The sequence below is a fragment of the Lutra lutra genome, chromosome 4 (genome assembly GCF_902655055.1).
Source record: "Lutra lutra chromosome 4, mLutLut1.2, whole genome shotgun sequence".
NCBI classification, from domain to species: Eukaryota; Metazoa; Chordata; class Mammalia; order Carnivora; family Mustelidae; genus Lutra; species Lutra lutra.
The window spans coordinates 76,170,485-76,314,663 of record NC_062281.1 but is presented as its reverse complement, the minus strand read 5'-3'; the positions used below and the strand labels follow the sequence as shown (position 1 = coordinate 76,314,663).

The 144,179-nt window shown below is 39.8% G+C and overlaps 1 protein-coding gene and 1 long non-coding RNA gene across 3 annotated transcripts; both read right to left on the bottom strand.

The window, feature by feature from the left end:
- Nucleotides 1-6,192: 6,192 nt before the first annotated feature.
- On the bottom strand, nucleotides 6,193-21,329 carry LOC125096763 (uncharacterized). Of its 2 annotated transcripts, none has more exons than XR_007126383.1 (3): nucleotides 21,189-21,329; nucleotides 20,823-20,920; nucleotides 6,193-6,317 (listed from the first exon to the last, which is right to left on the bottom strand). It is a non-coding gene; the product is annotated as an uncharacterized LOC125096763 (long non-coding RNA). The 2 variants fall into 2 exon arrangements; XR_007126384.1 differs by lacking the exon at nucleotides 6,193-6,317 and adding an exon at nucleotides 16,970-17,156.
- A 54,124-nt stretch (nucleotides 21,330-75,453) lies between these two features.
- On the bottom strand, nucleotides 75,454-108,241 carry BPNT2 (3'(2'), 5'-bisphosphate nucleotidase 2). The gene is made up of 5 exons (XM_047725932.1): nucleotides 107,572-108,241; nucleotides 90,665-90,827; nucleotides 89,260-89,355; nucleotides 79,435-79,596; nucleotides 75,454-77,686 (listed from the first exon to the last, which is right to left on the bottom strand). The coding sequence occupies exons 1-5, from the start codon at nucleotides 107,959-107,961 to the stop codon at nucleotides 77,415-77,417; spliced, it is 1,083 nt and encodes a 360-aa protein (XP_047581888.1). The 5' UTR covers nucleotides 107,962-108,241; the 3' UTR covers nucleotides 75,454-77,414.
- Nucleotides 108,242-144,179: the final 35,938 nt, after the last annotated feature.

The following is a 144,179-nucleotide window of genomic DNA, read 5'->3' as shown; positions in this document are numbered from 1 at the left end:
CAATATGTGATGCTACCAAAGTTAGAAAGAAATATGCCTATGGTGATTTCTCAGACATTAAGGGCTCATTATGGTATTTGTGGATTTTTTTTTAAGATTTCATTTATTTGACAGAGAGATCACAAGTAGACAGAGAGGCAGGCAGAGGGGGGGGGGGGGGAAGCAGGCTCGCCGCTGAGCAGAGAGCCCGATGTGGGGCTCGATCCCAGGACCCTGAGATTATGACCTGAGCTAAAGGCTGAGGCTTAGCCCACTGAGCCACCCAGGCGCCCCTTGTGGATTTTTTCAACCTGCTTTTGTACATGTCATTATCTGTATATGTCTCACAAAAAGACAGAAAAGGTAACGTGATGAATAATTGAAGAATTAGTGGAAATATATATGGAAGCATATTGCTAAATTAACATATGGAATAATCTTCAGTTTCAATAACTCATGCTTTATTAGTAATCTCCAGTATTACTGGTAATTAAACATTGGTTCAAAGTAATAAGTGATAGAACAGCATTGAAGTAATCCGGTGGTCCTTCTTGAGTAACAGTATGGTTCTGGGTAATTCATTTTCTTTTTTTTTTTAAGATTTTATTTATTTATTTAACAGAAAGAGAGATCACAAGTAGGCATAGAGGCAGGCAGAGGTGGATGGGGGGAGCAGGGTCCCTGCTGAGCAGAGAGCCCAATGCAGGGCTCAATCCCAGGACCCTGAAATCATGACCCAAGCTGAAGTCAGAGGTTTAACCCACTGAGCCACCCAGTCACCCCTGGGTAATTCATTTTCCACCCACTGTTTTCCTGTTATCTGGAGAAGAAAATTTATTCCCTTAATGCGAACCCTCTTTTGTGGATTGAAATATCTAAAAGTTATTGGGGTGCCTGGGTGGCTCAATCGGATAAGAGCCCGACTCTTGATTTCAGCTCAGATCATGATCTCAGGCTCATGAGATCAAGCCCCACATCAGGCTCAGTACTGGATGTGAAGTCTGCTTAAGATTCTCTCTCTGCCTCTCTTGCTCCCCACTTGTACACTCTCTCTCTCTCTAAAACAAAAAACAAACAAAAACCCTATATCTTTATATAGATATAGATAGGTACAGAGGTCCCCTTCTATGTAAAGGAAACATTTATATTTTTTGCCACTGAAGTTGGAGCTATCCACATAGAGTGGTTAGGATAGACTGAATAAAGACTCAAGGCAGAGGCAGACATCACAGTTAATGAGAAAGGTACAGGCCTCTGTAGACAGTGCCTCCTCTCTACATGGCTATGAAACATGTTCCTAACAGAGACTTTCAGTGCAGGCAATGTGTGGACACGCTGAAATTGATATTGTTATAGACTGAACGTTTATGACCCCCCACAAATTCACATGTTGAAGCTCTAACTCTCTTTGTAACCATATTTGGAGATGGGGCCTAAAAGAGGTAAGTAAAGTTAAATGAGGTCATAAGAATGAAACCCAGTATCAGTCTCCTCAGGCTGCTAGAACAAAATACCAGGACCGGGTGGCATAAACAACAGAAATTTATCTCTTATAGTTCTGGAGTCTGACAGGTCCAAGATCAAAGTGTTGATTGATATGGTTTCTGGAGAAGCTCTCTTCCTGGTTTATACACAGCTACCTCTTCTCTGTGTCCTCTTATGGCGGAGAGAGAGAGTGTGTTCTGGTGTCCCATACTGTTCTTCTGAGGGCTCCAACCCAATTGGATTAAAGCCCTATTTCCAAATACAGTCTCATTGGGAGTTAGGGTTGCAATATATGAATTTGGGTCGGGGAGGAGACGATTCAATATATAGAAGGACTTGACCCAGTAGGATCAGTGTCCTTGTAAAATGAGAAATCAGAGTACTTACTCTCCCCACCCACCCCAACCCGAACCTACATGTACTATGTGAGGACACAGTGAGGAAGCCACCATCTGTACACCAGGAAGAGAGTCCTCACCAGGAATCAAATTGTCTGGAACCCTGACCTTAGAATTCAAGCCCCAGAACAGTGAGAAAGACATGTCTATTGTTTAAGTACCTCCAATCTATGGTAGTTTGTTTTGGCAGCCTGAGCTGACTAAGAAAGATATGGATCAATTTTGTTGTTGCCCAATGTCCATGCTGCTTCCAGGTACTAGACATAGACTGTATTACTTGGGCAGAGCAGGCAATCTTTCCTACCTGAAGTCCCTCATGGTCCATGAGTCCCTTGCTTTCTCCTCACTCATCTCTTTTACATCCCAGCCCTTCCAAACTGGCCAACCCTAATCCCTCTTCCAGAATCACAGAGCTACTTCTTCTCCTTTCAGTCATTTGTTTTTTTTTTTAAGATTTTTTTATTTATTTATTTGACAGAGAGAGAGAGAGAGATCACAAGTAGGCAGAGAGGTAGGCAGAGAGAGGGAGAAGCAGGCTCACCGCTGAGCAGAGAGCCCGATGCGTGGCTCGATCCCAGGACCCTGAGATCATGACCTGAGCCGAAGGCAGAGGCTTAACCCACTGAGCCACCCAGGTGCCCCATGTTATACTATCTTTTGATTAACACATACTTCCTTTTCTTGAAAGAGAGGCTCCCTTTTGCACTTTGAAATATACATATATAGAGAGAGAGAGAGGGAGAGAAATATCATGTGTGTGTGTGTGTGTGTGTGTGTGTGTGTAGTTTCTAATATGGATGTTGACCCTTTCATTTTGCATTTCTGCTATAACAATTCTGTTCCTTCATAAGCCACTATATATTTATGGCTAAAAAAGGAAAGTGTCACAGCCAAGAAACTGTGAACCACAAACTATTTTAATATATTTCAAGATATTAGCTCCTTTCTTCCAATACTAAACGAAAAAAAAAAAATAATCCTCTGCTCTGGAAAAGCCTACAGACTAGAAAAAACAATATACAAACATGGAAATGACATGTGATAAGTAGAAGGTGATAGATGCTGTAAAAGAAGTTCAATTATACACTGAAATAGGAAACAAATGAAAACGAGGATGCTTGGGAAATGTGTAGAAAATAATTTTATTTAACCTTTTTTTCCCTTTCGATGAGAGTTGAAATGGAACCTGATAAAATAAGGCATTCTAGAAGAAGAAAACAAATATAAGAAAAAAAAATAAAAGGATTGAGAACTATCTTTAAATACTTTAGTAAAGATTTTCTATAAATGTGCTCATCACAAATATGCATTTTCTTTTATTTAAAGCACTTCTATCTGGAATTCTACTGGGAAACAGGCTGTTAGCTATTGTCTCACTGGAAGTTTAAAGAAAGCTCATTATTGATTTACACATTCTTATCCAGGCTTTTCATTACCTCGTATTGCTTTTCCTCACATACAGTAAATAGATGGCAAAGTTGGTTTTACCAGGAGAGAAATGTTTCCTCTCGTTCTCGGGAAACTTTACTACCTACTTTTACCATTGAAGGGAGTCTTTGCCTTCTGCCAGTTTTTGTTGAAATAGGATAATCTAAAGGTCTTTTCATTCAAAGCTAGAGAGACTTAATCAAGTTGCCTCCAATAATAGGGGCAGGAGGAGGGTTCACAAAAAATTGCACGTGCACAGGACTCAGGAAAACCTCAAACAACCAGGTGCTCAGAAGGGCACGGTTTGTCTCTCCATTCCACTGCTCCATCGCCATGGGGACCAAAGGAGTCCTTTGCCCCTGCCCATGACCTCCAATAGTTTTTCATGGTTTCTTTTTCCCCATAATTCCAACTTCCATTCCACAACTTCTCTGGCCCCTGTCTCTCTCATGACCTTTCAGCTCCAACAGCCAGTGCTCACTTCAAATTGAAAATTTAATTTGAATTATTGAGAGAAAGTATTTGACAGGCTTTGCTTATTATTTTGAACCAGGCTCCATCTTGTTTGCCATCCATCCTGTGGAGCGTTGACCCTTGTGTCGGAAGTCCCTTTCTCATACAATCAACTTGACTGGGGGTCCCATGGCCTTTGCAGGGCTCACTCTTTCATGGGAGCTGGAAAAGATGATTTCATTTGGAATATAGTCTGAAGTGTCATGATTGACATCTTTGGCACAGGGACAGAAATTCAGAGTAACAAAAAGTGAAACTGACTCCCAGATCTGGCTCAGTTAAGAAGCCAAAGAGTTCCATGGGAAACACACACACACACACACACACACAAATCTGCTCATTCACATTCAAACACATGTCACCTTAAAATCACACTCTATTTCAAAGTCGAGCTCTTTTGAGGCTTAAATACAAAATCGAAGCTAGGATTGTTATCTTGTTATCTACATTGGTGTGTATGTCTCAACAAATACTGAGAGATAGAGAGAGAGAGAGGGTACTGTGCTTTTTGCTCAAATCACAATCTTTGTTTTTTCTTAAATGTTTAAGCAAAAATTGCTCAAATCCTGTAACAGTTCCCTTCTTTATGTGATGTATAATATGAAATGCAATAGACAGAATATTTGTGTCCCCATAAATTTCATATATTAAGTCCTAACTCCCAAAGGAATGATATTAAGTGGTGAAGAGGGGCAGGTTTTGGGAGGGTCATGTCCTCATGAATGGGATGAGCATCCTTATAAAAGAGACTCCAGGGGCGCCTGGGTGGCTCAGTGGGTTAAGCCTCTGCCTTCAGCTCAGGTGATGATCTCAGGGTCCTGGGATCGAGTCCTGCATCGGGCTCTCTGCTGGGCAGGGAGCCTGCTTCCTCCTCTCTCTCCCTCTCTCTTTCTGGCCTGCCTCTCTGCCTACTTGTGATCTCTCTCTGTCAAATAAATAAAATCTTTAAAAAAAAAAATCCTTTCTAAAAAAAAAGAGAGAGAGAGAGAGACTCCAGAGAGCTCCTTCCCCCCTTCTGCCAAGTGAGAACACAGCCATCTATGAACCAGAAAGCCAGCTCTCACCAGGCTCTGAACCTGCTGACACCTTGATCTTGGACTTTCCAGACTCCAGAACTGTAAGAAGTAAGTTTCTATTGTTTATAAGCTACCAGTCTATGATATTATGTTATAGCAATTCAAACGGACGAAGACACAAAGTAAGCATACTCTATATTAGAGATGAATCATATTAGGGTTTGGCTTACTTTGCCTTGATAATGATTTCTTTTCATTTGAAGTTGAAATTTAAGTGTAACCCTACAGAAGATATATATATAGCAGGCCTATATTTGGTTTTCATTTTAGAAGATTTGCATTGCTGTAGCTAGAAGTAAAGTCAAAGGAGAATTGCATTTAGAGTCAGGATATTGAGTTCTTGCCTTGATTTTGCCACAACCCCTCTGTGCTGGGCCACAACTCCGTCGATGGTATAATAAAGGGGTAAACTCACCTTCAACCCCAAGAGGGAACAACAGGGGAAAAGAGACTAAGGCTGGAGAAGTTCTCCCCACCTCTCTTTCTCACTCAATTTACTCTTGCCTAAGTTGCCAAATGGGGGAAGAGTTAGTTCTCAAAAGTCTAGGAATTGCTTCATTGAATGAAAAACTTCAAAAATCATTGCCGAATTTCCTAAATGAAAGCAGCCAGACTTAACAGTTACATATTGCATTATTCCATTTAAGCACCATTCTGGGAAAGCCCAAAACATAGTGATGGAGAGTAAATGAGTGGTTGCTAGTGGGTTAGGGATTGGGGATGTTCACAAATGGGAAACACAGAGGAATATTTGGAGGCAAGACAACTTTTCTCTATCTTGCTTTTGGTTGGTTATGGTGAGAGTTACTTGCATTTGTTAGAACTCAGAGACTCATACCCCAATAAAGTAAATTTTACTAGATGTAAATCATAAAATAAAATTTAAAAACTCATCATTGATAGCTATTTCATCATACAGGAATGCCAGTGTGTGAAAATGATTAATTGCCCACTTTTTTGTACACAGTGCTGTGACTTCAGTGAGAGTAGAGCCATTTTTCTTTATCACTAGCCAGATGGTTTCATTTGTAGGGCCCTCCTGTGCCCCCCAACACTGACCTATTTTTTGACAGAATTTAGAAATCCTGCTGTTCAACATAATGAGGTGGAAACATCTCGCCTCTCAGGGCCCGCATCCAGCACGCCTTTAGACTGACGGCAATGACACGGTAACCTTAAGCACTGTGATTTCCTACTTGGGCACAGATTGAACGCTGTGATTATAACCACAGGTAGAGGCTGACAATGATCATGCAGAGGAGCCAAACAATAATTGATGAAAGGAAATTTCTCAGTTTAATAGAAGGAGGAAGATGGTTTGACTCACAAAAACAAGGCACATGAAACTACTTTGGAATACTGACATTGTTAGACTGGAAGTCTCCAGGGTTGTTTTGCTAAGGCTGAGCAATTTTGATGGGGGAAATTGCAGCTCCTCCTGGGAAAGCAGAAGATAAGTTTATTAGAAAGTTACATTTATTAAGTCATATACATTACATATATTAAGGTTAAATAAAGTCATATTTCATATCCTATGGTTGTACATTGAGCCCCATGTCATCCAGTCATCCTCTGCTGTGCTTCCCCCCATGGTGTCCTTCTGTATAATTAGCCTGTGACTTTGGTCAATGTGTAGTTGGGTCATGCTTAGACTTCCAACAGCAGCAACAAAGAATAAGACTTTTGTGTTGGCCCAACTCAGCTACTGACTTGTTATAATTGTTGGGATGAAGCCCTAAATTTCTATGAGTCTCACTTATCACTAAAACTTGAGGGAAATAATAATTTCTGTGTTTCCTCAAAATATTTCTTTGGTTTTTTTTTGTTTTTTTTTTTAAAGATTTTATTTATTTATTTGTCAGAGAGAGAGAGGGAGAGAGAGCAAGCACAGGCAGACAGAATGGCAGGCAGAGGCAGAGGGAGAAGCAGGCTCCCTGATGAGCAAGGAGCCCGATGTGGGACTCGATCCCAGGACGCCGGGATCATGACCTGAGCTGAAGGCAGCTGCCCAACCAACTGAGCCACCCAGGTGTCCCTATTTCTTTGTTTTTAGTTGTTGTTGTCATCATTGTTTTTTAAAGATTTATTTATTTTTAGTGAGAAAGAGAGCAGGGGCCAGGGGAGCAGAGAGGGAAAGAGAGAGACTACCAAGCAGATTTGCACTGAGCTCAGAGCCAGATGTGGAACTTTATCCCACCACTCTGAGATCACAGCCTGAGCCCAAACCAAGAGCTGATGCTTAACCAACTGTACCCAAAATGTTTTTGAAAGTCTATCAAAATAAGCAAACACCATACAAAGTTCAGGTATTGCTGTCACTATTATAATGGGCATCAAGAATGGAGATTTTGGGGCGCCTGGGTGGCTCAGTGGATTAAGCCGCTGCCTTCGGCTCAGGTCATGATCTCAGGGTCCTGGGATCGAGTCCCACATCGGGCTCTCTGCTCAGCAGGGTGCCTGCTTCCCTCTCTCTCTCTCTCTCTCTGCCTGCCTCTCCATCTACTTGTGATCTCTCTCTGTCAAATAAATAAATAAAAATCTTAAAAAAAAAAAAAAAGAATGGAGATCTGAACAGTAAATGGAAAAGCAGGATATGAGGAAAACAAAGTAACTTTTCTCTCCATCCCTTAGCCTTGACATGTAGAGTCCAAACAATTAACCCCACTTGCAATGCTCCATCTTCCTTTTCCCTTCCAATTCTGACATCCTGCTCTCTGATGTAGGCCCCAAGACCACACATGTGAGCTACTGCAGCAGCGTGAGCTTCCCAGCTGATGTCCCCATGACCCTCAAATCCCCCTGTTGGAACCCTGACATTCATCATCCTCTTGACCTTTTCCTGCTTAGAAGCTTGCTTGGACTCCACTCTGACTACCCAGAAAAATGTCCAAACATTATTTTAAGTCATTTGGTAAAATCAATCTCCTTAAGTCTAATAAGAGTTGTTCTTAATTCCTTTCATATGATAGATTTGCCAAGAATCAGGATCATCTCTTTCAGGGTTTGCTGATTTTTTTAAAATACAGAATATGCATAAAGTCAATATGCAGTTCAACAAGGCTACAGTTTAGTCTTGAGCTTTAGATTCAGTTCCCATGAACTATCTTCCCATGAGCCCTTCACAGAAACATTTGCTCTGAGGAAAATCATGGTAATGATTTAATATCTCTTAAGCACATCTTTACCCAAATAATTTCTCATAACAGTCACTAAATTCAAGACAGATCACCAATTTTATAATCCTAACTGGGACAACTTCGCACTTTTTTTTTTTCAAGTAGAAATTATGAGAGCTTTTAATGCAGCAATTAGTTTTCACTGCCAAACAATGGACTTTTGTTTTTCTAAAAAACAAACATGCTTCATAGACAACAAAAATAAATTGCATTATTAGACCCTACCCAAGAAATTTATCCTATCCTGGAATTGCCTTAAAATGTTTTTTTTTTTCCCCTAAAATGATGGCTTGGGGTATTTTTCTTCTTCTGGATGTTTATTTCTCAGAGCAATTTTCTGGACAAAATGAAGTGGAGCATTGCCCCCAGCCCTTTTACCAGTTACGCTAAGTGAAAATGACAGTGTTTATTAACCCTCTGGCCTCTCTCAGGGCTATCCTTTCTGAATCGATTGTCATGATTTACAGAGGAGAGTACCGTCCTGATTTTCCGTTTTCCCCCGATTACTCTTTCAACACTAGTGAGGTGGGAGATGGCCTTGTCTCAAATACCTACCAAGACTAAGATCATTCAGAATTAATATCACAACATATAATCCAAACTTTTTCACCTGTCCACCAGAAAAAGAAATCATAAAAAAAAACAAAGAATATTTTAGTTTTTTCCCGTCAATGCCCTGCTTTTATAGATTTACACCAAGAACTTTATCTATATCCTAGAGAAAATGATCTTTCTTTTAATGACACTTCAAAATTTTGAAACAACTCATTTTCTGATCAAGTCTGAGTAGGCTTATCAAAGCACAACTGGCCCAAGGATGAAGATGGCTTTTTACTTTCTGTTTGTTTGTTTTCAAATTATTTTCATCCAAGTGCAGCAGATTCCTTTACGGTAGGGAATGAAAAGTAGACATTAATGTTTTGCTTCTTACTCTTGCTAGACTTGGTTTTAAAAGTGTTTCCGTGGATGAAGGTTGAATGTAATACATAAGCTCAGATCCTCTGAGAAACAGATGCTAAGACAAAATGAGACAAACCGGACATTTATTGGGGAATGCCTTGACAGAAAGAAAGAGAGGAGCAGGTAAGGGAAGCGATGCGGGTCTGACACCCCTAAAGGGAGAGAAGGAATTAGGAATGGGTCAGAGAAGCATCATAGGCAGTGCTTCTCTGGGTAGGTCTCAGCCAGGCTAATGGGGAGCTCTGGGCAAAGAATGCTGGATAGAGACATCCAGTGTCAAAAGGAAAGATGGGGCTCAAACACCCCGTCGTGCACAGGTGTTTGCCAGGATTGGTCAGGAGAGCATGGCTTTGGCACAAACACTATACTAGATCCAAAGGTGTGACAGCAAATGACACATTTTCCAGCAGGTCCTTTTAGAGGGTGATCTGAGTGACATAACCCCATGGCCATCCCATGCACCAGGAAAGGTCACACGCTATAGCAATCAATTTGAATTAATACAAGATGTTTCAGTGATATTCTTCCTTCATTAGTTAAACATGTCCTCCACGGAAAGGCTCTAAGAATCAACCTAAGGGAAGCCATGCCACAACTTGGCTTAGAGCAAATCATTTTTTTGTTCAAGGTTGTAAATTATGTTTCAATAGAAACTAAATCTCAAGACAGATTCATGAACTTGAAGCACATTGACTCTTAGAACATTAAATATAAAATCCATGACATTTATCGTACATACTCTTTATGTTCCAATGTGGGTGTGCATGTCCTTGGTATTATAGAATATTTGTTTAATTATATAATTTTATTGCATTGAGATTTCAGTTCTTGGGGGATACTTAGGCAAATAACAATCCTGATTTGGGCTATTCAGCTGCTCATATGGATCAGGAATGCAAAACTTGAAGAAATGGAGATGAAGTAAGGCTAACTTTTGGGGTGGGTTGTAGAGGGGAGGAAAAGTCCAGGAGAAACTCATTTGCTACAGCGAAGTATGGACCATTGTTGAGTTACAGGCCAGGGTCTAGACTGCAGGAACTGAACTACCAAGTCAGGGAAGAAACAGTAGGAAAGCCAATCTAATGTGATTCAGAGGTTGAAGAAGCATGCTATTCCTTCCGTTCAGAGACAACATCTACCTCAGTGTCTGCACCAGTGGTGAATGGAGGTCGCTTTCCAGAATGTCAAAGAAAAGGAAAGGGGAGGAAGAGAGGAGCCGACATATCATCACATAACTGAACAGAACTATCCACTAGTCCAGGGCACAAAAAAAAAAAAAAAAAATAGAGTATCTAAGTGTATTCTAAAATATGTCCTACTGATTCTTAAGTTCAGCCTTTATTTTTTACAAGGCATCTATAAATAATTTGACAAGCCAAATTCTACTCATTGTAAACGCTTCAGTTTATTTTCACTGATGTTGAACACTCAGTTCCAACTGTCACAGCAATGAGTAATATATCACATATACAAGTTATATGCCTGGTAAGAAGGCCAGATACACAACGTAGGAGGTGCTGTGTGGGAGTTTCATCGTGATGCCATTTTCTAAACATCCAAAAGGTAGGACAGAAATGGCTTTCTCTGACACCAGAGATGCCAAAATGGGTTAGATGTCTGGCATTCTTAGGGAAACTTACACAGATGAGGGGATGCTGCTGAAGAAATCTTTGGTAAAAATTGGGGATTGAGAGCAGGGATTAAGCTAGTAAGTTTCCTCTTAAATCATGGACTGCCCACTTGGAATTTTAAGCTTCTCTTTTATTCTACTTTGTCCTGAGATTCTGGTCCAGTGGGAGTCAAGTTAGAGTCTTTAGGTAGTTAAAGTTAACCAAGGTTTAAATAAAAACACAGGAGGGGTGCCTGGGTGGCTCAGCTGGTTAAGCTTGGTTTCAGCTCAGGTCATGATTTCATGGATCATGGGATCAAGACCCACATCAGGCTCTGCATTCAGCATGGAATCAGCTTTTGGATTCTCTCTCTCTCCCTCAGACTCCCCCCACTCATGCTCTCTTTAAAATAAATAAGTCTTCAAAAATAAATAAAGAAACAAAAACACAGGAGTTAAGTTTACCTCCTAAAATGTATAACTGAGGTGTTTTCACTTATTTTCTGGATATTCTGTATGGAAAAAAGAAAGAGGTCGTATCTCTATGGCAAAAGTATAAAGTAAGTTTACTGAGAGACTAACAAAGATAGCATAATTATGCCCTACAGCTAATTTTCAAAAAGAGAAAGAAAGAAAAAGATCTATGTTATAAAATTAATGATGGCATAAGGTTAAAACACACATACAATGAATCTTGATCTATTTAATCCCAACCAAACCTATTATGTTAAAACCAATATAAAACAGACCCACAACGAGGCAGTTTACCTACCAGAAGAAAGAACTACCAGATATTTATCAGCCCTTATCATTAACTAGAGATGGAACCCAAAAACATGAGTGGTTTGAATGAGAAGGGAATTGCCACATCCGTGGGTGTAATACTGCAGCATCGCAGCTTGTACCACGGTATGCATTTAGGTTTTAAAATAACATTAACAACTTAAGGTAGCTTTAAATCTTTGTGGTTTGTTATTAAATTAGAGAAAGGAAATGTTGATGGAAAGAAATCTGTAGTGTTGCAAACTAAGGATATGAATTGCTGCTGGAAAAGATGAGGAAGGCACTTGGAAAAAAATAGAAACAATGACACTATGGCCAGAGGTTTAAACATAAGCCTTTCCCTCAATTCCTTGGCTTTCTATGTTCCATGTGTAGCATGGCCTGGATAATGTAATTTACTTTCATCTCAGATGGTAGCATCCGTTGGCATGTTACTAGGAAAACATCAAAATCAAAACAAGCTTAAAAGTGAATCAAACTGAGCAACAATGAAAAGCTGTCAGGTGTTTCATTTTTCTCATACAGACATTATAAAACTTCCAAAAAGAATGTTTTAAAACTCTGAGTGGGGGCACCCAGGTGGCTCAGTTGGTTGAGCATCCAACTCTTGGTTTCAGCTCAGGTCATGATCTCAGGGTCGTGAGATTAAGCCCCAAGTTGGGCTCTGCTCTGGGAGGGGATTCTCTCCCTCTCCCTCTGCTCCTCCTCCTGCTCTCGCTCTCTAAAATAAATAAATAAATCTTTCAAAAAATACTCTGAGTGAGTGATGAAGAACTTATTTTCAGTTGCTTGAGGCTACAGCTGGGTGGCAAAGCCCACTTCAGCTAAGGGTGAATCAAGGATGGCAGTGGAAGCAGCTTCCAATTAGCTCCCAGAGTGCTACTTCTTTGCTGGGCAGAGGTGCCACTATTTCAAGCATCATTTGAAAATGTCCACTTATAATGATTTTTCCTAACATTACTTCAGTATTTCTGCCAAAAGGGGAAAAAGAAGAAAAAACTTGAAGAGAGGTATTTTAGATGCACAAATCTCCACTACCTGGTAGATATTTTGATAATAACAGAAGACATTTAAGCCTCAGTTGGAAAAACAAAATGCAGTTTGATTAGCACGCAAGTGTTTATAGTGGGGGCGCCTGGGTGACTCAGTCGGTTTTAAGTGTTTGCCTTTGGCTCAGGTCATGATCCAGGGGTCCTGGGATTGAGTCCTGCATCAGGGCTCCCTACTCAGGGGGAGTCTGCTTCTCCCTCTGCCCCTCCACCCTCAGCCCCACCCCCACTCCTGCCCAAGTGCACACACACACACACTCTCTCTCAAAAGTAAATAAATAAAACATTTTTTAAAAATGTTTATAGTGTGCCCTCTTATAATGTTAGCAACAGTTAGGAATGGAAGCATGGGACAGAAAAGAATGAAACCATTTTTTTGCTAGGTTACCAGTGACACAATTACTTGACCTCACCCTTGGACTGATCACACACCGGAGGAAGGAAACACCTGCCTTCCAAGTGCTGGGAAGTTTAAGTGGCATAGTTTATGCATGTCCCTGACTCTGTAGCTAGCACAGTCTTTCCTCCCCAGATTTATTCATTCATTCATCTCTCTCTCTCCACGTCTGGAATCAAACAAATGTCTCCATTTTTAAGGGGGAAATCAAAGCTTAGAAATAGAAAGTACAGATTAATGGCTTTAGCATACAATTTTTAAATGATAATTAAACAAAACATTTATGAGCACTTAAAGAGAATGTGGAATCAACATGAGTTCATGAAGAAAATGATACCCCATAATTCAGTTTCTTTTTTCTCTTCTAAACAAAAAGGAGTGGAGGAGGGGAATGACTTACTTCTATTTCTGGCAATATGGCAGACTGGATATACAGAAAACTTCTCCTAGGATAAAAGGCCTAAAAATAGTCGATTTAATTTAAAAAATGTAAATAGTATCCGTTTTAAACTTGGTTGAGAGTAGAGGAAGACAAACAAAGAAAGCCAGAAAGCAGATCACACCCGGCTCCATGGTAGAAAAGCCATGCGTGGCTGGGGACATCAGCCTGCGTTTCACAGCCTGAGCCTGTCTGTGAGCAGTAAGTGTGGTGGGTACCCAGATGAAGACTGGGACCTAAGCACAGAGAGAGGTCTGATCAGATATGTCATATGGCCACCTTTGGGCTCTGGAGAGAGATGGAGAAGTCTGTTAATCATAAATCAGCAAGTGCATGATTTGCAGTTGGAATCCCCAACTACTTATGTGGCTCAAAAGTCCCAAAACTATAAAATCTAATTTAAAGTCACCTTAGTTCCCTGGTGCGCTCAGGTGCTAGCAGAATACAAAATTTCCAACTAGGAACAACTGGACACATAAAGCACAATCAAGAGCACCTAGAAAATGCAACAGTGAAAAAGATATCATTTTAAACAACATCAAAGGATTGATGTCTTGGAATTTATCCAGCAAAAGACACGTAAATCCTTTATGCAAAAAAAGGTATGTAACTTCTTTGAAAGATATATTCATTGATAGGGAGACTCAGTACTTAAGGATATTAATTCTCGGGTGCCTGGGTGGCTCAGTGGGTTAAGCCTCTGCCTTCAGCCCAGGTCATGATCTCAGGGTCCTGGGATCGAGTCCCGCATCGGGCTCTCTGCTCAGCAGGGAGCCTACTTCTCCCCCATCTCTCTCTGCCTACTTGTGATCTCTCCCTGTCAAATAAATAAATAAAATCTTCAAAAAAAAAAAAAGGATATTAATTCTCCCCAAACCGATTAATTGAATCAATGAACTTTCCAAGCAGAATCCCAATAGGCTTTTGCATGGAACTTGATAAATTGATTCGATTTTATGGAAAGGCAGAGAACCCCAAATAACCAACATATTCTTTAATAAGAAGTCTCATGTGGTAGCTGGGGTGGAGGGAGGACTCGGTTTTCTAGAAATGGATAACCGGTAATTGAGACAATATGATGCTGGCACAGGGCTACGGAAAGTGGTCAACAGAAAACAACAGAGTCCGGAAAATAGATGGGTACATATGTGTGAAGAGGAAAACTACCCAGAGCAGGTCCAGGCCAGGAGGCTCCAAAAGATGGGAAGTTACTAACGGTAAGCTAGAGATAACCAGCCGCTTCTGCTTCTGTAAACAAGCTTCCCTCCGCAGCCTCCCCACACTACTGCTCCTGCCCAGTTTAAACCTATCCCCAATGTTTTAGTGATTTACCAAACCAAAAAAAAGCATTCTTACCAAAGAACCTAACTTCCAGAAGGAAACTCCCAATTCCCAATTCTCTTAACGTTAATGCTTTACTAGAAGGAAAAACAACCTTAACTTGACAATGGCAAGACCTCCAATATCCTGTAGGTCCTCTTTAGCATGCAAAAGTTCTTTCCAAACCTTCCTTTTCCTTACCTCCCCCTACTCCCAAGTCTATAATTGGTCACTCCTCAGAACCCTGGGGCAGCAGCTCTTTCTGCCCCAGGGGTCCTGTCCCTGTGCTTTCAGAAAATCACCTTTTTGCCCCCAAAGACATCTCAAGAATTCTTTCATGGCCTTGGGCTCCAGACTCCCCTAGATTCAAAAACCGTCTGCAAGACTGAGGTGACAGTTCAATAAAGAAGGAACATAGTTTTCAATAAATGGTACTTAGGCGGTTGGTTACGTATCAAAGAGAAAAATTGAAGAGTATTTCTCAATGACCTAGATTTTAGAGTTTTGTTTTGTTGGTGTTGTTTTTTTTTTTGAAGAAGGCAATGCACATCATAGCGAAAATATTAGTAAACTCAAGAATCTCTGATTTAAGTCCTGTTTATTAAAAGACATGACAAAAATAATGAAGAAACAAGCCAGAGACTCTAACAAAAAAGGTGTTTTCAAGACAAGATTGTCGAAAGATCAATATCCAGAATGTATGAAGAACCCATAAAAATCAATGCAAAACAACAATCCAATAGCACGTAAAATACTGCACACAAACAGGCATTTCACAGAGGACAAAAACACAAAAGGCCCATCAAGAGATGCTAGGACTCATTAGCAAGCAAACTGAAACCACACCATCAAGCAAACCATCTCAACAGCAGCCATGGGTCCCAGATTTAAAATGAGGAAGTTTGGTTAGGTCTTAGCTAAGGTAGAGGCTGCTTTTAGGCAACCAGCTTGAGCAGTGGACACCCGAGTAAGGTAGAAGGCCTCAGTGCGACCCAGGCCGGAAAGCAAACAGACCCCTTAAGTGATCCAGTTCAAAACAGCTATAAACCCTAGCTGACCAATGGTTTACTTACGGCCAGGCTAAGCTACCAAAAAAGGAAAATGCGAGACATTGCCGTACCCCCTTAACTCCAGCCCCCACCACTACTACCTCACAGACAGACCGCTTCTCCTTGACTGTCCTGCCCACCGCTCCCCTGCAGAGTATTCTGCAAACTTCTATCTCCTTTTTTTTCTGTCTGGGGTGAATTCTTTTCACTGCCCCTCAAGGCCAGGTGTCCACCTGATGCCTCTGCCCTGCAGCTCCCAGGAAATTTTAAGGGCTGCCTTTAGACAGCAAATTAAGCAATTGTTTTGGGAAAGCCTTTTGATACTCCTTAGTAAATTTGAACTTGAAAACACACAATAACCAGCAAGTCCACTCCCTGCTTTGCTCCTTAGAGAAACTCTTGCACTTTTCTAACAGAACACAGATGTAAGAGTGCTCATAGCATTGTGCATAATGGCAAAAAAACGGATACAAGTAAAAAGATAAATTGATATAAAAAAATTGTATTGAAAATGAACCAGATGTAGCCAGCCACAAGCATCCATGTGAATGGATCTAAAAATATTGCATTAAAGAAAAAAAGAGGAACTCATGTAAGAATGCATAGGGTATTAAGATCCCATTTATATACATTTTGAAAAACATTCAACTATTGTTTCTGGATACATAGACACATATGTGGCAAAAATGTCAGAAAAGGAAAGTTAATTAAAAACTACATTTGGGGTAGCAATTGCCTCTCGGGGAAGCTGGGAAATAATTACGAAACAGTACTGAGGGAACATCAAAGTACGGGCTCTGCTTTGTATCTTAAGCTTGAGGGTAGATACGAGTGCCTGTTTATTATTATTTTCAAAGAGTTATATGTTAGCTGCATGTGCTATTGTGATATAATAAGAAATATATATATTTTGGTCTTCAACCCCAGGATCCTGGCCAGAGCTCACAAAGCCCTTGTAATGTCCTAAGTGCTAACAGAGATAGAAACAACTTTTGTTGCAATATTTGGTTTTGTCCCCAGTTCCTGATACAGCTCAGGAGTTGAACAATAAAGGTGAAAGAAGCATCTTTCATTATTCAGACCAAACCCTTTACATCCACATTTGAGTTTATGTTAATGAAGTGACCTTTAAAAAAAACTCCTAAGTGTGGGGGCTGGTTGCCAGGGGAACCAACCTCCTGATTAGAGGATTGGAACTTGTGGCCCTACCCCCTCCACTTACAACCTCCAGGAGGGGAAAGGGGCTGGAGATGGAGTTCAGTCATCAATGACCAGTGATTTAAACAATTGTATTTATGTAATGGAACCTTCATAAAAACCCTACTGAAGGAGTTTGAAGACCTTACTGAGACTGAACAAGAATGCATCTCTGGGCTGGAAGGTTGGCACACCCCAATCTCCTCTGGAACAGAAGCTCCTGTGTTCACTTGGGACTCTTCCAGGTCTTGCTAGATATATCTCTTCATCTGGCTTTTCATTTTATCCTTTATATTTTCTGTAATAAGTCAAGAATAGTAAGTAACTTGTTAACCTGTGTTCTGTGAATCATTCTAGCAAACAATTGAACCCGAGAAGAGGTCATGGGCAGCCCTGATTTATAGCTGGGGGTCAGAAGTACAGATGACAACCTGGGACTTGCAATTAGCATCTGAAGTCAATGGCGGTCTTGGGATTTTGAACCCTCTTAACCCGAGCGGTCTATGCCGCCTCCAGGTAGTCGTTGTTGTAACTGAACTGTAGGATACCCAGGTGATGTCCATAGAGAACTGGAGACTTGTTTCGTATGGAAACCCTCATATTAGTGCCAAAAATTGTGAATGTAGAGAAATTGTGTTCTGCAGTAGTCTGCTTTTTATTTATGACATTTCACAGTAAATTTTAAGTGCCAAAGGTGTAGTACTTACTGATTTTATTATAGAGCAAAACCTTGTCAGTTGGGTATATCTGCTGCTAAAGCAATTAATGACCTAAGAATATTTTTTGGAAGGTCTCAAGTGTGCTTATGGAACTTTGCCTTAGAACTTGACCTCCTTCTCATGATCTCAGGGTCCTGGGATCAAGCCCTGCATCGGGCTCTCTGATCAGAAGGGAACCTGCTCCCCCTCCCCCTCTGCCTGCCTCTCTGTCTACTTGTGATCTCTCTCTCTCTGTGTCAAATAAATAAATAAAATCTTAAAAAAAAAAAAAAAAGAACTTGACCCCCTTCTTATTCATTGCCTGTGTCCATGTGATCTTGAGAGCTCTCATCACTGTTGTGGAAGTATTTACCTTGCACAAGGTCAACATATAAGCTATTGTCTAGTTGACAGCATCCTGAACTAGTACTGCTTAAAGTCCCTCTTAGTAGTGTGTCTTAGAATCTAGGACCAGGGCTGCCTGGATGGTGCAGTTGGTTAAGCATCTGACTCTTGATTTCAGCTCAGGTCATGATCTCAGGGCTCTGAGACTGAGCCTTACATTGGGCTCTGTGCTCGGCGGAAAATGAGACTCTCTCATTTTCCCTCTGTCCCTGACCCTGCACATGCTCTCTTTCTCTCTCCCTCTCTAAAATAAATGAATAAAATCTTAAAACAAAACAAAACAAACAAACAAACAACAACAAAAAAAAAAAAACTAGGACCAGGCTAATGGAAAGGAAAATGGAACAAACTTTAGGGAATGAAGCCTTAGAATCATAGGGGGTTGGTAAGATTATTACCATATATATGACAGTGAGCTGCAAATATTTGAAACAGTAAGGAGATTTCTTCTGCATCGCTCCTGAGAAAACCTTTGCTCACTTGAGAGGAGCAGACTTTAGCTTATCATGAGAAAGAATTTTGTAAAAATTCGAATTATTCAACTAAAACTGAAAATGGGGTGACAAGTTCACTAACAAGTATGTTTTCATTCCGGCTGACAGCCCTACTGCCCCTATTTTTCAACCAGACCCTTAAAATTACTATCAATTATCCCAGAGACTAGGACATAGAAAAGCAGAGTTCGGTTTGTCATCATATTCCCATAAATTACCATAGGTACTACGAATTAAACAGAGCTAGCGAAAATAAGTTTGATCCAAGATGCTGATCTGCTTTGCTCCAGGAAACAATATCAATTCTTCCCCTTTTTATGAAAATATTTATCCTTGGCTTATAACAGTTTGATTCTCTGTTCCAGCATCTCTGTTGTATGTCTAAGTTTTCTGATCACAATCTGGGAGCGATATTGAAGATTTATTCAGAACCGTGCCTAACTCCAGCAACAGCGTTAGAGAAAGTGGATTAGGAACTGCTGAAAAGGCAGATGCTGCAGAGGTCAGACAAAAAACAAATGTAGCCCTTGAGGAAAGAAGGATGGTAATTTCCAAAAGTCATGCCATTTCAAATGTTAATATGACAACTAATGTATATGAACTACTTCACCAGCTCAGGTACAAAGATGCCATTTACTCTTACTGTTGCAGGATTTTGTGTCCCCTTAGTGCCCAGGGTTCTTGGTCACATTGCTTTGTAGAATGAAGAGATAGACCAGACAAAGAGTGGTGGGCAGCAAAATGAAGTTGACTGAACAAGAGTATAAAGCTCCCAGAGAAGGAGGGGAACCTAGTGGGTTGCCCTCAGAGTTTCTAAGTTTAGGAGGTTTTATGAGCTCTTTTGCAGAACTTTCTTAAGCAATTAGGGTGTGCTGAGTCATGCCAATCAGGGCTTTGGTCACATATCTGTCTACCTATCAGGTTCATGTCCACGAACTGATGATCCTTTTTTTGCTGACATCTGGGGGCTAAGGTCTAACCACCCCTTGCCTGTGATAGTGACAGATATTTTTGTGGTTAATTGTCTTATTTTAGGACATTTTGCAGAAGTCATTTCTGGAAAGGCTGCAAAGCAGAATGTTATTGGGGTCCTGTCTAAGCTGCAAAACAGGATGTCAGTGCTGTTTTATCTTAGCTAACCTGACTCTAAAAAAAAATCTAACTTTTAAAAAAAAATTTATTTATTTACTTGTTAGAGTGAGAGAGAGAGAGAGAGCACAGACAGGCAGAGTGGCAGACAGAGGCAGAGGCAGAAGCAGGCTCCCCATGGAGCAAGGAGCCCGATGTGGGACTCATCCCAGGACACCAGGACATGACCTGAGCTGAAGGCAGACGCTCTTATTGCCACAGGATGTTGTGTGGTCTTGCAAAAGTGTGTCCTCCTGCCCTGTTGCTCTTATGTAGTTGTCAATGGTGACTCACACATGGAACTTTGTCTACATAGGAGCCGAGCATCAGTTTTCAAAATGACAATACCATGCTGGGGTAGTTAGATCTCCAGGAGCATGAGACTCAGTGCTATTCTGAAACCAGCCCTCATGTCAAATTCGTAAGGCCCTCACCCTGAACCAGGATCTTCAGCTCAGTTCCCCTCTGCCATTTTAAGCATGTGATCTGAGGCATCGGGGTGGCTCAGTCGGTTAAGCATCAGATTCTTGATTTTGGCTCAAGTCATCAACTCAGTGTTGTGAGATCAAGCCCCACATCAGGCTCTGTGCTGAGCGTGGAGCCTGCTTAGGATTCTCTCTCTCCCTCTCCCTCTCCCTCTGCCCTTCTCCCCAGCTCTTGTGGGCTCACTAGCTCTCCCTCTCTCTCTCTCTCTCAAACAAAACAACAACAAAAAAAGCATGTGGCCCTCCGGCCACCTGGTGTCTATTCTGGACCTTCCTGATAAACCCAAAAGGTCCCCTGAGTTTGAATCTCAGGAAGTATCAGTTAGATCTTTTCAGAAAGCAAATCTTCTTCTTCATATTATGTGGAAATTTATCATCTAGCACATCTGTGTCTAAATTCCCTGAAGGTTCCATTTTATCTTCCAGGTCAAGGAAGCATCTTCACCCTATAGTTCCATATTCCAGGAATCCCCCTGAAGCAATTCTTCAAGCAACAAAGATGTCACCCTCAACACAGCATCCAGGCCCTCTCTCTCCTGGAAAATAAATGGTCCCGTTGCCCCACTTAGTATCCACCCTGTTTTAGGCATAAAGTTAAATGTGGCTATAACTCAAGTGAACAAGGGACATTGTAAGGTACCCCGCTCTTGCTTGAAAACAAATGGATGCTCTACAAAGAAGCTCCATGGATTCAACTCCAAGATCACTGAAGAGTAAAGTCGATGGTCACTGTAGCTTTCTTGAGCAATATTACCTCTCAAGTCACTCTGGACAACTCTAAAATAATTTGTTTTTTCTAGTCCAAATCTTCTCACTTTACTTTCACCAACCTTTTATTTTTAGAATTCAAACCTAGAAAGAAGTTATAAGAGAGTTTAACATGATGAAAACCCATACACCGATCCTGTAGATTCACTAATATCTCTCTGTCCCATTGATGGTTAGTTAATTCCAGACATTATAATATTTCATATCCCAATATGCCAGGATATTTCTCCTAAGAATAAGAATATCCTTCTCTATAACTACAGGCTACACAGTTGTCTCCTTCAGGAAATTACATCCATACATACTAATACCTATAATATGCACTATATTTAAATTCCTCCATTTTTAAAACTTTTTCTCTGTCCAACCAAGGAGTTTCCACGTCATGTTTCTTTAGTCTTCTCTAACTATTAAGTTGCTTCCATTGTTGATATTTTTCCAGCTTAACTTAGATGTAATTGAAATACAACATCATATAAGTTACATGCTCAAGATGTTGATTTCATACACTTACAGACTATGAAATGATTACCACCATAGTGTTGCCGACACCTACATTATGTCACACAATCACCATTTCTTGTTTGTGATGAGAACATTTAAAATTGGGTGCCTGGGTAGCTCAGTTGGTTAAGCAACTGCCTTTGGCTCAGATCATGCTACTGGAGTCTTGGGATCGAGGCTCCATGCTCAGTAGGGAGTTTTCTGCTTCTCCCTCTGACCTTCCCCCTCTCATGTTCAATCTCTCTCTCTCTCATTCTCTCTCTCTCAAATAAATAAATAAATAAAATCTTTAAAGAAAAAGAACATTTAAAATTTACTTTCTTAGCAACTTTCAAGTATATAATATAGTATTATTGACTATACTCACTATACTGTACATTACCTCCCCAGAACTTATTTCTCTTATAACTGGAAGTTTATATTCCTTGGTCATTATCTCCCCATTTCACCCAACCCACTACCCCTGGAAAGCAGCACTGTACTCTGTTTCTATGCACTCTGCTTTCTTAGCTTCTACAGATAAGTGGTATCATACAGTATTGGTCTTTTTCTGATTTATTTCACTTAGAAGAATATCCTCAAAGTCTACCCATGTTGTTGCAAATGGAAGGATATCCTTATTTCTCATCGTTGAATAATATTTCAATGTATATATATCACATCTCCTTTATCCATTCATCTATCAACAGACACATAGATTATTTCCATATCGTGGTTATTTTTAATAATGTTACAATGAATATGGGTATACACATTACTCATATTTATGAAGAGCTCAGTCCTATTGTTTTGCAGAATGTCCCTTTGTTTTTGGCTGATTCTTCTCTAACAATTAGATTCAGATTAGACAATTTTTAGCAGTTCAGTTATGTTATGTGTTAAACATCCTCTTTAACTATCTCTGTTTCTCCCAAAATACCTTTCCTTAAGGCAGCCTACAAATCTTTGGCTCTCTCCAGAGCTGCATTATGATTTCTGTGGACCCTGGGCACTTGCCCCTTTGCAGAAATATTAAAAGTTATGTTTTATACTGTTTTGGTATAAAGGTTAATATAATCAGTCTGAGTTCATTATTTTGTACTCATTATTATTCATTTTTTCTTCTGGTTTTAACAGAAATTAAACTTAGAGCATCCTATGAGTCTCTGAAAATAAGGTAGTCCCAAGGCGCTTTCTCTTCCTTGTTCCAAGTATTGCTCTCTCTTTCCCTTTCACCAAATCTTACCAGCTTTCCATCTTACTCCTCCTTTACAAGGCATAGATGCCCAAGAACATTTTTTACTGATACTCTGGGACTGCCTGAAACCTGGGGTTTCTTCCAAACTAATCTGAGCTGCCATTTGGTTAGCACTTACTATGTCCCAGGTACTCAGCAAAACACCATCTATCATGTCCCTAAATCACCACAAATCTCCCATTAGAGGCGTACTATTGTTCCCAGGACACAGATAGAGCAGCTGAGGCTTTCAAAGTTTTCAGTAGCTGGCCCAAGCTCTACTGTCAGAGGAGGTGGGCAGGATTCAGACCAGATCCATCTCACTCCACGTCCCAGGGCAGCCCCAGCTCTTGCCTGGAGACTGGACAGTAGGGGAGGAAGTGGGTGGGGCAACGGGAAGCTGTTCTGGCTGTTCTCTCTCCTTCGGCAGAGGGGAGGTGCAGGCAGCCTGTCCTCTCTCCATTTCTTCCTGCCAGGTGCTTGGACCTACCAGGTCCTTAGAGAGTCTTTGGATAAATTTCCATAGAAAAACAGAAAAGCTTTTTGCTCAGCTAAATTCTATCACGTACGCACATCCATTCCATGCCCTGTCTCAGGTTCTGCCTATAAAACAGTATGTTCTGACCAACACAATAGACACTAACAAAGCAGACTCTAAGTGCTAATAGATGCTTCTTACTGCCAGCACTAAATACAATATTCTAGTATGTGTCAGCATTCTAAAGCTCTAAAGTTTAAGTTATAAAATGAAACCTTTTAGGTGGGAAAAAACAAAGACAACTGAAATACAAACAAACCTATGTGCTTTTAATTTTTTTTTTGAAACTGATTTAAAATTTTCTGATGCTCAGTTGGACCCTTCAGCCATCATTCGACAAACTAGAGCTTTTTTTGGAGAAGAGACGCATTTCTGGACTCGGGGGGAAGTACATTTGTCAAATTCCCTCCTGCCCGTGGAATAAAAGCTCAGGATACAGTGCTTCGTTTCTCAATAAGAAAGAAAGCAAGGCACTTGATTTTTTTTATTAGGTGTGTGCCCAGGCTCCCTTATGAAACAGAGATAAGAGCAGAGTGTGTCTCGGTGAGTAATCGAGCTCTGTTCATTAGCTAACTGAGGCGGTGGCCAGCAGCCAGCACAGCACCAAGTAATAAAAGCAGTGACTGTGTGGGCTGGAGGTAAAGGTGTCAGAGGGGAAGGCTGTGACTAAGTCTCCACTAATCACTGTTTCATCAGTGCCTCACAGTGGGACCTTCCACGGGCATGCTTAGGTTCCCACTCACACAGACTTCAAGGCATCTGTCCATAGAGGATGGGGGTTGTGTCTGAAAACCCTTAAGCTACATTCATTTATAATCCCAAGTATTAAATGAAATAAACATGAATCCATACTGATAGAAATAAATGACTGAATAAACAAAGAATGAAGAGAAGCGACATCTCTTCCTTATAGAAGAATCCAAATACTACTCCTCAGTCCAGGAGATAGAGCTTAATCCCCCCCGACCCCCACTCCTCAGGGATGGGCTAGACATAGTGTCTTGTTTCCAAATAATAGAGTAGGGAAGGGGGAAATGGTACCTTTGCGGGTACTTCTGCAGGTACCCTTGCAGACCTGGGAACTACTTGCTCAGCCAGGGGAAGGTTCCCATCACCAGGGATGTCACATGAATATCACGTACTCCCTGATCAAAGTGACAGGAATGGGACTTCACCTCTGTGGTCTTCATTCAGAACCCAGAGTCCCAGTCTCCAAGACCTCGGACAGACCAGATTCTCTGGATCCCTGTCCAGTCCTCCTCAAGACTATGGAGGTTCTGAAAGACAAGGAGAGCCTGAGACCCTGTCAAAGACCTGAGGAAACTCAGTAGATGGGAAGACTAAATGCAATGCTGTGCCCTGAACCAGATCATGGAAAACCTGTGGTTTCCTTAACAGACTCATATGTCTGACAAATTCATCATGAAGATGTTAGATGTTGATGTTGGAGGCCCCAGGTGAGGGGTATACAGAAGCTCTGTGCTATTTTTGCAACCTTTCTGCAAATTCAAAATTATTCCAAAATAAAAAGTTATTTAAAAAAAAAAACAAAAACTAAGTTTACTCGTTTACTCCCTAGGAAAGGAGTAGATTATTAGAGATGTAGACTTCTTTTTATTTTTTATTTTTTTTATTAACATACAATAGGGATGTATACTTCTTGGTGTATTCTATAAGCTAATTCACAGTTTGATTTGATTTGATTTGATCCTCCCCACATTTGACTTAGTTTTGCAGTATGGCCTTTGGTATCTAGAGTTTTCATTCTTTATATGCCTTTTGAAATCAAAATGCTTGCTGTTGATCATCTTGGGACAGCTAAGCTATGCACAGCCTGAGCCTGGAGGGCAAGCCCAAAGACCAGATTGAACTTGCGATCTTAAAGCATTTTAATATATTCTAGCTATGAATGGCTCTCTGCGTAAGGCAGCAACACTATTGACGAAGGCTAGTGGTCAGGAGGGGAAGGGAGCATGTTAAGAAAATGCTAACCTGTCCTGGACCAAGGACTCTCCTGCCTTCCCAGAGACCCTCCTCACAGGGCAAAAATGGACTTGAGTGGCAAGAAGAAGAAGAAGAAAGGAGCGTGGCAAACTGGTGTGCTCCTACCCTATCCCAGGCCTGTCTTAACATAGCCTCCTAGCTTGACTGTCACCAACACCTTGACTCTAATTACCTGGAGCTCTGTGTCCCCCATGCAGACTTTCCCAGCTTCCTCCCTTGCCAACTGCCACCAATGTCCTAGAGGTGGTGGGAGCCACCAGCTCCTATTGCCACAGGGGCTAAGGGACATGGTGTGATTCTGTAACCAGAGTTGAAGAAACTTTTTCTCCAGAAACAACTGGAAACTTGGCTTTTTTGGCACCTTAACATAGCATTATGCTTTCTCACACATTAACAGATTAATCTGTGTAGGTTTAAGAAAATAAGCACCATTCCATTGCACTATTTCTCTGTGGAAATCATTTCAAATTCTGAACATCAGTTTCTAACAGATGATTTGGAACATTTAAGTTGGGAATTGCTTGACCAAATGAAATCATCAGCCCCGATGAAAGTAAAAGATATAAACCTTGGTAGGAAAAATAAAAATCAACTCAATTTCACATAGAATTTAAGATGAAAAGAGAAAAGAAAATGGAATCAGAATAGCATAAGCCACGTGAGATTAGCTCTCCCTGACTAAATGCAGAAACTCCCAAGCCCTTGTTGAGTTAGGTGGCATTCCAAGGCAAGGACATCATCAGGTTGAGCATGTATCTTTCATAAGTATTGCAGAGGTCAGGAAACAAGACTTGGAATAATTTGGCACTTGACTACCATGGTGCCCTCTTTCAAAATGGAAATGACTATCTTTGTTTTCCATCATGCACTGCAACAGTAATTCACACATTTTCATGATGATTGAATGGGTATACAAATACACTCCTAGGGGCAAAGGGAAGGGCAGAATTTGAATTCCATTATGAGTTTTCTTTAGAAGAAAATACCATAAAATGGTCCCATTCACAGTCCCATAGCATTTATATATATTTGGGAATGGGAATATTCTTTATTTCACTTTGCCATGAAAAGCAACTCACAGCTAAGGAAATTTTCTTCATTCACCAGATACCTCCTTTTAACCAACTGAGCCACCCAGGCATCCCAGATACCTCCTTTTAAATGTCTGTTAACTTTTAGGCTTCCAAGCTACTCTTTTTTTGTCATCAAGTGATCAGTATCCTCTCAAAAGCTATAGGCCAAAAACATAGCACTGTATCTGATTGAAAATTAAAATGCAACTGATTTTTGTGAAGAAAAGAGGTAACAGCTTCCAACATGGAGCTGGGACTGTATGTCAGAAAACTTCCATTCTCTCCATTTCGGTGTCCAAGCTGCTTCAGAGTCAGGGAGGTGACTAGGAAATTGGGATTTTAAGAGCTGATCTTTTGATCTGCTGTTTCCACTAAGGCACAAATACGTCTTCTGTGTTGGAAAATCATCAGGTTTTCTCTGCTGCCCACTGACCTTCAGAGGGTATGCAATGCCCTTGGTCCACTGCAGGGAGCCAGGAGCTGGGTCCATCTGCATAGCAGAGAAAATCTTACATCTTCCATTCAGGTAGGTGGAGAAACCAATTTCTCAAAAATCTTGTATAAACCTGGTGTGCACTTGAATGTGAGCTTTTTGAAACATTCTTTCCAATAGAAGGATGAGGAAATCATTGGAAAAGTCCTTTTTACATCTCCCAGGCTTGCAGGAGATACTACTATTTTCTACCTACCAGCTAAGCTATTGGCCCATAGATGTTCCTGGTACTTGAGTCCCCTGGGGTCTCTCTGAGGTCTCTCTGAGGTCTAGGCTAAAGAGGTAAAGTAAGAGGCCTATTTGAATAGAAGAGTCTAATCAGAATTATTTTTTCTAATCAGGATTTTTTGACATCGTGATGCCTGCCAACATGCATTTGGGGGAATGAAAGGCCTCAAATTCAGCTCACATGTGAGCTTGTTCAAGATTTTATATAACCCAAGTGTCTCTCCACAATGCAACGGATGTAAATTCCCTCTCCTACTTTGTGCCTCACCACTAACAGTCCACTTCATACAATCACAACAGAGACTATTAATAGGAAAACAGTAGGAGAAGACACTTTCAGCATATAACTTGGTGTTTAATCTGGTGAGTATGTCTTCCTCTGGGGACACTGAATATATGATGATATGTACATGCATATAATGATTATTTCATTTCCCAGTGTCAAGGATTCTGTGAATCCTCTATGCCCATATTTTCTGTAAATAAAACATTTCCTGCCCAGAAGGTTCATATCATTCATGGGATTTTTAAAAAGGTCTTTTTAACAAAGTCCAAGAATCACTATTATAAGGCACATCTATACTAGTAATTTGTTTGTCTATATAGTATTTGTGACACACAAGCACACGCATATGTGAAACTGTATAACTCCTTAGCACATATATGTCTTCAATTTAATTGTTAAGGAAAGCTGTATGCATTCAGTTCTCTAATACTGGATTAGTTCCCAGTAATTCTCTATTTTCCTTTTGAAATTTTAGATTTAAAGATCTATTTTAGGTATGGTTCTTTTTTTAAGATTTTATTTATATATTTGAGAGAGAGCCTGAGAGAAAGAGAGAGAGAGAGGGAGAGAGAGAGAGAGAGAAAGCATGCGCACAAGCAGTGGGAGGGGAAGAGGGAGAGGGAGAAGCAGACTCCGGCTGAGCAAGGCCCATTGTGAGGTTCCATCCCAGGACCCTGGTATCATCACCTGAGCTGAAGGCAGATACTGAACCAACTGAGCCATCCATGTATGTTTTGGGAACATGGGAGTCATGTATGTTTTGGGAGCAATATCTATATTCATCCCTTGAGGAGACAGATGAAAACCACAGCAGGTACTTGCATCTCCTAGTTCAATGTGAAGTACTAGGTGCAGAACTTGCATTAGGAAGTTATGGAGATCACAGATAGATACCCCACGCCGGGCTGAGATGAAGTCAGCATTCTCATATGGGGAAAGCGCAGAAGTAGAGGATGTCCACAGTTACTGAAGCAGGAAGACTGAGTTTGCTCAGAAAGTGCAAACTTGTTTCCTTTTCTGGCCATCTGCAGTACCACAGCCTTCCCTGTCCTGTTTAAAGATGCTGCCTATCTTTCAGTAAATCCACATGAACCAAATCAGATGTTAGCCTGGCACCTTGACAAAGTAATTTCTTTGTGGGGCAGAGAGCAAGCATTCTTATACCACCTCCAAAACATGTGCAGCAGTAAAACCCATGGATGGGGTATTAAAAACAAAAACAAAAACAAAAACAAAAAAAAAACAAAGTATAAACTAAATAAAAAGTACTAATTATTTTACAGATATTACTGTCTTGGCACAATAATATTTCACCGGTCCTTGACCATATTTCTCAGTCTCCAATTCCTAGTCTTAGTAGCATGTATGGGGCTAAGCATTTTCTACAAAGAATTGAGGAGAAACTAAGTACATAAATATAAAATAGAATAACAGTAAAATTAACAGATAAATAAAAAATTTAAATCAAATCATGAAAGCACATGAAAATATAGAACATATTTGTGATGAATTTGTAAAATTTTCAAAACTACACTTAATGACTTTGGATAATCATAGTTGAAGCTGGCTCTAAATAGAATATATAGATATAATTAATGACATTTCAAAGAAAATACTTCAAATTTCTAGACCCCAATGGAGCAACTATCCTTTCTAAGACATCATTTAATCTTATCTTTTAACTTGTTGAAAACTTCCTTAATTTATAAATGAATTATTCATAAGTTACATTCAGCATCATTGATCTTAAGCCCACCCTCAAAGGAGGCCTTAACTAGGAATTAATAATGTAAATGGTTTTGAGTATATCAGACATAACTTTGATGTCAGTTAGTTTTATGCAGAAGGGCATTCTAGTCAAAATACCTTTGAGGAAAAAATGTTCTTGGCACAATACTAAACACGTAAGAGCTACTCTAATTATGTTTAATATTTTTGGCACAGTGTCAAATTCCTGTGGTATTGAAAATTACAGTGGAAAGGTTTTTTCCAAAGTGGTTTCTAAAACAAATAAAGCCTATACACAACAGACATGCACGTACTGCTCTAATTTGATGTGGAACTCGAGCTCCCTCAGTCCAGGGAGGAAGACATGAACCCTGCCTGAAGTCAACTCCCTGGGACAGATCAGAGGAGAGCCAAGGGATGCAACCACAAGATACCTGGTACCCAAAGGGTGCTGTGAAATCAGGTATGATTTGGGTAACTGTAGGCCCTTGGAGATTCAAAATGGCACAAATGGCAGAAAATCTTGCTCGTGGTAGTACTCAAGAATCACTTATTAATTCATTGATTGAGTCATTCAATCATTCAGCAAATATCATTTGGAAGCCTGGCTGTTTGCCAGTCCTGGGGAGACATTCTGCCTTATGAAGATTTCAGTCTCGTGGGAGAGAAAACAAGCCATTACAATATAGGGTAATAAATACTCTGATAAAGAAATTGGTTCTGGGACGCCTGGGTGGCTCAGTTGGTTAAGCGGCTGCCTTCGGCTCAGGTCATGATCCCAGTGTCCTGGGATCGAGTCCCACATCGGGCTCCTTGCTCGGCAGGGAACCTGCTTCTCCCTCTGCCTCTGCCTGCCTCTCTGTCTGCCTGTGCTCGCTCGCTCTCTCTCTCCCTCTGTCCCTGACAAATAAATAAATAAAATCTTTAAAAAAAAAAAAAGAAAGAAAGAAATTGGTTCAAATTTTGGCATGGAGACCAAGAAAGAAGTCTTCTCATAGGCCTGGTGAGGCATAGATTGGGCACGTGGACATGAAAACCAACCATGTGGTTACCTAGTAGTACCCAGACTCATGACTGGGAGCCAGACCATTAATAGCCAGATGACTGCTAGCAACATAATAGCCTTGTGATCTCAACTCTTAACTCTGGGCCCTACAAGGTCATGGTCTAAAGTTAAAGAAGAATAGTGATAACCATCAATTATGGAATGCCAACCACAATAATTGCTATTTATTAGGCATCTGTTTTGTATCAGGAATTAGGCTAAATGGTCTAAAAGCATCGTTAGTTTACAGCATTATATGACCAGACACAGTGCTAGAAATTTATTATGTATTATTTCTAAAACTTTGAACAAGGCTGTAAGATAGTTATCATTGGCCTCATTTTCCAAATGGGAAAACAAAGGATAAATATGGTTTAATAACTTGCTCCAGCTTGTATGTGAGAGATTCAGGATTCACTCCTGGCCTATAAATCCTAAATTAGTGCTAAATCCCCTCATGAGACTGTATTGTGCTTCAAATATGTCTCAAGCATAAATGGGTCAGAACTTGGGGTTAATAAAGCCAGCTGCAGACAAATCCTGGAGAATTCAAGAGAAATGATTTGAAAGTGGACACATATATGTCAAGAATATGTGATTCAACTAATAGTAGTGTTAAGGACAGAACAATAATAACAACTCAGATTTGATGGACATGTATTAGGTACCAGCCATAGGTGATAGCAAACATTTAGTGTTTTCACCCAACTGACATCTATTGTCCTTTTTGCCGATAACAGACACTCAGAAACCCTCCCTTTTCCTGACTCTATTTACTCCAGGTGAGATCCATTACTTGAACTCCTATCTAAAACTCTGGGGCATGAGCTCATGAGGCAGACCTCGCTACATAACATCATTCCTGGTGTTTTCAGAGTTGCTACATAACCCAGATCAGACCAACCAGGAGTCATCCCCTGTGCTTTTCTGGGTGTTATCAACAAAAATACCTGTGCCAGACAGATATAATATCCAACATGCAACTGTACGTCATCACCTTTGAGAAAAGTCTGCTTGAGAGAGACACACAAAACCAAATGAACTCAGAGATAGAAAGAGAAATTCCCAATGATACGAGACCACACTTGAAGCCATCCTACACTTAGATTTTTCAGTTAAGTTGAGTCAATGATTTTTCATTTAAGAGAATTTTCCATTTTTTCAATTAAGCGAATCCAGCTCAGATTTGGTTTCTGACCTTTGCCACTGAAAGTTCCCTATAATACTCCATTCTAACAGTGTGCATGCATTAGTTTATTTAATTACATTTAATTGTTGTAACAGCCATCTAAACATTGATTATACCTTGTATATGGTGGAGGTGGGATATACCCAGGCCTAGGTCAAAGTCATGATCTGAACAAATGTCTACTACCACCATCTCCTTTTTCTCCTTCTTACTGTAGTGTCAGAATATTGTGTACTGGGGCACCTGGGTGGCTCAGTGGGTTGGGGCCTCTGCCTTCAGCTCAGGTCATGATCCCAGGGTCCTGGGATCAAGCCCCACATCGGGCTCTCTGCTCAGCGGGGAGCCTGCTTCTCCCTCTCTCTCTGCCTGCCTCTCTGCCTCCTTGTGATCTCTGTCTGTCAGATAGATAAATAAAATCTTAAAAAAAAAAAAGAATATTGTGTAATAACTATAGTCAGCATCGCTATGCTAATTGGCATATCTAATTTTTACCACTTGGGGTGTTCTTTAACTTAAAAATGCCAGTGTTGTTGCTTGACAAATTAGCTCTAAGTCTGGTATTTCCCTGAAGCCCTGGTCCCATGATGTTAGCTCTTTGTTGTACAACATGACTTCTTTTCTGAGTTTCTCTTCCCTGCCAATCCTATTCACTGGGATTCCTGTCTGCAACATGGGGTCTGTTTCAGTAGGACCTGAGAAGTCCTCCAGGCAAGCAGAAATAAATAGAAACATTACCAACTGGAGTGTACAAACTAGCAAGTAGTAGGAGTGAATAAACCTACATGGACCTGGGCACCTTAAAAATGCACCCAGATGAGTAGATTCTGGCCCTAGACCATGAGTAAAACACTGTCAAGAAAAAACAATGAAAAAACTGATTTGAGCTCAAGAATCCTATAGGATCTTGGTAAAGATAATCATGAAACCACACTTGCAGGCCCATTGTAGGGCAAAATTATAGGGCAAACTCCAGACTGCAGAGCACTTGCAAGACTGCTGTGAAACATAACTCCCGTTGAAGATAAAGTCACAACTCCATACTACAAATACTACAACGGACATGAAAAGAAAATCCTGAGACTTATAACTAGGATACTTGATATTCATAGAAACAGAAATAGTTAGGCAAACAGAAAAAGACTTAAAGCATGTGCAAAATATTTAAAGAGAAAACGTGATTTATATATAATAGAAATAGGAGGTTATAAAATAATAATGAACCAAGTAAGGAACAAGGGAAAATGTATGGTAATTGAAATAGAAAGTTAATAAAAAGTAGACATGTTAATCAATAAAGGTGACAAAGTGGAAAGGAACTCCATTGAGTGAAATAGAGACTCCGAGACCATGACAAAAATGGAATAAAATGAATGGGAATTAAAAAATTGGAGGGAGAGTAGAATGAGACATTTTAACTTATATCAAATAGCAGGATCCAAGAGACAGTAAGTGGAAAGGTAATGTTCCAGGAAATTAAGGAGAATTTAAAAAAAAAAAAAGTGGGAGGAGAAGAAAAAGGGAGAGAGGGAGAAAACAGATTAGGAATCAGGATGTCAACTAGGTCTTTGGATAGTTTCTTTTTATATTGAAACCTGATTGGTTCTCACATCTATAAAATGTCATGACTGCCTATGAACTTCACAACTTGACAAACAAATGGCAGGATTCTGTTACTGATTTTTAGTTTACTTAACTGCCATTGATATTTCATGTCCTCTTTCTCCTACTCTATTTGACTGCATATTCCATGCTTAAGAATCTTCTTGTTCCCCCCAGCCTCATCAAACAAGCATTCATCATCAGTAGATTGTTGTTTGACTGACATGACTTAGTGATATAAACACACTCCAAACCATACACATGCACACTGACAAGTTTGGCTGTCCATGTCCTTAACCAGGGTATCCAACTTCCTATAGCGTATCAACCATGGTTTGTTAGATGATGCTGAGGTAGTAATCAGCCTCCAAATCCCAGTAGCTTAAAGCAAGCGATATTTATTTCTAACTCTTCCCTTATGTCGTTTGCAGGCTAGATGAGAGCTCTGCTCTGCACAGTCTTCTCTAGGATGTAAGTTACTTCACAAGCCAACATCTTGAAATGTATTAGTCAGAATCAAGGAAAGAAGACAGTAATGCAGATCCCACCCTGGCATGTAAAGCTTGTACTTCCATCACATTTCCTTGGTCAGACAAGTTACATGACCACACCCAACTCCACAGGGCCAGGAAGGGTCGCCCTACTATATGACTGCTTGCGGAACTGGAAATGTTTGGTGACCAGCTCTAATAACTGGCATATAGTGGTAGGATCATTTCCCTCATCAGGTTTTGAGGAACATTCTGAGACAGTCTAGCTTAATTTCTTCCTGGACCTGTTTTCTACAACAGAAGTTGTCATTTTCGACTTTTTCAGAGAGTCAACTCTGCCTAGAAACCTCTTTTCACCCTGACACATACCAAAAGATGTCAATTCTCCTCGGCAATAAGCAAACAGGTCATCTTTTCCACCCGGAGAGAGGGTATTGTGAGGGAGAGGGATTCCTTTCATTCTTTCATTACTAACTTGTGATTTAGAAAACACAGATAGTGTCTCAATGGAATATTCTGCCATATGAGATTCTCAATAACCTTCTACACATTGCTACAAAAAATCCGTAAAATGTTTTATGAAGGTTTACCATTTGTTAAGGTATCAGAGCATACAACCAAGTTTTGAGTAAAAAATAATTCTCATCTCCTTATCAATGAAATATAAAACTGGAATTTATATTCTGGATTTCATTAACTTATTATACTTTAACTTTTTTCAATAATTAATTAAGGTGTATGTGAATACATATTGTTTATTTGTTCGTGGTTTGTTGTTTATGGATTAAGAGTCATATAAATCTGACTTTAAATGTTGGCACTGCCCATTACTAGCTCAGTTATCTTTGTGAGTTACTAGGTCATGCTGACACTTATTTTCTTCAGTTAAACAACTGGAATGGTAATATTCTTCTAGGAGGTTTTGAGAGGATTAAATGAAGCAAAGTCTGTTTATAAAATGTCTGGCACAGTGCCTGACCCAACACACAGTTAATATTAGGACTCCTCTTGCCTTCCGTCTTGCTCAGGCAACACTGTTCTACACTGTTCAGATTGCATCCCGAAATAGGATGCCTACAATGTGCATTTCTTCTTTTAACTAATCACAGAGAATAATGAGTAATTAGGGAATGTAAAAGCAGAATAAATAAAATTCTTGATGACAGTTGGTTGGCAGAATGGCAGTAATTCAATGCAAAACTTAATTCTGTGGCTTATAAATTCCCCATGATGATTGTCTCTAGAGTTCTTGAATTGCATCCCCCTGGAAATCCGCATAAATGCAACAGGAATGCAGGACTCGGGAATCAGGGATGCATAACATCCTACTCAGATTTTCACCGCCCTGTATATGTGAGAGGTAACCAAGCACCTGGGGCTCACAGGGACAAGCACCTGATGGTTTTTGCTCCATGCAGCTATTGATTGACCTTTCTTACGTTGAATTCCAGGTGTGTCTTTTTCTCTTTCACACACTTTATTCATATTCATTTATTCTTCCTCTCTCTGTCATCTCTTTCTATTACACTCCTTCTTGCCTCCCTCCTCTTTTTACCGTGTTTCTTATTAGGTATATTTCCCCAATTTTCTCTCTTGCCATTTATGATTCAGGAACTTATTAATCATTTATTCCACATCCCCACCTAATTGCCACTCTTCCCTCAATTCTATTCATTACTTATTGAGAATAGTAAGACTTGCCTTAACTTTTAGATTCATGTAATCATCCCAGGATCAAGGTCAGCCCCCCTTTGTCCTCTGCATGACCTTTTCGAGAGCACCTTTGTAGATGACCATCTCTGCCAGAGCCTGCCAATGGAAAAATTCCTCTTTTTTCAGAAAGCATTTCATGGCATTGTCAGGTAGCTCTAATATTTGGAAAGACCTTCCCTCTATTTGCACTCAATTTACTTCCACATTATTTCTGCTACCTTGCCTCAGTGGGGTATACTGGATGCCTCTTCCTCATGAGCCTTCTAGATATTTGGAAATAGCAGTTATAACTGTGTTTTCTGTGGCTGCAGACACACATTCTCAATTTTTTGCTTATTACTCCGCCCATGAGCAGAACCTGTAAGTATAAATTTGATGCTCTTCTTGAGCTCTGGATCTTGGCCTATACTTCTAGCTCTGCCTCCCCACACCATATGCTGAAAGGACATTTAATGGGCATCTGTCATCCACGGAACTCCAAATGGGTTCAGAACACAGAAAACCCAAGGGATAACTTTTTTCTGGCTTGTTCCCCCAAAGATGCAACATTAACCTACAATTATGAGAGACCGAATATACAAATGAACAATGGCCAGACCATATATAAAAAATAGAGCTCTAACCCCAAATCCTTAGCAACAAGTTTAGGAAGCCAGCATATCAACTACACTAGCAAGCCAGGAAGCCATTTGGCTATCCTTATTTCAGACAAATAGGACATCTGACCATTCTCTCTAGTAACAATCCAGGAAGCCAAACAATAGCCCCTATAACAATTGACCCCAAATGGTCAAGACTTGATTAATAACTGATAGCTTCCTTAATTGTTATCTCCACTTTTAACTTAGGATCAACCAGAAAAAGCCAAATTATGTATGGCAAACCAATCATACAGGATACCGCATCTCTAGCCAATATCCTCCAAATGGGGCATATGTGAAGCCTTCCATTTTGTTCCTCTATAAGGCTTTCCCTCTCCTCTACCTGCCTTTGGATCACTGTGAAACAAACAAGATAGTGGTTGACTCCCCGGTCATAACAAGCTCTGAATACATAAGTTTTCTTGTTTCTCAGTTGGTTAGTCTTCATTTATTTCCAGAGGTAGGAGCTTAATGGAATAAAGTGGTGATTTTTCTATGACAGAGATCTAGTTTTTATGTGGGGGCAGTGCACCAGAGAGACAAAAATCATTTCTAATTAACACAGAGGAGCCTATAAGGATTCATATGGACAGGACCCTCAAGTCTCTAGCTCCAAGTCTAGAAGACCACATTGCTGCCATGCTAGATCCTTTTTATGGTCTTCGTGCCCAGTTTCCTGGTTCTCTCGGAATCCTCATCTGAACTTAGGCCACAATAAAGAATCATACAGAAAGAATCAAACATGGCATTCTTCCCTATTTTAGAAATGCCTTTTGAAAATGATTCCCTTGCCCCATCTTATCCCAGAAGATTACTGTTATTACGTGCCAAAAAGAATCTACATTTAATTTCCAGTTAAAAGAGAAAGGACATGGTGAACTAGCTGTTTAATCTGCAATCTTCAACTTTTAGAAAGTCAGTAAAAGATCTTTTTCTTCTTGCTTTTTTTTCTATATAAACGTATCACCACAAATGATGACTTAACATGACAAATGAAATTTAATTTTATGCTCAGACTCTCAGCAGGTCAAGAGAAACAGGGCAGGGGAGGTGAAGCAGAGAAATAAAGGCATTGAAGAGAGAATAATTTTTAATCATTTTCAAACCAAAAATCCTGATGCTGTGCATGTGGGAAAATAGGAGGGAGTGATGGTGGAGAAGAAGTCCAGGAGAGGTTTTTTCAAGAGATGCCAATGAAGATGTTTGCTTCACTGCCACCCTCCAACCCCGTGCCTCTGGGAAATTTACGGGATATATCACATGGTAACAGCCCATCCATAGTCCAGGGCCAATAGCCCTGCAGGGGTTTGTCATTTAAGGCAGTAGTAGAGGGTGACTGCGTGGCTCAGATGGTTAAGTGTCCGCCTTTGGCTCCGGTCATGATCCCGGGGTCCTGGGATCAAGTCCCGTATTGGGCTCTCTGCTCCTTGGGGAGTCTGCTTCTCCCTCTGCCTCTGCCTCTCTCTCTGTCTCCATCTCTTATGAATAAATAAATAAAATCTTTAAAAAAAAAAAAGGCAGTAGTAGAAATAAATGGGAAAGGGTTTTGATCTCTCCACATGTATACTTACCAGTTATTTCATGCCTGCCTTATGCTAAATACCACACATATTCTCATTTGATTCTTATTTACAACAAATCCATGAGGTTGATACTGTTAATAACCTTCATTTTGTGGATGAAGAAACTAGGGCTCAAAAAGACTATTGAACTTGTTTCAGGTCATAGGATTGGTTAATTGCAAGCCAAGATGATACCTGAACTGACACCCTGGGTTAACCACGGAACTGCCCCTGTTTCTGTTGAGTTCACACACTGAAATCACTCTCAAGTGATCTACATTGCTTTGGGAAGGCAGGCAGTCTTGGGATCCCACACTGGTGGAGTGGAAGCCCGGCTGTAGGGACTAAAAGAAAACTGGGAAGGAAAAAAGCTTCTCCAACACCTGCCTGAAAAACAATAAAATAAACAATAACGTCGATCCCTATTTTAACGGCATTGTAAACGCCTTCGGCATTTACACCATTGTTCTCAAGACATGACTTACAGACGATGTATTTACATCAAGGATATTATCAACTGCTGAGTCCTTCTCTGTCTTTTGATTTTTGTCTCCCCCGCTGAGGGGAGAGCACTCTGATGGACAGCAGATAAAGAGCATGCTATGTTTGTTGACAATAGTTATCCAACTTATTTTTCGGATGCGGGGGCAGAGAGTGGTGAAGCGAATTACCAGTTTTCATAAAATAAGTCAGAGGCAGAGTAGCGAAGAAAGCTCAGACACTTTCTATTGTCGGGGCTGGCTTCAGGTTCCCTAGGCGACAGGATCTTTGTGTCAGCAGATAACAGAATCAGTCAGAAGAGAAATATTAAATGGCATCATTGAAAGTATCTTTTAAATTTAAAAAGGAACGCTCGCAAATGAATCTTTGTGGCAGAAACAAATGAAAATTATTAAAATAGAATAGCTTTTATCCTCACACAGAATAAAACTTCAGCTGACAGCTACGTTTTGAGAGACTTTTCTATTTGATTTTTGGTGACTTAAAGGAATTAAGTCATGATTTCAGTCACAACAGTATATAGAAAAGATAATTAGAAGAGATAAGTACACAGACAATTGCAAAAGTGAGAAAGTGTGGTGGAGTAAAATGCCCATTTGATGGAACAGAGAATTAGAAATAGAGTGAGGCCATTTTTTGTTACTACCAATTGAATGTGCACATCACATCCTTCATTGGAATAAGCCAAGTCCGAAAAGTTTCAGGTTCCCCCCTCAGAGAATGCCGACATGGAAGTCTCCCGATTTATTCCTTGACCAGCTGCATGTCCACATCTCTTCAGGTAAAAAATTTACCTATATAAGTAAATGCACCATTCAGGGAAAGGTAATAAAAAGTTAATGACAAGGGGGCACCTGGATGGCCCAGTCAGTTAAGTGTCTGTCTTCAGCTCCAGTCATGATCCCAGGGTCCTGGGATAGAGCCCCGCATCAGGTTCCCTGCACAGTGAGGAGTCTGCTTCTCCCTTTCCTTCTGTCTGCTGCTCACCCTGCTTGTACTCTCTCTCAATCTCTCTCTGTCAAATAAAGAAATAAATTTTTTTTTTTAAGTTAATGACAGGAAGGGACACTGGGCTCCTGTTCGGTTTTCCTCTCAGTGTCTGTACATGTGAGAAGCCCAAAGAACTCAGGAACTAGGTTGGCCATTGACCTTGAAACTGTAAAATTCCACATATAACAAATGTCATTAATGGCTTGTGTTTGCAAGTGCATTTCTGACAAGTTCAGGAACATCACAGACCTCAGTGGATCCTGGGTTTAACTTCTGGGAGGCAGAACTGAGATGTAATTATGAAGGAACTTAATTAATCACACTGCACCTTTTCTGCAGTGATCATACAGATGGAAGGAAACTAGTTGGATATAAACTAACCCAAAGCACCCCATGGGGAGAAGATGCTCTCTCTGGTCAGCATGGATATCCTAAATTGATCATCTCTAGGAGCATAGTAGGCTGTGGAAACCAGAGGCCATTACACCTTGGAACCAGGTAACCACCAAAAACAGGACTTGCAGTTTGCCTTCTCCTGTACTCATCAGATCAGAACAAACATCCATTTCCCTTCATAATAACATCTCTCTTTGCAAAATCATGCATTATATTATGGCGAGTTTTATTAGTATGAATTAGCACCTCTGAGTCAGTTCACTGCTGAAATATTGACAGTACTAAATTTTTCAGCCTATAGTGCTAGGGGCCAGACTTTGGGCAAGGTTAATCTCACTCACTTAGAAGCTGTCTTAGTGGTCCTGATGGAGCTAGAGGCACCTTAGGTACCCCTGTCCAATGCAAGAGCTGCTAGGTTCTCTGTCAGATTCCAGGGGCAGCTGCTCTTAAACTTAGATGGAGAACTGGGAGTAAAGATGTAAAGAGGAAGTTCTAGTTTTGTACTAGAATGTATCACTTTAGTAATTTGTTGGTTTTGATTTTGATTGCTTTCTAAATTTTGGTTTTATAATTTTCATTTTTATAACCCACAAATTACTATAGATTAATTTATTTTGACATCATACTCTTTTCCCTTCATCTAAAATGTTTATTACTTTTTTACCTAGTGGATTAAAAAACATCCAGATTATAGATTTTAGTCTTAGGACAATAGACTGCCTCCCTATAAAAATGTCCTCATCTGGGGCCCCTGGGTGGCTCAGTCAGTTAAGCATCTGCCTTCAGCTCAGGTCATTTAGCAGGGAGTCTGCTTCTCCTTCTCCTTCTTCCCCTACTTGTGCTCTCTCTCTTTTTCCATCAAATAAAGAAATAAAATCTTAAATTTTTTTAAAAGTCCTCATCTATGTGATAAATTCTTATTAAGTAGTATTCTGTTTAGAGTGTCAGCTCCGACTTTGTCAATTCTACTTCCTTATAGTTTAACTAGATTCCTCTAGATAGTTCTACATTTAAAGGACAGATGAGTGGTACTCATGCCTTCTAATATGTCCTAAATAATTAGATTACCAACGTTTCTTGCTAATGTGCTCAAAGCTTTATCAAACCGATAAAGATGAAAGGCCTACAGAATTAAGGAGCAAGATTCCAAGCTTTGTTCACCAGATTCCAGAGACTGTCAATGATGAGGTCAAGGCCAAAGTGGAGACAAATTTATGAGGAGTTAGAAAAGGATGGAAATATTTGAGTGCCTCTCCTTTGTTGAGTTCTGTTTTTGGACCAATGCCTGTAATTTTTTTCTCTTAGTAACTGTAGCTTGAACTGGTACCTGAAGGATGTGGGTGATGAATATAATTTCCACATTAAGAGACATACCAACTCCCAAATATTTCCTGTATCTACACCACCTCTTCCTGTGGTCTGGGCTCAGGGACAGAATTCACTACCAACTGTTCCACTGGGTCTGTGGAAAAGGTATAATGAGGGTCCTGTGTAAAAAGGCACACGATAGCAAAAATAGGTTCATAAACAATTAGCTGTTTATTCAGTCAGTCGACTGTTCAGTCATTCAGTTGGTCTTTTGATTAGTAAATTTAAAAAAAAAAAAGTTCTCTGAAAAGTACTGTATCATAGCTAACTTCAGTGAACAATATTGGATTTGGAGTAAATTACCTCTAAAAAGCCTCTAGTTCACAATTAATTTAAAAAGCAAGTCAAATTTTAAATGTAAATCATAGAACAGAATGCCTGACACCAATTAGTCCTTTAATAAATGTTAGCTGTTATTATCACCCACAGGATACATATATTCACAACTATAATTAATTTCATCCATCATCACTGCCACCTTAGTTTCAGTAACTAAGAGTGTTCTCTGTGGCTTAGAATCTTGCCCTGGACTGTTCCTCTTTTCTCACTAGAGATTCACTCCCTCCATCTCTATCCCAGACCTTACCTCACATGGGTTTCTGCAAGAGGCATCATTTTTCATGCAGTCAATTCACTGTTATTCATTCATTACTCAGTATGCACCTACTATGTGCCAGGCTCCATGCAGGGCTCTATGACTGTCTCGAGGTTCACCAAGGGTAACCTGCCCTTCAGATAGTGTTACCCAAAGTCATTATCATCATTCCCATCATCATCATAGCTTAAATACAATAGCAGAATTCCTGAATGGTATGACATATCAAATCTATTGGTAGATAGGTAGAATTTTCTTCCAAAACATTTTCTGTGATTGCAGTTGTAGCAAATGATGTTTTACCAATTGGTGCAAAATCACACAAAAAAAGTAATGGGAAAAGCAAGTGCTATTTTATACTGAAGTTACAGTCAAAATTAGCTAAAGTTTGCTTCTTCCGACTCATCAAAATAGACTTCTGCCATTAAGTTTAGACAAAATATCAGGAAATATTACTAGCAGAGGCAAAGAACAGCTAGTAGAAGCTAATTCAGAATTTGAATTTCTAAATTTGACTAGCTCAGGGGTTGGTTATTATTATTGTAGAAACCACAAAAAGATATTTCAATATTCAGTAAACAAATTGGTGGATAAAAATGTTGAGAGGTAAGATGGGAATGCTTAATGCTTTGTCATTATCAGGTTCATCTTTTTCTTGTCATTGTTTGGAATTCTCCCTTCCTTTCTCAGAGAAGATAAGAAGTTCCTCGTTAGTTATCACAATCCAGGGTTCAGCTCTGCAAGTAATAGAATAGAGCAATGTGTAGAAGCATCACTATCTGTGGGACCTTACCTTCTTTTAGAACTCTGTCCCTGGGTCTACACTACTGTGGGAATGGCACAGGCAAGGGGGGGATGCACAGACATTCAAATAAGTAAAACTGTATATTCTGAGTATTCAGTTCCTTCAGAACGTTTCATAATAATCCCAAGCTATGCCTACGTAGCTCTGCGGCTTAGGGGCATGTGTCGCACCAGAGAACCTGAAAGATCCTGATGGAATTTTAGGTTGACAATGTACGGACACTTCTTGTTCTCCTTCTAAACACAATTCTTCATTAATGATGCTCTTAAACCTTGACGGCCAGAACGGAACACAGGACTGCAGATGTGGTCTCTCTACTGTGTGGAATACACAGGCTTCGAAGTCAGACAGAATCTAGGTTCTAAGCCAGGCTTTGTTGTTAATAGTGGAGTGACTTTGGTCAACTATGGTGTTTGAGCCTTAGTTTCCTTATCTGTTAGAAAAAAAAAGGCAATAAATGCTATAAAATATTACTGTAAAACTACGTAGTGTACTGACACATTAAGTGTATATGCCACCTTAAAAAAAAAAACTATAGATCTTTTTCTGTTGTCTACGCTTTTGCTTAAATTACTCACTTATCTATTGAAGGACGCAGGACCAAATACCAATGACTTATCTACTGAATGACGCAGGACCAAATACAGGTTAACACTGAATAACCAGTCAGTATTTTGAGTTGTTTGTTTGCTACTGTTCCAACCTGACTTTATTTTCAGCCACCTTACCCATAGAGATAATATGATAAATGAAGAAATCGTTTTTAAGGACTTAAGCTCTTGAGTCAGACAGGGCAGGTTCAAATCCCAGGTCTCACCAGCTGCGAGATGCTGGCCACGGGGCTTAAATAGCCCCAGCCTCATCTTCCTCATGTCTGAGACAGGCATCCCAGTGGTATCAACTTGGGACCTACTAAATATCTGGTACGTATCAGCTATTATTCATAAGTAACTTTCAATATTAAAATATTGAATGTCTTGCATGTCTATAGTTAATCTGGCATGAATGCTGTCTCCTAGACTTCATATTATTTTCAAAAATGGTCATGAATTACTTACATGTCCCAGTAACGTCATTACCACAGCCTAGCCTACCCTTCAGTAATACAACAATACAAATCAGTTTATTAATCTCCTCCCAGGCTCTGTTGTCCTCTTGTTATAATTCTACCCATACTGAAGCCTAACTCGCAATCTTTCCCAATGACATTCTTCCCAGTCTGTGTTTCCAGAGCATTTCACAGCATCTACACGTTGCTCAATACCTATCATTGCTGTGCACTATCCCTATTTGGGATAAGGATATTGGGATAAGGGACTCTTTGCAACCTCTAAATTAGAACATAGGGTCATGGAAATAGAAACTTCCATTTGTTTTAATACCTCAGTCATGCCCTGCATATCACTTGTGGAGCAACTGAAGAAATAAATGAATCCATGTTCTAGAATTTTGTTTGCTTATCTAAATCAAGATAATTGATTTAAAATTTTGGATTTCTTGTCTTTCTTAGCATTTTCCTAAGGTTTCAACTCATTCTGGATTACCTACTTCAGTCTATTTTATTAGTCCATTTTTATGCCACATTTTGGGTTTCATTTTTTTCTTTTCACTTTTGGTTATGTGATTTTTCTCCCTACTTTTGTATATGTAATTTAAATCTAAGGTCATCTGAGAGTTTCCTGTGCAATTGAATGTGAATTTCTTTGGCTTCTTATACCTTTTTTTTCACAACTGGAAACATTTATGATTGTATAGTTTCTTTTCAGAACTTTACATTCCTCTTAGATGATGTTTTCTGTTGAGTCTATGCCTAAGAAGGACTTGGGACCTGTTATTGTCTGTGCTCTTTAAGAGAAACCAGTCAAGTCAGACACAAGTTGGACATCGCTATATTATACTCCCTAGCAGAGAAGTCTTCCTTCTTAGGGAAAGAGGCCTCTGGGTATAACGTGAGAGGCTAAGAACTGAGGGTCATTTGCGAGGATATGTGTTACTTGCTCTGGGCTTCCCAGGATTTCTGGCCAAGAGAAGATTCCATACCACAGAAAGCTGGAAAGCAGGAATGACTCTCCCAGAATCTTGTGATGGCCTTGTGCTCATTGTCTACTTCTCTAGCCCATCCACCCACACATCATTCTCCTTGTCAGTCTTCTGTTGAATCTCCTGTATCCATTTTTGTGTCATGTCTGTCTGTCTCTCCTCTATTCCTCTATTTGCCTTCCTCTGTCCATCTCTGTCTCTGCGTCTGTCCCTTTCTCTCTCAACTCTTTAATATTCATACTTTAATGTCCACATTCCTTTAAATAATGTTTTTCCTACCTCTTTTTGCTCTTACATTTCCTTTCAAAGTCTCTAGCCATGGAATCATGCCAGTCTTTTTATGAACTTCCCAAAAATCTGTTTTCCTAAAGTCTAGAATGCACATCTGACTATGCCCACTGTTTCCTTTCTTCACTGTTATAAATTCCAAGATGACTTGATTTCTCCCAAGGTTCATATAACTTTTACCCCAACAGTAAGCTCTTTCTTGTTACTTAGAATCAAATATAAATAACAATTTTCCTTGCTACTTCCTCTACCTGCTACAAGATTAAATTGTCAATAAAGAATGTCAGATATTCTACTTTCCACAGAATGTTTCCAGAGTTGAATCCCCTTCTCACTGCTACTTTTTGCCTTTGAGATGATCTATATTTTCAAACAAGATCCATCCCCTATATCTTCTACCTGCCAGGAAGTCTGTCCTACATATCACAATATTGTTGTCTGTTTTTCTCCCTTTTGTCCTCACCTGAATGTTTTCTACCATTCCTTAAGCTTATGGTATTTTGTAAATTATGTATATCTTTGGAGAAACATGATCATCCTTCTATTGGAGCTATCTCTTTTGAGCAAAATTTACCCATTAGTAGTCCTATTTTGGTCATCAATTTCATGCCATCCATAGTTGGAGATACTTAATTTCTGGATTGTAAACTACTTGAGGTCAGAAATCATATGATATTCATCTTTGGATTTTCAGAGCCTAAAATTGACCTGAAATATACCCAACGTGAATTCATTAAACTGACCTGATGTTTGTTTTGGTTTTGAAGGGGCGGGGGGTGGGAGGTTGGGGGAACCAGGTGGTGGGTATTAGAGAGGGCACAGATTGCATGGAGCACTGGGAGTGGTGCAAAAACAATGAATACTGTTACGCTGAAAAGAAATTAAAAAAAATAAAAATAAAAAAAATAATTGACAGTACTAATTTTCCAAACAATAAATCATTTCCATGAAAAAAATAAAAAAATAAAAATAAATAAAAAAACAACTACAAGTTTAACTGACTCTCCCCAATACACTGTGCACAGACATATAAGCATTTGAGACTTTAAGTGGCTTTGGCATCTTTCAGTTTTTCCAGAAGATAACCTAATATTTCTTTCATAAGTTCTTTCTGTTATTTTTCATAGTACATAACACGAGAATTTTGTTGGCATTTTCCTCCCTAACTTCAAACTCTAATTTGAAGAGCTTTTGAGCAGCCACTGATAGGAGATTATCATTGAGAAGCATCAATGCACCCAAAACTACATTAAGTGTTCTGTGAATATCAATCTTAATCTTTACAACAACCTTACCAAACAGCTATTAGTAAATTAATTATACACACACACAAACACACACGCATGTGTGTGTGTGTCTGTGTGTGTGTATAAACATTGAAACTCAGGTTAAATGGCATACTCCTGCCAACATAGCTATCAAGTAAAAAAGTAAAAGAACATACCAGGATTAGATCTGAGTAGTACCAAAGCTGTATTTCTTCTTCTAGTACCATCTGTTCCACCTGGCTGATCAGTCAGATGTTCAGCATTATTTTAGGGCACTTTCAGGTGTCATAATCAGCTTTGCTTGATTATGCAGGTGAACAAAACTGGAATGAACTCCAGCTCTTGGTTCTGCAAGGGAATATTTCCATTGTGATTAAAGGTATGGTGACTCTTAAAATACTACACTATTTTAGAAAAACCATGGCTGGCAACAGTGGCACCATGGTGGCTTCAAGAACAAAATGTGTAGTTATGCCCTTTATCTTTGCCATGGCAGACAGAAGGATAATATAAAAAAGCAGGAAGCAGGTCACCCATCCTCTTCCATGACCCCAGCAAGAGGGTAGGAGAGAATGATTCATTCCTCTCTTCACTAGTTTGATCTCGCCTGAACTATAGCTGCAGGCTGTTGGCCTCAAGAATAGTCTCAGACCGCTGTTCAAGCATGCAAGAAAGACACATTTTATTTTGATATAATTCAACCTAATTATTATTTTGACCTCCTAATCTGCTGGTGTGACAAAAACTGAATTGTAGTTATTTTAAGTATTCTGATCTCACTTCTACCCTTCTCTTGGGATTGTGTCTAAGTTTCTGGGACTTCAAGAGTACTGAGGTTGGGTTTGGACAGCAGTGTGGTCTATCTCTTCCTCCTTGTCTTTTGACTACATCAGCCTCTGGGGACCCATTTGTCACTCATCCGGTCCTTTGTCATCAGTCCACACCAGTGATGGCACAAATGCAGCTGTCAACCACTTTTATCCAACTAACATTCATTGAGTGTCTATTGCATACAAGGCATAGTACAGACTCAGCCCTTCACATATGGATGTAAATGAGACAGATAGGGCAGAGGAAAGATGCCTTCTCCCCACTGCATGCCAGGACCATGGGTAGGGAGGAGCACTGGGGACAAAGGCTAATGTTGCTATAAGAATGCAGAGTGAGGAAGAGAGGGGGCCAGGCTGAGTCTGACATGTGTAGGGTCAAAACAGGTAGACCATGGAAAGTTTACCATCTTTACCCTAAAGATAATGGAAGCCACCAAATGGTTTTCAGCCTAGACTAGTATGTTCTGATTTTGATTGCTAAAAATAATCACTCTGGCTTCATGCATAGCCATTTGTCAGAAGATGAAGATCGGTCAGGAGGTCATGACAATTATTCACATGATGGTCTGTTAAAGATATTGGAGAAAGTTACAGATACTTCAGGATGAAGTATGCAGATGGAATTGATGGAGGTAGAGTAGGTAGACAAGAGATGTGGAGAAGTCTCCTTGGGAATCACACTTTTGTTATGTGTTTTGTTTTCTGTAAGTCGTGCCCAGGGCTGCATATAATGCAACAAACAAGTACAGGAAGTTAGTGGCTTACAGTCTAGGAAGAAATATGACATTTGTTAAAAACAATAGACAACATTTATTGACATCTAATATGTTCTAAGAGCTTTGCCTATTATATGTCATTTTATTCTTGAATGATCCAAAAATGATGACACTAGGTTAATAATACTCATTTTATAAATAAGGAAGAGACAAAAGGAAGTGGGGTAATCCATGCAGGTCTCACTTCAGAATTTAAACACTTCAATCATCCTGACTTAAGTATGTTCAGATCAGGGCAAAATGTAAAAGGAAAGAGTTAAGTCCAGCCTGAACAAAGGGCTGAGAAGCAGTGAGAAAACCCTTCACAAGATAAGCAACCTTGGAGTCTTCTCTTGAAAGATGAGGCGTGGGTATTCCACAGGCAAGAACAATAACATCTGAGCTAAGTAAGTTACCGTATTAGTTCACAAAACTATTGGTCTAAGCAACGTTTTTGAACAATACAACTGGAACAAACGCAGGGCAAAGTGCTAGGAGACAGAGTCACAATTCAATTTACCTCTGATTGCCATGTATGTTTGGGTGAGTCACAGAGTTCTCAGTAAGTGAAAAGTTCTTGAGGATTAGTGAAGCTGACTACAGTAACAATGAGTCAGGAGCTAGATGTCTAAATAATCTCCTTCATTATATTTAAATAATATCAGAGGAAAGAGAAGGAGAGGGAAAATATTTAGATAAATGTCACTTTTGAGATAATAACCATCACATTGGGTTATATTAATTTACCATTCTAAGGACTGGAAAAGTCCAGAAGAGTAGGGAACAGTTTTCAAATTCAATGCATTAGACCATATTCATTTACTGTCTCCTGAACATTAGCAGGCATTAGCTTTGGCTCTATAGAGCCCAATGAACATTGTAGTACCATTTGGACAGGATTCAATTATTTATTAAGTTCCAAAATTTCTCCCCTGACAATGTGAACAGCATGTAATGATGTGGAATCAAGGTGCACATAAGAAGTTAATTTAAAGGAATGAAAGACTGATTCAATCTGCCTTCCTCCCCCACTGAGGATCCTATCATCCTTTTCCCAACACTGCAGTTTTAAGAAAGACTTTTCTAGTCTTTCCTCCCATTCCCTTCAAATCCACTGCAGTCTAGTTCTGAACATACTCCCGTTATCTGTTATTGAAGGATGCCAGAGACTTGCAAACCACCAGGTAGAAGGCCCTCTCTCAGACAAGCTCGTTAGGTTTCTCACTGGACTTCTTCTACACATTATCCCTTAGCTTCCTGTCTACTCAGACTCAACTCAGCTCCTTAGGAGATCGTCCTTGACCTTCCCTCCTAAGCAGCCCCGCGGCTCTGTCTCCAGGGCTTTGTATCATGGCTTTCATTGGCCTTGGGCATATTGGGCTTTGTGGCCCCTTCCTCCATAAAAACATATTTAAAAATTATGTTTTACAACTGCATTTGTATAAAGATAAATATATAGTAAATATTGTCTTTGACCTAAAGTTTGTGTTTTTCTTCTGACTTACAAAATAAATGAAAGTACTAGGTGGTCAGTTGCCATGATGTCAGGGAATCTGTTACTGCCCTTAGAAGAATGTCTGGTAGATTTAGTCTTTTTTCAAAATTTTTAGAATTTTTTTAAATTTTAAATTGTAGTCTTAATAAACACTTATTAGATGGATCAAACTCATTCATCCCTTGAGTGACTTTCTCCTTCTTTTTGAGCTTCTTCTGTTGACTTCTGGGACTACTCTTATTCAGTCTTTTTTCTTTCTCTTCCTGTTTGTCTCTTCTTCCTCCAATGTTCCTTTAAATTTAGGTCTTGATTTCTCTGGAGAGTTCCAGGCTTACATTTTTGCTGGCTATTTTCACATGGTTCACTCCACAGTACCATCCTCTAAATACATAAAACAAACTCACCAGTTTCTCTGGCTCTCCTTAGTGTTATTATTACTATTATCATCATTGTTATTATTATTCCTATTCCTGGCATCTCCATAATGGTAATGCCATCATTGTCTTTTGAGTTTCTCATGCCTGGTCAATGGAAGTTATCTTCAGATTCCCTTTCTACTTTATAGGAGGTCCAGTTTGTGCCCAGATTTTGCTAATACTGTCCTTTACCATTTCAAGCACATCTGCTTCACCTTCACATTGACACTGTCTTTGCTCTAGACCTGCAGTAAGCCATATTGGTACAAGCACACTGGCCTCCCAACCAGTCTCTGGGTCTCTTGTCTTTCCCTTCCCTGTTCTAATAGTCACACTTCTTCCTAGAAAATCATCTTGGTTAAAATATTTGGTTGATGCCCATTGCATACAAAGTGAATTCTAAATCCCATAATTCAATACTCAGTGTCTTATCTCCAACTTATTTCCACCAAACAGACCATGTGGTCCTGTTATATACCATGCTACACTTCATAGTTCCTAAAAATGGATACTATAATTTTCTGCATTCTTTTTTCAAACTATTTTTTTGCCCAAAATGGTACTCTGCTCCCCCAATGTATGTGCATCTATCCAAATGCTCCATGAAAGCACAGAACACTAGCAGGTAGCAGTTAGATCTTAATTCTGTGTCCCTCCCTAGTACTAACAGAGGGCTTTGTCCAGAGGAGGAAATTAGTAGATGTTTATTCAGTTAAACTTAAAATGAAAGAAAGGAAAATAAACATAAAGAGCATTAGTTTCTACCATGGTATCATATTTTATGTCAAAAGATGACAATTTTAACTTTTTAAGAAATAGTAAAGGAACAACCAAACAGCAGAAGTCAATGCAGGTAAATCTACTTACATCATTATTATTCTGTATCAGTATAATCCAAACTGTACAACCATTTAGCACGATAAACTCAGGCAAAGCTAATTTCAACATGGATGAATATTTCCATTTCAGAGTTTTAATCTAATCAACCTGAGTAAATTAATCAGAAACATCTGCCTTGTCTCAAGAAATGCCTCAATCACTAAACCAGCCTTAATAAGACAAGCAACTAATTATATTATACCTCTAATAAAAGACAAGGAAAGGTTAGGGTACAGGAGGAATAATGGGCTTTCGTGTAAGAAACACAGATAATGTGAAATGATAATTCAACTATCTAGGGATTTGGTGATGAACTTGATAATAAAAGGTAGGACATATTCCTCTTCTTGTTAAACCTGAAGCTTTTTTATTTTATCAAAAAAACAAGGGGCACCTGGGTGGCTCAGTGGTTAAACCTCTGCCTTCAGCTCAGGTCATGATCTCAGGGTGCTGGGATCGAGTCCCACGTCGGGCTCTCTGCTCTGCAGGGAGCCTGCTTCCTCCTCTCTCTCTCTCTCTCTGCCTGCCTCTCCACCCACTTGTGATCTCTCTCTGTCAAATAAATTTTTAAAAAAAATCTTAAAAAAAATGAGGTTTTTTGTGAAAAATTTGGATAGCACAGGCAGGTACAACTAAGAAAATGGGAATAATAATAATCCCACTCCCCAGAGAAAATCACTGTTCATATTTTGTTGTAGAAATTTCTAGTCATTGTTTTGTTTTGCCCTTTGTGTGTACGTGTGTGTACATGTGTGTATTCAGAGTATATGTGTGCTTGTGTGTGTTGTGCATGTGCTGTGTGTGTATGCATGTGTAAGGTCATATATTCTTCTGTGTGTATAATGGAATTTAGAACATAATGTACATAATCTTTTTAACTTCCTTATTTTTTGACAAGATGCCATGCCAATAAATATTCTTCTGTAACATTATTTTTAATGACTGAATAATAATCCATTTCATTACTGTGCTATTCTCAGAATTTTTCAGTCTTTTACAATGTGTTTTGAGAAGAATCTTCTACTTTATTCTGTGTATACACTATCTCTGTGTCACTTTAAGATAAATTCCTATGTGTGGTATAGCAGGACAAGAGATACAAAATATTAAGTCTTTTAAATAAAATCACTCTTCACAGATCTGATATATCAAATTATATTAACATCAGCATTCTCACAGCCTTTTTGTTTTTCAAGGATTTTATTTGTTTGAGAAAGAGAGAGCACAATGGGGGGAGGGACAGAGAGCAAGAGAGAAGCAGGCTCACCGCTGAGCAGGGAGCCAGACAGGACCCCGGGATCACGATTTGAGCCACCCAGGTACCCCTTTCTCAAAATCTTATCCACAATGATAGTAACATGGTAACATGTTTTACAGATAAGACTGGGTTATTTAATATGCTTATTCATCATTTGCATTTCTTCTTTTCTGAGCTTATTTACCTATCATTTGAACATTTTGTCAACTGGAAACATTTTTCTTTTGAAAGACTCTTCATATTCTTTTTATTATGAAATATTTCAAATAAAGTATAAAGACTAATATAAAACACATTTAAACCTACCTCTAGCTTTATTAAGTCTCAAGAATTTTCCATACTTATTTCAGTCATTTTTTTTTTAAGCTGTAATAAATTACGCATCAAGTGCCAGGCCGGGCGCCTGGGTGGCTCAGTGGGTTAAAGCTGCTGCCTTCAGCTCAGGTCATGATCTCAGGGTCCTGGGATCGAGGCCTGCATTGGGCTCTCTGCTCAGCGGGGATCCTGCTTCCCTCTCTCTCTCTGCCTGCCTCTCTGCCCACTTGCGATCTCTCTGTCAAGTAAATAAATAAGATCTTTTTAAAAAACAAACAAACAAACAAAAACTTCCTTTAAAGTGCCAGCCCGGGGCTCCTGGGTGGCTCAGTGGGTTAAAGCCTCTGCCTTCGGCTCAGGTCATGATCTCAGAGTCCTGGGATTGAGCCCCACATCGGGCTCTCTGCTCAGCAGGGAGCCTGCTTCCTCCTCTCTCTCTGCCTGCCTCTCTGCCTACTTGTAATCTCTGTCTGTCAAATAAATAAATAAAATATTAAAAAAAAAAAGTGCCAGCCCTTGTTACCCTCCACTCTGAGACAATCACCTTCTTCCCATCTGAAGGGAGTCCCATTACTTTCTTTGTTTCCCTGTGTGCACTTTTGATATTATTGTAGTTGTATTTGTAGACTTATAAATTACAAAGTTTAGACTGATAATATATATAATCACTAGTGATTTCGACTCACTGTTGTGGAGTTTAAGGTTTTGCATCCGTATTTGTCTTTTTGTTTTTCTAAAGATTTTATTTATTTATCCAACAGACAGAGATCACAAGCAGGCAGAGAGGCAGGCAGAGAGAGAGGGGGAAGCAGCTCCCTGCTGAGCAAAGAGCCCAATGTGGGGCTTGATCCCAGGACCCTGAAATCATGAACTGAGCTGAAGGCAGAGGCTTAACCCACTGAGCCACCCAGGCGCCCCACGTTTGTATTTGTCAATGAAATTGGTTTATATCAATTTTTTCTTATGTTTCATTTTCTGGTTTTGGTATTAAGCTTATATTAACCTCATAATTAAGTTGGCTGTTCCCTCTCCTTTTTGCTATAAAATATGTTGTTTAAGAAATGGATTATTTGTTCTTTGAAGTTTTGACAAAAATTTACCTACAATATTAAGTCTCTATTTCATCTATAGCTATATATTCATCAATATATTTGATATGATAATATTTGAAATATTATTTATTTATCTCTTTTCTCTTTTCCTTGATAATATTTGCTAGAAGTTCTTGCAGTTTATTTGGGATATTACCTTTTTATCTCTCCTATATGTTACAAATATTTTTTTCCAAATTGTCTCTCAAGGATCAATTTTACTTATGGTACATTTTCATGTAAAAGAGTTTTTAAATTTATCTCTTTGTTTATATTCGTTCACTTAAAAATACTTATATATCCTCTTGTACTATTTGTTTATTTTTAAAATTTAAGCATTTAGCATACTTAGAGATTTTTTAATTTTTAGTTTACATTAGAAACTGAAGCTCTCAAACAAATCTTTTTTCTAAATATGCTGCCAGTCTTCCAACATTAATTACTAAATTTTTCACTAATCTGAAAAGCCAGTTTATTTTTTCTAAATTTTATTTATGTTTGACTCTATATCTGTTTGAATTCATAGATCTGTCCCATTGCGTTATCATTTTGTATTTTATAAAATGTTTTTAAATGAAAGGAAAATGATTTCCTGCCCCATTTTCTTCTTTCTTTAGAATTACATGGTCTTTTCTTTCAGAGTCACCTTAAATTCATTTATATTTTAACCAAATTTAAAATGTAATCCAATCTGCATTAAGTATATTGACAAGATGGATTCCAATTACATTTCTGTAGCATTAAGTTTTCACACTAAAAAGCAGTATGTCTTTTTTATTCATTCGAATTTCCTCCTTCATGTCCATTATTAGTAAAGCTTTGTTGTTTTTTCATAAATATCATTTAAGTTCTTTGTTAAATTCATCCATACATATTTGATATTTTTCCAACTATTGGGAATGAAATTGTTTCATTTATTTGTTTCTTTGTTTCTTTGTTTTCACCAATTTTCATATGTGTTGCAGATAGATACTTGCTTTCTTTCCAGAAAATTTTAAAACAGTTGGAAAGAATTATTGAGGTACATTCTCCTGCCTGACTAAATTACTTGAAATCCACCGTTAGCACTGGTTGCTGAAATTCAGCCATGGCAACTTTTTCATTTTCAGGTGGTTTGTGTTGTTACTAAAAATCTCACCCAACCAGGTCTGGGGGCACCTGGTGAGCTTGTGCCTTGCCTTGGAGAGGTTCCCATCCTTTTCCAGCCACTCGTTTCAAAGAGTTCCCTATTCAGTTTTTCTCTGTTCCCAGGACTGTGCCAAATGATTTCACTTGCCTTATCTCACCTTCTCCCAGCAATAATCCTGTTGTTGCAGGACCACAGGAATCTAGTCTCACGGAGTGGAGGAATGAATCCTCCAGACACAAAAGTGTGAAATGGAGTAAAAGTTTGGGGCGCCTGGGTGGCTCAGTGGGTTAAGCCTCTGCCTTCAGCTCGGGTCATGATCCCAGGGTCCTGGGATGGAGCCCGGCCTCGGTCTCTCTGCTCAGCAGGGAGCCTGCTTCCCCCTCTCTCTGCCTGCTTCTCTGCCTGCTTGTGATCTCTCTATCAAATAAATAAATAAAAATATTAAAAAAAAAAAAAGAAATGGAGTAATAGTTTAACTGAAGGTGGGAGCAGAAAGCTAGAGTGAGAGGGGTCCCAAATGGATTGCCACTGCCCGGTTTCTAGGGCAGGTCTTTCATTGAACACTTGACCACGGAGCTTGTGGCCTTGGGATTCTTGTGTCATTTTTGGTTTGAGCAAGAATGATTGATAATTTTTACTCTCTGTCCAGGAAAAGAGACCCTCTCCCAGACCCTTTTGGAGCCGTGTAAGCCTTTTGTTCGAACCCAGATACGTTGGAAGTGACACAGAGAAACCAAGCCCTGAAGGATAAATTCTGAAATTTAAGTGAGGGACAGGCTGAGCTCACATCCGGAGCTTAAGAGCCTGCCCCACAGAAAGCCTAAAGTTGAAGTATGGGGACTCATACACTCACCCAAGGCCAGAGACTCCCAAGGCTTCGGCTCCTCCTAACAGGTCATTCTCTAATCACTTCGAAGGAGTCTTTTTAAAGGGATCTAAGTTGAAAGGGGAAGGGTGGGAGGGGAGGTAGAGAGAACCAGACTCTCCTGGGATGAAGGGATGCTTTAAATGACACCCACAGCCTAGGTCAGCAGGGAAGATGGCTAAGAACTGAGAACTAGAGAACTCACCAAAAGCGTATTTAAATAGAAGCCCAAGATCCCTGAAGCAGAAGCTACAGAGTTAAGAGTTCCAGTCAGTCTCCAAAGAGAGGACAAGGCTGAGCCTTAGAAAATCAATACACACTGTATGTTGAGAGAGGGCCGAGTCCAGAGAGAGACCAGCAAGCTCCCTGGAGAGGCACCTTCCCCACCACCACCGTAGTTGCCTACATGGAGAGAATTGGCAAGGATTTACTTTCCCTTCAGGAGCTAGACTAACCCGGAAGCCAGGGATTCCTCCCTCAACCCTGGGGCCACAACATAAAGGGGTAGGGGAGAGAGGTAAGAGAAAGCCTGTGGATTTAACTGAGAATTTACCCCAGAGAGACCTTTAAATGGGAAATAGATTGAGTTATCTGAAGGTGGCAAGATGAAGAATTTCGCCTTGAAAGAAAATGGAAGCTTCTGAGGTAAATTAACTTCAGTGACAGAGAAATAACAAATGTTAGGTATTAGTCCTGACAAGTCTATGAAATCATACAGAACATACCAGATAAGAAAGATCTTTCTTTAGTCAAAACACGTTTTATAGCTTTCTAGCTCATCAAAACCACATGGCAAGCCTCAAATATTTCTTTCATTTCTTTTTTCAAAAAATGTTTATTGAGCAGCTAATACGGATGATAGTTTGTGTCCTCAAGATTAGTGAAATAAGATTGGCATAGGAATAAATAGTGTATTGTGATAAGTCCTCCAAAATAGGGTGCTATTTGAGCACAAAGGAAATTACAGTTAAACCCTAAGGGAAGAGGTGTTATTTAGGGAAGCCATCGGAAAACATGTGACATCACATAAGCTGGGAAGAAGGAGGAGGAGGAGGAGAAGAAAAAGAAGGAGAAGAAGAAGAAAGAAAGCAGGGGAAGAGAGGAGGGAAGAAGGAGAGGAGGAGGAAGAAAAGGAAGAAAGGGTTAGTGGTTAGCCATCCAAACTGAAGAGCAATGGGGACTCATTCCAAAAAGAGAAAATGGCACATACAAGAAATGAGAGGCAGGCAAAGGAGAAGCGGAGGCTGGGCTGGGGGTGGGAGGTGGGTGAGAGAGACCCAGGACAGAGCCCAGAAATCAAAGGCTAAGTGTGGTGCCCACAGAGAAGACATGGCTGTGGACTCTGAGGTGGCCCAGGGGGAAAGCTGTAAGAAGGTGGACCCATAAACACAGCCCAGACCATATGTATAAGCCAGACTTGGAAGACCCAGACTTAAACGGGGGAATGACAAGAACAAGAGCAAATATCAGGCACCACAAAGCAAGTGGGTCATGGCAGGTACTCCACACTCCATCTGGGGTGCTTTTATTCTTTTTCTGAAGATTTTATTCATTTATTTGAGAGAGAGAGAGAGCAAGCACAAGTGGGTGGAGGGGCAGAGTTAAAGGCAGATACCCTACTGAGCAGGGAGCCCCATGCGGGGCTTGATTCCAGGACCCTGGGATCATGACCTGAGCAGAAGGCAGACGCTTAATGACTGAGCCCCCCAGGTGCCCCTCCATATGGTATTCTGGGTACTGGGTGGAGGCATCACCTTTATAACAAGTACACGCCTCTCTCAATATGCTTTCACCGTTTACTTGGCCCTTCACTGATTGTGGCATGAGTCTTTTGCAGATAGACCTTGCTTTTTTCTGAAAATGACCTTTTTAAGGCATGTTTAGCTAATTACAATTTATACTGAACAATTATGCAGGGTTTTTTGTATGGGTATTATTGTGTGTGTGTGTGTGTGTGTGTGTGTGTGTGTGTGTGTGTGTTTTCTAGTGTTCAGCTTTAAGACATTTCAACCTACTTCTTAGCTTTTGAGTGGTTTTGAGACTCCAAAGATTTGGCTTCCTGTTTTCTACAGAATAGGAAAAAGATCCCCCAAACTAGGAACACAGTGTATAGAAAGGTTGAAAAATTTTTTTAAATGCTAGTGGAAAATTTGTCCTGTTCTCATATCTCAAACAAACATTTACTAACTGCCATATGTGGGCAATAAGGTGCTTGGAGACCCTCAGAATATTTGGAGTTTTCTTCTTTACATCTCGTTTCCTTGAGAAATACATAATCTTAGCTAAAGGGAAAGCAGGCTAGAGCACATGAAGGTTAAATAGAAAAACAGATGTTCTCAGTGCTCTCAAAAGAGGGAGAGAGTGGTCAAGAGTGACAAAGACTGTTGTCTTGTCTGGTGAGGTACCAATCCAGATAAAAGTGCAACTTGGTTTCTTCTAAGTGCAGCAGGCAGAAAACTTCATTGGTTTTTGAGACTCCCCTAAATCAGAATTTGAAAGAACTCTGGTTAACAGGCCTAACATGTACCTTTGTACTTTCTGTGGAGTAAGAGCTTACAAAGCAATCTAAAACTGTAAGCAAAGGAAATGCTAAAAGCTCAAAAATATTTTAGGGCAATTTAGAAAACCACTTTATATGTAAATCTTGTTCCAAAACACTGAACATACTCATAAATTATCCGTTTTTTAAAGTATTTACTTACATAGGGGGTTCTCTTTCCTACCATCAGCATTTGCAGTATTTCAGTATTTCAAAGAAATTAAATAAAACGTCCTAGTGTTTTAAAGTCAAAATTTTTACCCTATCATATAGATGGTTACCAAACTTTGCTCTGCAAAGAATTTGCAGACTAGGCAGTAGAAAGATAAGCGAAATCCATTGAGTAAGTGAAAAAGTGTACAGCCCCCCAAAGGACTCCCCAGTATGTGCAGGTCACAGACACACCAGCCACCGTAAGCATGTGACGGTCCAGAGAAAAATTAATACGACCCGTATATAAGCTATTCCTGTTGAAAATACATTCTCCTTTAGTCTGTCAATTATTTTGAACTTGTGCTAAATAATAGTAGAGTTTCCTATGTTATCAGTCTATTTGGCTTGCCCCAAAGATTGCGCCCTCTTCCTCCCATGTTAAGTGCCTCCAGGAGCACCCTGACTCCATGCCAAGGTGGCAGGGGCCTCCTGTAACACTGTCGTGTGGCTACAGCCTTGACCGCCCTGAGCTCTTAACCCATGTTTGCAACTGGTTACCGCATGGCTGGCTCTAGTCGGATGGCCCCTAGAGTCTTGACTGCATGGTCCAAACTGGAACCTGTTCCCGCCCCACACACTGCTCTTCCTCCTACCTTCCTTACACAGTTACCTGCGCCAGCGCGGCCGTCTTGCAGCCATTCACATGCCTCTGTCTCCCTGGGCATCTGCAGGCGCCGTCTATATCTCTTCCCGCCATTTGCATCTTTCTGCTAAGCGCTGCTTTAACAGAAGAACTCACTAACTGAGACCCACAACCAAAGATGAAAGAGTAGCTAGAGAACAACGACAAACTAGTTTCCTCTTCAATCCTGCCTTGGTGTGTCTCCCACATAAACTCCTTATATGCATTAACATATTGCTGCTCTAACAAATTACCACAAAATTGATCATTTAAATGACCCATATGTGTTATCTCACAGTTGCAGAGTGCAGAAGTCTGACAAGCGTCACTAGGCTAAAATTCAAGTGACATTAGGGCTGTGCTCCTTTCTGAAGTCTTCAGGGGAGCACCTGCTTCTTTGGTTCGTCAGGCTTCTGGAGGCCGCCTGCGCTCCTGGGTTCCTGGCCCCTGTCCTCCATCTCCAAAGCCAGCAGGAACATTAGGCTGAATCCTTCTCCTGCTGCCATTTCTCTGGGTCTCTCTCTTCTGTCGTCCACTTTCTGTTTTTAAAGATGCTTGGGATTGCATTGGGTGCCCCTCCCCGATAGCCCAGGAGAAACTCCCATCTCAAAACCAGAAGGTGAGCAAACTTAATTCCATCTGCAACCTCAGTTCCCCTTTGGCATGGGAGGTAACTCACAAGTTCTGGGATTCTGGACACAGACATTTTGGAGGGTCATGATTCTGCCTGCCACACCCCTCATCTTCTGTTCACTGCCCCGCCCAAATTTCAGCGCTCATTTGTTGTCTTCTACTAAAGGCTTTTTAACTGGCTTCCCTGCCTTCAGGCTCTTTATCCTCAATCCTCTATCCACAGAGATCCAGTTATCTCTGTGGAACACAGATTTCATTAAGCCACTGTCCTTCATCTCTGCCTGCCTCCCATGGCTTCTAGCGACTCTGCCCAGCCTTCCCCAGTTCCTTCCACAGGCCCTGCTCCCAAAGCCCTCTTTCCCCACAGGTGTATTTGCCTGTTGCTCAGGCCTGTCATTGACGGAACTTCCTCTCACATTGTGCCCACTTCTGGCTTATCCTGTCCTCTTTCCCACCTGGTTCTCAAACCCTTTCATCTCCAAACTCACTCAGCTGTTACCTTCTCTTTGTGGATTCCCCAAAACCTTTGCCAAGCCCAGCACAAGTAATTGCTTCTCTGTATAACACATACTCCATAGTACTGTGGCTGTTGGGTTATGTGTTTTTCTCTCTAAGCTTGACTGTGAGTGCAATGTTCACCCATTTATCTATCCATCCTACATGTTTGTTGAGCACCCACCATTTGTTAAACTTAGGAACATACGTTTTGGATATAGTGGATCCTGGCCTTTGGCGACAATATAGTCTCTTGGAAGAGGTTGACAAGTGATCAGACAAAATTCCTGGTTCCTGTCTTAAAATAGGGAAATATATTATTGGTAGCACAGAATACAGAGCAAGTAATTCTGTGAGGGGACTTAAGGAAGGTTTCATAAACGGTGCTATTTAATCTGGTTCTTAGGTTAAAAAAAGAAAATACTAGACATAATTGAAGTAAAAGGCTATGTCTCTCCCCTTTGTAGCCCCAAGAACTAGGAGGTATTTGTTAAATTGAATGTTGAATGGAGAGAGTTGGAAGACTCCAAGGGCAGGCTGGGCATGCGGGGTGTAGGGGGATGGTTGGCATGGGGAGGGCCACCTGAAACGCTGCATGGTGAGCTCAGCTGCCCACCTACAAATCAGATCTCTGCGGGCAGGGCTCCTGAATGGGCCTGTTGTCTATGCTTCAACTCATTTCAGTTCTCCAGTCCCTGAACTAAGCTGAGAAGACCAGGATGAGAATGCAGAGTGTAACGAACTAGAAGGAGGTTTAGTCAGGCCTAACGGAAAGATACCTGAGGTGCTCATGTTTGTAAAAATTCCTTCAGCAAATATTTACTGAGCAAGGATTATGTCTTGGGCACTATGCCAGGTGAATAAAGAACAAAAAGGCTCAAATCTCAAGAAGTGTCCCCGCCAAGGGGGTATTGCTTAAAGCAGGCACATAGAGAGTAAGATCAGCATATGGGGAAGGGGTTCCGTGAAGGACCCCGGAGATGACAAAGACAGCATGTGACAGCTGGGAGAGAAGAGTCACACAAGGAAGCGCAGAGACAGCAGCCTGAGGTCACGAAACTCTCAGCCTACTGAAGGGGCGATGAGGAGGTCAGCATGGCTCGAAGCCAGAGAGTATGTGGCAAAGTGAAGTGGGAGGCGCCTGGAGAAGGGAGGAAATGAGGTCCTCAGAGTTTTGGGTGACCCACCATCCGGGTCCATAGAGATAAGAGGTATCCTGGGGCACAGGACTTCCCTAAAACTAAGACAGCCCCAGGCAAACCAGCACAGGGCCTAGAGCTTTGACCAGAGGCCACTATAAGACATTTGCATTACAAGGGCAATGGGCTGAAATTAAAGCATTTTAAGTAGGTCCATAGGCTATGATTTACATTTCCAAGAATCCCTCAGAGTTTTGGGTGGAAGATGGATTGGGGAAGAGGCAGCCAGAGAGGATAATCTTCCTTGATTTGCACTCGGTTGTTACCAGACTTGGCGGTCGTAAGAAAGATGGAGAGGTGAACAGGTGCAAGGTGCATGTGGAACATAGAAAGAAAAGTTGCCAGTCACTTACAGGAAAGAATGAGGGGAAAGGGACGAATCCAGACCGGCTCTGGAGCTGGAGCAGGGAGCCCTCAGGCAGCCACAGGGTTAACGGGAAGAAACACCTTCAGGGAGTGTCTCAGATAGGCAGCTGCGTTTATGGGTCTGCAGCGCAGAAATGAGATGTCACAGAGTTGAGGAATTCACTGGATTTACCGGCAAGCAACCCCACACTCCAGCACTCTCTGGCTGCAGGTCACCTCGGACCCTTGTCTCTGTGATGGCTCTGGTGAACTGTAGCCACATTTTCACCCGCGTGACACCCAACAGAGTGCCTGCTTGGCCGCACATCCTGTGGGCAGCTCAGCTGAGCGGGCGACTCAGTCCTGAGGGAACAGGCATACCGCTATCACGCCATTCAGTTTCCAGCATCTGCCTTAAAAGCCTTCCTTTGAGGGGTGCTTGGGTGGCTTAGTCATGAAGTGTCTGCCTTTGGCTCAGGTTTGATCCGAGTCCTGGGATCGAGCCCTGCATTGGGCTCCCTGCTTGGCAGAAGCCTGCTTCTACTTTTCCCAATCCCCCAGCTTGTATTCCCTCTCTCGCGCGGTGTCTCTCCCTCTGTCAGATAAATAAAAAATATTTAAAACAAAACAAAATAAACCTTCCTTTGTGTTCCACCTTCCAGCCTGGAAGGAGAGGAAGCGGATACAGTGATAATTCCTGCCTTCCCGAAACATGTAGTCTTTTTTGCATGACCCGAGGCGACAGCTGAATGACAGAACACAAAGCTTGCGTCCATGTTTTATGGAGCCTTAAAGCATCGTTCTTCTGCCTGATTTTCCACCTGAGAACACAGAGCAGTAAGATTTGGTCAGTTTGCCTAGAGACAAAATAGAAGTACGTCCAAAACTGTCTACCTTCAAAGGCCCGCGTCATAATACCCAGTAAAAAAAAAATAAAAATAAACCCTATGCCCTTCTGAAACAGCTGGCACTGTCAACAGCAGTTTGAGTGACCCAAATGTTCCCAAAATGATTCTTCCAGGTGAAGTGCCTTTCCTGTTTAAAGTGATTCTTTAAGATTACCTTCTGCTTTTGTTCCTTAGACACAGCAGTCTTCCAAATCCCTTTTGTGTCCCCAAAGGCATCTTGTCTACGCCCCCACCCCAACTGAGATAGCCTGATGGATTTTGCTAGAAGCCGTGGGCATCTTGATCTCTTGAAATTAATCAGTGCCCCACTCCTGCTGCACCATCTGCCCCCTCGGAACTGCCCCATCACAAGACAGGTGGGGCCAGACACAGTCACAAAGAGACACCAGCTGCTTCCCCTTAAAACAGAGTTTACCTCAAACACGATTCTTAAGTAAACTCTTAAGTTAAAAAGTTATACCTGGGAACTTCAACAGGCCAAAGAGGGTTATGACTGGTGAGACAATTTCTGTTGTTTTCAGTTCTGACTTCAGGATTTTGAAATTCAGACCCAAAATCGAAACGGGGCTTTTTCTCCTCCTTGGTGTGGAAAGAGCGATGCTCTGCTTCCCCTGTGTGGCAAAGTTTGATACTTCACTCTCTAGAAACCAGATTTACAGCCAAGACAAAAGGAGGAAGTGGGCGCTGTCAGGAGGTTTATTTATTTTTATTTTAAATGACCTATATCACAAGTTCCTTTTTTTTAACAAAAGAAGCCAATAGCAATTTCATAATATCTTTAGAGGAATTTCCTTCTTATTATTCTTCTTCTCAATTTTGAAAGTCAGCCAGTAGCCCTCTCTAACTATAAAGATGGAGGGTGTTCTTTAAGCTCATGCCACACTCAGGGAGAAGCCAATGGTAAGTTCATACATCTCTCCAGCTCCTCTACTTTGTAAAATAACAATCATAATAATAACTATATAAATAAAGTCAAGTTCCTATTCATCTAAAAATGACATATATGACATGCAGATAACGGAAGTGTAAGATGTCCTGGGAATTGGGAAAGTACCACCCACTGTAGGAATCTTTATCTGGAGCCCCTGAAGCAGACGGCAGGCCGTAAGTTCTCTCGGGTGACGTAGATACGGGCTCTGTGGCTGGAGCAGCACCTACCTTGGTGGATCCACGGAGAACCACAGAGATACATCATTATCTTGAGCCTCTAATCTCTTGGGTATCCTGCCTGTATGGGCAGCACAGTGGTTTCCTGAGAGCATTTTGGAAATGTGGCCTCTCCACCCACCCCAGACCCCACCAACCCAGAGTTCAGTGAGATTCCGAGATGATTCGCATGGATTTTAATGGGTGAGGACCACTGGACTAGAACAACTGGAACAACCAAGACCCACCCACTGGGAAAGAGGATGGCGGGAGAAAAAAATCCATGGTTAGAATGTGAGCCCCACCTCTGAGGGCAGGCATCCAAGCTGCAGGGGGTGGTTTGCAATTTGTCTCCCAAGGCCAGTGTGGAAACTGCCAGGGGGACTAGAAGCAGGAGTTTGTTTACTTAGTGGTGGGGATGAATTCCCCGGAGCTATCCCACACAACTCAACGCAGTGGAAGTCATTGTAAGAACAGGCGTGGTAGTGATAAGGATGAGGGTGGAATTAGCCGTGATAAATACCTAGTGAACACTCGGCATTGTTGAGCTCTGTACTGAGGGCTTAACATGTATAGTTTAGCTGGACCCTCGCAACAACATTTGATGTAGCAAAACTGAGGTACACATCGGTTCTGTGTCGAGATCAAGGAACTATGAAGTAGACCAAGTAGGATTTGAACCCAGATTCTTAGTTTAACACAGATTAAGCCAAATTTTTGCCAGAACATCTATTAAGCTGAAGAAAGAAGCAACTCTTAAACTTTAGTGTGTATATAAGAAATCCTTGGAATGTGTTCAAATGCAGATTCCTGGGCCCCAAAGCTAAACCACAGCATCAGGGAGTCTACCCCAGGCCCATGAATCTACCAGTTGAAGTATCTCCAGGTGATGCTGAGGCGAGTGACACAAAGACAACACTCAATGAAAACCTGCTCTGATGACAATGGAGAATATTGGCTGCAATCCCTTTTACACACTAACTTTCCATGTAAGATATTATTTTCATACAAAGATTGTGCAATTAAAAGATATTTGAAAATCGGCCTTAGCTAAGCATTCCAAGTCCTTCACACAATCCACCTCCCAGACCCAGCTCCTGCCATGCTCAGCCTAGGACACAGCATTCCGAAGTGTGGCTCTTGTCTTTTCTGAGAGGCTGGGAAATGGGCAGAAGCATCTGTGAGTTTCAGGAGACTCCATATCAGATTCTCTGCTGCAGCTTCCCACCAACAGATTCATGAACATCTACTGGACTCTCTTTCCTAAAGAGGGACGTTCACTACTATTTTTCTAATATTCAATTTCTCGTCTTAAATTAAATATTCATCTAAATATGCTCAGACTACTTACATAAAAAAATACACCAAGGGCTATAAATTTAATAAATTGAGTATCTCAAAGCGTTTACACGTTAATTGAAGCTTAAAGTTTTCAAAAGCCGAATATGCCAGATGCTTTGAAATACTTTTAATTCCTTAAAAAGCAAACAAAAAACTCATAAAGGATTAAGATCACGGAAAACTCTTTCTGCCACTAGAAATGTTACTACCATGGTTTTGGAGTTCTTACATATAATCCCTATCTCATTTTTACCCTTATCCTAGTTCTTCCTAGGTATATTATTACATGGTGTATTGGCTCCCTACCAAAATTCCTGTTATCTCATAATGTTGACCTTATTTGGAAATAAGTTCTTTGCAGATGTAATTAGTTATGATGAGATGGCAGGGTGGGCCCATAATCCAGTATGGCTGGTGTCCTTATAAAAGGGAGAAATTCGGGCACACGCAAGGAGAATGCCGTGTGAAGATGAAGGTGAAGATTAGAGTGATGTTCTACAAGCCAAGGAACACCAAAGATTGCCAGCAAACACCAGACACTAGGGAAGAGCTGAGAAATAGATCTCCCTTCACATCTCTTAGGAGGGACCAACCCCGGTGACACATTGATTTTGGACTTTTGGCCACTAGAACCACCTGACAATACATTTCTGTTGTTGAAGACACCCAGTCTATGGAACTTCGTCATGGCAACCCAAAGCAAACTAAGGCAAGTGTAATTTTTTTTTCCTATAACCAGAAGAGTCAGGGCAAAGATTCCAACTAATCAGGGCTGTGGGTTCAGGTTGGCATAAAACAACTGAGTTCATGGAACTGAACAAAATATTTATTTCTAAGGATAAAGAGTACCTCCCTGGAATTTTTACAATCTTAGAAATTGCTAACACAGAAGTCAGGAATATTAAACAAATTTATAACCAAGTTTTTTAAAATGCCTTTTTATTTTCCATTATAATAAAGAATTCTTAGGATTTAGGCCATTCTTTCAAAATCACTTCTAAATGTTAGTGCTTTGAAAGCACTAACCCATAAAGGATTGTTTTCTGGTTCCCTCTTAACCTCTATGGTTGGCTTTTATCAGAAATATCATCTCTGTTCCCACAGTGCTTCACCATGGACTCAAGTCCTCCCAAAGGAGGGCTGATGTTGACTCCAGAGCATTCCTGTCCTCATCTGTTAGCCATTTCACAAGGCTCTTTCATGCTTACAAGCCTCACAAGACCAAGCTTTCATGCTTGGCCTGTTAGATTAAGAATTATTAGATTGGACAAATCTGGAATATTTCATTTTTTTACAACCTCTATCTTTCCGAATACTTCATCTGAGTTCATCCACCATATTGAAAATCCACAAAGGACTTAGGACCTCACATTCTCCTCTTTCCAGAATGAGGCCAACCCTTCATGCCAACACGAGGGATAAGCAAGAAGGATGGGCACTCTGGCCTCCAGGCACCCGGCATTCAACACACTCAAACCTGCTGTGTTCGCTGTTTCCCATTTGCCTTCTGCCTTGTCCACTGATCTCCACATGGGTTTCTACATGCCAGCAGAGGGCACAATCACTCAGACCAAGATAGTAGTAATGACTTTTTGCCTCGACTCCTGGAAATTTACAGGAGGATCAGAGATCCTGAGAGGGAAATAAATTCTGACCATAAACACAAGGGGGCAGGCCAATCTGTGTATCTTCTGCCTCTCTCCAGCCCAATACCTCACAGAAGAGGGGCCAAGAAATTGGCCTTTAAGGCTTTAGGCATTGGAGGACACAACCTGCTGCTGCAGAGCTGGGGTGTCATTGAGACCTGGGCCTCCAATCAGGAAGGAACAAGTGAGAAATCTGACAATTGTCAGCTGCTCTTCACAGATGGGCACTGGCTGAGGATGAGTGGAGTTCCTTCATCTCATCCTCACAGATAAATCCTTGGTTGCTACTGTTTCCTCTGTTATGCTTTTTCCCTTTTTTTTTTTTTTTTTTTTAACAGACCTTGGCTTGTGTTTTGGAAAGAGAGTTTAGGAAGGGCAAGGGTATGTGTCCCAACCAAACCCACCACCATCCTTTCCAAGACTTTCCTGTGAAGTTAGTACAGAAGACTATTGCATGCATGTGGAGACTGCTGGAATAACGTGGATCTGGGCTTGCTGACAGCCATGTTCCCCATTTTGTGGAGCAAGACAGCCTATAGGACAGATTTATTTATTTGACAGAGAGGGAGAGCACAAGCCGGGGAGCAGCAGGCAGAGGGAGAAGGAGAAACAGGCTCCCTTCTGAGCAGGGAGCCTGATGTGGAGTGGGATCCCAGGACCCTGGTATGACCTGAGCTAAAAGCAGACACTCAACCAACTGAGCCACCCAGGCACCCCAATAAATCATTTTCTTAGGTTAATTTGAGTTAAGTTTTGTTTCTAGAGAGCAAGAGAGTCTTGCCAAATAAAAACAGCCTGGAGCAGAAGGCTTCAGATCGGACAATCAAAAAAAGCCTGGGGGGTGGGAGGGGTGGTATTGCTTGGTGTGTGGAAGCGGGCAGCGTGCAATCTTCAGGGCTTGTATAACTGTTCGCCGATCGTTCCGTATTTTACTTCATTTCATCTCACAGCACCCCTGTGGGTGGTACTGCTGCTATGCCCCTTCATGTCTGAGCGCCTTGCTCAGGACCCTTACAGCTGAAGAGACACAAAAGGGTGTTCAAATGCAGGTGCTGCTGCACCAGAGTCCTGGCAGTGACTTGCCTACTCAACGCTCTCCTTGCTGGAGGTTCCCAATGCCTGTCTCTCACACTGCTTGATAACCCAACTGTCCATGGGCCGCAAGTTTCACAGATCTACAGATCTGCCCTGTCACTTTGTAGGGGTCCAGGGCTGCGGGTGACCTATCACTACTGGAAATTCAGCTCTTACTGTTAGTACAGTATCATTTTGTTTTCTGACATACTTTACAATTTTAAATGTTTCCTTTTGTTGAGATATTTAATCCACTGAGGTTTTAGGACCTTTGGCTTGCAGTCCAAAACAACCGTTTGACACACCGAGGAATGTTTTATCCCTTCTCCAGAGAATAAAAAGTGTATTCGAGCAAGATTGTTTTCCTCCCGCCCCATGACACTCCTCTGCTTACCTACTAACAGCTGCTTTAGGCAAAAATTACATCCACTTTTAAAAATATTTTCCATGACAATGTTCTCTTTGAAAAATTAGGCCTGGTCTTCTGCCAACTGGAGATTTGATGTAACCAAAGATCTTAATCCAACTAGAGAACTAAATTCACTGAAAACAGAAAGAAAATCTTTCACAAATGGCTGTTTGCATTCCTACTGTGAAATAAGATCTGACCCAGTACTTATCTGGGAGAAACTCCCACCAGAGCTGTGGAAATCTTGTTTCATGATCAGAAATCTTATTTGGAAAAGAAACTACTCTGCTCTCTGTCAACAATATGGACTCCTTTGTTTCCTCATGTTCTCATGTTAATCCCCAAAGCACGATTGGCTGGTAAACAGCACTGGCTGGGAGGAAGGGATAGAAGTTCTAGAGAGTAAATGGAGACCATGTGAGGTGCTGACTCCATCAGTGAATTCACTATGAATCTTTTTGTTGTTGTTGTTTCTTTTTTTTCCCCTCCATGGTCTGAGTTTCAAACTGAACAAGACAAGTTAAAATTCTCAGAAATTGAAAAAAATTTTTAAAAAGATATATAATGTCTGAAATATCAGGTGGTACTTGGCACTCTCAGGGTCATCCCTCTTCTGGGAAAACTTGAACCCGGGTTGAAGTACTTTGGAAACTCTAAAATGATATTCCTGATAAGACCCTCCCAAAGGGGCACCTGGGTGGCTCGTTTGGTTAAGTGTCTGCCTTTGGCTTAGGTCATGATCCTGAGGTCTAGTGATAGAGCCCTGCTCAGCAGGGAGTCTGCTTCTCCCTCTTCCTCTACCCCTCCCCCCATTTTTGTGCCCTCTCTCTCAAATAAATAAAATCTTAAAAAAAAAAAAAGAGCCACCCTAAAGAGTTAAAAGGGTGGAAGAAAGTAATCCTTGAAATTGTTAAAGAGCTGAGACATTTAAAAATGTTTCTGTGCTAATCTCAGATTTCAAGATATACTACAAAGCTATAGTAATCAAAACAGTATGGTGCTGGCACAAAAACAGACCCATAGGTCAATGGAACAGAATAGAGAGCCCGGAAAGAAATCCACACCATATGGTCAATTAATCTACAACAAAAGAGACAAGAGTATATACACAATGGGGAAAAAACAGTCTCTTCAACGAAAGGTGTTGGGTAAACTAGACAGCCACATGCAAAAGAATGAAAATGGACTACTTTCTTACACCATACACAAAAACAAACTCAGAATGGACAAAAGACCTAAATGAAACCATACAATTCCTAGAAGAAAACATAGACAGTAATCTCTCAGACTTTGGCTTTAATAACATTTTTCTACATATGTCACCTCAGGCAAGGGAAACAAAAGCCAAATAAACTATTCAGGCTACAACAAACTAAAAAGTTCTGCACAAAGAAAGAAACCAACAAAACAAAAAGCAACCTGCTGAATGGAGGAAGACATTTGCAAATGGCATATCCAGTAAGAGGTTAATATCCAAAATATATAATGACATTATACAACTCAATGCCAAAAAAACACAAATAATCTGATTAAAAATGGGCAGAAGGCACGAACAGATATTTCTCAGAAGAGGACATCCAGTTGGCCGACAGACACATGAGAAGATGTTCAGCATCACTTCTCATCAGGGAGATTCAAATCCAAATGACAATGAGATATCACCTCACACCTGTCAGAACAGCAAAATTAAAAGACCCAAGAAACAAGTATTGGCAAGGATGTGGAGAAAAAGGAACTCTTTTAGCACTGTTACTGGGAACAAAAACTGTAGTAGCCATTGTGGAAAACGGTATGGAACTTCCTCAAAAAGTTAAAAATAGAACTACCCTAAGATCCAATAATTGCACGATTGGGTTTTTACCCCCAAAACACAAAAAACACTAATTCAAAGGGATACATGCACCACTATGTTTATAGCAGCATTATTTATAATACCCAAATTATGGAAGCAGCCCAAGTGTTCATCAATAGATGAATGAATAAAGAAGTGGTATATATTTTAAATGGAATATTATTCAGCTATAAAAAAGAAAGTCTTGCCATCTGCAATGACATGGAGCTAGAGAGTATAATGCTAAGCAAAATAAGAGAAAGACAAATACCATGTAATTTCACTCATATGTGGAATTTAAGAAAAGACAAATGAACAAAGAAAAGACACCAACCAAAAAACAGACACTTCACTATAGAGAACAGATGGTTACCAGAGGGGAGGTGGGTGGTGGATGGGTGAAATAGGTGATGAGGATTAAGGAGAGCACACGTGATGAGCACTGGGTGATGTATGGAAGTGTTGAATCCCTATATTGTACACCTGAAACTAATATAACACTGTATGTTAACTATGCCAGAATTTAAAATTTTAAAAAAGGATCCAGTGTTTCTTTAAAAAAAAAAAAAGGGCAGAGGAACTGAAAAAACATTACAAAGAAGACATACAGGTGGCCAACAGACACATGAAAAGCTGCTCAACATCACTAATGATCAAGGAAATGCAAATCGAAACAATGAGATATCACTTTATACCTGTCAGAATGGCTAATATCAAAAGGACAAGAAGCAACAGCTGTTAATAAGAACATGGAGAAAAAGGAACCCTTATGCATTGTTGGTGGAAATGTAAATTGGTTCAACAATTGTGGAAAAAGGTGCGAAGATTCCTCAAAAATTTAAAAATTGAAATACTGCAAGGGCACCTGGATGGCTCAGTGGGTTAAGTGTCTGCCTTCAGCTCAGGTCATGCTCTCAGGGTTCTGGGATCATGTCCTGCATAGGGCTCTCCGCTTAGTGGGGAGTCTGCTTCTCCCTCTCACTCTCCTTCTGTGCTCTCATGTGCGCTAATAAATAAAAATCTTTAAATTTTTTTTTAAATTAGAAATATACATAAGCCAGTAAGTCCACTACTTTGTATTTACCCAAAGAAAAAGAACACACTAATTCAAAAAGATATATGAAGCCCTTTGTTTATTGCAGGATTATTTACAATAGCCAAGATATGGAAGCAAACTAAGTGTCCATTGATAGATGAATGGAGAAAGAAGATGTGGTATGTATACCATGGAAGATTACACAACCTTAAAAAAAAAAGATTGATATCTTGCCATTTGTGACAACATGAATGGACCTAGAGTATATTATGCTAACAGAAGTAAGTCAGACAGCAAAAGACATATGATTTTACTTATATGTGGAATCTAAAAAACAAATGAAAAAACAAACAAAAAGCAGAAACAGATCCATCCCATAAATATAGAAGACAATTTGGTAATTACCAGAGGGAAGGGCATGGAAGAATGGGCAAAATAGGGAAGATGAGTTGAAGGCACAGGCTTCTAGTTATGGGATGAATAAGTCACCAGGATAAAAGATACAGAATAGACAATGTAATCACTGGTGTGATACTAGCACATGATGACAGTAGACGGTAGCTACCCTTCTGGAGAGCATAACACAATGTATAGGATTGTAAATCAGCATTGTACACCTGAAACTAACATAATATTGTGTCAACTATACTTCAGATTAAAGTTTTTGTGCTTTCAAAATACTCAGATTCTATAAACAATTTTTAAAATAATGGTCTATATCCTAATTTTCTATTAGGATATAGAATAGAATTCTCTAGGGGCGCCTGGGTGGCTCAGTGGGTTAAGCCGCTGCCTTCGGCTCAGGTCATGATCCCAGGTCCTGGGTTCAAGCCCCACATCGGGCTTTCTGCTCAGCAGGGAGCCTGCTTCCTCCTCTCTCTCTGCCTGCCTCTCTGCCTACTTGTGATTTCTCTGTCAAATAAATAAATAAATCTTTAAAAAAAATAGAATTATCTATTATTTATATTAACAAATAGTATACATCTGCTGATGCAGAAGTCAAAGATATGAAATAATCAAATTCATAACATGGGGCTGATACATCTTTTTATTATCTGTAAGACTTGAGGAAAACAAGCACCTTGGAGATCGTTCTAATCACAGTTTCTATTACTACCTTTCTATATATTTGTCCTTATCTTAGCTTCTTTTGCTTTTTCTAAGCTCCCTCTATCTTAAATCTAAGAATGCAAGATGTAATTTTGCTATACGACTACATTTGCCTTGTACACCCCTTCTCAAACAGATGCCTTTCCTATACATGGTGAGAGAATCTCAGAAAATTAGGAGTTCAAAAGCAGATGCATTCATAGAAAAGAGTAGCTTCAGGGGCTGAGGTGAACAGGGGAATGGGGAGGACTCAATGGGTAGAGTTTGTGTTTGTGATGATGAACAGGTTCTTCAAAAGCATGGTGGTGACGGTTGTCCAACATTGTGAATGTATTTAATGCCACTGAATTGTGCACTTACAAATGGTTAAAATGGTAAACATACATATGCATGTATGTCACCCTAGTTTAAAAAAAAGAGGTGGGAAAGGCAGATGCAAGATGCAGCACACCATCTCTTTCAGACATGACCAATTTATTCAGAAAATTCAAATTTCAGTTTGGCAAAGTATATCCAGGAGCAGAGAGTTTGGGACAGTCATTTCATTGGAAGCAATCACATTTTCTAGAGCTAAATGTCCATGGGGTAGTATCTAAAGAAAGCAAAACTTTTAAAAATAATTTAGTGTGCATGAGGTGATAATCATAAATATTGGCAGAGTCAAACAAAGCAATCAGTTTACCCAATCAAAGCATGAAAAATGCTTATTCTAGTAGTACTCCTTTACTCAATTTAGTTCAACACACATTAAGCACCTAATTTATTCAAGACACTGGGCTAGCTGCTGGGGTTGATGTGGAAATACAAAAATCACCAAGACAATCCCTGTCCTTAAGAAATTTACAACAGCACATATAAAAATGAGTGCTATAGGTGAGATACAAAATAACTGCTCTAAAAACACAGAGGAGAGTTAACTTCTCAGTAGAGATTAAAGTCAGGACCCCCTTAATTTGGTGCTGTGGGTGAGGCAGGATACAGCATGCCAAGAGAAGTCTGGTGCCCAAGCATGGCTTGGCACCAGGAAATGGACTAGCTCCTCCATAGCTTTAAATGTGTGACTAGGGCAGGAGTATTCAAAGGTATTTATTTTTAATTCCTCTCATCAATGTTAGCCCATTATAAGAAAAAAGATCGACAGGAAGTGAGGTCTATTAAAAAAACAAAGTTTGAAGAGGCAGGGACATGAGCAGGAAACACCATTACGTGTAAACTCAACCCCATGCGTATATATACATCCAGTAGCTTAAGTAACATCATTAAAGGGGGGAAAATCCATTGGGAGCACCACAGTTCATCATGGCAGAACAAGCTCTCTCTTGTTAGACTATAAGACTAGCTTTGGCTCCTGCCAGTGGAGGATGTAATGCTACACGGAAATTGGAAGTCCGTGTTTTTAAACATGAATTAAAGTCCTTAAACGTTACCTCTTCAACTCAGCATAAATGATGAAGACAGTTTAGAAGAGATAACTTGTGGAGAGAGATTAAGTCTTTCTAGGCTAACTGATCTAATGATGACTTGGCATGCTGTATTTCCTATTTTTAAAAAAAATACAGGATGATCAAGTCTTTCCTGAATAATAACTATGTGTAGAACATACCTCAAAAGGAATTTTAACAGAACATACTACTAATCAAACATCACAGTTTCTGCTTTTGTAATTTATACAAATAAACTTAATTATAATACTTTAGGGAACACTTACAAACACAATATGTAATGTTGCTTTATTATTCATCAGCCTTAACTTCTACAAGTTTGGTTTATATTATTTTACCTTAAAAAAAAAAACCTACTTATTTTATAAATCTCATTTTCCCACAGAATTAATTCACTACCAATTTTAAAATAACTTTTAAAAACAGAAACCAATAGTAAATTGGAATGCTAATACCTGCCAGACTTTGATTAAAAAAAAAATATGTAACTTACATAAACAGCACCTCATAAAACCAAAAACTTCTTTTGAAATACAAAGTTCAATTCTTCTTGCCCTCTTAGTAACTGCTAATCAGAACCCCCATCCCCCCCCCCCCCTTCAATCCAGGAACTGTTCTCGTTTGTTAAGTCACATAACACATAGTATTTTTTAGCATTAATAAATTATTGATATGGTATCATGAATAGCTATTTTTTTTAAAAACAAAGCAACTCAGAGGACTAGTAGAACAAATACAATAGCACACTAAAATGATTTAAAAGAAAAAAGAAATTTTAAATATACCTTATCCTGTTCTTGTAGTAATTCAAATTAAAAACCAAAGGATGAAGTATCATTTCAGACCTATATACATCAAGATGCCAGTTCTTATAAAAATGTACTTTAGTTGTAAATGCTAGGTTATGCAAAAATAAGTTTATATCAATTGTATTTAACTTTAATGAATTTCCCCCAACTCTAATATTAAAAATGTTACAAGAACTTAAATTTTAATGGCAAAAAGTTCTTATTTTCCCCATCTATTAAAAAAAGATTTTATTTTCCCTTATTAACATACAATGCCCTATTGTTAAGGCACAACTTTTTTTAGAATAAAAATGAAACCATAGACTAGGTTTATTTTTATACAACAGTTTCAAGACAGACTTTTTATAGGCATATACTGCAAATAATATAGCTCAGATTCAACCAAGATCAAAAATGAAAAATCAGTTTCTGTCCAGGACCAGTCAACACAGAGCCAAGATAAATAGCTGAAGCTAGAATAACCCAAGTAGATTCTATTTTTAACCTGCCAAAGATGGTCTCCATAAGGCCATTTTTAAGGTGCTATCAAAGGAGAGGCAAGCTGGATATTTTCTTGAGGAACAGGGGGTGGTGCCACCCCAGCTTTCTTTACTTTTGCTTTGCTATGAGATAGTTGTCTCCTTCAAAGCCCGAGTGAGATCCAATTTTTGAACATCTGAGACAAGGGCAGAGTTCCTGATCCCAGGGCTCAGGGCAGAGGTTTGCTCGGCATTCTCCCTCTGCTACCCTTCCCAGGAGCTTTCTTCCTTCCCACCCTCTTCTTAGCCACTTACCCTACTTCCTCCGACCCAATTTGCCCAATATTCAAGGGGAGCACCCAGCGAACAGAATTTGCACAATTGTTACTTAAAACACATGAACTAAAACACTATTAGCTTCATCATATAGCCGTAAACAATTCATCTGAATGCTGATTTAAAATCCAGAAAAATAATAAAATCCAGAAAAAATACAATTAGAGGAAAGAGGACAATACCAGATATGACCCATCTTGTAGGCCCTTTGTAATCTCAACTGAAATAGGGACACAAGTATGAAAGCTAACAGAAAAAGAAGGGTTTTCATTAGCAGGCTTATATACCTAATTCTTGTATCTTCTGCATTTTCATTCTGTGAAGAAAGGATCTGAAGAAATGCTTTGTAAAGACAGAAGCACTGGATTAGACTCGATTGTGTAAATCTTTGTGGTTTTGAAGGTGATTTTCCTTTACCTTTTGAGAACATCTTTGAGAAGTGACGGTCAACCAGAATTCTTGCCCAGCTTCATCTCCCTAAGAACTTAACTCAGTTCTACCATAATATTTCAGCAGTCAATCTTGAAAGAAGTAAGTCTAGGAGAGAATTCAGGGGTTAAGTTTTGGGGGAGAGTACTGGTCCAGAAAGAGGGGCAGATACAGAAGAATATCAACAGGCTGCAGAACCAGGGAATGAGGTAGAGATGAAGGGCAGAGCAAAGGGACAGCTAATACATACTGAAGTTACAGATGCCACTACTTTTACTAAATGTGATGTGTAAAACTCAAGGTTAAGGGAACACTGTGCTCTAAATGAGGGCAAAGATAAAGGAAAGGGAAGACCAGGAGTTGGGGAAGTGAGGCTCGCTAAAAGTTCAACTCTAGTTATTTTGCTACATTTTAGAAGTAATTGTATTTATGTAATTCTGGGAGATAGTACATGCCTCACTTACTCATGGTGTTTTACTGGTATGTTCTGGCACGATAATGTCTCACATTAATAAATATAAATACTGTTCTTTGTGGTTATATTAGTTCTGTAATGTACATTATCTTTTAGAAACAAAAAAATTAAAAATGAATTTTCTACAAAACCACGTAAAAACCATTAGTAACTAAACTATACCCAACAAATTATAAAAATAATGCATTAATCTGTCAGCCAATATCTTAATTTTTGTACACAACACAAGCCCTTCGCAAAGTCATTATCTACATGCAGATTAATGGAATTAAAAATAAAACGAGGGACGCCTGGGTGGCTCAGTTGGTTAAGCAGCTGCCTTCAGCTCGGGTCATGATCCCGGCGTTCTGGGATCGAGTCCCACATCGGGCTCTCTGCTCATCAGGGAGCCTGCTTCTCCCTCTGCCTCTGCCTGCCATTCTGTCTGCCTGTGCTCGCGCTCTCTCCCTCTCTCTCTCTGACAAATAAATAAATAAAATCTTAAAAAAAAAAAATAAAAATAAAAAAATAAAACGAAAGCGATCATGCTTGCTAATATGATCTAGTTTCATTTCCATTAAAGTTTCCATGTAATATTTAAAAAAAAAAAACTCCAATTAAATGCCACTTCTTAATATGCCAGTCTTCTTGCCCCATGTCTGACACACTACAATTTAAATAAATGCTTATACCATGGACTCTGGAAATAGTATATGCCTCTACCATCTCTCCTGAGGAAAAAAATATTGTTTCATTGAAAAGTAAAAAGATGAGGTCTCCAATATTCTATTCTGACTCCCCTAAGTCCTGTTTAAATATCAAGTATTCCAACTACCAAAACTTTGTATGAATTTTCACTGAACCAAATCCCACCTATCGAGGCCCACTACACTTTCAGGTCTGTGACCAGTTGCTAGAGACTGGGTGGAAACATGTGCTTTGTACTAAATTCAGTTCCCTAAGGAGGAATGAAAGGACTCTGGAGACTATAAAACTCAGGCCTAAAGTCATATGCACATTCCACCAGAAGAGGATGTCCATTCTTTGGTCAATTTTACCTCCAAGATAGGAAAAGAAATGGAAAGTTGTTTTAAAGAAAGGGAAGAAGAAAACAATGAGCAATCCCCTTCCCCTCTAATCAGTATATTATAAAATACAAGGACATCAAAGTCACATGAAATAACGGTACTGTTTACACGAAGTTTCCAGATAACATATTAACAGAAATCCAACATCCCAATGAAAGTTCACAAAACAAGGATCTAATTACAGTGACACAGTGAATATGCCACCTTTCTTCCAGTCAGATTCTGCCTACTGAATTAAAAGAAAAATTAATCAAAAAGTAACATTAACCTTTGTTATTTTAATCTGAACAGAAACATTAAAATATCTTAAAAATTACTGCTTTGAGATTAGATCAGATCCATTTATTAATGGTGAAAGCAACCATAAATCATTCTTCGTAAGGACAGAACCTCTATATACAAACCTGGCAAAGTTTTTAAAAAGTACTAAAATTTTTGAAAATAACGAAAGCTAGCTCAATTTGTGTAATATCAAATGACTCAACTAACAGAATAATTTATATTCGTATAGTGCATAATTTATCCCTAAGGAGAAAATGTACCAAAATCCTAGTGCTAATCCTGAAACCTTAATCCAAACCTTACGTGTTAAAGACTAAATGTTGGTTAGGAGGGAAAGGATGGGACCATGCAATGTCCACAGAGCAAACAAAAATCAAGAGTAAGATGGCAGGAATGTTGGACCCATGGGTACAAATATACTTTTCTGTACCAAAACAAAAAACAAAACAAAAATACACACACAGAAACTACAATTACAACGCAATCATCATATAGCTATATTCTCGACTAGCTGGTGAACTTATTATTAAAATTTCAAAGAAAAAAAAACAATTTAAGTTTTTTCTTTTTTAATCCATAAGAAATATTCAGTAACAACAGATAAATAGAGCATTTGTTGCATATTAATGAATGTGTGGCTTCTTGTGCTTTCCATCTGAATTAGGGGTAAAAGCCCCCAATTACTTTATTTTCAATGAGATACAACTGTAAAGTAGTATTAAATCTACATAAAATCAATCCTTTCTTCAGCCCAATTCTGTATGAAAGTACTAACAAATAGTGAAGATTCATGATGTTGTGTGAAAATGGTGACTCATAACAATGTAGACTCAGCTATAGATTTTAATTCACAAATTGTGTGTGTGTGTGTATGCATGTGTGTGTGCGCGCGCCTTGTGTAGGACAACCATACGAAAATAGTCTCAAAAATAAAGACAATACTTGAGACACGAAGCAACCCACTTTCCCTGATCTTGCATCCTATTACAGGGACAGTAAGTCTCTGATGCTTCATAAATACTTAAAAAGTTCAGGATGGCCTTAACCATGCAGAGTTTCCACCGATGCGTTTGAAGCCCCCAGACGCTTCACGTTGACTGTTCAACTGAGGAAGAGCTGTGATCTGTGATTGCCTTTGCTTATTTATGTCCTGTCTTCTCTAGATCTGGGAGTTTTCTGACCAGAGCTTGGTGGTTCATTCTGATGCTAGCAAGAAGCCCTCCTTCAATGCCGTCGGAACCAGTGTAACTGATTTCTTCACCACTCAGGGTAGTCATATGCCCCCCAAGGGCTTTTAAGATGGCATTGCCAGCACATATATCCCATTTTTTGATATATGTCACATGGATATATAGATCAGCTTTTTCTTGACTTTTATCAGGCACATCCAAGAGTGCTAAAACTTTATAACCTAAAAGGTAAACAAAGAATTTAGATTACAACTCAAAAGATTTAAAAAGTAGCTTACTTTTTAAGAGTAATTGTGAAGAATAACAGCACACAACAGGCAGGAGTTCTCTATACTATCTCTACAACTGTGAAATCTAAAATTATTTAAAAATAGTTTTGTTCTTTTTTCAAGAAAGTTAACAGTGCAGACATTAAATCCAAATGAGCAAAAAATATATAAAGGATTTTACAAAGCTATTCTCAAGTCTAACCAAATACACATCTATAATCTTTTAAATTTAAATCTACTTTGTGAATGTTTTTACATTCACTGTGTATCATTTCCTATGGAATACTATACTGAAGCTAAATACCCACAGATTTCATCTGAATTTCTAGGAACAATGGATTTGAAAGAAGACAAAATAACACAATCTCAAGCCTTTTTTGTAATGAAGCAGAATTTTTTTTTTTTTTGATGAGGCAGAATTTTTTAAAAATAATTAAACAAAGAGAAGAAACCAGGTCTTGAATCTGGTTTATCCCATTCATACTGGGTATTCTGAACATTACCCTTCCTAACCAACATTAACAGAGGGCTTACAGGGAAATAATAAAGTCATACTAAGTAAAGTACATATATGTAATCACTAAATTAAAACTATTAGGCTTAAAAGTTAATAAGCATTACTCTTCCCTTTATTACTGTAGTGAAAAGGTTTTCAAACACACATTTCCGACTATAATTTCTTATTTATTTGAATTAAAACACTTCTGTCATATTAAACAGCACTCAAAACAAGGGCAGGCAAATGGCCTGTGAGCCAAATCCAGGCCATGCACTATTTCTGTACAACCCTCAAGCTGTGAATGGTTTTCATATTTTTAAAGCGTGGTGACAAAACAAAAATCCAAGAATAGTAGGCAAGAGAGTCTACAAGTGGCTCATAAAGCCTGAAATATTTACTCTCCGGCCTTTAAGAAAAAGTAAGCTGACACCTGATCAGCAACAGGTAATAAAACAGAGCAGAACATACAGTAAACAGAGTGGCTCCCAGACTCTGGCTCATCCCAGACATAGAAGCTGAGGAGTTCACAGGTGTTACAAGTGCCCAGGGTTTAGTCATCCTAGTAATACTTATGAGGATCCCTGGCATCTTGGGGCCACAGGGAGCATGGGTCTGTGCTTGATCTTCCCTTCTCTCCCTGATAGTCCTACAGTTATCCTAACAGCACAATTACTTTGAAATTACATCATATATAAAACCACTGTTGCTGATACATCACTGACATGAAGATACTTTTGTAGTATTTAAGGAACAGCAGTCACTGTAGTGAGTCTATTGGTCCTACAGTGAGGTGGTTTCATTCTTTCCTTTCCTTTTTTTTTTTTTCTTAAAAAAAAAAAAAAGATTTTATTTATCTATTTCACAGTGAGAGAGAGAGAGAGCACGCACATGCACAAGCAGGGGGAGTAGCAGACAGAGGGAGAGGGAGCAGCAGGCCCCCCCCCCAAGCAGGGAAATCAACATGGACGCTCACCCTAATGAGCCACCCAGGCGCAACTGTGAGGTCCTTTCTGACAAGAAGGCACGTGTGACTGAAATATCACCCTAGAGATAACCAAGTAGGAGACCATGCCTGTCTGCAAAGTACACTCTCCATTCGCACTTTTTTCCCAAGCACAGGAATATGAAATCTTTCTCCCGACATAAGCCTTAACCTTGCTGGGACACTGTCCCCAGGCACTACAGGGGAGTTGGAACGTACCAGCACCACCAGCTGGGATAATGGTAGTCTGGTTTCCAAAAGTCTGAAGAGCAACCTGTTTGACCATTCCTGAATGTGAGCGTGACACTACGATCCTTGGGGTCTTCTCATTGTAGGAAGTGCGGGCTTTCACATTGGACCCACCATCTACCATTGCCCAAGCTGAAAAGGAAATATAATATTCATTAGTAGCACTGAAACTTTTTGAAACAGGAACTCAAAGTACCAAGAATTGACCAACAAAATACCCTTTTCTCCAGAATTACTTGTATGTTCTCCCCAAAAATAGAAATACTTTTTTTCTGGGAGCAAGTAATATTTAACATTTTTATACATTAAGATAGGCAAATATTAAGACAGAGCTAAAAAGGCCACATAATCCTGCCCAACCAGAGATAATGACTACTAAAAACTTGGCTTAAGAACTCCCAGGCTCCACCTCCCAGTGAGGTGCTAAATAATACTGCATCAATTATCTCTCTGTACCTAATCTGGCTTCCTTCCCTACCTTACACAACTTTGATCCCAAGGTACTCTTTCCTGAATATCCTGCATGCTAATCTCCATCCCCAAAGTCCGGTTCCTGGGGAACGCAACTATGACAACCTAGGACATAAAGACAACTAGTTACCCTGAATAATTCAAAATTTAAAACAGGTTTTTTCCTCCTATTTTCTCTTCCTTACTATTCCTCCTCCTACTGTTTTCTCCACCTATCTACTTTTGATGTATTTATGGTTTCAGTGATAAACATAAAACAGTTAGAGAGGTGAGTTAGATTTACACATCTGCTTTATCATGAGAATATAAAAAGAAAATGCTCTAGATTTCAAAATAAAACAGAAATTTCTAAGAAGGTGAGGAGACCCTAGAAATGGCCTGAAATATTTTTCTTCACTAACTACACCAAGCTATACAAGAAAATAAACTTACTCAGAATTATCCCAATTAGACTGTTGTTCTAGCAGTCACTCACTATGGGATAAAACACAGTCCACCATGGCTAGCAATGAAAGCAGCTGCATTACCACTTACTCCCAGCTGCAGGGAAAAATAAGAAAAATGAACAGAGTGTCTGGGTTTCTGAGCTGCCCAAGGATGATGGCAGTCTGTTGGACTCCTCTCACACTTCTTTCTGAAAACCATACACTGCAACAAGAAGAGCAAATAACACCACCCTTAATCAATAGCTAAAGAATAAGAAGGAGATGAAGAATAGTCATGAACACAAATTTATGAAAAAGAGGGAAGTAAATACCGAAGATCAGCAGAATGAGTGCCAGAGCTGAGCCCAGTGTGGGGAATACGGCAGGAGCTTCACAGAAATGCCAAGAGGGTGGAGGCCTCTCAGTGGTGGTAGGACTCAGAGAACAGCCAGGATTTCTCCCCAGAAGAAAAAGGTCCCATCTAAAATGAGAACTACTGAAAGTAGGCCCGAGATATGGCAACAGAGCAGTTATAAGAGGAGGCGTGGAGGGGCGCCTGGGTGGCTCAGTGGGTTAAGCCGCTGCCTTCGGCTCAGGTCATGATCCCAGGTCCTGGGTTCGAGCCCCGCATCGGGCTTTCTGCTCAGCGGGGAGCCTGCTTCCTCCTCTCTCTCTGCCTGCCTCTCTGCCTACTTGTGATTTCTCTCTGTCGAATAAATAAATAAAATCTTAAAAAAAAAAAAAAAAAAAAAAAGAGGAGGCCTGGAGAAGACACAGAGCCAAAGTGAAGTTCTCACAACAGACCAGATGACATACAACATCTTTCAGAAAGTGTCCCCATGAGACAAATGGAAGACAGCAAGCAGAAGAAAAGAACGGGTTGAAGACAAGGACTTTACTAAAACAAGACAAGATCCAGACAAGTGAAAACAAAAAAGATGCCTGATAATAAAGATAATGCCTTCCTCGCTCTAACAGAAAATACATTTCCTGAACTGACAACAACCCAAACTCCTTTTCTGCCACCTTCCCATCTACTGCCGGTGGCCAGCCCAAATGTAAGAAATATGTACAACTGCAATGTCCACTGAGAAGTCTAAGAAGAAAACACAATCAATGAAGGTTAAAACATTTCAGGCTACTTGAAAATTTCTCTAAAGCAGAGTAAAACTAACACAACATTCGAAGACGATTAAAAATAAATAAGCAACAACAACAAAAACACTATGGAACAAAATATAACTCAGGAAAGATAGAAGGTATGAAATGGGAACTCACATAATACAGGAAAGAAACTGCAAACAACAACAAAAAGACAAAATCATTTAAGACTTAGCACTAGATCACAGGATACACAGAAAGGCAACAGGTTGACTGAAAAGCACAGCAAGCAATGAGAAAAGCAAAAAATAAGTGAGACAAGCAAACAGGTAAAGGGGACCAGAGAGAAGGTTAATAGACACAGAAGTCTGAGCTACTCACAAAGGAAAGAAAATCAGATTATAGCTTTTCTGCCAATAAGCTTCAACATGCACCCACACAGATACTGTATCAATCCAACAGTTTCTACCCAAGAAAAAAAGAGTGTATAGTGAGTGTCCTACTAAAATTCCGGTCGACGGGAACCTTCAGAATATGACCTCATTTGGATATAGGGTCTTTGCAGATGTAATTCAAGTTGAGGTCATATTGGATTAGAGCGGGCCCTTATAAAAACAGATGACAGAGAAATATATACCAGGAGAATGTGAACTGGAGGTACAAACTGGAGTGGTATGTCTACAAATCAAGGCATGTCAATGAACACCTGGAGCTACCAGAAGCTGGAAGAGGCAAGGGAAGATTCTTTCCTTGAGCTTTCAGAGGGCACACAACACTGCCAACAACATGCTATCAGACTTCTGGCCCTCAGAACTGTGAAAAAATAAATTTCTGCTGTTTTAAGCCCTCTAGTTTATGGTAATTTATTAGAGTAACCCAAAGACACAGGGCTAAACCAAAGAGTCTATTAAGTAGCTGAGAGTCTTTCAAGAATGAAGGTTACAGAAAAAGCTTTTAACAGGTGAGAACTCACGTAATATGACCTGGATGAGCTAGCTCTCCTAAAGTAATCTACTAGAGGACAAGTTTTGTTTTTGTTTTTTTTTCAAAGATTTTTTTTTTTATTTATTTATTTGACAGAGAGAGATCACAAGCAGACGGAGAGGCAGGCAGAGAGAGAGAGAGAGAGAGAGGGAAGCAGGCCTCCTGCTGAGCAGAGAGCCCGATGTGGGACTCGATCCCAGGACCCTGAGATCATGACCTGAGCCGAAGGCAGCGGCTTAACCCACTGAGCCACCCAGGCGCCCTAGAGGACAAGTTTTATCCAACCAAAAGATGACTGAAGATCTCTTAGCAAAAGCACTGTTGGTCAACACTGAATGAATTTAACTGTGGATTTAAGAGAAAACCAAAGATAGGAATACAGGTGGAAGAATAAAAGTGTATCAATGTTATCTCACAGTTGACTCATGAGAGTCGAAGGATACCATTTAGATCAGAAGAGCTGAACGGCAGAAACACACATATCAAGAAAGATATGACTTACTAAAATGGGATGGTAGTCAAGGAGCCTAAAATAAGTTGATTTCATTGTTGCTCATAGGGGAGAACCAACAGAGGAGACACCTAAGGCAAAGGACCATATAATGGCATTTAAACAAAAAGGCATATATAAAGGAGTTAGTAAAAGTGGGCAAGGAAAAAAACAGATTTAACTTAAAAAATAGTATCTGTAGTTTGAATAGTAGTGAATATACAAAAATCCATGAGACCTTAAGGATATCAAAAAAATAAAGGCAAAGTCTGCTCTTGATCGAAAAAATAACATTTGTTCCCCCTGGAGGTAGTTTTTACCCTAAGTCCTTACTTTGAAATTGGTGAAGAAAAAAAGTTAAACATGTATTTTGTCTTCCTAACAGAACTACCTTTCAGGATAAAAAGTAACTCCAGCTGATGGAAGAAATTTCTCAGTAGAATTCCAGCTCATGTATAGAAAATACAACAGAATTAGAAAATCCCATTTCACGTCTTTAATAGATCTTAAAATTATTCTGTGAAACAATAAATAGAATCCCGATTTCAAATGGTGCCAAAATATTTCTCCAGACTACTTGCTGGTAGCAAGGGAATCAAAATAATTTATAACAGAGATCTGGTCAAGACCACTTGAGCCATCTTATAGCATCACTAATAATGAGACTAGATATTTATGTCATATAAAATGATTCAGTAGGAAATACATGAAGAAAATCTACAATGTATTCTTGACAAAAATCAACCTTAATCCAATCAAGACTTCAGATATAATTTGCATTTTATAAGAAAAAGAAGATGAAAAGTAAATAAGTTAAATGACACTCTGAGGAAATAATCAGAAGAGTCCAAAAAGCAGGACATTATGTAACAACTAACTTGATCTCAACATGTCAATGTCATGGGGAAGAACAGGACTGGAGGTTGTTCTAGATTAAGAGAACTTAATAAAACCACCAAAAAAAAAAAAAAAATGCATGTTACTTGACTAGATCTTGGTTTGAAGTAACCGGTTTTAAAATCCACTTTAGAAACAACTGGAGGAAATGTGAATTGGGATCAATTAGGGAATAAACATTAATTATATTATTATATTCATAATAGTACAAAAAATAGTATTACATTAATAGTATATTAAGAGATGCATAGTGAGATATATAGGCATAAAATGTCACAATCCTTGTAATTTTCTTTTAAGGACATTAAAAAAAAAAGCAAATATAAAGAAACGTTCAACTGTTAAATCTTGATGAAAGAGCATATGAAAATTCTGTACAATTTTATGTTTGTTTGAAATTATCCACAAAGAAGTTAAAAAATGAGAAAGGAGAAAGCAAAACAAAAAAAACCCTCAATTCTCTTTAGAAATGATCAGTAAAAACATGGTTTTATTAAGAAATGAATTTACAGTGCTGCATCTCTAGAGGTCAGTATTGTGTAAGAGAATAAAGATAGCCTATCTTAGTACCAGAATAATCTTAGATAGGAATTAGTAATTTAATATTTTAAAAATGTATTTCATGTTACAGAATTTCAATAAATTCTGTCCTAACACATACAAGGACAAATTATTTCAAGCACTTTAAAAAAATTCAGTAGGTGCTTAAATGATTGATGATGATGACAAGGTAATCATGAAAAGGTAAAATAGCAGCTAACAATGTGTTTACTCTATCTGAGGATATGCTAAAAAAAAAAAAAAGTTGAGTGGGAAATAAAAAGTGACTGGTACTTTGCTACATATTTCAGACATTATAACTTGGCTGCAAATTTCCACTGCATGGATATACTATTACACTCACATATTTATATATTACTTTGTTAAAATACTATTTAAGTACCTGTTGCTTCTTAGGATTTCGAACTCAGTGAACTACTTCTAATTAAGTCTGATAAGGATTTTGATCAGTTTTGCTCTACCTGCTGCCAACAACAATACTATCTAGCTCCCATTATAGTCAAGTGTAGCTAAATTCTGGTTAGCATATAATACTTGATAGTTGGTACTCTGCCAACATCAATATACAGTCTGGATCTGAAAATAACAGTCCAAAAAGAGAACACAAGCCAAACACACCTTCGATCCAGGAACAGAAGGTCACCCCACACCTAATTAAGGACTTATTGATTCTTCTAGAATGTTTGCTGACTAGCAAGTGCCTTTGTTCCAGCATACTGGACAACTTAGCAGCATCACAGAAGAACAGGGCATTTTCTTACAACTTACAGAAACCATTTTGAAACACAAGCTGTTCCTAAGTTAGAAACTTTGGGCTTTTTTATTTTAGAGGAGGTTAAGACTCTAGGGGGAGGGGATACATAGTCTCATGGAATAAATTTTTTTTTAAATGGGCATTTTTTATGATCCTTATTCTCCCACCCCTAAAATGAACAGATGTGGAAATCAGGACCCAAAGAATGTGAATCTCTTCGCCTATCCAGTACCAACTTCCTCTTCATTTCCTTTACTATGATTCTAATTCTCTCTGGAGTAGCAGGCTGTTTGCAGCTAATGGGGCCATGTGACATTTGGCTAATGAGATGGAGCAGAGGGCTTAAAGTTACTCCTTCCTAATACAAAGAATATCTGAGATAGATCTTTTGTCCCTCTTCTTTCCCCTTTCTTCCAGCCTGGAAGAAAACCATGGAAACTGAAAGCACCCATCTTTGTAAGCAAGCAAACAAAAAGCTACCTTCTAAGAGAAAAGGCAAAAAGAAGATTCAGGTGCTTAACAGTATCATAAACTGAACCTTCCTGCCATTTGCCCATCTTTACTACATGAGAAAAATAAAACTTACTTATCTGTATACAGATAAATGCAACCCTAACTGATATAGATAGGCAATGAGGAACACTATCAAAAAATGAGTCAACTATACTTCAATTTAGAAAGGAAGGAAGGAAGGAAAAGGAAAGGAAAAAAAGAAAAAAAAAAGGACTTCAAAGACTTAAACTTTACATGCCTGTTTTTCTTTCTTTAATTGAAAGTCACTATAATTCCTCTTTTATATAGTTTCCAGAGTGATTTTGAGGCTGAAATGAATTTATGTCAATAGACTTCATAAACTGTGAAAATACTAAACAAATGTGTGATATTCATAAGGAGTGGTTAGCTCTTGCTGTAACATTAGGAACTATTGGCTTTCATAAGAACTTTGCTAAGCCCCTTTTCCCATCTATAAAAAAACAAAAATAACAACACTTATCTTTGTCTCACAGAGTTATCACAAGGTTTAAATGAGATAATTTAGTTTATTGCAAATAGTTAACCACTATACAAATGTTAGGAATTGTTGAATTATTATGAAAGTGGTGTGATATATTGAATTGCATAAAATTCCTAAGGTTGCTTCCTCCTCTAATTTAGCTGGATGACCTTGAGGAATGTATCAAACTTCTAAGTCTCATTTTCTCATCTGTAAGTGGTAGTATTAGTAAGTGTACCCTTCTCTCATGTGTTATACTAAGTGCAGCAATACTGCTAAATTAAGTTATGCTCTAATATCCACTTGCCCTATTCTCCCTAAGTGACAGAACCCTTAAACTGGAAGCTTGGATGGCCACTGAAAAATAAAGACCACATTTCATAACCTCCCCTACGGCTGGGTTCAAGCTACGTTTTGGTTGATGGGATATGAGCTGAAGTGATGCATGCAACTTATAGGATAAACCCTTAGCAGAAAATGTCCACATCTCCCTTTGATCCCCTTCACTGGTGAAATGTGGATAAACCAGAGAGCCATCCTCAGTCAAGCAGAAGGGGGCACCAAAACTTAGCAAGGCAAAGCAACAAAAGAGAATAGCCTGCATGCCTGATCTGTTTGCATATGGACTGTTAGAGAAGAGAGAAATCAACTATTTTGTTCAAACTCTCTTATTCTGGTGCACTGTATTACAACAGCCTAAATTAGTAGCCTAACCTATAGCCTCACTTATGCAGTAAGGATTAAAGGAAACATGTGAAAGCAACCCACAAACCATAAAACAATTACATAATTAATTTTAAGGCGCACTGTTGCAATAATGACAAATTCTTTACAGCTCATCAAATTGTTAACTGTAAAAACTATACGGATTATGAAAAGAAGATATAAGGTCAGATTAACACAAAACAGATTTGGTCTATGTTCAGCCAATCTCAGAGGAGCTGGAATCTGAGATACAAAGTATTCTGCAAAGCAAGTAAGTTTTAAGAGTAGTCAAAAATTAACCTTGTCTCCATTTCTGTCCACTTGACAGCCAGCCTTTTTATGCAGTGTCAGCCACACACTGAGGCACAGTGAGAAGGGTGGAGTAAACACCAGAGCTGGCTGTATGGATGCTGGGTGTATTTGTTTCCTAGGGCTATCATGACAAACTACCATAAACACGGTGGCTTAGAAGAAGAGAAATTTACTTTCTCAGTCTTGGAGGTTCACACATTTCACAGTTCATGAAATGTACTGGCAATCCAAAATCCAGATACTGGGACTGGTAGGGTTTATTACTTCTGGACACTCTAAGGGGAATTCATTCCATGCCTCTCTTCTAGCTTCCAGCAGCTGCCAGCAATCTTTGGTGTTTTTTGGCTGATATGCATCACTCCTCTACTTCTGTGCCTCTACCGTCCTATCCAATCCCCCATGTCTCAGCAATCCTGGTTTCTTATAAGGACACTCTCATTGATTTAAGGACCTACCCTAATCCAGGATGATCTTATCCTGATAACTTACCTTAATCACATCTGTAAAGACCTGACTTTCAAATAAGTCACATTCTGAAGTTCTGACTGTTAGGGGTTTACTGTCCCTCAAAAGATATACTGAGTCCTAATCACCAGCATAGCAGAATCAGACCTTATTTGCAAACAGGGTTATTGCAGATGTAATCAGTTAAATAAGGCCATGGCAGAGTAGGATGGGCTTTTCATCCAGTATGACTGGTGTCTTCATAAGAAGAAACCCAGAGACATAGGCAGAATGCCATGAGGTGTTGAAGGCAGAGAACAGAGTGATGTCTTCACAAGCCAAGGAACACAACAGACTGCTGTGAAACTATTAGAAACTAAGAGAGAAACATGGAAGAATTCTCCCTTACAGGTTTCAAAGAGAGCATGTCTCTGCCAACACCTTGAGGCCTTCAAGCCTCCAAAACTCTGTTAGACTATGTACCTGTTGTTTAAAGACACTCAGTTTGTAGGTTTTTTTCTTTTTGTTTTTATGGCAACCCTAGGAAACTAATATAGGAGTGAACATAAATTTGAGGGGGGAATTATTCAACCCAAAACATCTTGCCATTAAGGCCTTTTTCAACACAGGCAATGGCAAAATGGGTACTGTCACCATCAAGAACCTCATTGCTTTAGAGAACAGTGGAGCTAAAAGGCAATAATGTTTGCCCCATGTTCTTGATGGGAATGACAAATTTAAAACTATGATGAGTCCCTTCGGGCTGTCAGTGATATTGCTTAACACCACTAATTCTTTCCCTCAACTTCTCTACCCAGACGACTCATGGCATCATTCTGGACTTGCAACCACAGGCCACACGCTATCACTGCTACTCAGAAGACCATGGCTAGCCTCTCTGGCAAACTACAGCATAATGGTTGTGCTGATACCAAAATGTCATGCCAGTATTCACTAGCACTAGAAAGGTCATCCTGAGCTGCAGGGGAAGCTCTTTGACATGGTATTCTATACTCTCAACTCCCAACGTGACGATCAAAGATCTCACCTGCCATCTGTACAAAGCTAACAAACATGACTACATCAAGAAGGTGGGGTAGGCAAGGGTCAAATGAACTCTGAAACTGAACTCTGAAAAAGTGTCCAGTGCTATACTAGGATTAGCCTGATTAGTAAGACTTCCACTGTTAACAGCATCTAATTTTGATGCTGAGGCTGCCAAGTTGCCATTCCCCTTAACCACCACAATATCAAGCTCATTTTCTAATGTGACAACAGATTTGGTTAAGGTCCCTGATGGTGGATCTCAGAACCCACATGGAATCAATGTGTTAAGAGGCCTGGACCTTATCCCCTGCAACAGACAAGAGAAAGAATTCAGCTGCTGGGAAGTCTGTGCCCAACTATACTCCTCAACACTGACTATCTCTCATTGTCAGTTTCTAGCCACTAAAGAAAGTTTAGAAAGCTCTGCTTCATCATATATTATCATTATCAATGACAAAATCCTCACTGTATCCAACAAAAGGGTAAGGTATGGTAGGGGATTGACTTTAATAATTGCTGAGCTACAGCTGAGATTCTAATAGGGTGGTTAAGTATTACAAATGTATGACTTAATAACATTTTCTCTCGAAAGCTCTAGTGCATTTCTTACCTGTATATTCAGAAAATGGTTTATGTATCACTCCTAGTACAGGTTTACCATTCACAGCCACACATACCATAGTAGTGACATACTTTCGAAGATCCTCTGTGAAGAAAAAGAAAACAAAAAAAACAGTAACAAAAATTATTAAAATAATTCAAATTTTTAGTTTTAAATTTGAAAATCAACTCAAATACTAGTCTCTTTACAAGGGATGTACTCACTAAATATCATCATTATTATATGATCAGGCCAATTTTGGTTTAGGAAACAGTTTTTTTTTTTTAAATCCCCTCAGGGCACCTGGGTGGCTCAGTGGGTTAAGCCTCTGCCTTCAGCTCAGGTCATGATCTCAGGGTCCTGGGACCGAGCCCCGCGTCAGGCGTCAGGCTCTCTGCTCGGTAGGGAGCCTGCTTCCCCCTCCCTCTCTGCCTGCCTCTCTGCCTACTTGTGATCTCTCTCTCTCTCTCTCTGTGTCAAATAAATAAATAAAATCTTTAAAAAAAAAAAATCCCCTCAATATTCCCCATTTCCATTACCTATTTCTACAAAATATTTTCTAATATCAGTTACTATTAAGACACCTTGTATATCTTCCTCCTGTTCTCTAAAAAGCTACCTACTGAGTGTCTAATATGGTCAAGTTCAGTGCCTAACAACTAGAATACAAAGATGAAGAAGCAGAAGGCCCCACACTCAGAACTTACAATCTAGAAGGAGGACACATAGATAAGCAATTAACTTTACCATATACACCAACAGAACAGAGAAAAAATAGGAACTGGCTATCTCCAGGTGAGAAACAAGGCATGAGAGGAGCTATAGAAATGAAATCTAAGCTAGGACTAGGTGAAAAAAAAAAAAAAAAAAAGAAAAGAAAGAAAGAAAATGGAGATGAGGTGAGTAATTCTCTCTTTTGCTATTTAATTTAATTACCCCTAGGTGCCTACTATTCTGAATTCCAAAGATAGATGTATATGCAATAAAACCTAAATTGCCCAAATCACAAGTAAATATTGCATTCTGGCTATATAAATAAATATCTGAACTCACACCTCAATATATAACTCAATAAACAAACACTTCAATAAACAGGTGTCCAATAGGAACCATTTTTTTTTTGTGACTGCTAAAAATGTCCCTTCACTGAAGGATCAGTGATACAGTGAATCACTACCACCAACAGGAGTATGCTACAACATACTGGTTTTGGGGTCAGGGGAGAAAGGTTGAGAATAACTGATCCAGTCCAAAGGTTTCATACTGCACTGCATTAATCCTTAAAATCTAACTGGAAAAGTTGTGTAAGATTGGTAATGTATTTACTATCAAGTATATATTACCTGCCTTTGTTCTGGTTCTCCAATATATAATGGCAATCTAAAGTCTGAAATCAATCTTAATGTAGAGTCACCTGTATATTCCTGTGTAGCATCAAGTGGATCAATCCAGACAGTAACACTCTCTGCTGGTACCTCTTTAGGGGTGGCTATTTCCTTCAGGATGTCCTCAGGAATCTTACGATCCCATAAGATAATCTCCTGATCAGCTGCATCCACATGTTCCTCAGTATTTATCTGCACCAAAAACAGAAGACAGATGAAAAATTTAGAAACAAAAAATCCCACCTGAGAAAATACAAGACAGAAAAACATTTCAGACCAAATCACACAAACTGAAAGTAGGTAAAACAGTATTTTTATTTTGAAGCATTTCACTGTAAAATGGAAATATATAAAAGAAATTCCAGCAACATCCTGTCTTCAAGTACTTTCTAATCTAATATTTAAGCAGTTTGTTGCCTAAGATAGAGAATCCAAATATAGAGAAATATAGAGAAACTAAGAAACAAACTATTTAAAGCTTAACGATATTTACAAAAAACAGTAGATCTAAAGTGTAAAAATAGATTGACAATATCATGGAACACTGAACACGATCAACTATAAGAGGAAGAGAAAAGTGACAATGGACTTAAAAGAAATATGCCTTAAAACAGAGAAATGATGAATGCTAAGAGACACAATGTCCTAGAAAAGTAATCATCTAAAATATACCTTTGATCAAGAGAAAAAAGAAACATGGAAATAATCAAATAGATCATAAGTTAGTATACTATAAAATGTAAACAAAGCTAAGCTGGGTAATCCAAAAGGACAAAAAACAGTAAATCCCAGGAACATCAAGCCACTTTAATCAAAAAATATTTTTAATATGGTGTACAATAAGCATCCAATCCATCCATTCACTTATTTCTTCACTGATTCTGCAAATGTTTACTGATTGCCTACTACATGCTAGTTCTAGGGCCTGATGTATAAAAGTGATCAGCTTGAGACAAAAATCTCTGCCCTTGTGGAGCTTAGTAGAAATTCTAGAGAGGGAGATAAACAATAAATAAGATACATAAGTAAAATGTGATATGCTGAATAATGACAACAAGAAGACATAAAATGTAGCAGGGAAGAAGTATGTTGTAGGACAGTAGAAGAATGGTTATTCTTTAAGATAGGGTGCCTGGTATTATTCATACTAACTAGCCAAAAATTAGAAACTACCTAATGCCCATGAGCTGATGAATGGATAGACAAAACGTGGTACATCCATACAATGAAATATTATTCAGCCAAAAAAGAAATGAAGTACTATTCCTACTATAGGGCTGAGGAACCCCCAAAACATTATGCTAAGTGAAATAAGCAAGAAACGAGATCGCAGACTGGATGATTCCATTTATGTGAAATGTCCGTAAAAGGCCTATCTACAGAGTCAAGAGATCAGCGATGGCCTGGGGTAAGGGTAGGAACAGAGATTAACAGTAAATGAGCACAGGTTAATTATTAGGGTGATAAAAATGTTCTAAAACTGATTAATGACAAAAGTTGTACACTTTGGCAAATTGAGAAACTACTGAAATGGACAACTGCCAGGGGCAAATTATATATGCAAAATATGCTGCAATAAAGCTGCTGTTTGTTTTCAAAGATAGGGTAGCTAAGGAAAAGGTGGTATTAGAATGACAATTTAAAGTGAGCCTAGCAGGCATCTCACCTTCCAGCCCATGGAGTAACAACGCAAAGGCCCTGAGGTGGGAGTGTGCCGGGTATATTCAGGAGCAAGCAAGAAGTATGGCTAGAGCAGGGGCACTTGGGTGGCTCAGACAGTTAAGTATCTGCTTTCAGCTCAGATAATCTCCAGGTCCTGGGATCGAGCCCCAAGCTGGGCTCCCTTTTCCCTCTGTCTCTCTTCCTCCTTGTGCCTTCTCTCTCAAATACATAAATAATATCTTAAAAAAAAAAAAAAAGGTATGGCTAGAGCAGAGTAAGCCAAGAAGAAAGGAACTGGATGGAAATGAGGTTTGACAATAATGGAAACTGGATGGTGTAGGACCATGCAGGCATGACACAGAGTAAGCTGCCCTCCATCGTAACTTCTGTTAACAATGCACAGAGCATCCTAGCCGCTGCAGTAAGTTAAAGGAGGGTGTCCTGTGTAGGGAGGTACAGAGATAGAAGAAGTGAAATCATAACATGTAACTGATGACTGAGAAAACCCAAAAGAATCTGTAGATAAACTACAGAATAACAGAATGTAGCAAAGTCTCTAGATACAAGATCAATATTATCAATTGCATTTTTTATATACCAGCGACAAATATTAAAAGTACTTAACATAAAAATGGAAGCTTTTAAAACTAACAAAAAAAGTAAATTACCCAGACTTAAAACTACTACTAAGATGTGGAAAAGTACTATGGAGAAAATTAAGCTGTATGAAAAAACATTAAGGAGTTACAAATGATAAGGATGTCAATTCTCCCATCAGTAAATCTATAAATTTAATGAAAACTCCAATCAAAATCCCTATAAGTTGTCTTTTTTTTTTTTTTTAAAAACCTCTTCTTGGAAAAAGAGCAAGCCATTTTGGTGAAAGGAAGGAAGGAAAAAAACAAAGAATTAATATGGTGGGATGACTTTCCTGACCAAATATCAAGACTTAATTTTTTTTTATTTTTTTCAGCATAACAGTATTCATTATTTTTGCACCACACCCAGTGCTCCATGCAATCCGTGCCCTCTACAATACCCACCACCTGGTGCCCCCAACCTCCCACCCCCCACCCCTTCAAAATTCTCAGATCGTTTTTCAGAGTCCATAGTCTCTCATGGTTCACCTCCCCTTCCAATTTCCCTCAACTCCCTTCTCCTCTCCATCTCCCCTTGTCCTCCATGCTATTTGTTATGCTCCACAAATAAGTGAAACCATATGATAACTGACTCTCTCTGCTTGACTTATTTCACTCAGCATAATCTCTTCCAGTCCCGTCCATGTTGCTACAAAACTTGGGTAATCATCCTTTCTTTTTTCTTTTTTTTTTTTTTTTTTACAGCTTTATAAACATATATTTTTATCCCCAGGGGTACAGGTCTGCGAATCGCCAGGTTTACACACTTCACAACACTCACCATAGCACATACCCTCCCCAATATCCATAACCCCATCCCCCTCTCCCAACCCCCTCCCCCCATCAACCCTCAGTTTGTTTTGTGAGATTAAGAGTCACTTATGGTTTGTCTCCCTCCCAATCCCCTCTTGTTTCATTTACTCTTCTCCTACCCCCTCAACCCCCCATGTTGCATCTCCTCTCCCTCATATCAGGGAGATCATATGATAGTTGTCTTTCTCCGATTGACTTATTTCGCTAAGCATGATACGCTCTAGTTCCATCCACGTCGTCACAAATGGCAAGATTTCATTTCTTTTGATGGCTGCATAGTATTCCATTGTGTATATATACCACTTCTTCTTTATCCATTCGTCTGTAGATGGACATCTAGGTTCTTTCCATAGTTTGGCTATTGTAGACATTGCTGCTATAAACATTCGGGTGCACGTGCCCCTTCGGATCACTACGTTTGTATCTTTAGGGTAAATACCCAGCAGTGCAATTGCAGGGTCATAGGGTAGTTCTATTTTCAACATTTTGAGGAACCTCCATGCTGTTTTCCAGAGTGGTTGCACCAGCTTGCATTCCCACCAACAGTGTAGGAGGGTTCCCCTTTCTCCGCATCCTCGCCAGCATCTGTCATTTCCTGACTTGTTAATTTTAGCCATTCTGACTGGTGTGAGGTGATATCTCATGGTGGTTTTGATTTGTATTTCCCTGATGCCGAGTGATATGGAGCACTTTTTCATGTGTCTGTTGGCCATCTGGATGTCAAGACTTACTTTAATGTTAGAATAATTAAGACTATGGCACTGCTGATATATTTGGCTTTTCCCCAAAGCTTCACTAAGAAAGCTACACATATATACAATATGTGCATATATATATTCACACACACACGCGTTAAGTGTACAGTGTGATGATTTGATATATTCACATACACGTTAAGTATACAGTGTGATGATTTATGTATATACCATAAAATGATTACCACAATCAAGTTAATTATTAATTAATGCATCTATTACTTACTTTTTTCTTCTGTGGTGAGAACGGTTAAGATCTACTCTTGAAGCAAATTTCAAGTACATGATACAGCATTAACCATAGCAATCTGACTACGTATCCGATGCTCAGAACTTACTCACTTTATTTATAACTAAAAGTTATACCCTTAGACCAACATCCCCTCCATTCCCTAGACTCTGGCAATCACCATTCTAATCACTGTTTCTATGAGCTCAACATTTTTTTTTTTAGATTCCACATACTAGTGATACCACACAATACTTTCTCTGTGTGGCTTACGGTTCCAGGTGGTATATTTAAATCTTTTGAGCATTTTTTTTTTTTAAAGATTTTATTTATTTGACAGAGAGAACAAGAGGGAATATAAGCAGGGGGAGTGGGAGAGGGAGAAGCAGACTTTCTGCCAAGCAGGGCGCCTAAACGACCTGAGCCAAAGGCAGAAGCTTAAGGACTTGAGCCACCCAGGCACTGCTCTTCTGCATTTTGAGTTAGTTTCTGTTGAGTGGTGTAAGATAGGGATCCAGTTTTATTCTTTTGGATATAACCAGTTTTCCCAGCACCTTTATTGAGAAAACTATCTTTTCCCTGTGGTATGTTCTTGATGCCTTGTCAAATATTAGTTAAATGTGTATGTGTGGATTTATGTCTATAATCCTTTGGTCTAAGTGTATGTTTTATGCCACTACCATACTGTTTTGATTAAAGTAGCTTTGTAATATAATTTTAAATCAGGAAATGTGATGCTTCCAGCTTTGTCTTTCTTGCTTAAAATTGCTTCAGCTACTTGGGTCTTTTGTGGTTCCATGTGAATTTTGTATTATTTATTCTATTTCACTGAAAGCTGACATTGGAATTTTGATAGGGATTGCACTAAATGTGTTGACTGCTTTGAGCAGCATGGACGATTTAACAATACCAATTTTTCTAATCCAAGACATGCAACACCTTTCCATTTTTTGTGTGTCTTCTTCAACTATTTTTACCAATGACAGAGTTTTCAGATCTTTCACCTCCCTGGTCAAACTTATTTTAAAGAATTTTATTGTTTTTGATCCTATTGTAAATGGAATTATTTTCTTAATTCCTCTCTCAAATAGTTCATTATTCTTAATTCACAGAAATACAATGGTTTTTGTTTGGGTGCCTGGGTGACTCAGTTGGTTGGGCAACTGCGTTCAGTTCAGGTCATGATTTTGGAGTCCCGGGATCGAGTCCCTGCTTCTCCCTCTGACCTTCACCTTCTTGTGCTCTCTCTCTCTCGCTCTCTAAATCAGTAAAATCTTTAAAAAAAAAAAAAAGGTTTTTGTTTGTTGATTTTGTATCCTATGACTTTAGTTATTATTATTAGTTCTAATAGTATTTTGCTAAGAATTTTAGTTTTCTCTATGTAAAAATCATGTCATCTGCACACAGATAATTTTATTTCTTCTTTTCTGATTTGGATGAATTTTATTTCTTTTACTTACCTAGCTCCGGCTAGGACTTCCAATATTATGTTGAATTAAAAAGTACTAAGAGTGGGCATCCTTGTCTTCCTAATGATGTTAGAAGAAAAGCTTTCAGATTTTCATGAATGGGTCTCATGTTAGCTGTTAGCTTGTCATATATTGCCTTTATTATGTTGAGGTATATTTCTTCTGTACCTAATTTGTTGAGGTTTTTATCATGAAAAAAAATGTTGAATTTTGTCAAGTGCTTTTTATATTTATCTTTTTATAGTGAGATAATCATGTGATCTTTATCCTTCATTCTGCTAAGGTGGTATATCACATTGACTGATTTGCATATATGGAAACCATCCTTCATCCCAGGGATAAATCCCACTTGATCATGGTGTTTGATTCTTTTAATGTCTGTTGAATTATTTGCTAGCACTGTGTTGAGGATTTTCGCATGTTATGTGCATGAGGAATAATAGCCTGTGATTTTCTTTTCTTATTGTATCCTGCATAGCTTTGGTATCAGGGTAATGTTGGCTTCATAAAGGGGAGTTTGGAAGTGTTCCATCCTCTTCAATTTGGGGGAAGAATTTGAAAAGGATAGGTATTAATTTTCTTTTTATTGTTTGGTAGACCAGTGAAGACATCTCATTCTGGGATTTTCTTTACTGGGAATCTTCATTAATGATCTAATCTCCTTACAGGTCAGTTCAGGTATTCTATTTCTTCATGAATCAGTCTTAGTAGGTTGCATGTTTCTAAGAATTGATCCATTTCTTCTAGATTATCCAATCCGTTGGCCTAGCATTGTTAATAATAGACTCTCATGATCATTTGTATTTGCAGTATCAGGTATAATGTTTATGTTTTCATTTATGAATTTTATTTTTAGAGAGAGAGAAAGAGAAGGAGGGTAGTAAAGGGAAAGAATCATAAGCAGGCTCTGAGCTGAGTGCAGAACTCAATCTCATGACCCTGAGATCATGATGTGAGCCAAAATCAAGAGCTGGATACTTAACCAACTGAGCCACCCAGGTGCCCCCTTTTTTATTTATTTCAAGATTTTATTTCCCTTTTGATTTCTTCTTGAACCCATTGATTGTTCAAGGGTACCCTGTTTAATTTTCATAGGTCTGTGCATCTTCCAGCTTTTGTCCTGTCACTGACACCACTGTGGTCAAAAAAGACCTACGATTATAATTTTAATCTTCAATTTGTTAGGACTCCTTTTCTGCCTTACGTGCTATCTACCCCAGAGAGTATTCCATATGAGCTTGAGAAGAATGTGTATTCTGCTACTATTGGATGAAATGGGCTACACATTTCTGACAGTGCCCTTACCAGTGTGAAAAGTAGTACAAGTTTATTACTTCCTTACTGATGACCTGTCCAGATGTTCTGTCCATTGGTGAAAGTGAGGTACCAAAGTCTCTATTATTATTGCACTGTTATCTGTTTCTGTACCCAGATCTATAATATGTGCTCGATATATTCAGTGCTCTGATGTTGGGTGCATATGTATTTACAATTATTATATCTTCTTGATAAACTGACCCTTTTATCATTACATAAATTCTTCTTTGTCCCTTGTTAGAGTTTTTTACTTAAAGTCTATTCTGTCTGTTAACAGTATAGCTATCCCATTCTCTTTGGGTTTCCATTTGCATGGAATATTTTTTTTCTACCCCTTCACTCTGATCCTATGTGTGCCTTTAAAGCTGAAGTATTTATCTTATTGGTGGCATAAATTTCGATCTTTTCTCCTTTTTTTAATCCATTCACCTGGTCTGTTTTTTGACTGGAGAATTTAGTTCACCTACATTTCAAATAATTAGTAAGTGCGGATTTACTAATGCCATCCTGTTAATTGCTTCCTGTTTTTTTGTGGCTTCTTTGTTCCTTTCTTACTCTCTAAATGTCTTCCTTTCTGATATCCTTTGTCTATCAGAGGTTTTTGTCTTGTGGTTATCATGAGACATAACAGTCTATTTTAAGTTGATAACAACTTTGATTGCATATGAACTCTTCCCTCTTTCACTCCTTCTACAACATGTCTTTAATGTTCCATCTTTTTATATTCTATATCAACAAATTTTTGTAGCTATAGTTTTAAAAAAAACTTATCTTTTAACTTTTATATTAAAGTTAAATGATTTACATACCACTATTACATTAGAAAATTCTGAATTTCATTATATACTCATTTTTTATATTACTATTTAGCATCCTTTCATTTCAACTTGAAGGACTCCCTTTAACATTTCTTGTAAGGCAGATCTAGTGGTGATGCATTTATCTGGGAAAGTCTTTATCTTTTCTTCATTTCTAAAGACAGAGTGTTACAAGGTAAAGTATTCTCAGTTGGCAGTTTTTTTTGTTTTTGTTTTTCTTTCAGCACTCCAAATATATCCTGCTCTCTTTTGGCCTATAGGGTTTCTGATGAAACATTCGCTGATAGCTTTATGGGGGTTCCCTTCTATCAGATGAGTTTCTTTTCTACTGCTTTCAAAATTCTTTGGTTTTTGACAGTTTTATTATGACGTATCTCATTAAGTCCTCTCTGAGTTGAATTTGTGGACTTTTGAGTTTCACACAGCTAGATCTGCCTATATCGCCCCTGATTTGGGAAGTTTTCAGCCACCATTCCTTTAAATAAACTTTCTGCCTTTTCTCTCTACTTCTCTGGGACTCCTGAAATGTAAATAAGTTACACTTGATGGTGCCCCATAATGCACACAGGCTTTCTTGTTTTATTTATTTTCTTTTTTCTCTGTTGACTGCATGATTTCAAATGATCTGTTTCTGAGTTCGTGGATTCTTTCTTCTTTGATCAAGTCTTCTACTGATTCCTGCATTTTCATTTCTTGTATTCTTCACCTCTAAATTTCTAGCAGCTTTTATTTTAAACTTCTCTGTTTTATCCCTTTTTCGTTCATGTATTGTTTTCTTGATTTCTTTGAGTTGTCTGTGTTTTCTTAAGCTCACTGAACTTCCCTAAAACAATTATTTTGAATTCTTTGACAGACAATTTATAGATCTCTATTTTGGGGGGAGCAGTTATTAAGAAATTATGTTCCTTTGGCAATGTTTTATTTCCTTAATTTTTTTGTACTCCTTGAAGTTTTTGCATTGCTGTCTTCACTTCTGAAGGAGTTATCTCCTCCACTCTTTCCTGACTGGCTTTGGGAGACAGCTATCTCACCTTGAGTCTGATGTGGAATTCGGAGGCTTTCTCTGACCTCTTCTGTAGATGTGCCTTCTCCACATTTTTTGTTCCCTCCTGGAGGGCATTCTTAAGATTATATGCTTTGTCTCAATTCCACAAACCCAGATCAGGTGCTGAGGGTCACCCATTTGTTTTCTCTAGGGTGGTACCTTGCAATACTCAAGTTTGTGAGCCTTTTCCCAATTGCGCAGTTATGCGGGTTTTTTGCACTTGTTTGCTAGCCATTTGCAAAGGCTCAGTCTCACCATCTATAGGAGCACACGCTAAAATCAGGCCAGTGTGGGTGAGTGGGGTGGGTCTGCACAAGGTATATAAAGTGTTGAGGCTGACTGTGAGCCAGCTGTGAGGATCTGAGGGTGAGGAGTCCACAGTGGCTTGTGGGCAGCCTTCCTGTTGGGTATCTATGAAGAGATTCGTAACAACCCTTTGGAGTTTGAGCCCTGGTTTATGTGCTCCCACAGCGTCTCCCAACCCCACAGCCTTACAGATCACTCTAGTAATGTAGGTGACAAGAGACAGAAGTGGGCTTCTTGGGAGATGTCCTGCTTGGCTGGAAAAGCCAGGTACTCACTCAGACTCCTGTGGGTACAACTGCAGGCTGTAGGGGTCTCTCCTGGCACTGACCTTGAAGGACAGGTGATGCAAGCTAAGTGAAAACATTCCTCTTATTTGGATCAATGCATCTATTCTTAAGTTTTGATTTGGGTTTTTTTTTGGCCCCAATGATGTGCTGGAACTTCTCTGATGGACTTCCAGACTCCTACAATGGAACTCTTGTCTGTGAAGGACTACCAAAATCAATGTCCTATGAGGGAATGACAGTAGAGAACTCCCTTTGTACCATCTTGGAGACATCAAGTTAAAGTATTTTGGATTTAGAGCCCATACGCTTAATAATACTACAATGCTAGGCTATGTCAGATGAATGAATCTAAGAGTAACACCATGTAAACACCACAGGATAAACTTAAACAAAAATTGTGACTCCCAGAAACAACAAAGTAGTTCACCAACCACAAGCCCTTGTAGTTTACAAAAATGGCAATGCCAAGTCTAGGAAGCAACTACTGTGCCTTATGATTTAAGATTTTTGCCTAAAGTTCAAGTCAGCTTCTCCATATCTTTTCATTGTAGTATAACCTGACAAATTATAGAAATGTATTTGAAAACATCTTTCCTGAGAAACGAATGAAGCAAGAGAACAAAAACATCAGCACAATGTCCTCATCTGCTTTTGCACAACTGTTACTGGTAACCTGCCACTACCATTACACACCTACAAATTTAATAAATCCACTTTCCGCCACTGTAAAGAGCCTTACACACAGCTGGTAAGATCACAAGCAGTAAATCTATCCCAATTCTTCTCCACATTTCACTAGCAAATAAGTCCTGGAAATTCTACCTCCCAATTTCAAATAAATGAAATTATGTATTCCAAACAAATCTCAATTTAAACCACCATCTAGCTCTCACTTGGATTTCTCAAATAGCCTTCGACTGCTCTGTCTCCTACAATGCATTCACTGATTTGTTCATTCATTCAACAACCATTAATGACCATATATTCTAAACTGCTTTGGGCACTAGGATAAAATAATGAACAAAATGGACAAAATCATTGCCTTAATGGAGTTTCCCTTTGCAACCCAGCAACCTGTCATCTTCCTAAATAAGAGTATTGTCACTCCCTGCTTAAAACTTGCCAATGGTGGGCGCCTGGGTGGCTCAGTGGGTTAAGCCGCTGCCTTCGGCTCAGGTCATGATCTCAGGGTCCTGGGATCGAGTCCCGCATCGGGCTCTCTGCTCAGCAGGGAGTCTGCTTCCTCCTCTCTCTCTCTGCTTGCCTCTCTGTCTACTTGTGATCTCTGTCTGTCAAATAAATAAATAAAATCTTTAAAAAAAAAAAAAAAACTTGCCAATGGTATTTCATTACACAGAAATAAAATCCAAACTCCTTACCATCATCCACAAAGTAAGGCATGGATGATTTGGCCCCAGTAACCTTTCTTTACTTGCACCCTTATGTCCTACACTCCAGACTTGTCTTTTCTGGTCCCTTGGCCTCAGGGCCTTTGCATTTGTACTCTTTTGCTCATATACACTTTTCCCAAATCTCTTCATGATGGTCTGCTTATCATTCAGATCTCAGTTCAAATCACAGAGCCTTACACTGGCCTGCCCTGACTATCATGGCTGAAGCAGAAGCCCCCACTCACTCTTCTAACATGGTCTTATTTTTCTTCTTCAATACCCTTATCAGTATCTGAAACCAGTTTATTTGTTCATATGTGTACCATCTATTCTAACCCACCAGACCTTAAGTTTTATAAGTTCTAGGACATAATTTCCTTCATACTGTAGGCGCATCCCACTGCCGAAGCCAGTGTCTGGCACAGTAGGTGTTGAATAAATACTTCTGCATTGACAACATTATTCTTTGCCATTGTACTTTTGTTTCTTCCCCATAACCATTTCCATTCAGTCTTCTCCCTCCCTCATTGGTACTGCCTATCTCAGTCCTCAACAGGGAACTGAAGAATAGGAAATCAAGACTTCAAAACACAATTAATGCTATTCATATGAAAGTTCAGTTACTTTGGGGTTGAAGAGGCTTTTGGTTAATGCTTAAGAAGGTACCAACTACTGCATTTCTCCATAAATCATAACATCATAAAAAGTTTTCAGATATGGTACCTCGCACTGTGCCTATCACACAGCAGGCATTCAATAACTATTTTCTAAATGGATATCTTCTTCCACCTTTTTAGAAGCTTTTTACTATCAACACCATCTTTCACACATATACCTATAAATAAACATGTTCTAGTTTCTCACATCTTAAAAACACCACCAAAAAAATTCATAGAAACTTCTCTTAGTTTCATATAAGACCCCAGCCAAGCTCTGTAGAAGTCCAATTTCTTAAAAGCCTTGTCTTTTACTATCTCCATTTTTCCTCATCCCATCTTATTCAATTTTGCTCCCTTTCCATCAAGCCATCAAGCAAGCTCTTAAAAAGTTCACCAATGACCATTCACCATGCAGAACCATCACTGAGAGTATGTTCTGTCATTGCCAGCTCCTCAATTTATTGGGAATGTGACTTATCTAGGCTAGTCACCTAATCTTCCTGAGCTGCTAAAGTGGATGATAAATCTATCTTCCCACTGGGTTCTATGTATGAATTAATGAATAGAATAGGTAAAACAAACAAGCTTAACATGCTGGCTGCTATTATTATTAAGTGATTATTTTCCATCTTTGCTACCTTTGGCCTTAGGCCCTTGATCTTCCCCTTTCACACTATATTCTTTCCATAAGCAATCCTGTTCCAATTAATATCACAACGATGACTCACAAATTCGTATTTCAAATTCAGATGTCTCTTCAGTACTTCAGAGCCATATATTCAAATACCTCCTTAACATGTCCCCTTGGCCATATTAAAGACAACTCTTAACTTCATAAGTCTAAGATAGCACTCATAATCTGCCCCCTTGGACATGTCATCCCTCACTCTTCATCTCCAGCAAAACACCAATTGTGAAAGACAGATATAGGATACACTCTGTAACATCCTTAGAAATTCTCTCATCTCTTTCCAATTCTATCTTCTCTATAAACATAACCCCAATTTAAAATGCAGAATGTCTCTCTTGAAAAAAACCTCCTAACCGGTTTACTCCCTCCAAACGATTCTCAAAACATCAACTCTGAGGCCTTCTAATCATTCAAAATACTATGGGTTAGTTAAAAGTACACTGTAGTTATACCTCCTATACTGACTTATATATAGAATTAAACAGACCTGAGATGATTCTGACCATTAAATGAATCTCTCTACAGGCCTAAAATTATTTTCTAGCTATCTAAAGTTTGGTAAATTATTTAGCCTTTCCGAGCTTCAATTTCTATAGCTGCAGAATGGAAGCAATAGTATTTGACTTCCTATACTGTTGTCAAGAGTACCTTAATAATGGGAATAAAAGGTTAAAAGCTTAATTCAGTGCTTGCTACTGCGAACTAAATAAATGTTAGCTAGTAAACCAAGCTGAGTGTAATGTTCCCACTGCCTGAGTTCTGGTCCTCATCTCTTGCACAGCCTATTTTAACATACCCCAACTGGTCTCAACCACAGCCCAAAGCATATTGTAGGCTTTAAGAAAAGTCAGGTAAATTTGGTCTTCTTTAGTACTTTAGGATTAAACTAAAGATCACGTTCAAACTTCTTTGAGTTTGGCATATGATCCAGCCCATTTACCTTCCTAATTTCTTCCACAGTCATTTCCCCCAATGTGCATCGGATTCAGACCTATCAGCATACTTGAATTTACTATAGTACCACCGCTATTGGGCCAGCTCCTTTCAACTTGGGTTTTTTCTGTCTGCAATGCTTATGTCTGCACTAATTATCAAATTACTAGTTATCTGGAATTTACAGAAGAGGAAAACTGCAGCTCAAAGAAGTGAAATGACTGGCCAGGATCACATAGGTGGGTGACTAGACAAGACATCAAGGCAAGTGGTTCCCTTTATTTATTTATTTATTTTATTTATTTTTAGAAATGTATTTATTCATTTGAGAGACAGAAAGAGAGCACTAACGCACACAAGCAGGGGGAGTGGCAGACAGAGGGAGAGAGAGCAGCAGACTCCCCATTGAGCAGGGAGCCCTATACAGAGCTCAGGGTGGTGCTGCCTCTCAGGACCCTGGGATCATGACCTGAGCTGAAAGAAGCCATTTAACTGACTGAGCCACCCAGGTACCCCTCAAGGCAAGTGTTCTAGCACGATATTAGCACTTCTCAGACTTTTCCAATGAACACTCCTGCTGAGAGAAGAGTTTAACTCCCATCCTAGAGGTCAAGAAAGGCCTACACCCAAGACTCTGAAGAGCAAAATGAATCATTTTCAAAGTCAAAAACTTTAAATAAGTTGAGGATATAGAGGCTCTCACAGTTAGAGCTCCCCGTGTGCTAAATTGAATACAAATCCAAGTCTGTTCTGTGGCTATAAATTCATTTCACAAACCTATCGTCAGCCTTCATCACTATTCAGAAGGATGTAATTAAAGACAGTATCGTACAAATGGCTAAAGTTACTATTACTTTCTTAAAATAAAATCAAGCATAGCCAGAGTGTTTAGGAAGAGGAGAAAGAAGACTGCCCTGAGGACTCTTATATCCCTAATGTAAGAAAGGCTGAAGACAAAAGGAAATCCAGGGATCCTAGGCCAAACCTGAGTTTTCTTAGGATAACACACTTCTGCAGAGTAGGGCTTCTCAACCAGGGCACCAACTGAAAACTTAGGCCAGATCATTCTTTGCTATGGAGAGCTGTCACGTGCACTGTGGGCCAGTTAACCATCTACCTGCTAGATGCCAATAGCATTCCACCCCAATTTGTGAAAAACAATCTCTAGACTTTGCCAAATGTCTCTCAAGGATAAACCACACCCATTTGAGTACTCTAGAGTGTACTCAGATATACACCTGGTATAACCTTGTTCTGAGAAGTAAACATCAGGAGAATTCAAGACTCTGATTCTTGATTCTAGACAGGAAAATCATGAGAGAAAATAAGACACCTCTCCCTATTTGCACAGGACATCAGGATAAAAGAAGAAAGTATTTGTGGCTTCTCAATGCTAATTTGCCATAAAAAAGTAAACTGAGTGGGATTTGACTTAAATTCCTTATCAAAAAAATCCAGGTGAGGCTTCAAAAACAACGAGACATTTAAGACTGTATTCTGGGTGCTGCAGGAGAGGAAAGAAAAGAATCCAGGGCTGAGTTTCTACTTAGATGACAGTATTTGGTCTCTAGTTTAACAACATAGTGATAAAAGGAAGCAGCTCAACATGACACTACCCTACTTTGATACTGTATAAATGAACATAATCTCCTTTACCCCAGCGAAAGTCCAACACTAAAAATATACATGTGAACATTCAGTCACAAGAAAACAAAAAGTTATTTTACATAAAGGCAGAGCCTTAAACATCTGCAATTCTGAAAGCCTAGCTTTTATGTTTAATAAAATGCAGCTCACTACCCTTGGCAGCTATTCCCATAGCATTTGCTAATAAGTGAGAAAACAAAGCAGAATCCTGTGGAAGTTAACCAAAGCAAAAGGTTTCGTAGGGGTGGGGAGTTCACATGTGAACACACACGCACATACTTCCACGTTTTTGGTATTTAAGACTATTTTGTCTTTATCCTTAAAAAAAGAAATTCAACTCTACTTCGTATATTTTATTATTATTGCTTTTAATCTTCCACAATTTGATGTTTTCCCAGGAAATTTACCATAAATTTTAAGTAGCCTCCTAAAGATCTAGCTAAAATGAAGAATTAGAGAGTTCACGTAAACTACAGTGTCATGAGCCTCAGATTTCCTATCTGTAAACTGGCATAAATAAAATTTACTTCTTAAAAGTTGCTGTGGCGAGGGCACCTTGGTGGCTGTTAAGCAGCTGCCTTCAGCCCAGGTCATGATCCCAGGATCCGAGGATAGAGTTCCACATGGGGCTCCCTGCTCTGTGGGAGGCCTGCTGATCCCCATGCTTGTGCTTGCTCTCTCTCTCTCCCTTGTTCTCCCTGTGTGAAATAAATAAAATCTTTAAAATAATAAAAAATAAAAAAGTTGCTGTGGCGATCAAATGAAGTCCTGTGTGGCCACTATTTGGGGGCCTAAAATACACTCAAGAAATGGTTACCATTTCTACTGCTGTAACTATTCTACATCAACTTCTCCGAAACTCCTGTTTCTTCCACAAACTCTGAAGAGAAGAACACGTTTTGGAGAAAGAATATATTTTAGAAGCACATCTTACATATGAAAACACAAGGTAAGTATTTGTGTTGATAAAGATTTGTAATGATAAAGTAGGCTAGGGCAAAGAAAAATAAATGTTTGGTGTTTTGTTTGAGAATTCTCCTGTCAAATACACCTGACTGCCAGCAGCTCTGCCAGAAGCCAATGTTCCTTCCCCTGCAAAAAAGTTTTTAAGGAAAAAAAAAAAGAAAAAATGACAGAAAGAGGACAAAGGAGAAACAAAGCAATAATATGACAGACCAGAGGAAGGGTTACACAAGATAAGTAAATTCTCTAATGACAATATTCTCCTAACTCTTCCAAGAACAACAGTAAAAGGTCAGATGCCTTCCAAAGAAGCTGGGGTTTAGATTTCACTGTTTATCTAATTAATAGAATACCACTGGAAACAATTTTTCTTCCCAGTAGCCAAAATCTACTATTAGGTGAGTTAAGACATACACTTACAAAGCATTGCTACGCTATGCCAAGTTCTTCCTCCAGAATTATGTTTTTTAAAATTTTATCATTCAACAGCAGCTCCACTAAAATGAATTTTAGAAGTATTAGTAACAAAATTCAAAATTCTGAATTTACCTAAGAAAATGTCAATTCCTTCCCCCAGAAATCTATCCAAATAAAATGCAAAGTTTCTTCAATTCTCTTTATCTGGAGATAATAACCGGGTAGACAGCTGAAATGAAGTTGCTGGGAAACATACTTCCAAACACCCTTTTAAAGAGCCCCCAGAGTACATGCCATTAAGAGATCACTCCACAGCTGAAGTATATCATAAGCATACCCCCAACAAATGCCCTGCGCATTAACAGCTCTGCAACAAGACTTCTACGGTTTTCAGCCCTCAATTAGCTCCTGGTAGGTCCGGCAAAAACATGTACTCTATAGTCACAACCCTTTCAACAATTACATCAAGGAAGGCTTACACGGCCATGGAGTAGAATTCTAGTCCAACCTCCTTCATTTTAGAAAAGGGCCTGCAGCGAGAAATGAAGTTAACTTTCACAGCCTTTTGATATCAAGGCCCACCCAGAACTGAAAGCTCCAGCTTCCAGGTACAAAGCACGTACACATACCCCGGGAGGGGCCAAGAAGAGTAAGGCCTCTGAGTCAGACTACCTGCAACCTCACCCATCTCACCTGCCAACTGTTTGTACGACCTTGAGCACCTACACTTCGCGTCTCAATTTCCACGTCTGCAAAATGAGGGTCAGGACCCCACGCCCTGGGGCCGTCGGAGGAGTCAAGGCGCCGGGAAGCGCTCCGAGGCTCCCCGGCTCCCGGACTTGGGTAGGCACCGCCGCCCATCCGCTCCCAGCGCGCCAGGCACTCGTGGCACCCACCTGCACGTTAGGGAAGGCGGTCTTAAGCAGGTAGAACATCTTGCGGTTGGACAGCACATCCCCGCTGGTCATCTTGTCCTCGGCTCCTTCGCGCGTCTTCCCCTTGGACTTCTCGTGGAGGACGTTGCTCTCGCGGACGCGCCTCACCTCGTCGCCGCCGCGAACAGCGGCCAACACCGACACGGCCAGCATCTCGCGGAGGTCCACCGTGCCCCCATCGGCCGCGGCCGCGGGCCCCGCCGCCCCTTCGCCGCCCGGCTCGCCGCCCAGGCCGAAGAGGCTGAAGCGGCCGGCCAGAAAGCCCGAGTACAGATGGTAGAGTACGCCGAGCCCCAGCAGGCAGAACACGGCCACCCCCAGCGGGGACAGGCGGATGCCCATAGGGGCCATGGCGCGGGAGGCCGGCGCTCGGGGCGGCGGCCCTCACAGGCCTCCCCGCGCCCGCCGCCGCCGCCGCGCTCCCGGGCCGGGAGCCGCACTTCCTACACCGGCGTCCGCTCGCCGGCGCGCGCGCTCCCCATCGCTCCCTTCCGGGAAAGGCCGAGCCGCGCCGAAAAGCCCACCGTTGACGTGCCGCGCGCCCAACTGTCCGGGGCAGCGCGGTCCCGGGTCCTCAGCCTGGCAGCGGGTCTCACTTCCACGTTAGCCAACGGCTGCGAGGTGAAAGGGGAGCGTGGGTGTGTATCCGGGTTACGCGAGGGGGCGGGGCGGGGCGGGGCAATATAGGCTCCGCCCTCGGGGCGGGGTGACCCTGGGGGCGGGACGGCGGTCTACCAGCTCTGGGAGCCGCTGGATTGCTCCTCGTCCTTTAGTCCGGATGGAGCAATGTTTGAGTTTTCGAATCACTCTTGCGTGTGACGGAACAATTTTCCATGGAGGGAAGGTGCTGAGTGCCTTGCGCAAATTTAAATTAAATCTCTCTTCGAATGAAGATGTATGGCTGACATGAGGTTTAGTCTTTAGTTTTAGAGTTCCCATCACTCTCAGATTATTGGCGAACGGAGGAAATTACAAGCCATTTTCAGAGAGATCGGTATGCTTTTTTCTCTGGCGCTCATGGAGACAGACCTGTGGCTTTAAATCGCTTCTCTGCCCTGGGAGAGGTGGGCAGTGACCAGTACTGGAGAATTTTACTTGGCTCTTTAGTGTATTGGTCTCTCTGTGGTTATCTAAACGTGTGTGCATTTACAACTGTATGTTTATATAGATTTTTCCCTATACCTCAATCTGCAAGAATAAACCATCCTTTATGCGGCTGAAAAACATGGCTTGATTCTGGACTTACGTGTGAAAGAAAATGCCTGGGGCTTCTCTTCTTTCCAGGGATACTTTATACGTACCTTTCTTCCAGAGGTCCAGATGGAAGAGGAAAGGTCTGAGAAAGCCCACTTGATGTAAAGATTATTACAGGATGGTCAGTCAATCTAGAATATGTAATCTTAAAGTCAATATAGGCCTTCCAAATGTATTTGGAGAAGCCTTTAACAGATGTAACTGCCTTGTATGCCACTTACCTTAGCAGTCATAGTTAATACTAAATTTTAATAAGTATTATAATAAGCATTAATAAATTCCTCTTCCATCTCATAAATGAATATTAGGATGTGCAGTATCACTCTCAGGTATTAGAACAGTTATATAAAATCAACTTAAAATGCAGCCTATTTTATAGTTCATAGGCAAAAGTCATTGGTTTTAAGTGGGCTTTAATAAACATTAATGACCTTAAAAACTGGAAATATACGAAATGGATTCTGAACATCCTTTGTTAAGCAAGTCCTTAGAGACAGGCTGACCTTCACCACTTCTCAGAGTTCAGAACATCTGTAGAATTTGCATATGGTTATATAGATACAATAAACAAAGACTTTTGATTGCTTGGTTTCCCTGGCAGCAATCTGTAACCAGCTTAAAAATAATCACAGCACAGAATCAAGCACAAATAAAAATCAATGAAAGAACAGTCTCTGGAGTGTTGACAGCACCAGATCTTAAGGAACTGGCACTGTTTTTGTCAGCTTTTGGGAACAAATTCACAATTAAGCAAAGCTGCTTTCAAAAGAAATTTGAAAGTGAAGGTCACAGGGTAATTATGGCTACCAAATCCAGAGATAAAGATCAGGGTTGAAGTAGACTTAAAAGTTCGACAGAACCACCTCAAACTATACTTACTGTGAGATCAGCAAAAGATACGGGTTGGGGAGTAGTGAAAATATTCAAAACATCATTTGATGATGCTTTTTTGGATAAGGTTTGTAAAAATAAACTGAATAATATTTTCCAAGGATATTAAAAAGAATTGTTGGCCCCATTCACTGTGACATTATACAAAGCACCAGTGAGACACCCAAAGGGATACTGAGAGGTCTGGCAATTTATGCTGCAGGGAAAGGATTAAAGAATCGAAGGAGAAAATGCCCTGAAACAAAGAGTGAGTTTAAAGATCACAGTTCCGATAAATAAATAAATATCATAGTTCCAAAAGGGGCTCTAGTACCCAGGTGACCACAAGGAATAGGTAATAGATACTGATAAAATATAGCATGTGATCATTAAGAGAAACTGTGTGATGAGAAAATGCAATTAATTATATGTGGGACAGTGATGTTGTCTTAGAAACTTCACAGGAATTTGATTGCAAGAAACTTGCTTTCTCAGTAGCAAGTGGTCAGAGGCTCTAAAGAATGCTTAACTGGGTGGCCTGGGTGGTGCAGTTGGTTAAGCATCTGACTTGGTTTTGGCTCAGGTCATGCCCTCAGGGTCATGATATCAAGCCCAGCCCTGTGTCCCACTCCATGCTTAGTACTGAATCAGCTTGAGATTCTCTCTCCCTCTGCCCCTCCTGCTCTCTCTCTTTCAAAAAACAAACAAAAAGACATACCGGTGAAAATTATATGCAAGTAAATGTAAACTAAAAGGTTTGTGAACTGAGGCAAACTGGACTTTCAAAAATAACTTTTTTTCTAAGTTGAAGAAGATGAGGACTGCCTATATTCTGTATAAATACCAATAGCAACAAGAATTGACACACAATAGAAACTTCTTTAACAACTTACCCCTTCCCTGGCTTGGCAGACCCTGCTTGCTGCCATCTGCGTGTTTATACACAGTAAATGCCACCTTTTGGAGCACTGCTCTCTCCTGCCCCCACTATTAGAGCTTTAAATACTTCTTAAGGGTTAATTTTGTTTATTTCAACCTCATTTTTCCATTGTGGTTACTATCAAAAATACATACAAGTTAAATGTTATTAAAACAGTAAAATATGAGTATAAATCTAAAGCTGAAAGCTTTGAATGACTTGATATGGGTGAGTCATTAAAAACAAAAATTACTATCAAATTAAGTGTTGGAGCAAAAACTGTATCTGATTATAAAGAAAAAGAATCATAAAGGCTCAAACCAATGCTGAAGTCAGATTGCTTTGACTTTAAGGAAACCAGGCTGGTCATCTTAGGTAACGCATTACCCATGTGGTTGAAAGTGCAACTAATGAATATATACTGAAAGAAAACCCTTTGTCTTGTATAAAAAGATAGACAAATGATTATATATTCAGATATTTACATCTACAACCCACTCCTTTCTTGATTATATTAGACAAAGAACCGCCCCTTAAAGTCTGGATATTGCTACCTTCCTACAAATACCACCTTTCTTTATGCTCTCCATTATGTATGAAATAAATAATATCCATGTATAGAACATTATTGAGATCTTAAATGATGAGGATATTTTGACTTGTCCGAATGACTCCTGGGCCCAGAATTTATCTTGGAGAAATGGGTGTGTGTGTGAAATCTCTGCCAGCTAGTTTTCTTCTTTGGTTCTTCTTTGGAAAGAGCATTTAATGGGGACAATGAAATTAATTAAGTGTTCAGGCTAGATGAACCTTATGGAAAAGTGGTTTTATTACTTTTCTGAGAAAGCAAGAACTGATGGCATTTCTTCATGTTTAAAATATTCCAAGAAGAATATTATTTGCATATTCTTGCTTTAAACAAGTTGAGCCTATAAAAACAATAATTCTATTTTGTAATAGACCCAGTGATATGGTGCTTGGTTCTGCCATTAAAGTTCTCTCTATAGCAGATCATATAATTCTTGGGATAATGGCTTTCACATGTTAAGATTTCATATGCCTATTTCTAAAACATGATCTACATCCATTCTTAAAATTGATTTTCCCAAAGATTTAGAAATACTCCATTTAAATAGGTAACTTTTTCAATTGATATAAAATAATGTGTTAGCACTATAACCTTCTACTATGGCTCTGATCTTAGCAATAATAACAGCAAATACTTATTTGAAATAGAGGCAATGCGGTAGGTATGTAAAATAGAAAATTGCATATAATTTCTACCCTTCGAAATTGTGATCACTCTAATCCACATGATCCACATGAAGTCAGGTAGATATTTTACATATCTTTCTATCCTCTGACTTTTTGCATATATGAACTCAGTAGATATTTATGAAAGTGGACTTTTAAAAACTAGTTTTAATGAAATGTTGTCTATTGTGTAAAGTATTCTTAAAAATCTTGAATTTAACAAATACATTGAGGACCCAACATTCCTTTTGTCTGTCCAGAACTTTCATTTCATAGGCATACAAGTCAGAAAAAATATTTGCTTTGGAGCTGTTAAGATGTCAAGTATTTGTTAATTTTTGTGTGTGCTCCTTATTAAATCCAATGCCTAGCAAAGCATCAATTTAGTTAGTAATATAAACTTTCCCACACTATATTTTATTCTCTGAATGGTCCAAACTCATACTACATATTTTCTCTGCTATCTACCTGTGACCAGAGGTAAAATTTATCTTCTTAAAACTCCATTTAGTTAAAAAAAAAAAATCCCACAATATAGTATCTAAAATTTCCTAGTCTCCAAAAATAGCAATTGAGTATGTTTATTAATCACGATCAGACTATGTCATTTATGGCATTGTGTTTATGATTTATATTACAGAATAACCCCAATATAATACATGTTGCTATTGCACAATCCTGGGTAAAATGCAAGCCAAGTCATGTCACCCAGAATGTAAGAACTCAGTGTATTTAATAATATCTTAGCCAATGTATCTCAAATGTATTGTCAATGAGAAAAGGTGAAAAAAAATTTTTAAAGGAAAGTTGCCCTAACACTGTTTGCCCTACTACATGAAATATTCTTCTGTGTGTTTAAACCCTCTGAATTTATTTCATGATTCTATTAATGACTCACTGTTTGGAGACAGTTCTGTGAGTCTCTATTTCTCTTTGTCTTTCCAGCACAGGCACTGACTCCCTTTTGAAGAATGCTATCCTTTCAAGGCTGTTTGTTGTACAAGCAGCCTTGAAAGACAGAGATAGTGTCTTCCTCCAGAGAAAAAGACAAGTTTGTTTCCTGCACATTGAAATAAAGATAATGGAGGCAGGCTTACTGTTTCAAGGTTCCTAAGATCAGAGTTCGGCTCCTCTGGACCCTCTTAGTGTCACTCAGTGAGAAGTGAGGTCTGAGAAACAGCGGCCAATGCTGACTCTGAATGCCTCAATTGCCTTGTCTCTGAACCAGGAGTCTCATGTCTTCTGCCAGCATCCATGAAACTTGTATGCTAACAGGTTAGCTGCAGGTAGGGTAAAGTCTCAAACAATGTTCCCACATTATCAATTTAGCCACAAGGCCAATTTTGCCAATTTATTTCTACACCTTAGTCCCAAAGCAAATAGAAAATGTATTTTTCTGCAGCATCAACTTACTAATACTGCATTATGCTACAAAGTGTCTTCCAGAAGCACCTCCTCTTTTAGCAGAATGAAATCTCTTACTCCTCTCTCTTCACCCAGGAGCCTCACTTAGACAGAGTTTCCTGCTAATCCTTGGGATTTCCATAGTTAGCAGAGATGAGACACACCCAGATTGCTCTAGATGAGAAGCATTCCTGTAAGACTATCTGTAGTAATGAGGAACCCCAGGACAATTAATTCTCAACAACTTAGATTCATTCTGTGTCTCATTGCTTCTACAACCAAAATATTCCACAGATCATGAAGTGCTTCAAGGTTGACTCATAGTCATGAAGAATGCAAAACAGCTCTAGTAACCCATGTTTCTTCCATGCATCGTGTTTACGCCAGCAAGAAAAGCTCAGTTTAGGTCACTCATGCTGGCAGTGTTCCACATCAAGTTACTTGTCATGTGGTACTTCCCACATACATCTCGCTGGGTGCCTTTGGCTCTGGACCAATCATTTCATCCAGGATAAGCAGGGTTACTTTCGTTGTGTATCCACACATATAGCAAAAGCCATAGCCACTTGAAGAATAGCTTAATGTTGCTTTCCTTTGCAGAGGGCCATAGGCAGATATAGTCATCATTGGCCATCTATTAGTGCCTCAAGTAACATCTTAACATCCTTATGCCTCACTACAAAGTTACAAACACCTGCCAGGTAAACATCGAATCAGGAAAGTCTAGTGATTAAAACACTGGAGAGATCAGTTTGCTCCATCTCTTGTTTTTGTAGCTGAGTAAGCGGAGTTCCCCCAGAGCTAAGCTGGATGGGAACCCTGGTCTTCCACTTACTATTCAACACGATTTCCACACAATGCCCACATATGGGCGACATATCCCTTCTTTGGAAGGCAGCAAGTGCATTAGCCCCTCAAATGCAGAGCCCTTTTTCCAGGCTCTGCCACAAGGACTGCTCCATGAAGTGGCATATTCTGTCTCTCTTTGTCCTTTTCTCTCTCTCTTTCCCTCTCAGTCCCTACCTCCCTCTCTTTTCAGATTCAGTTGATTCACCTTAGATTTGCATATAATCTGATTCGGATTGCATTTTTAATTTTTCTCCCTTCTTGCATGCTTCTGCATGATACCACTTAATTTTAAATAGTCTCCAGTTTCTACTTTGTGAATTGCTTATTACCACAAACAACCCAGAGAAACAAATTCTCAGGTTTTGTGCTCTTCATGATCTTCAAGCCAGGAGGCTTCCCTGGTGGAAGAATGGATGCCATGCTCTTTGCATGTGCTCCAGTAGCCAACAGCATTGCCTGCCATTGCCTGATCCCATCATCTCATCACTGCCCAATTAGCTGGTGGCTTCCCGTACTGAACTGTGAACTCCTGGTGGACAAGACCCATACCTCTTTCTGGGTTGGTATCCCAGCACTTGGAATACTTGATGCATGCCCAGCAAATGCTTTATAATGCATTTTGTTCCACCCACCACATTTACACCACCATCATTTATCCCTTCCAGAATTCCTTGCTTAGCTTTGTTCATTACTTCTTATCTCTTCCTATTCCCATAGGGCAATAGAATAAGGGAACAATCTCTCAGACACAAAATCTTACGAAAATCTAACCAAAAGATAATAGGAAGAGCAGTTGGAGGGAGAGTTTACTACATTGAATTTCAACTGTGCATTCCTTTGTCTTTAAGCTCAGATGCTCTCTTTCAGCCCCAGACAGATGTCCATTTTAGGGCCATCTCTTTGGAAACATGGACAAAATTTATCTATGATATTCGTGGAGCAGGTCAACATAGACAATGAGTCCAGCTCTTAGCAAGTGGCAAAAGATGGACAGTTCTTAATAATTCTTGATTCTTTGAGATGCCAATTAGGAAATTACCAGCAAAATGGAATTTCTGTAAACTAAGAACAAGAGGACTCAGGGGATATTTATGTGACCATGCTCTTTTTAGGCTGCTCACATCCCTCCTCATGTAGAAAGGGACAAAGTGTGCCAGGGTCAGGGCTAGAAGGAGGAGGTTGATGGCAAGAAAACTTGAGGCAACATCTGGGGGGATGGAAATATTGAATATTATTATTGTAGAGGTGGTTCCCTGACATTGGTCAAAATTCAGCAACTTGACAAATAATTAAAATTGGCATATATAAATTGTACATCAAAAAAATGATTTTTTAGAAAGAAGGAAGGACAAATCAAGTCACAAAACAGATCCTGTATATGATAGTTATGTACCTCTTTGGAGACAAAATAGAATGAGGGGGAATTCAGCAGTTCTGCCCTATCATGTTCCAACAAAATTGTCTTGATTTAATGTCTTAAGAGGATAAGAAATCTCTTCTATTCCTGTCTGGCATCATCTGCAAGCTCATTCTCCCCACCAAGTCGTGCAGGTAGAAATAAACACAGAATAGTCAAGGGAAAAAGTCCAGCCCTTCGGCTAGTCAGACTAGAATGCAGAGGACCGTGGAGGGGGCAAAGTGATATTTCTTTCCAATGGGCATGCAGCAGATGAATATAAATTATGAGGGTGAAGAAAGTTCCCTGTCTGGCTGGATTTGTGACTGAAGGTCCTTCAAAAATTGATGTGGATAAGAAAAACTAGGGCAGTATTTGAAAGTGATGTCGCATGTCTACATCAATCCCAGCAAGGCTCCTGCCAAATGGAAGGAGGAGACAAATGCCTGCTGAAGAATCTGGAAGGGGGCTCTGCTTACACCCTAATTAGAGCACTTGGGGCCAACTTCAGCTAAAGCTGTCATGTCCAAGACAGGGCTCCTGAGGCTGAGACTACAAAGGGAACAAAGATGCAAAAGCCTTGCTTTCCCTTAATGATGGTGTATGCTTTATAACCACAGGTTATAAAGCTCTCTTTATCTCTCTGTCTCTCTTAGAAGCTGTCTCCCCTTCTTCTGGGCATCCTCCTTCCCTTCTGGGTCTTGCCAGTTCTCCGCCATTCTCTGAGCCCTGTACAATTGTCCCTTATCCCTCCTCAGACTCCTCCCAGCAGCTCAGTCTTTAAATTTCTTCTGTGCTCCTAATCTTTCCTGTTCCTCTTAGCACTGCAAGGCCTTCCTCATTATTTCTGCATAACATTTCTTGAGCTCTACCAACATGGTCTTGTCTCTTGTGCTTGAAGGAACACCGCCTGGCAACCAAAGGATCATTTCCCTCAAATTCTCATTCTTGACTTGCATTTCTCATACACTGCAAAGGCCATGCTTTGCTTACTTTCCTCAGATGCTGGGCACACATTGGCTCTCTTAGGCTATCTCTGGCTGAGGAAGGCCCTTCCCTGAGGACGAGGAATTCTGTGGCCTGTGGGCCCCTGGAGAGGCTAAGACAAGGAGGCATCCTGTATTTGCACACTTCAGGTTATCCTGCAGGGTGGAACAGGCTACCCTCTGGTTCCCCTCCTTGTGCCCTCTCCCTTCCCAAGACTCTTGCCTCTGGGCCACTTTTCTGTGATTGTTGAGGAAAATTCCATGACCATGGAGGGCATCACCTCCCTCCACACCCCTTCAAGCTGACCAGCCTAACGAGGCCATGCCCGCTGGCACAGGTCTGTTGTTGACTCAGTGTGTTGTGTTTTAAATGGACACCCTTTGTTTTACTTACTGGGATGATAGTTCTCAAAGCCTTGTAATTTAGTTTTTCTTTTTCTTTTTCTTTCTTTCTTTCTTTTTTTTTTTTTTAAAGATTTTATTTATTTGACAAAGAGACCCAGAGCGAGAGAGGGAACAATTTCCTGGGTAGCTAGCAAAGACCTGGCCCAGCATGGTGGTTGATTGATTACAAGATGCCTGTGCCTGGAGGGAAAAAGAGAGGGAGGGGTGATTCCCAATTGCATCAACCCTATGCAACAGGAGGCTAGACGTAACTTTTCTCATGGTCTTGCTGGTTTTTTTTTTTTTTTTTAAAGATTCTATTTATTTATTTGACAGACAGAGATTACAAGTAGGCAGAGAGGCAGTCAGAGAGAGGAGGAAGCAGGCTCCCTGCTGAACAGAGAGCCCAATGCGGGGCTCGATCCCAGGACCCTGGGACCATGACCCGAGCCGAAGGCAGAGGCTTTAACCCACTGAGCCACCCAGGTGCCCCTGGTCTTGCTGTTTTCATGGAGATTCAAAAGCTGAGAACAATGAAGAAAAGATACATTCTCAAGAGAGGCGCCCTCTCATCTCCCCAGAGCTATTGTCAGGACCCTCAAGGAACAGCGCCAATCCCTCCCTTCCACCACGACATAGATCGGGAGCATGATCAGAGAGGAAAGATAAGTGAGGATCCATTAAAGCTAGTTGCTCAATGCAGTTCTTACCTTGAGTGTGCCCCATCTCTGCCTCAGACAGAATGAGAGGGGTTTGGGTGGAACCGTTTATAGGAAAAAAAATCCATGTGCCCTAGATTGTGAGGGCACACTGTCTACCAAGTAAAAGCCTCAATGTGTTTCAAACACATAGATTGACATGCATACTGTATTCTCTTTACATTTAAATACACTATATGGAGAAAAGAAGGAGAGAATAAAAGAATGGGAAATTGAAATGGGCAAGAAGGTGAGAGTTTGTCTCACAGTTGTGGGTTCAGCTGATGGCTTGAATCTCACTATGCATTACAGTGATACAGGGTATCTCCCATCTTTCAAAAGTTCCTGTGAGGCCATTTCACTTTCACGTAAGACCTACTCCATTATTACTGTTTCTGCTAACCAAGGAAACCCGAAGGGGACTTTTGCTTTTACGAGAAAAGGCAAAAAGCGATACTAGCGTCCAGCATTTGTTTTGCATCTACTGAGCTTTTCTAGGGGCCTCGTGCAACCAGAGCAGTGCGGCCAACCCCGCCAAGCTCCTTCCTCAGGGAACCACACTCAGCAGCTCAGAATCCAGCCACCATAGCTCTGAACTGTGTCTGTGAGCATCAGTGCTTCCCTTCTATTTATTTTGTTCATCTGTTAGCAAGATGTTGTTGCGGAACCTGGACTGGATCCTGGTGGAAGAACCAAGCAGCACTCAGAGGCTTTGGAGGATTGGAGGTTTATTTAACAGCAGTGGACTCAGACGAGGTTGTTCTCCAAAGGTCTGAGCCCCGAGCGCAAGCAGGGAGGGGGGATTTATACCCTCTACTTCTACATACTTGGTACTTTTGGTGTGCGCAGGAAACGGGGTAGGGAAGAAGAACCCGAAAGGGCTTTGAGACAGGGACTGGAATTCCCTTGCTGGTTTGGTCAGCCATCATAGAGTACAGTTTTTCCCAATCATTCCCCCCTTTGATGCCCTTTGAAATACCTAGTTTGGAGGGCATCATTATCATCTATTACCATGGCCCTGCGAGACTAATATTTGGGCAGTGGCTCGCCTGGTAACAGGTTTTCTCTGAACTTAGCAATCCATCTTAAGGTTCCTAAGGCTGCCCAATAAGCAATAACAATAACAAGTGTCTGGGAGAAAGTCCAGTCAGAAGGGGCAGCAATGTAAAATTCATCTCTTAAGGTGAGGGTGTTGGTGTCATGCCTACAATAGCCAGGGACCACGGTGAACAGGTGTCCATCAGTTGGTGGGGTCTCATTGAAGGTGGAGCTAGAGCAGGTCTGTAGGATCTGGTAGGGCTTCCCACTGGTGTGGTTCATCCAGCTGGTGAGATCCTTCTTTACTCTAGAGCGGTGGACCCATTCGGTGATACCTAAGACCCTGAGGGCAGTAGGGGGTGGTTAGAACAACAGTGTGGGGCACTGTCCACTATGATTTGAGAAGGTCGTTTCTAAAGCTTCTCAGGAGATGGGCCTTCTAGTTTTTCCCAGGGCTTGGAGGTGTTGGGACACCTCTAAGTTTCCAATCTGTTCAAGGTCTTCTCTAAGACTACTTACTACCGGGTGGGGAGGGTGGCCTGCCATAGAGCTTTCTTGGTGAATTATAGCTGCAGCAATCTTTTAAATCCTGCTGACTAGAATAAACAATATCAATGACCTCCAATAGTTATGCTCTACAGAAGTGTGATGTTCAGATCCAGGCATAAGGGTAGCTAAATTTTTAAAGTCTGACAGGTTTTAGGTATTATTTCAGGCACCTCTATCAGTGTAGCCTGGTATTTAATAAGTTGGCCTCCATCATCCATTGGTGGCCTTTCATTTCTAAGACAAATCTGGACCTGATGCAAAGTCATTACAGTCAGGGATTGTCCCATAGTGAGCTTTGAGGGTCCTTTTATGAGGAGGGCTGTTCTATGCTTAGGTAAAGCCTTTGTTTGTAATTGTACCTCAATAGAGGTGGCTTCTAGGATAAATATGACTAAGGGATGAAACCACTAAGAAGCCCTTTTCTTGAGTTGTCCAGCCTTAACAATATCAAACTTACAAAGGATCACGAGCAAGTGGGAGAAAACTTGTCAAGAGGTAAAGGGAGTCCCACATGCATCATCCAATAAAATCATAAAGAAAGTGGGGTCATCTACTATCTCCACAAGTCCATAGTTAATCCTATGGGGTGGGGTATGTTTCTGGCTTTTAGGCAATTTCTTATCCTAGCCCCACAGAATTAGTTAAGGTGATAGTTAAGTTATACATTTGTTGGGGAATCAATCCCATTTTCCAGTTGTTTAGATAATTATGTGCCCATGCGGTTATTATCCCCACACAATAATCAGCAGTATGAGTTACTGTGGTAATTTCTCTTAAGTTTACCTCTAGTTGTCTAGCTTAGATAAACAATAAGCATTTAAAGACAACTAAATCTAGAACTTAACATCCACAAAGTTGTATTACTGAAACATAATTTTTCTTTCTAAAATAACCCTCATTTCCAGAGCTAGCCAAATTAGGACTAATTTATTTGAAAAACAAGTCCAGTTTAAACAGATTTGGCCTAATTATTTACATAAGATCAGCAAGAACAGTGAGTGATCACACAGATCTTTTACAATCTGCTTTGCTGGAACTTCTTTTAAGGAATCTCGGTTGAACTTTCAGTAGCCTTTCCAGGCCAGAAACCAAGCCACGTACTTGCCATCAGACATGCCTGCAACACCTGTAGGTTTGGGTAGATTCTTCTTCATGAGGTCCCCAAAGTATCCTGAAGTTCCTGTACCTGCCAGGAAGTGACATTCTTTACTCACCTGGTGAGGCTGCTGGGAACTCTATAAGCAAGGTATCAGGCCAACAGTTCCAAGGGGCTTTATGGCTCCAGGTTTCATAAAGTCAACCTTAGTTCCTTAAAGCTGTCTGGTCATATCTGAGTCTATGTATGTCTTTCTCAAATATGACATTCCAGTCAAAGCCTTAGTAAAATAACCAATGTTTCCAGTAGTGTCCTGTTACACGGAGAACAGATTCTTATTGAACTTATGCAAATGACTAATTGCCATGGAAGAAGGAATACTTACTGAGACCTTTTGAGTTTCAGAGGGTTCAGAAAGAGAGAAAAGTTGAATGCTTTGATTTGTTTACAAATGAATATTTTTACATTTCTGTAAGTCACAGGTAACTTAAGTAAAATTTTTCTTAGTCTGGAAGGGCAAACATTAGAGAATGAGCAATGTCTAAAATAAGAGGCATAACGCTATAATCTTTTAGTTCATTTACTCCCATGTTACTAATTCTGGTTTAGTTAGTTCTGGAAGTTGTTTCCCATTTCAGTTTTAGGATTTCCAATATATTGGATACCTGTATTTATCCTGAAAATCCTTTATATGAAACTCCTTTAAGGTGAAACTCATTTTACAAGAGAATTAAAACAATTATAAATGACAAAAACTCAGAATAGATATGGTTAAAGAGCTGATGAAAGTTTACAGTTTAGCTGGTAAGGAAATCAGGTTATTTCTGTAACACATACCACTTCAATAATTAAATATCAAGTGATGACTTATCAAAACATTGAAACTTTGGGAAATGTATAGAACCTCTAGAATCATTATAGCATTTACCCAAATGTAACCCACGGTTGATCATTTGTTTAACAGTACTTCCTGAGTAACTTAGCATACCAAGGAAAAGTCTAATGAGTTAAAGAGATTTCATTTACAATTTAAATCTTGTCAGAATTTTCTAAAATCTTAGAAAGTTTTAAAGCACATGCCTAAATATAATTAGGGATGTTAAACACCTGATAGGGGCAAAATGTGGAAAATGGTTTTCCTGGACAGGCAAAGAGGAAACAACTATTTACGTTTTCTTCCTGACAGCAGATCAATTAACCTAAGAAAAGTTTGTCCTTTTGAACAAAGAGAAAACCAGCTTTCTATGCCAGTGTCTTTTTAAAAATTCATTTCAATCTTAGTCCATCGTGGCCATACTTAAAATTATTTTTCTGAAGATTTCCCTTCACAAAACTTCTACAACTTTCCTTTGCATTTAGGTTTTTTCCCAAACCATTTTCCTTCCAAAAAATCATCTCATTCAGGGTAAAATTACCTTCTTTTCCTTCAACAAAATGCATTCCCATTCCTTCTATCTTTCTTACATATCTCCTACTTTTCCACATAGAGTTGTTTCCCTTATTTCCATCAGTCATAGTTACACGTAGCATAATTTTGTACTCTTAGAAACACCTTAATAGCTAGCAATGGCTAAGTATTAACCCTTTGTGAACTGTTACAACAGAATTCTTTAGATGGCAAATTTATGAATCAGTTAAGCACAAGACAGGTTTACCAACAGATTTTTTTTGTTTTTTATTTTTTTTAAAGATTGTATTTATTTATTTAACAGAGAGAGAGAAAGAGATCATAAGTAGGCAGAAGAGGCAGGCAGAGGGGGAGGGGAAAGCAGGCTCCCCGCTGAGCAGAGAGCCCTATGTTGGACTTGATCCCAGGACCCTTAGACCATGAACTGAGCCGAAGGCAGAGGCTTAACCCACTGAGACACCCAGGCGCCCCTTACCAACAATTTTAAATATTCTTCGTTTCTTTGCAGTAAGTCAAAAGCACAAACTTATGTCCAGTAATTAATAACTTAGCATTTTATCCTATTTGAAAGACCTAGATGTTCAACGAATTTCATTCCATTTGTCATTCAACCAAAACTTTAAAGTTTCAGGTTACCAAAGACTTCAAAAGCTGTATTAACAATTACCCATGAAAACTTTGAGACAATTAACCATCAGTTTAGTCATTATTTTGGTAACACATTTCAACAGAGACAACGAGCTTATTTGACCTTCAGTAAACCTTGATAGAATAACAATTTCACATTTGCCTCTGATAACTTAAAAGACACATCTGTCTGAACTAAACCAACAAGCTTAGTTTAAATGCTGAAATATGTTCCACCAGGATCTCCCCCATGGTCAGTTTTCACCTGAGACACGTGGGGAAATCTGGAGTGGGTGGTGGTAGTTCCTAGGGTTGCTCTTCTTGCTCCTTGACAGTGGTGCCTAAGGCACTAAGGATGGTCTAGAAGCCAGTAATGCAGGCCGCACCCAAGGTGGTGCGGAAACAGGAAAAAGGGGGATGGGGAGGCAGAAGAGACAAAGTGCTGCCACCAGAGGGCAGAGAAAGGGTTCCTGGTTCAGGAGATCATCAGCTCCAGAGGAGCAGACGCCATGTTTTCACACCAACAAGGGCAGGGATAGACAATCCATATTGGGCCAGAGAAGACAGGGAATTCCCTAAAACAAAGGAGGTTTGGCAGCTGCAGCTGCTTGGGAATATTCTTAAAGTCCCTATCCTGAAGGACACCTGGGATCATGACCTGAGAGGAAGGCAAACGGTTTAACCCCCTGAGCCACCCATGCGCCCCTCCCACTTTCTCTTAAAGGTAAATATGAGAGCTGTTATTTTTCATTCTGTTTCTGTCTGGATCAAGTTTCCTGTGGGCTGAGCTGCTAAATCGGGTATCTCCCCACACATGCCACTTACCAGAAGCAGGAACACTGTCTTCCTGCAGCTTACCTTTAGGCCCCAGGTCAGAGGAGGACTGTGGTCCCCACACTTTCTGACGGGTTCATCCTTGTCCAGAGCTCATCCCCATTGCTGCTCCTGATGCCCACTGGCCAGGGCCTCCCTGATAGGCTTTGCTTCCTTACAGACTCTGGGCTCTTTTACTTGGGTTACAAATATCCTACTTTGGTCTTTCCTATTAACACAGAATTGGACCCATGGGGTCAGAGTTTGGGCTATCTGAAGCCAAGAATCAATATATGGGAATTGGTCAGGGTGTCTGGGAGTCCTGACCATAATTTTGTAAATGACCTGGACAGTGGGTAAGTCTTAGGGCCCCTCAGAGGGCCAGTTGACCCCAAAGGTGGCACATTCCAATTCACATAATGTGCCGAATTTGCCAGATGTTTTGATCCCATAGTCTCCTGAGAATTGCTTCTTAAAATTTTGAGCATACAGTCTAAGACCATAGGTTTTGAATCAGTCATCATGCTCACCATGATGAGCAGGGAGGCTCCCTTGGCCACCCTGTGTGTTCCCTCCCTGTGTCATTGGCATGAAGACAAATGAAGGGTGGGTGTCCCTTCAAAGGACAGACCAGTCAGATGCCCCCCTGTCCACCATCCCAGAGGACACCTGGGTGCCTCTTAGCCTTAGCGAGTCCATATGAACCCCAGACTGGCACCCCAAAGGGGCTCACCTTAGACCCTAGGAGGTCACCAGGGAAGCAGGTTAGGGCCATTCAGACTCTATAGGCTTCTGGGGACCCTAAGGGGGTTCACAGAATCCATATGCCGGACAAGCCAGGTCAAACAGCACATTCACTGACACTTTCACAATAAAGTTATTACAGTTCCTCCCCTCCAGAAGGCCCTGATCTGTGAAATTCTTCTGGAAATTCCTTTCTGGGATTCCTGACCTGAAGGACCTCCCCCCAGGAAGGCCCTACCTGTGAGACTTCTAAGAGGTCTCTGGGAGGTGATCAGTCTCCACTTCCACCCTCAGGGGTGGGCCTGACTGGGTCCTGGGGCCCCAGATCTTACCAGAATCCAAAGTCAGGACCAGGTCCTCAGCTACCAAGTCTCCTTTGAGTCTGGGTGGGAACAGCAGGGCGGGCCAGCCTGAGGCGACCAGGCAGGAGACTGCCAAAAATCAGGCAGGGCATACCTTCTCCCTTAGGATCCCTCATTCCGGCACTGCCCCATCATTGCCCCAAACCAATGGGCCAGTGCGGTTGGGTTTCCTGGTCAGGGAACCAAATGTTGCAGAACCTGGACTGGATCCTGGTGGGAGAACCAAGCAGCACTCGGAGACCTTGAAGGATCAAAGGTTTATTTAGCACTGGTGAGCTCAGACGAGGTTGTTCTCCAAAGGTCTGAGCCCCTAGCGCAAGCAGGGAGGGGGATTTATACCTTTCTACTTCTGCATACTTGGTATTTGGTGCACCTGGGAGATGGGGCAGGAAGGAAGAACCTGGAAGGGCTTTGAGACAGGGGCTGGAATTCCCTTGCTGGTTTGGTCAGCCATCTTAGAGTACAGTTTTTCCCAATCAGTGTGTCCTAAGGTATCAGCAAATCCTAAGAGAGATTGTTTTTTTTGAGTCTGGGAGCACTCAAAGGAATTTTCTATATACATCAACGGCAATTGCTCCTCCTCTTTATGGCTGTTTTGGCTCATGAAAGGTTTCATAGGAATGTTTGGCTTTTGGATAGTGGGGGTGAGGTGAGGGGAGGAGGGGGATCTGTGCTTCCCAGCAAGCTGATTTAACATGGTTATCACTGGAGTGGCCAAGATTGTCATCTTCACCGAAGTCAGTGATGACTTTGTGCATGTTGTTTTGCAATTTTTTTTTTAAATTTATTTGACAGACAGATTACAAGTAGGCAAAGAGGCAGGCAGAGAGAGACAGGAGGAGGAGGCAGACTCCCTGCGGAGCAGAGAGCCCGATGCGGGACTCGATCCCAGGACCCTGAGATCATGACCTGAGCCGAAGGCAAAGGCTTTAACCACTGAGCCACCCAGGCGCCCTGTTTTGCAATTTTTAAACATAACTACTTCTGTTAGGCAGGAAGCTAGGCATGAGCGGGACGATGGATGTCCTGCTGTCCTTAGATGTCCTGCTGGAGAGCCTCAATCCAGGATTGCAGAGGGGACCACCGCATTCCACCCATCTCACAGTCAGTTTGTGGTTACAGCATCTGGGCAGAGACAGAGTTAAATTTGTTGCATTTGTTACACTTGTGCAGAAAGCAGCTGCTTGGTTTTTACTATGTGACCTGTGTCCCTAGAATAGAAATAATGTTGCAATTTCCTACCCCATGCAGGTATTTTAAATACATTTTAGGAAAAGACAGGCAGAGTTGGATAATTCTTAGGTAATTCAGGCAGGCCACTCAAATGTTGGGACCCTAGGACCCACCCACAAGCAAAAAACAAGCCCACACCTCAGAGTTCCCCAGACCTTTGTCTCTCTTGACTGGCCAGCTCCTCCCTTGGAGTGTACTTTATCTTTCTTTTTCTTTAAAGATTTTATTTATTTGAGAGAGAGAGAGAGCAAGAGAGAAAGAGAGAGAGAGAGAGCATGAACAGGGACAGAGGGAGAGGGAGAAGCAGACTCACCGCTGAGCAGATCCCAGGACCCTGGGATCATGACCTGAAGCAAAGGTGCCCTTTTGGAGTGTACTTTAATAAAACTTTCTTCTGCCTCCCTTTCGTTTCCTCTTCCCCTAATTCTTTACTGTGGCACCGAAAAGAACCGAAGCTTCCTTCCTTTTCCATCTCACTCTCCGTAACACTTTGATGAATCTAAATATTTCATCCACCTCAATACTTGAAGATTTTTTGAGAGGCATACTAAGTCTTAATCTCAAAGTGAGAACTCCGTGAAAGAAACACGATATCCCACAGCTGTGAGATGCAGAAGCAAAGCAAGAGAAAGGGCAGGTGAGCAGGACAGGTCCAGGTCATCAGGGAAGAGTAAAAATATTTTGAATTTTTAAATAATGTAAAATGTTCAGGGCCTTTTTCTTTTCCTTCTGGGCGGCCCAATACTAATCATAAGATTAATAAACACAAAAGAAAAATGGTGAGAGGATAATAATGCCTAAAGTAAAACACCATCTTCTTACTTGTTAACCTTAAAAATAAAAGTCATTTTACCGCAAAATGGGTTTGTTAGGACTATCAGAGAATTGTAGTTCAGGACTTGGAAGCTACAAATTCAGGACTTGGAAACCACAGACATGTCCAACAAACAAAGGAGAAAAATGTTAGTGTACGGAGAAGAAGGAGGAAATTGGGAGGGGCTGTTTTGAGTAAAAGTCAACTGGAGAAAAGTGAGGGTTCAGGGTGAAGACTATTCCCTATTGACTGACTTCCAGGGTATTCCATTTCTTGTAAAAGATGCAACTTACATCTCTTCCTGTTGAGGATTCTTCTGTTCTAGTCTGTAATTGACAATTCTTCCTGTAACTGACATTGAGTGGTAGGCCTCCCCCTGCCAGCCACCTGACTCTACCTTAGTGAGGTTTCCCTTTATTGATTTTCATATACTTATTGGGGCGTTTATGTATTTCTCATAAATAAACTTTTAAAATTTTCAGGAGGCTTTGCCTATTTTTAAAAATTATTTATTCTTACTGTAGGGACATTGTCTTGCTTTCATATTTGTTCTGGTACACTGGCTTTTGGTAACATTCGTAGCTGTCTGGCTTTACGTGGGAAGGACAGTCCTCAGAGGATAACACTAATAAAAGGGAGCCCAGAGATCAGGAGCTCCTGAAGCGAGAGACTTACAAGTGACCCTTGGACAATTAAGACGTCAGGGGCACCAACCCCCTGCATAGTCAAAAACCTGAGTGTTCTTTCAACTCCCCAGAAACTAATAGCCTACTGCTGACCAGAAGCCTTGCCAATAATATAAACAATTGATTAACACATATTCTATATATTATATATTGTATTCTTAAAGTAAGCTAAAGAAAAGAAATTGTTATTAAGAAATAATAAGGGAGAGAAAATACATTTACAGTACCATATTGTAAAAATTCTGGGCATAAGTGGACCCACAGAGTTCTAAATTGTTTTGTTTAAGGGTCAACTGTATTTCTTTAGAGTCACTGATGCAGATAGCAAAGCTGGTTTAAGTCCAGACAGTGTGGTTTATACAGAACACATTGTCTGACAGCATGTGACTCTTAGTCTAGGTGACCTAAGTTGCTTCATGCAGAAGTCTTCTTGTTATCTGTGGGGGGAAGCTACTCCTGTATATCTTCTTGGCTACTCCAATAGCTGGCCTTGGAAAGTTCTATGGTCTTACACTTGGGACTCTCAGATCCTAACATGCTCTGTAGACTTCTTGGCCTTCTTGATCCCTGTCCTAGAGATAGTGTATGCCTTCATCTCTGTGCCAACAGTAGGTTTTTTACTTGGCATACAACTTCCTGACTTTTGCTTACGGGCACTGTGATCTAGACCACCAATTCTGGGATTCAGAATTCTTTTTGTTGTTGTTATATAAATTAACCCATTTATTATAGGCTAGCAGTGTTTCAAATGGTGGAGCTTCTGCTGGTCTTTAAACGCTTTCAGTGTTTTTGTTTTTTTTTAAGATTTTATTTATTTATTTGACAGAGATCACAAGTAGGCAGAGAGACAGGGAGAGAGAGAGAGAGAAGAGGAAGCAGGCACCCTGCTGAGCAGAGAGCCTGATGCGGGGCTCGATCCCAGGACCCTGAGATCATGACCTGAGCCTAAGGCAGAGGTTTAACCCACTGAGCCACCCAGGTGCCCCTCTCTCAGTATTCTGATGGCAGACTTCATGGACAGTAGAAGTGGTATTGTAGGTCCAGCCACCACTGGCTACTATTTTCATATAGGAACCATGATGCCAGATCCCCATAGCTCATCTTTTCATCTTGGTTTTGCCACAGAAGCAGCAAGTATACTTAACATGCTGGATTATTTAAATCTTCACCATTTTCCTGAAGGAGGCACCATAACCAGTCCCATAGTCACCAAGGATTCTGACCTTCTTGGTGTGTTTAGCCATGTTGCTAAAAACTAGGTCTGAACCCAGAGAGTGGAATTCAGAATTGTTAACTCTCAACTTTCATTTATATTTCTTTCAGAAAGTTTCCTCTAATTTGCGTGTTATCTATGGAAGGCAATTTATATTCTAAAATATTTTTATTAAATTCCTTGTCCACTTAGTGAGACCCCAAGACCCCCACAATCATACAATGTAAATTTAAGAACTGAAAAGAATGTCTCAGAAATAAAAAGCTTTTTTAAAAAACTTCTTTCCAGGAAGAGACAGTTTCTCAAGGCAGACTAGAGGAGAGACACTGGAGGCAGAAAGAATTAGGCACACATTCCAGCTCTGCTACTTAGAAAAGCTAAGAACTTGGACAAATTACTCAGGCTATGGGAATCTCAGCATTCCTGTCTGGAATCACAAGGTAATGGCTGAGTTTTTTCTAGGTTTAAGAGAGATCGTCTATATAAAGACCTTAGCACACTGCTTGCCTGTTAGATGTTAGCTGTCATTGCAAAATGAATCCCAGGTATTATGGCCCTTATCTTGGATTCAGTAAAACCAGTCTCTTGAGGAGTACTTAAGACCCTGGCTCTGTTGGCGCTGTGAGAGTGGGATTCCAGGTTCGTCCACTTGTTGGCTGTATGCTCTCAGGCAAGATGCTTGACCTCTCTTGTCAGTGGACCACAGAGACACACACGCACACACACACACACACAGAGGACACTCAAGAATCTTCAGAGAATGCATTAGAGAGATAAACATAATCCAACTCATAAGAGTGGTAGGGATTAGAAGTCAAATCTGTCCTTTGGTTAACTTGCCCCATGAATGCTCTACAAATGTGTTTGTCCCCTTCCAGTGTCCCCCAGAAAGCATTCATCTGAGATTTTCCCCTCATCCTTACCCTCTGTGGCCAGTGCTTTAAATTACTTCTCTCCAGTACATTCTCTGCTTCATCCTTGCTAACAGATGCTACTTTTTGTGGCAGAGAACAGATAAAGGCCTCACCCCAAGGAATGGCTCATGATTCATCTAAATAATTGTGATAATGTTGCTCTTTGTTGCCTCCAGCTTCCTTAAAGCTAGAGTGTGGTCATATAACCCAGTTCTAGCCAAGAGTTCTGAAGAAGAGAATAAAAGCCAACACCTTAATCCTGGCAAAAAGGGCCTGGTGCTTCGTTACTACGAACACTGGGAATAATGAACACAGATTTCTTTGCAGTTTTTTATTTGTTGTTGTTCTTAGAATATTTCCCACTAGGACTATATTTGTCAAATACTATGTTTTAAAATCAGATTATGGGCGCCTGGGTGGCTCAGAGAGTTAAGCCTCTGCCTTCAGCTCAGGTCATGATCTCAGGGTCCTGGGATCGAGTCCCGTATCGGGCTCTCTGCTCCACGGGGAGCCTGCTTCCCCCTCTCTCTCTGCCTGCCTCTCTGCCTGCTTGTGATCTCTCTCTGTCAAATAAATAAATAAAATCTTTAAAAAAAAATAAAATCAGATTATATGATTTTTCCCTGGGTCATTAAACCACCAATTTGATATACAGCTAGGGTCATTTGTTTATTTATGTTTTTAATTTTTAGGGATCCCACCCCTGATTTTTATTTCATTTTCTATTTACCTTTACACTCTTCCAAAGCCGAAAGCACAAAACCAGGGACAGTGTAAGCAACCCAAGTTCTACCTCTGATTCAATCAATTCTATCTCTCCAAACAAGGAACAATTTTTATTAGCTTTTAAGAATTGCTTTTTGAGGGACGCCTGGGTGGCTCAGTTGGTTGGGCAGCTGCCTTCAGCTCAAGTCACGATCCCGGCATCCTGGGATCGAGTCCCACATCGGGCTCCTTGCTCATCAGGGAGCCTGCTTCTCCCTCTACCTCTGCCTGCCATTCTGTCTGCCTGTGCTCGCTCTCTCTCCCTCTCTCTCTCTGACAAATAAATAAATAAAATCTTTAAAAAAAAAAAAGAAAGAAAGAATTGCTTTTTGAAAAAAACACAAGCCAGAATGTGTTCTATTTCTTAGATATAAAGAAACATACTACCCAGACTGTGGTGCAACCTGCCTTTTCATTTAGTAGTGCATATTGGAGATTACTCCATAGGACAGTCTTCCTCATTCCTTTGAGGACTAATACTTCATTTTGTGACTATTTGATAGTGTGATATCATGTAATATACTATACCATCTTCACCCAGTACTCTGAGGATGCATATTAAGATTGTTTCCAGGATTTTACAGATAATCTAACAAGAACAAGAAAAAACCACACACTAAATACATCTTTTCATATTTTTGTTCAGGTATCTTTTGCTTGTTTTTCTTGTTTCAAGTTTTTATTTAAATTTCATTTAGTATTGTGCAATAGTTTTGGGAGTAGAATTTAGTGATTCATCACTTACATATAACACCCCAGGCTCATCACAACAAGTGCCCTCCTTAATACCAATCACCCATTTAATCCCACCTCCCCTCCAGAACCCTCAGTTCGTTCTTTATTAGTTAAGAGTCTGTGTTATGGTTTGCTCCTTTTTTTCTCCCCCTATGTTCATCTGTTATGTTTTTTTTTAATTTCACATATAAGTGAAATCATATGGTATTTGTCTTTCTCTGACTGACATATTTTGCTTAGCATAATACACTTTATGTACCTATATGACACTCTATCCATGTCATTGCAAATGACAAGGTTTCATTCTTTTTTGATGGCTGAGTAATATATATGTGTGTCTATACACACACACACACACACACACACACACCCACATCTTCTTTGAGATATATATATATGTATACATATATATACCTATATATGCATATATATCACATATATATCATATATATAGATATAGCATATATATATGATATATGATATAGATATATTATCACATCTTCTTTTTCCATTCATCTGTTTATGGGCATCTGGGCTCTTTCCATAGATTGGCTATTATTGACAATGCTGCTTATAAACATCGGGGTGCATGTATCCCTTTAAATCTGTGTTTTTGTATCCTTTGGTAAATACCTAGTAGTGCAATTGCTAGGTTGTAGGGTAGTTCTATTTTTAACTTTTTGAGGAACCTCCATACTGTTTTCCAGAGTGGCTGCACTAGTTTGCATTCCCACCAACAGTGTAGGAGGGTTCCCCTTTCTCTGCATCCTCACCAACATCTGTCATTTCCTAACTTGTTAATTTTAGCCATTCTGACTGGTGTGAGGTGGTATCTCATTGTGGTTGTGATTTGTATTTCCCTGACGATGAGTGATGTTGAGCATTTTTTCATGCATCTGTTAGCCATCTGGATGTCTTCTTTGGAAAATTGTCTATTTATGTCTTCTGCTCATTTCTTAACCAGATTATTTATTTTTAGGGTATTGAGTTTGAGAAGTTCTTTATAGATTTTGAATACTAACCCTTTATCAGATATGTCATTTGCAGATATCTTTCCCATTTCATAAGTTGCTTTCTAGTTTTGTTGATTGTTTCCTTCCCTGTGCAGAAGCTTTTCATCTTGATGAAGTCCTATATTTATTTTTGCTTTTGTTTCCCTTGCCTTGGGAGACATATCTAGGAAGAAGTTGCTATGGCTGATGTCGGTGAGGTTACTGTCTGTGTTCTTTTCTAGGATTTTGATGGTTTCCTATCTCACATTTAGGTTTTCCATACATTTTGAATTTATTTTTGTGTATGGTATAAGACAGTGGTCTAGTTCCATTCTTTTACATGTTGCTGTCTGGTTTTCTCAAAACTGTTCATTGATGAGACTGTCTTTTTCCACTAATAATCTTTCCTGCTTTGTTGAAGAATAGTTGACCATAGAGTTGTGTGTTCATTTCTGGGTTTTCTAATCTGTTCCATTGATCTGTGTGTCTCTTTTTGTGACAGCATGATAATGTCTTGAGCACTACAGCTTAGTGACACAACTTGAAGTCCATAATTGTGATACCTTCTGCTTTGTTTTGCCTTTTCAAGATTTCTTTGGCTGTTTGGGGTCTTTTGTGGTTCCATGCAAGTTTTAGGATTTTTTATTCCAGCTCTGTGAAAAAATGCTGGTAGTAGTTTGAAAGGGATTGCATTAAATGTGTAGATTGCTTTGGGTGATATAGACATTTTAACAATATTTGTTCTTCCAATCCATGAGCATGGAATGTTTTTCCATTTCTGTGTCTTCCTCAGTTTCTTTCATGAGTGTTCTATAGTTTTCTGAGTACAGATCCTTTGCCTCTTTGGTTAGGTTTATTCCCAGGTATCTTATGGTTCTGGATGCAATTATAAATGGGATCAACTCCTTAACTTCTCTTTCTTCTGTCTCGTTAAGTGTATAGAAATGCAACTGATTTCCATGCATAGGTTTTATATCCTGCCACATTGCTGAATTGCTGTATGAGTTCTAGCAATTTTGGGGTGGAATCTTTTGGGTTTTCAACTTACAGTATCATGTCATCTGCGAAGAGTAGAAGTTTGACTTCTTTGCTGATTTGAATGCCTTTTTTTCTTTTTTGTTGTCTGATTGTTGAGTCTAGGATTTCTAATACTACGTTGAATAGCAGTAGTGATAGTGGACATCCCTGCTGTGTTCCTGACCTTAGGAGAAAAGCTCTCAGTTTTTCCCCATTGAGAATTATCACATGCTTTAATGTAATATGTTTTAGTATGAGAGTGTATTTTGCACGCTACGGAGTAATTTCTAGACATATGGCTAACTTCCTAATCACCTCTCATTCTCTTCAAGGTTTCTTTTTTGGCTTTTATTGCTTGTTATAATCAACTTATCTTGCTTTAGAAAATATGAGAATATTTTTGTAGTGAATGCATTACATTTATAAATTAATTTAGAAAGAAATGACATATTTATAATTTGAGCCTTCCTATCTCAAACAAGGTATGTATCATTTCATTTGCTCAAGTCTATTTTTGTGTATTTCAGGATTCTTTAAGAATTTTCTTCATATAGCTATTAAACATGTACTGTTAAGTTATACCGAGGTATTCTGTTGTTATTACTATTATTATTTTTACTACTGTAAATGAAGTCTCTGCTTCCATTTTGTTGTTAGAAAATTATCATATGTATTTATAAAGACTAATATTTTTCTATGTTCATTGAATTCTATTATTTTTGTAGTTTTTTAACATGATTTTTTTAGGTTTTCCATATATTTAATAACTTCATTTCTGTAAATACAGATGGTTATATCTCTTCCTTTCCAATTCTTATGCCTGTAACTACTTCATACTGACTAATTATGTTGATAAGGACCTTCAAAACAATTATAGAGGATAGTGGGGATCCTTTACTTCTTTTTTATTTCAGAGGGAACTCTTTTTATGGTTTACCATTAAGAAAGGTGGAATACAGCTATTGTTATTCTTAACTACACTAAAAGAGCACCCACCCTTCCCAGCCTAAAATGCTTAACAAGCCCCTATTCTTATCTGAGCCGTGAGGGTGACTCATCTCCAGGTTTAGGTAGATGGGTGTGGAGAGAAGTGTCCACCTCACTATCTCTACTGCTAGAGACGTTGTAGCTGAGAATTGCAAACATGGCTCTCAGTCACCATCACCTGCTGGGGAGAAATAGCACTGCCCCCTTCATTCTTTAGCAGAAACGCAAGCATTTAACTGTCCCTTTATGCCGGACCCTTCCCTCACTGCTCTTCAGAAGCCAAACATTTCGAAAGAACAGTTTAGATGGATCTCTTCTAGTACTCTTCTGCTTCACTCTTCTTAAATTGAATTGGGCCTGGTCACACAAAAGATGAATGTCTTAAATTCTTAACATTCCTCTCTCAATTCATTCTGTCTATCCTTTCAGTCTGACCAGAAAGCAAGGGACGGAGGAAACACACAAGGGAAAGCAATGAAAATAAGCCTCTGACCTCAGTTTCCCCAGGAACAGAAATACCTCAGTGGGAAGAAATCCCAAGTTTCAATGATGACTAATACATAATTCGATTTCAATAGTTGCAGGAAATTTAGAAGTAAATAAATATGCCTTAGATGACTTCTTATTGCGGCTTGTTGCAGAGTTTTTAATTCTCTAGCAGAAAGTTATTTTCTTCTTTCTTAAAAAGAGATTAGATTAGAAAGACGGTTCAGTAACCTAAATCACAATAAATACCTAACACTTATGTCTGCGATACACGATTGACACTCAACAGATATTTGCTGATGGACCAAATGCATGAGTACATATATGTATTTCCAAGTGAGGGGTTTAAAGTCAATGATGGCATTTCAAATAGGCATTTTCACTTTTACGCCAGTTTTCAAACAATCCCCACAAGGTCTCTCAGCTATTAATTCCCTGATTTCCAATAGAAGCCTTTTTCTACTATGTCAGCTTCCACCAAAGTATGTTTTGTGGTTTGGTTAGTTTGCTCTACTGTGAACTAAACTGAGAAGCTTTGGTGGGAATGTTTTATTCTGTTATTGCTTGTTGTACTATGATTATTATTTTTAATGAAGGGAGAGGGCAGTTTAAGTCAGTGCTATTACAAAATTTATCCAGATAAGATTTTTTCATTGCATAAAATAAAGCATTAATAATGGTATAAAGGGGTGACTGGGTGGTTCAGTGGGTTAAAGCCTCCGCCTTCGGCTCAGGTCATGATCCTAGGGTCCTGGGATCAAGCACCACATCGGGCTCTCTGCTCAGCAGGGAGCCTGCTTCCTCCTCTCTCTCTCTGCCTACCTCTCCACCTACTTGTGATCTCTCTCTGTCAAATAAATAAATAAAATCTTTAAAAAATGGTATAGAAACATGTTTTTTGGAAATGAAAAAGAAACATAGGATCTATGTGTAGAAATTTGGACCAAAAAAAGAAATTAGTGCATTAGTTTGGGGGAATTTCATTTTACATGAAGTAGCAGCTTCCATCAGAGAAATACTTTTAGACTGAAGTTCGAAGAAAGGTACTCAGGATGGTCCCAGGCTGGCTCATGACCTGCCTGCCTTCTTAGTGGTGGGGAAGTCATTAAACTAGTCTATATTCCTAAGGTGACCTTAAATTCCAAAAATTAGGACATTTTTCCTGATTTTTTCAGAATCTTTGTTCATAAGCTTCTTGGACACCAGGGGAGATTTTTAAAAAAGTACTTGTGAGGAGCGGGACTCCTGGATGGCTCAGTTGGTTAAGCTGCCTTTGGCTTAGGTCATGATCCCAGGACCCTGGGATAGAGTCCCACATCAGGCTTCCTGCTCAGTGGGGTATCTGCTTCTCTCTCTCCTTCTGGCTGCTGCTCTGCCTACTTGTGCTCTCTATCTCTTTGTCAAATAAACAAATAAAATCTTTTTTTAAAAAGTGCTTTTGAGAAGCATATTGAGGTTTAACTACAGAAACATTTGTGCTGCCATTAGCATTAGTTGGACCTGCTTGTGCATTATGGGAGCTCAGGCATGACATGTCTGTGGCCATTATATTTCACCTACAGCAGCAACAACCTGGTTGGTTGCAAAAAGTGTAGGAACTAGTGACCTAGGAGTTTACGGGTTGAGCTCAGATAGACATGAGATGTGAATAATGTAGTTTGAGGACATGTCTGAGGCAGTTATGAAAGAGGTGAAGGAACTTGGGTGCTCAAGTAGTTAATGCATTTGCATTCCATGGACTTTCACTTCCACTCTGGACTTTACTGGCCTTGAATGTATATCTTCAGTCTGCTTAATGACTGCTCCTAACTCCAAGAAACGTTGTGAGGACTATGACCACAGCCTTGAACTCACAGAATGTGGTATGGGGAGTCTGCAATTCCATGAAAATAAAGGTAATGAAAACACAATGATTTGAAGTGGTCCATCTGTGTGGCTAGGAATTTAAGACAGAATCATTTAAAACCCTTGTGCCAAATAATTGTACTGTCTATTACCCTATTGCATAAGAGCACCTTGTATTTATCTAAACAATTATATGGTAATATACCATTTGAGAGGCATGGAAACTTGGCAAAGCACTTAACCTCCCTATGTTAATATTTTTGCTTTGTAAAGTAAGACTACTACCCACACATCATTTCTTGTGAGAATTAAATGACGAAGTACACTTTAGAAGAGCCAGCACTACACTGGAGTGGATATGTGTATGTGTGTGTGTGTTCAAGAAATACACAGCATGTGTTTGAGAGCAGAGTGGGAGATGCACAAAGTAGCAGAATGAGAAGGCAGAGATCAAAAGTCAGAGACACTTGTATTTTTATTATTAATAAGAAACCATGAATATTGATAGGTCTGTAAAGCCTAAGAAACTCTATAGTGATAGCTGTATTATTATAGGTAGGAAATGAACAATATAAGAGATAATAGCTTTATTATATTTCATAGTGCTCAAACAATGTCTGGAGTTCTGTATTAAAATCTCAGTATCATATTAGACTAGTTTCTTAATAAGTTTCAATGTACATTTTAAGTAAATCTTTTACATTTTAAGTAAATCTTAATGTACATTAAGTAAATCATTCCCCACAAATCCATCGGTTATGGAGATTCACTCAGCAGTCATTCCCAGGCTGGAGAAAGGGCATTTTCCCTCAGGAAGCATCAGAAGAATCCTCCACTGCCCCAACAGGAAGACTCTCAGGCGGAGGGAACGATATGGGGGAAAACCCTATTCTCCTCTCTGGTAAAATCCAGGTCTCCAAATGAGAATCATTTGTTCTTAATTCTTAAAGAATTTGAGTCCTATCTTAAATTTGAGTGAACGAGAAGCTGCTCAAGTCCAGATGAGAAAAGTTTCTTTACAGAGGCAAGTGATAGTTAATTCTATGAATTACTTGACATCATATTAATTTATCATTATGCCATCTTGGTCTTGTTTAAGGGTCATTGACTTATATTCATAATTTGGCCTTAAAATGACCCAAATAACCTTTACTGAAAGCTCATCATCCTACTTCATGAACCACATAAAGAGCTCATGAGTTCCCAATGGGCTTGAATGAGCACAAACTTCATGTGTTAAACCCCTGAGGTTTCTGTAGATTTGTTATTATGGATTCTTCGAGAAAGATCCTTTGATTGAAAATGTGAGCATGACTTCCTAAAACCCTTAATAAAAAAGTGAGGCTTATTTTATTGGTCAGTCTAGAAAATTCTTTCTGCAACTGCAGGTCCTGCATTCACCACCTCCTATTGCCTAATACACACTCTCATTGAACTTCATTAATGTGAACACTTACCATTCAAATGAACTCTCTTTAGTTCCTCTAGCCATAGGATATAATATAGGATATAATACAGTCAGAGGAGTGAAATTATCTTTTTGTGTATTGTCACATTTTTTACCCATACTTGTTTCCCTCCTAAAAGGTCCTTGAGTGTTATGCTGCATAGTGGAAGGCTTCCTGTCTAAGCAGTTAGGCTGTTCCATCTACTCCAAAGGTTGCTGAGGGATGATATGGGAATTCTTTTTTCTCTTCCTTTTTATCTTGAGGGCTCAGAAGGATTTATAGACTCTGCAGTAAAGTCAAAAGATAGAATTTCAGGGAACTTTGTGTGCCTTATTAGGGCTTCCATAGTCTATGGACATAAACCATGTAAATCTCATGGTTGTCAACATTTCAGCCCCGACCAGATGACTTACTCCATCTTCAGTGGGGATGTCTCCCACCTCCTCAACCTTTTTTTAGGGTGGGGAGTGCTCTACAACCAAGACAAATTGTGCTTGCTTCATATTAGGCACTAGTTAGGGAATGTGAGTGGAAAAAACCAGCATAATATCACATTACACAGGAGCTCTGTTGGGGAAATGTATAAGCATATACGCAGTCTCACAAAGTACTCATCAAACTGTGGAGAGGATACAGGGACTTGGGCACAGCTGGATGCACTCTGGGCCATAAGAACCTGACAACAGGGCCTAGGAAGTGATTAGCGTAGTCCCTTAATGGCAGAATTCCTTATTCCACACCTTCCAAATTAGTCCCCCCACTTCCAGCTGAATATCTTCATTCAGAGAGTGCTGCCTTGATCAGAGCTATCTAAATTGGAAGAGTATGAAAGTGGAGGAAAAAGACATTACAGATAATCATACCTGAACAACAGGCATAAATCAGGACTATCGTGGGCTAACTGATGCATATGGTAATTGCATATGGTCCATTTCATATTCTCCAGGTAGTTTTAACATGGGTTAATGTTCATCCTGTTACACCAAAGGGCATTGTCAGGTTTTTTTATGGCTGGGCATTCACTTGGATGCTTGGAAAGCATGCTATATCAGTTGTTAAATATTTCAATGTCATCACCATTTAGAATGTGCTTTCTTTTATGAAACCAAAATCTATAACTTAACCCATTGATTCTAATGCTCTCTCTTGGAGCCATGCAAAGCCAGTTTAATTCTACCACTCACATTCTTCACACATAACATCCATTTAAATATTTAAGATAGCTATTTGAGAAATCAATGTCAAACTTGAAATGAAGCTTTAGATAATCTGGGACTTCTGAAATACTGTTATAGTTTCATTAAGGAATTAAATGTAAAAAAAAGCAACTCTAAAAAAGTTAGGAGAAATATCAATGTATATTTATTCACACTCTAAATTGGAAAGAAATTTCTTATGTTAAACAACATTAGAGAAAAATAGATGAGGTTAAATTTTTTGAATACATTAAGGTTTACAACTGCTATAGACAAACTAATGAATGATAGCAAAGTCAAAGAAACTAAAGAAAATAAACTTGACAGATGTGCTAACATATCAGCATAATTATATCATACAAGTCAGTAAGGAAAACACTAATCAGTTGGTCAAATAAGGTAAAAAAAAGAATTCACCAATGCAGAAATATAAGTGATTAATAAACTTGGAAAATTGTTTAATCTCACTAATAACTAAAGGAATGCAGAGTTTTAAAAAGTTGTGAATTTTCTCTAAAAGAAAACATTTTTAAGTAATTCCAAACACTAGAGAAGGGTTGATGAAACATGCATTCTTAGCCATTTACCAGTGGGAGAAAAATATTGAAAGACAATTTAGCATACATATGAAGAGATTTTATGCAAGTAGACAGTACTTTGATGAGTAGGAAAAAGGCTTCTGCACACAAACGTGCATCCCAATGATATTTATAACAGTGAAAAATTAGGAGCAATCTAAATCCTGAGCAGTGAGTGGCTGTGATGTATCTTCCCAGTGAAACAGTATGTGTTTTTAGGAAATGGTGTTTTTGAAGACTCCAAAAACATAAAGCAAATGCTTACTCTCCTAAATGACAAAAACATGCAAAAATGCAAAAAAATACATAAAATGCAAGAGTATCTTAAAAGATTATGCATGGAAAATAGTCTGGAAGGAACTATACAAACGTTATATAAACAGAGTTTGTCTCTAGGTGGTGGGAATATGGATAACATTCCACCCCCTACCCTGTGAGCTTATTATCAGAAAAAGCTTAGCTTGTATAAAATATTCTTGTAAAGACAATTATAGCCTCTCCATTGATCCTTCTTTGCTCTTCCATCTGAATCATTCCACTTCTTTCAGCTTGTCTTCCTATGGTTTGGTTCTGCGATCCACCTTATCCTTTTGCACGCGTGATGGAACCTGAATGAAATGCTTCATGTTTGAGACAAGCAGTGAAGAGCAAGGAAGAACACCGCTCTCACTCTGGGCACTAATGATATCAGTGAGCTTTACTTCTTCTTCGCAGTCATTTCCAGTATTGATTTTTACTGAATAAAACTCTCTGAGTGAATGAATCTGAACAGTTTTTGTTCTGTTTTTTTTTTCTCTGCACCTCACCTGAGTAATGTAACCTCGTGCACATTAATGGCTGTGAGTTACTCAAGGTGAGAGGGCGGGGCAGGGAAAGGAGTGGGTCCATCAGAAGATTAGAATGAGAATGAATGGTGGGCAGCTGTGCATTCCTGTGAAATGCTGGGGTGAAAAAGGCTGAGCCTTTGCCTTATTCTCTTGTTCCTGACTTCCTAACGCATAGAGTTCCCAGCGTTCCTTAATGTTAGATGGTCCTGTTAACTGAGTTCTAACCCATGGAATAAGAGAAAGGGAGTGATGCCTGCCATTTCAGAGCTATACCATTATCTCCTATACAGAATCCTGCATTGGTCCTTCTCCCTCTGACCCACTGAAATAGAGAAGGGATATTAGATTGAACTGGATTTTGCAAGCTAGGGATATTGGAACCCACATACTGAAGATGGCAGGGCTCTGTCAGCCTGGATTCCTGAAGGTCTGTATGGGCGAGGGACACTCTGCTTCATCTGCTCACCTTCCCAGCATTGTTACATAAGGAATACATAGTCTCTTCTTGTGTATTAACAATTCCATAATTTGGGATCTACTTATTAAAGCACGTAGCCAACACTAACTAATATAATATCCAATGAGGCCCTCCAGATGACCTTGGTACTTCCTTGTTCCTTTGTTTGTTTGTTTTCATCATCTCTGAACCAAAGGAGAGAATTTGCCCAAAATGTTTATCCTCAAATGCCTCAGACAAGACCCAAGAAAATATATGTATGCTGTAGATATTATGGACCATGATGTAAGACTCCATATTTAATATGTTAATGAATTTCAACTTGTTGAATGTATCTTATCACTTGGGCTTTTCAAACATCTATTCCATTTAATTACATCATTCCTAATTTCCTGCCCTCTTCACACTTAATAAGCATCCCTTCTATATTATCAGGAAAGTTTTTTACTAAAAATTATGAACTAGTTACATTAGTGCAAAGGTAAGCAGTTTATTAAGAATATAATTTAGAGGGGCGCCTGGGTGGCTCAGTGGGTTAAGCCGCTGCCTTCGGCTCAGGTCATGATCCCAGGGTCCTGGGATCGAGTCCTGCATCGGGCTCTCCGCTCGGCAGAGAGCCTGCTTCCCTCTCTCTCTCTCTGCCTGCCTGCCTCTCTGTCTACTTGTGATCTCTCTCTGTCAAATAAATAAATAAAACCTTTTTTTAAAAAAAAGAATATAATTTAGAATATGGCTGTGTATTTACTTTCAAGTATTTTACCTGGAGAAAATGCTATTGTTTTTACCAGTGAGCTTTTGTTGTATTACAAGCCATGCCAAAACTTAGCAGCATAAAATAAAACACTTATTATTTCCCATTATTCTCTATCCTGGCTGGAGAGGGCCTTTGTCTGGGCCAGCTCAGGTGCAGCTGGAGAATCCAGGATGACTTCAAATCTGGGACCTCACCAGAAATGGCGGGAAAATCTGGAAGACTGGAACCTCTCCCTCCACCAGGAGGCTAGCTCAGGCTTTTTCACATAGGAGAAAAGGGTTTTCAGGATTATAAGAAATGGAAATCTCCTTAGCATCAGTGTGGGAGGCGCTACCCATAGACCTGTCCACAGAGGGAAATCACAGTGGGCGCTTAGCAAACAATAACCACGGTGCTCTTATTTGTTTATTTAAATGTATTTGCAATTTATATCTACACCCCAAGTTATGGAATTGTAGCATGTAGAAGTACAGATCCAATATAAGACTTGAGTAATGCAGTTGGGGTTGGGGTTTAAAGGACTATGTATACCAAAACACCTGGGCTCGTGGAAGCTACTACAACTGAACACAGAGTGTAGCTTTGAGTTTATCATTAGGCAGGAGAAGCGGGGATAGAGTTCCTGATGAATCCCAGCTTCACAAATTCAGGCCTAGTATACGACAGCATGCAGCATCTGTAGTAGCATGTCATGTCTTAAGTCTTCCCTTTCCATTTTCCCTTCTTTCTTTCTGATCTTCGATCCTTGTGCTCATACTCTATGGCAGCGAGGTGGGAAATTGGCAAGAGAAGGCAGTGAGAGAAGCAGAAGGGGACTGGGAAGAAAAATATAGCAACATGGAGGGGTAACAGGGAAAGAGGCAGTGAACAGGGTAGGCATGGGGTCCTTGAGAATATTCATATAGAAAATTAATTTTCAGATGAAACTCAAGCTAGTTGCAGGGTCTTTATTCATGTAGTTCCTTCCTCCTGGAATGCTGTTCCTGTGGACCATAGCCTGGTTCTGTTTCCATGTCACTGAGACCTCTGCTCTGATCTCACCTCGTCCTAGAGGCCTTCCCTGGCCTCTCTTCCCCGAAGCTCTTCTCATTCTCTAGTTCCTTATGCTGAGGCTTCTTTTCTTCCTGGCCATACTCAGCCTCTGAATTCATTAACTTGTTCGCTTGTTTATCTTGTAACTGACTCATGCACTAAAACTTGAAAATGGCGAACGAAGGTCTTGAGCTGGAGCAACTAGGTTCCAAATCTCAGATCCAAATCTTCCTATTTAACTTTTTCTCAATGTCTTCATCTGAAAAGCAATAATGCTGCTACAACTGAGTTGTGAGTTTGAAATGCGTCATTGCATAGCGTGCACTTGGCACAGTGCCTGACACGTGGTCACACCTCGGTAACTCTCCGCAATTATTGACTCATTCATCAATGTGTCTTTATTTTTTTTTTAAAGCTTTTATTTATTTATGTGAGAGAGAGAGAGCTCGAGCAAGCGAGAGAGCATAAGCAGGGAGGAGATGCAGGGGGAGAGGGAGGAAACAGATTCCCTGCTGAGCAGGGAGCCCCATGTAGGGCTTCATCCCAGGACCCTGAGATCATGACCTGAGCCAAAGGCAAATGCTTAACCGACTAAGCCACCCAGGGGTGCCCATCGCTGTCTTTTTGCCCATGGAAGAATGCCTGCCATGCACCAAGATGGTCAGCCAATATTTTTAAGATAAATAAATGTTAGTTAAATACTGAATAAATATAATAATCACCATTAACTCTTTGCTAGGCATCCCACCGTGTGACAAAACTATGAAAAAACAATTGTTCTCCTTCCTCTTTTATATCTGAGGAAACGGAGCCTTGGGTTAACTATCTAAGGTCATAAAATTGGTGTGTAGCAAAGCCAGGGCACAACAAATCCAGGTTTCCTGTGATGCAAACCACATATTCCATACCATTTTTTTAATGGTGCTTTTAATTTACTGCACTTTAATGGAGAAAATAGTAAAGGTGTTTTATTCTTGAATGCATATAATTAAAAAATACCTTTCTGATATATCTTATTATTTGTTTATCGCAAACATTAGTTTTGGTCTGACCTTTTAACCTGAACTTCGATGAAAGCAACACAGAAATAATAGACCTGGAAGTGTAAGCTAATTCCTTTGACAGGACATTTTGGTCCAGTATAGCCCTTTATCCTTAGCGAGAGTTCCCTGACCAGTGTTGCCCATGGGCGTATATCCCGTCTCCATTTCACAGTCTGTAGTGGCAAGGTTACTATGGTGGTAGTTAGGGTTACTCATTTCACAGCAGTGAAATAACTAGTCTTTTTGTAGAGGCAAGAAAGAACCTGTTGAATGATTCTTTCTCTAGGATAAAGACCAAAATATTCAAACGTCTGCTCCGTTGTAGTCTTTGTTGCAGTTCTCTGCCTGGTTCCTGTCAAGTTGCAACAGTTAAAACAAAACTGAGATACTTGAATAGAGAGAAGCGTAGGGAAAAAATTCTATGATGTCTGCCTGAAATACGAGAGCAGTGTGACGGCTACGCCAGCTTTATTTGAAATGCACTTCTGGGTTGATTTTTTGTTTGGTTTGGTTTGGTTTGGTTTGGTTTTTGTTTGTTTGTTTTGCTGTCAGTGAACGCCTGCGAAACTCAAGGGGAATTTACCAGTTCTCTTGGGGTGATAAAATGGTCAAGTGGTAGAGTTGGGGCTGGCAGGAAAAGGAGATTTGAACTCTTCTTTTCCCATCGCCAGGACGTGAAGATACATGCAAGTTACTCGCTCAGTAAAGCCCAACAGCAATGCTTGAACACCACTGAACACAAACTCCACTCAGATCTTCAGGGAAAGAGGTATGTAATGATGGCCAGTGTGGCCCTTGCCATAAAGTGATACCTTTAAAATCATAGCATTCTGGAATATGCTATCTGAATTTGTTAAGGAATTGCTATCATCTTCAAAGACATTAATATTTCCTTT

What these genes read in the sequence shown, in the direction of transcription:
- BPNT2 (XM_047725932.1), bottom strand. Translation starts at nt 107,961, where the DNA reads ATGGCCCCTATGGGCATCCGCCTGTCCCCGCTGGGGGTGGCCGTGTTC. An exon ending in TGCTACACAGGAATATACAG is followed by an intron (nt 89,356 to 90,664) that starts GTGACTCTACAT and finishes TTTTCTTCACAG; the next exon opens with AGGATCTTCGAAAGTATGTC. An exon ending in TATCCCAGCTGGTGGTGCTG is followed by an intron (nt 77,687 to 79,434) that starts GTACGTTCCAAC and finishes TTTACCTTTTAG; the next exon opens with GTTATAAAGTTTTAGCACTC.